Source organism: Quercus robur, chromosome 1, assembly GCF_932294415.1.
Source record: "Quercus robur chromosome 1, dhQueRobu3.1, whole genome shotgun sequence".
In the NCBI taxonomy this organism is placed as follows: Eukaryota; Viridiplantae; Streptophyta; class Magnoliopsida; order Fagales; family Fagaceae; genus Quercus; species Quercus robur.
Window position 1 is genome coordinate 18,938,958 of NC_065534.1, and position 107,531 is coordinate 19,046,488.

Consider the following 107,531-nt stretch of genomic DNA (forward strand, 5'->3'; position numbering starts at 1 on the left):
TAGTCATGCCTCAAACACCAAATTATCCAAGTCATTCTATATAATAGAATAACATTGTATTCTTATACATTATCTTTATATGCAATAGGATAACATTTAACAATCAAAGAAAAGAGAAAAAGATAATAACTTAAAATAATAAAACCAAATTGCATCAACCCTTTTCTCCAAAATAAAAATAAAAATTGCATTAACGGAAAGTAGAGTCTTAAAGAACACATGAATTCATCAATCTAAAGTAGAGATACCAAAAAAAAAAAAAAAAAAAAAAATCACAAAAAGAAAAAAAAATGAGAGAGAGATGGAAATAAATTTTTGTGTGGAAAAATATACATAGAATAGGAGAGAGAATAACAAATTTATAGTAATAGGATGGGGATAAGAAGAGCCAAAATAAAAATGGAGAGGAGGGGATAGAGGAAAAGTGATATTAAGGTTGAGAGTAGTGAAGAGATAAAAAGGTAAAAGGGAGGGAGAAAGGTTGTAAGAAGTGTAGTAGTAAGATACATTATATCATATTATATATAATAAAAGTTAGGCTCAGACGCCGTGGTTGCGCCATGTGGCTTTACTAAATTGCAGAAATTTTAATAAATTTTTAGATTTTAAGAATAGATATATACATATTTTTTGGATAAATATGACAAATCAAGTAATGAAAGAAAGTAGTATTTCATTTACACCTATAACAGTTGTGTTTATCTAAAAGAATTACCTAAGGATAGAATTTAAACCAAAAACAAAGGAAAACAAAAAATTGACAGTGTTTTTAGCATTGTAGCTTTTAGTGGGTTCATTGGCTTCCAGTTTGACGTACAGTCATGTGACAAAGGAAATATAAAAGATGTTGCCAAATCATAAAAATTTATATACTAATATAATAATCTCATGTCATGAATTGTGATTATGCTAATGGCTAAGTGCTTATCTTTGATTTGCAACAATCTTCTTCATCGCTCTAATTTATTCTTATCATTAAATAAAATTAGATTAACATTATTTTTTATTTGTTAGGATATATTTCTTAAATTAAGGGATAATATTTAACATACAAAAATTTAACTTAGATAATATTTTTCATCTAATTAACATTATTTTTTTATTTATCAGAATATCAAGCTACAAAACTGGATAAGCACAATCCAAATTCTTCAAGAGGTGATTAATATAAATATATCCCAAGAAATAGTATATATCTCCAATAATTTGATAATCTCTATCTATCCCAAAAAAACTGTATATATCTCCATTAATTTAATAATTTCTACGTTGATGACATTTAAAATATATATATATATATATATGTAAATTCCTTATAGCTATCAACCATGATATCTTTCTCTCTTTTAAATTTTTTTTTTTAATTTTAAATTTTTTATATGTTACGTTATGTTGAATCAACTCTTTTTTTTTTCTTTTTTCTTTTTTCCTATTCATATGACCTTTTTTTTAATTCCAATTTTTATGGGATAAAAACAAAAACATTGATTAGATATCTTTAAATTCAATAAGATTTAAATGAATTATATTTCAAATGGAACTCTACCAATATATAACCCTATATATCTTTTTTGGAGTGAAACTTATTTCAATATGTGAATGTCTAAATCCCATGACAATGTAGGTATGCATTCTTTCTTCTTTTATTATTATTATTTTCATTTTGTTTATTTTCTTTAGCGTTATTATTAGTTTTTTCTCTTCATGTGATTTTAATTAATGAATTCAAAACATTGGAAAACATTGTCAAGTTTCTAAAGCCTCCTTCTTTGTTTTTGCATTTTGTTTTTATTAAATTGATTAGGTTTTGTGTATTGGTTGCCTTTTGTTTAAACTAATTTTCTTAGCTTTGATCTAATTTATATGCTTAGGGTTAGGGTCTTAGAATTAATGATTAAATATGGTTAGAATTAATACTTTAATTTTAACAATTTTCTTATTTGATTTTTATGTTACATCAAATTATCAAGATGTTCTACACGTGTATTCTTGAATTATCGACTTTAGTCTTAATTTCTAATATTATCAAGATTATATTAATTTTAGATTTATCAATTGTTTAGTAAATTTTTTTAAAATAATTATCAATTTAAAATTCAATTTGGAATTATCAATTTAATTTAGTTTTAGGATGAAATCTTACCTCTTATTTTAGTGAGATAATTATTTACATTTGATAATTTTTTTCCTTTATTTTTATTGAATCTATTAAAATATATAATTATTTATACATTTATTTTATAAGCTTTTTCATAAAACCGTGCAACTCACGAGCCTATAACTAGTAATTAATAAAAAGAAGAAGGTTCAAAAATAAGGGAAAAATGGTTGGAAATAGGTGGATTATGTGACCGTTGATGTGGCTCAATAAGATTGTAGTAATAATAAATGTTATGCTTAAGCTTATATATAAATATATATATATACATATATGAGATGGGTTCAAGTTACACCTAATGTAACTCTTATAAAGTTACATCTTTTTTACACTGTAGATTTGTAAGTGATCTAATAGCTAAAAAAATATCATTAAATACTATTACTTTTCATCTCATTCATAATTAATACTATTATTTTTTCTCTCTCTCCTTATTTATTGTTTTTTGCTTCATTAGAGGGCACACTACCATTTTTAACAACTTACATTTCTAAACTTGAAAAAAAATAAACTATACAAGAAAAATATCTAAGATAGATAATCATTGAGAAATAGAATGGTCAAGTAACTTCAACTAAGTACTTGGAAATAGTAGTTCATTTTTTATTTGATTGATTGAGAAGAACAAGTTCATTTTCAATTACGCTCTGTTTGTTTCATTGGAAAACTATCTATATAGATAGTTTTTCACATTTTCCAGTGTTTGGTAGCATAAAAAAAAAATTAGTCAACGGAAAACTATCTTTAGTAAATGGAAAACCCTAATAAAAACAAGGCTTATTTTCTATGGGATGTTTTCCAAATTTTTTTTTTGGAAAACAATCTTTCTCTCACGCATCACATCTTCTATAAATATTATTTTTTTTTTCTTTACCCTCTGTAGCCAAGGGAAACAACTATTTTGGCACCTCTGTCTCACAGTCTCACGGTAAGTTCTCAGTTTTCTCCCTTCTCTTTGCTTTTTCTCTCCTCTCATATTCTCACTGTCTCTCCCCCTCTGGTCTCTCCTCTTTTCAGTTTTCACAGATCTCTCTCTATCTGTCTCTCACGGTCAACAACTCTTCCTTGCAGTATTCCCATGGTAAGGTTCTTGATTTCAATTATGCTCACACGGTTTACTATCCAGATCTTCAATGGTAGCCATTATTCAATTATACGTCACTGTAATTATTGTCAAACGTTTTGTATACAAAAACATCAGAAATCACGTCAGAAATAAACCTGTGATTTAATGACTAGTTGGCTATTGGCACGTATCTTTTCTATATATTCAGGCCTATGTGTCCAGCCATGATAGAGATATAGAAGAGGTTTTATCTATATATATTTTCATGTTAGTCATATTAGAATCCTCTCTCAATGTCTAGGGAATTAAAATTATTAAAGAGTTTTGTTGTTGTTGTTGTTGTTTTCGTTAGGAGAAATACTCTGTTTCTCGGTCCAGAAACAGAGTGTTTGTAAGCCAGTCAAAACGTGGTCCAAAAATAGAGTGTTTTTAAGGGCAAATGTCCCTCCTTCACCATCTATTACCTTGTCAATTTTTAGCCTCTAATAACAAACTCAATAGTTATTGTTTCTAGCAAGGGTGGCTGCACATACATTTCAGGGGGTTCAAATGAACCCCCTGGCTTGAAAAAAAAAATGTATATATATAATATATTGCTTTACTAATTTAATACTTTTAAAAATATTTTTGCACACTTTATTTTAAATCTTACACACTCTGATCACATATCAATTTATCTCACAATCAAACAACAACTTATTGTATTATTTATGGAAGGATGAGTGTGGTTGTGTGAGTTAATAGTTATACAGTGCAAGTGGAATTGAGTTTTTTTTATTTTATTTTTTTTTATTTAGTTTAAAATATTTTTATAAAAAATGACAAATATATAACCACAATTGCATAAAAATAAAAATATTATACAAATTTAACAAAATAAAATGGTCATACTTATATTGACTATAGATAATGAGAACTGATAATAAACTATCATGAGACGATTTCAAAATATGAAAACTCGTAGAAGAAAATTGTAAAATTTCATGTATTTGTGTGTTTTTGTTTTCAATAATTCAATATATTCAATTTTTTTTTTCTAAATTAAATTTTTGTTTAATTTAAGTTTCTTAATGACCTCCCTAGAAAAAATTCCTAGAGCCGCCATTGGTTTCTAGTATTTATGGAGTGATGATGTTGTTACCTTATAGTTTAGTCTCATCAAACTTAAAGTGTTCATTTTTTTTTATGAAGTGATTTCTTTAGGTACCTGTATATATGAATGCTTTCTTTAAGTACACATTTAATTTATACTCATCATTTTTTTTTTTTTTTTTTGGAAATATAGATGGATAACCCATCACTTCTTGCTGCCATAATGGGGGCAGCTACATCTGTTATTGCTTTGGGTGTTGTTCTTTTGAAAGGACTAAGATCTAGAAGAGTTATGCCTAGAGAACCTCATGTTAATCGAGAGTATGAAAGAGAGACATATATGAATGATATTCTTTGTAGAGGTGATATGCGTTGTCTCCATCATATAAGGATGAGACCCATTGCTCTTTATGTGCTATGCAAAATTTTGAGCGAGAATAATCTACTTTAAGATACCATTCATATGTCCATTAAAGAACAAGTGTTAATTTTTTTACACACTATTGGACATGATGTGAGGTTTCGAGTTGTTGGTGGGAGGTTTTATAGATCAGTTGAGACACTGCATCGATACTTTAGGCATGTCCTTAGAGCTATTTTGCAATTATACAAACACATGATTAGAGAGCCTGACAAAGATACACCTTTGGAGATAAGAAATAGCAGCAAGTTTAACTCCTATTTTAAGGTAAATTCCATAGGCTTTTATTTTCCCCTGTTTTTTTATATACATATAAAGATATAAGATAAATGTAACTTATATTGGTCGTAATTAGGATCGTGTGGGAGCTATTGATGGAACTCATGTTCGTGCATCTGTTCCAATTCAAATACAAGGAAGGTTTCGCGGCAGAAAGGATGGAACAACACAAAATGTCCTCGCTGCTGCTACCTTTGACTTAAAATTCACTTATGTATTAGCTGGTTGGGAAGGAAGTGCACATGATTCACGTGTCTTAAATGATGCACTCTCTAGGCCAAGGGGATTAAAAATTTCTGAAGGTATTATAGGAATAGAAAGTGATTTTATTATGGATAGTAGCTTTTGGAGTGATTTTTTTTCCTTTTGACTATGAACGTGTAGGTAAATATTATCTTGGTGATGCTGGTTATGGAGTTCGGAAAGGAATTATATCCCCTTATCACGGTGTTCGTTACCATTTGAAAGAGTTTAGTGATAACCCGCCAAGAAATGACAACGAATTATTCAATCTTCGCCATTCTTCTTTATGCACTAGCATTGAGCATTGTTTTGGGGTTTTGAAGAAACGTTTCCATGTGTTAGATGCAGAACCTTTTTGGTCATTCCCAACACAAGTGGATGTAGTCTTAGCTTGTTGCATAATTCACAATCATATAATAGGAGTTGACCCTTTAGACTCAATTATGAACAATGGGCTTTGTGGTAGTCCACTTGCAAATGACAGTACAAGTAGAAGAGTCCAACAATCACAAAGGGAAGTCCAAGAAGAAAATAGAGAATGGGTTCAAACACGGGATAATATTTGTCGTAAAATGTGGGAGGATTATAATGCTATGGAGTGATTTCATACTCTTTATATTATTTGGTTGTGTAATGGATTTTTTTTGGTTTCATATTATCAAGACTTTTATGTTACAATTATTTTTTGTTTGGCATGCACACCCCCAGTTCATATTTTGTATTGAATATTATTTATATTCTTCTTTCATTTTGTCTCATTTTTCTTGTGAATATCATTGTAATAGAATTGCAATGGGAAATAAAAAGGATACTCAGAAGGTCAAGGACACCAAGACCAACTTTAGGTGGTCACAATCAAGGCAGAATTTATTACTTGAGATACTTGCAGATGAGGCTCTTCATGTAAACAAGCAATCCAACACATTTAAACATGCATCATATGCTAAAGTAGCTGAAGCAATTACTGAGAAATTTATGATTGAATGTACTCCAAAGCATGTGGAACATCGTTTTAAAACACTTAAAACCAATTGGAATACAATTGCATTACTTCGTAATAAGAAAAGCAGGTTTGGATGGAATGATGATTTGAAAATGATCACCTGTGATAGGATAGTGTATGATGAAGAAGTCGAGGTAAGAAACTTTTATTATTTTTATTTTATAGGTAGAAACTTTTTAGTTTATATCATTGTAAAGTTTAAAATTTTTCATTATTCTTATTGCTCTCATATTAGTTTTAGGCTCTATTCCTTTTTTTTTTAATTGTTTCTTTTCCTTTCTTTACACAGGCACATCCAAATCATGCACAATTTCTAAACAAGAAAATTGAGATGTTTGATGAGATGGCTTTGGTTGTGGGTAAGGATATGGCTACAGGAGGTTTTTCCAAGGGAGTAGGTGATATAGGTGTAGAAGCGTTGGATGACTCACCTTCGCTTGTTGATGCTGATGTTGATGACATATCCAAAAAGAAGCAAGTTGATCCCTCACATGTGGCCTCAAGTGAAACAAGGTCTCACAGGAAACGAAGTCATGCTACTATGATTGAAGATGCTGTTTACCAAGATTTGTCCATACAACTTGGTAAGGTTGCTTCTGCAATAGAAAAGATTTCTGAAAATTAGCTAAATTTTGGCAGTCTTTATGAAGAAGTTATGAAGATGGATGGATTTGAAGAAAATATAATTGCGTCTGCATTTGACCATTTGAATGGGGATGAAAAACAAGCAAGGTCATTCATGTTGAAAAATGACAAGCTTCGTAGACAATGGTTGCAGAACTTCTTTGACAACTATTTAAGCCAATTTTGATTATGTAGGTGCATTTTTGTTAGAATTTATGCTTTTCTATTTGGACAATTTCGCATTTTGGTATTTATTAGACTATTTGGCGTCTAGTTTGTAGGTTTTGAGATCATTATAATGGGTATTGGTTTGCAACTTTTAGTCCTTTTGTTTCATGGGCATGTGGATTTGGAAGCAACTTTTAGTCCTTTTGTTGGCTAAAAATTATTTTAATATGGAATGATTGGTTTGCTATTGTTACTAGTGGATATTGATTGCATAATTTTGGTGGTTAATAGTGTAAGTGCCATGCTCAATCATGACAGGAAGCTGAGAAAGCTATCTGCTACAAAGGTGTGGGATGGTAAAAGTTAAGCACTTCTTGCCACCATGCGTATTTCTATTCACTTGGTATTGATGCTTAGAGTTCTAGAGCCACACAAATTGCAGTGGTATAGCTGCAATGAGATAGTTTTCTAAAAAAATAAGATAGTTTTCCAAAAAAATAAGATAGTTTTCCAAAAAATGTTTGTACATACCAAACACTAGAAAACATTCTCAAGCCCATTTTCAAGGTCGTTACCAAACACTGGAAAATGAGATAGTTTTCCAAAAAATGTTCTCTTGGAAATGACCTATTTTCCAGAAAACATTAATGTTGAAACAAACAGAGCTAACTTTTTTTTTTTTTGAAGAGCTGACTGGAACTAACTTGCTTGTGAATACATTGAATTTTCTCCTTGTGCTTGATTACTTTTTTCTCCCGTGAGATCAATTAGAACCATATTCTTTTTAGTTCAGAAAAGCTATCCAATGGTTTACAGAATCAAATAATCCTCAGCTCTCCATTATAGTTGGTTCCTTATGTAGATCCATATAAGACTTATGAGGTTGTGCACTGACACAATATATTATTGCTTTCTGAATTTAGCAATATTCAGCCAAATGACTCTCTATTATTAGTACTTCTTTGTTTGGTTAACAAAACTTACACATCAAAATAAGAAGGCAAAAACACAACATTAGAGATAGAGGTAGTGTGCCCTTTAGCACGTCTTATTAGTACTTCTTTGTTTGTCTCGTATAGTTTTTATTTTTTCCAAGTATAGAAATGTAAGTTGTTAAAAATGGCAGTGTGCCCTTTAATCAAGTGAAAATAAATAAATAAGGAGAGATAAAATGCTAGTATTAATTACGAATGAGGTGGAAACTAATAGCATTTAATGATATTTTTTTAGCCGTTAGATCTATTACAAATCTATAGTGTAAAAAAGAAGTTACTTTACAAGAGTTACACTAGGTGTAACTTGAACCCATCTCTCTCTCTCTCTCTATATATATATAGATTGTTGCAATCTCTTTGTCCAAATATATTCCAAATAATTTTTTGTGGGCTTGGCAGAAACTCAGTTGGTTCTGAGGATCAAAACTCAATGCACTGATGTTGAAAAGTATAGTAAAAATAAAATTTTCATTCAAAGAAAGAGGAGAAACTCTAGAGACACAAAAAAAATTGAAACTTGCTAATGTGGCAGATTGTTAGCAGTAGGTAATAAAGTTATGTTAGTGGCAGGGTTGTAGTAAAAATTTGTCAACTTAATTGGTGTGAAAAAGTTTTTTTGTTTTTTTTTGTTTTTTGTTTTTGTTTTTGTTTTTTGTATGTAGCATTACTCAAGAAATAGCAAGACTCATTGAATCCGTGAGTTCAAAATTCTACTTTCACAGTTTGCCTTGCCAAAAATCTCTTTTTAAGATGGTTTTCAAAACATTGGCAAATGAGAGCATGAAAAATGTCTCCTTTGTGTGATCCCATATAGTTCAAACTTTTAACTGAATAACCACATCATTCACTATAAAATGATGAGATCCTAATGGTTAGGACCAACCACACAAACATAATTTATATACTAAGGGTCATGCTAACGAGTGCCCTTAGGGCACTCGTTAACAATCCATTTTAGGAAAATTTTCAAGCCGTGTAGTGTTCATTACACACACTTCAATGCACACACTTTTACACAATTGGAAAAACAAATAAATTGTGACTTCAAGTCATGATTTTTAAGTTAGAAATCGTGACTTTAATTGCTTTTTTAATTGTATGTAAAACTGCGTACAACAATATTTATTCTTTCAAGTTTGTCTCGACATCAACCCTTTGTCAACTGTGACTTTTTAGGGAGTTGTTGGGACTTGTTTGGAAATTGTCAAGAATTTTTGGAATTGTCACACGTTGATGAATCAAACCCATGTGCTTTTAAGTTGAATTTGCTAGATTGAGAGCTCGAGGGTTATGTTTGTATGAGTTATTTTTTTCCCATAAATTTAACTTATTTTAACCCAAATTGCAATGGTTTTGTCAAAATTCAATAGATTTTTGAATTTTGGATTTTTTGCTTGTGTGATTGGGTGCACTTTAGTTAAGTGGGACTTTATGCATTACTCTCCTTAACTTTCTCCTAATTCATTAATGAACCCATTTGTACGTTGCTGCTTGATAAATTTCCATAATTTTGAAGTGTCTTTAACTCATTGGGATCCTTTTTGCATATTGTATCATGGACACTTATGAACATTTTAATCTAACATTACTTTCCTATAACTCTTGAGTTATTGCATTTTTTGAAACTAAATTAATTATGTTTGTACGAGCACTTGATTGAATTTGTAATCATGAAATAAATTTTAAATGAGTCATGCGAATTGTTTATATATGGCCACTTATTGGGTAGACAAAGATAGCTGATTTGGATGAAACTTTGTCTTTCAGTAATGAAGAACTTGTTTTTAATCTAAAAGTAATGAACTTGTTATTCTTAACTCTTGGGTCTATATAACTTAAGTGACACAGTCAAAGTCTTTTCCATTCTTTTAGTAACTGATTTATGTATAGGATTCCATTTGCCCCTATAGTTGAAAACTAATGATTGGATCTGTCTACAAAAATTATAGATTTGCTCATAATGATCAAATTATATCCGGTCTATTTCATGCCTCATTTCATAAAGAACCTCAAAGTGGCTCTATTTTATTATATTCCATCCATGTCCCAAATTCCCAATTCCATTCATTTAATATCTTTTTGGCGTTATTAAAGGTATGTTTGGTTAAAGGTGAAATAGAGTGGAAGGAAAACAATAAAGTAGAAATGAATTTGCATGTAATTTGCTAAGGAGGGAGGAAAGAAAATTTTTGGGTGGGCCTAGATATTTTCCACCTGGGCCGCACAAAACTTGTCTCTCGGAAATAGAGAGAAAATAAGCATGGAAAGGATTGTTGAATGTGTAAGACAAAAGTGCCCCACCATTCTGAACAAAAATTTGAACCACCAAGGTTCACGAGCTCCTTGAGTGAACATTTTTTCTTTTCCTCTTGGCTCTTCACTCGGCCACGTTCAAGCCTCTTTCATTTTTTTTTTTTTTTTTTTTTTTTTTGTTTTTTTGCTCATTTGTTTCTTTTCAGTTTTCAAGTCAGTTTTATTTTATTTTAATTTTTTTTTTGGTTAATGAAGTATTCATTCATTCATACACAAAATTTTTAATAAAAATATTACGTGTTACTTCTGTTTTTTTTTTTTTTTTTAAAGGAACATTGTAAATTTTTACCAATTCTATTTTCTATTGTTTTTATTTTTTCTCAACCAAACAAATAAGTCTTTTTATATTTTCACTTTTCTATACTAATTCCAAAAAAAAGTTTTATCTAGGTTATTTCTAGATGATGTATGTGGGCTGCATATAATGCTCATTGACTTTTATGTATGGTCATTGTTGTTCATGCACACCATGTGTTTGCTAAAAAGCCAACTTCGTAATAGGTCCAGTTTTTAAGTGGTTTTCAGGTTTATTGTCTCATATTTTTAGTTTGGATTAGGATGAACTTTGTTTCGGAATCAAGTTCTAATGAGTTCGATTATCATGCACTTCTCATGTACATCTAGGCATTATAGGACTTCTCTCTCTCTCTCTCTCTCTCTCTCTCTCTCTCTCTCATCTTTTGAGTGTTCCTTTCATGCTGGCTTTTTAGGATTGTACGTTGGACTAGTGGCCTAAGAGTTCATGAAATATCACACATAGGGTTGTGCCTTAAATATTGACTGGTCTCAAGGTGCATTATGGCTCCATGTAACCCTCACTGGGCTTTGTCACACTTGTCTCCTCAAGTCTTTGAGTCCTGTGCTTAGTAGCTAGCATAGCCCTCTAACATGGAGTTATTGAACACAAAATTATTTCAGATGCAATATATTGAACCTAATTATCAAAATGTAACATAATCTTTAGGTATCCTTGCCCTCACTAACCCATAGGCTATGGAACACGAACCATCTTAGCTGTCTCTGTTTCATTGCCCAGTCTTTTTCTTATATATGGTGTTTGATCAGCAAATAAATTTCCTGTACGCACAAACACATAAAGAAATAGAAAGAACACAGTGAAAAGGAAAATCACAATATCACAGGACAAGAAACAGCAAACTCATAGAAACTCAAACAACAGACCACACTGTTTAGCAAATCTATGCTTTATAGTTTAAAAAAAAAAATTCCGTAGGAATTTTATTCATTAACAAACTTCTACAGCTACATCTATCTTTACGGCCCTCATCCACCCAAGAGTACATTAACCAATATAACAAAGATCGTTATAAAACAGACCAAAAAACATATTTAACTACAACCAAAAGATCTGATTGCATATTGCAATAGAGAGCAAAGACTAAGACAGACATAGTTATCGTAAATCTTTAATGTTGGATTAACCTGTCCTACTAAACAGAAACGGGCAAGGTGGAACGAGCACTTCAACAACACCCTCAAGCATCTGCGTAACCCTCCTCATGGTAGGTCTAAGAGATGGATCTTCTTGAATACACCAAATGGCAATCATCACATACCTCTCTAGCTTCTCTTTGTCATCCAATTCCTCCACATTATATTCAACTAGAGCATCTAGTGCACCTTCTCTATAGCAGTCATAAGCCCAATCAGTCAAAATTGCTTTTTCTTCCTCAATTTTCTCCATATCTACGCTTCTACGGCAGCAAATTATCTCTAGTAGTATGACACCGTAGCTATAAACATCGACTTTAGGTGTGATTGGCATGTTCCTAAACCATTCGGGTGCAACATACCCTTTCGTTCCTCTGATGTTAGTATGAGTTTTGCTTTGGTTCATTCTCAAAAGTTTTGCCAATCCAAAGTCGGAAATTCGCACATTGTAACAGTTGTCAAGAAGTATGTTTTGAGGCTTTATATCACAATGGATAATTTGGTTGCTGCACTCTTCATGTAAGTACCAAAGGCCTCTTGCAATCCCAACTGCAATATGGATTCTTTGATTCCAACTAGGTTTCAAGTCTCTGAAAAGAAAACTTGCCAAAGTGCCGTTGCTCAAGAACTCATATACCAGTAATCGGTGTAGTCCCTCATCACAGAATCCAAGTAAACGAACAAGATTCTTGTGATGTGTTTGACCGATCACATTCACTTCAGTCTTGAACTCTCTCTCATAATCTTGAACTGAACTATTTAATTTCTTGACTGCCACTAGGACACTAGAACCCATTTCTATAGCTCCTTTGTAAACAACACCAAAAGCTCCCTTACCTAATTCTTCTTTGAAACCATCTGTAGCTTCTACAAGTTCTTTGTAAGTAAAACATCTCAAATTCATCTCCACAGCACCAAAATTTCTCATAGGAGTTTTGAGCTTCTTATTGTAAATAGAGAAAACACCCACACAAATTGCAACAATTAATATAATGTTCACAAACACAGAGCTAGCAAGAAGCGCTGACCACATGAGGATCAAATTGTCATGATTCTTCTTCTTTGTTTCCGGAATTGGCAAACGATGATCCGGAAGTGTAATTGAGTTATTTTTTCTGATTTTCATAAAAGCCTTCCCGCCAATTTTGCTGTTGTCCACTCTCCCATTAGAGAGAGGTAGCTTCTTTTTGTAACAGGTATCACCGTCTTTAAAAACAGCAACGACACACATACAATCATCCATGCAAGACTTGCTGCATTGATCTTCAGTATAAGAGTTCAAGATTGCGTAGTTTTCTGAGTTTATAAAATATGTATTTGTTAGGACTTCAAAATAATAAAGATCTTTTCCAGGACTTAGCTTGTCTTCTTCACAGCCTTGAATGAAGTCTGGTTTGCAGCTGCCATATGGGTCATTTGGATCGAGTAAGGAGTATCCCTTGGGGCATGTACAGATCGGCCTCTTATCAGATCCAAGGGTGCATATGCTATTAAAACCACAAGTGCCACTACCTGCGAATGCAGCACTGGCAACACAAATATTATCCGGCACAGACCAAATTGGAGTCCAGATTCCATTGGCACTGGAATTCTTTGGGTAAGAATATAGCGTGAAAACTCCATCAAAGTTGAGAGTGGCTCTGAAATAGAATTCAGCAGCTGACTCTGGCTTTCCCTGTCTTAGAAGTGTTTGGTTGTCATCTCTCAGAATGTAAATATCGCCTGACTGGTTAAGCACCAGTTGTTTACCAGGATTCGATGGTTGACTAGTACCACTTGAATAATAAAAGTAATCTTGAAGATCCGTGGGCAAGTTTATGGTATTGAGCACAAGATCTTTTTCAGGAATCAACCGTAGTTGGAACCTTCCTTTGGAAAAGTGTGTCTCTGATTGTCGAGAAGAAAGCACCCCTCCAATATCCATATTTTGTGAAGGCAACAAAGTATCTGTGGGATTGTTGAAGCTTTCCCATAGCTTATTAAAGTTGCGATCATGAAGCTCAAAGTTGCCTGTGTCGCTCATAACACCACTGGCTACGGTACGAAGAATGTCATTAGATCTCCATAACTCATCCCCTTGAGGACCAGTAAGTACTAGCCCAAGGTCAGCAGTTAGCTCCACTTTTGATCCCCTCGGTGCAGGAATAGTATCTAGTCTATCTTTAGCAAACCAAACTATGGTTTTATCTGGTACTTTGGCAAACCAAATGGAAAGCAGGAAGAGATCCGTCTGGTTGAGTGGGTGAAATCCAAAAGCAAAATCACCTGAAGGTGATAGCCATGGAGAGCTATTGTTAGTGGCTGTGAGAGAGCTTCCAATGGTAACATTACCATTTTGAGCAATAGAGAAAATTGGTAACAGAATTAGTAAGAAAAGAAGGTGAGGCAGAACAAAATCCATGACTGTCAGAGTGAAATGGTTCAATCAACAAGAATACATGGACCTGACAGGTTTAATTTAATAGCCTATGACGACAGGGAAAGGAAAATGCTCTATTAACAATTTTGCTAAAAAATTGTAATGAAGGTGATGAGGATTTAAACAAACTAATACCGCGTAGCATTTTTCATACACGAATGCTTAAATTGTTTGTTTTGTTTTTGTCTTTATAAATTTATTTGTTAGTGACACAGTGTTTTATAAATTTTATGTAGTTAATTTATAATATGATCCGTTAATCATTAAGTCTAGAGACTAATTACTTTTTACAACTAACTGCGTGGGATTGTAAGTGAGGGGACCGGCCCAAAATAACAGGCTGGCTGGGTCCTAGGCCCGTCCGAGGACGCAGCCCGTCCGAGGAGTCAGCGTGGCCCAAGCAATCCTTATTCAGGCCCACTGGGGCAAAGAAAACATGTCCGAGGAGTAATTTCTCCTCGGATATTGCAAAATCCGGAGCAAAGGTACATCTAAGCCATTATAGTCCATCTTCCAAATACATAAAAAGGAAGGAAACCTGAAATATCTCAGAAAAGGCTGGCACTACCACATTAAATGCATTACAACTACTCGCCTGACCGCATTAATGAGGAGAAGACCCCTGAACAGTGCTACCTTGGCTACCGCAACTCATAAAGAACTGAGAGAGGTGTCTGATGGGACAGGTGCTCAAGTGGGGGTTTGGATGATCAACAAGTGTAAAGCCCAGATGATTGGAAAAGACCTATATAATATGTAAAAGTCCCCCAAGAGAGGAGGACGGAAAAAAGGAGAGAAGACTGGAAAGAAGTCTTACTGCATTGATCTGTATCTATTAACCGAGTTTTTAGCTCTATCATTCCGGGAGGCCTTTCTACACAGTGGCATTTTCGTTCTTGTTTGTGTATTCCCTTAACCCATGCATCAAACTGTTTAAACTAACTGAAATCGAGTTTTTTAGCCCATACTCAACAAAAATTCATTTTGTGGGACCTTTTGGACCAAGACTTGAGCGACAAGGATTGGGTCACCAAATTGTCCACCTACAATTGGCGTTGTCTGTGGGAAGAACTAGAGTGTTGGCAAGTACGACGATTAGGCATGGCAGAATTAGGTCCACACCAGGAGAATCCTCATTAAGCTGACCCTCAACTGACGGAACCTGTTGGCTCTCAACGGCAAAATAATCCTCCCAACCCGGGAACAAATCTAGGCAATGGAGGGAATCATGAGGGAAGCGTACATACTACCCAGACCAGCCAGAGCTATACCCAAATAGGTAGTCGTGCATCCCGAAGGCGAAATGATCATCAGGCCATGCAACGAGAAATAGAAGACCTGAAAAGAAAGTTGCGCCATGCACGGCGAACGCAATCTCCCTCCAGTTCAGATGCGTCCTCTAACAAAGAGGAGGACGTCAGCTACAGACGGAGGTCGAGAACTCCCCTGAGCGAAACTTTTTCTTACGAGAAGGAGGTGCGCCCTGCACGAAGGTATGAGAGCCCATCTAGCAAGAGATTTGATAATGACGCCATGAACAAGGCATTGGATCAGATCTCCAGATCACCCTTCGCGCACAGGATCGAAGGGGCTAAATTACCCTGACGTTTTAATCAACCAACGTTTACCATCTACAACGGCCGAGCAGACCTGGTGGAGCACGTGAGCCAGTTTAACCAAAGAATGGCCATCTACTCCCAAAATAAGGGTCTGATGTGCAAAGTTTTCTCGTCTAGCTTGGGGCCAATGGCAATGAGATGGTTCAATAGCCTAAAGACAAATTCCATAGGCTCCTATAAGCAGCTCACTCAGACTTTTTGTTCTCGCTTTATTACAAATAGCAGAGTCCCTCGACCCTTAAGTTCGTTGTTGTCCTTGTCCATGCGCGAGGGAGAGACCCTAAAGGCATACTCGGATAGGTATTGGGAGATGTATAACGAGTTGGATGAAAACCACGATGATGTTGCTATCAGCACATTCAAAAGTGGTCTCCCCACTGAGCATGGCTTAAGGAAATCTCTCACTGGTAAACCCGTTGCCAACGTTCATCAGTTGATGGATAGGATTGACAAGTACAAAAGGGTGGAAGAAGATCAGCTACAAGGAAAAGGAAAGGAGAAGATCATTCCCCCTAAAAGGAATGATTTCAGGTTGGAACGATATAACCATAACCAGCCGAAGAGAGATTTTTCGAGACAGGCTGGACAAAGCAACATGCAAATGGTTAATCCCGTGTTCAGAGAGCCAGTACAGCAAGTTCTGGAGAAAGTCAAGAATGAACCCTTCTTCAGATGGCCGGGAAAAATGGTTGGGGATCCTTCGAAACGTAACCAGAACCTGTATTGTCACTATCATCAGGACCATGGGCATACCACTGAGGATTGCAGGAATCTATGGAATCACCTAGATCAACTGGTCCGAGAAGGAAAGTTACGTCACCATTTACACCCCTCAAGCGGTCATTTGGGTCAGGCAATGCAAGAGCCTCGAAAAGATGTGTCATTAAGACCTCCGACGGGGACAATACACGTCATCCTCGCCGCTCCAGGAAGAACCGGGTCATTTCCTTCCAGGGTGCTGTCTGTGGCTCGGCTCTCTGCCGAGGATAGGGAAAGAGAATTTAAAAGGTCTAAAAAGGGAAGCTCTTTAATATTAGGATTCTCGGACGAAGATAAGAGGGGAACTATCCAACGTCACGACGATGCCTTAGTGGTTACGCTGAGAATCAGAGGTTTCGATGTGAGGAGGGTACTGGTAGACCCGGGCAGTGCAGTAGAGGTAATGTACCCTGATCTATACAAGGGGCTGAACTTAAGGCCGGAGGATTTGACGGCTTATGACTCTCCCCTTATCAGATTACCCATACAGACCGGCTCAGAGGTGGTAGAGGTGGACTTTATCGTGGTCGATGCCTACTCGCCCTACACAGCAATAGTAGCCAGGCCATGGATCCATGCCCTAGAAGCCGTTTCTTCCTCACTTCACCAAAAGGTAAAATACCTGTCCGGAGGCCAAGTGAAAGAGATTCGTGGAGATCAGGTCATGGCTAGGCAGTGTATGATGGCCGCCATCTCACATTAGTCCAAGGCCGAGTCCTCGGCTCTTGAAAACTTATAGCAACCAGCCACCTCGACAGGGCAAGTCAGTGGGCCAGCTGAGGAGATAAGGTGTGAAAGTTTGGAAAAGTTTATCATTGACAATGACCCAGAGAGATTTTTCCAGGTCAGCTCGGAGTTGCCTCCTCAAGAAAAAGAGGAACTGGTCGGGTTTCTGAGGAGAAATGTTGATGTGTTTGCATAGGACGCTTACGATGCCCCAGGGGTTGACCCTAGTCTCATTTGTCACCACTTGAATGTTAACCCATCTTCCATTCCAAAGAAGCAACCACCCCGATGTCCCTCGAAAGAACATGCCAGTGCCGTTAGAGACGAAGTGACGAAGCTGAAAAAGGCAGGGGCTATCAAAGAAGTCTTTTACCCCGAATGGCTGGCAAATACGGTGGTGGTAAGGAAGAAAACGGGGAAGTGGCGAGTCTGCATGGACTTCACAGACTTGAACAAGGCATGCCCGAAAGACCCGTTCCCGTTGCCTAGAATAGACTGACTGGTAGATGCGACTGTAGGCCACCCTCGAATGAGCTTCTTGGACGCCTTCCAGGGCTATTATCAGATACCTCTGGCATTAGAGGATCAGGAGAAAACAGCGTTCATGACACCCGTCGGAAACTACCACTATAAGGTGATGCCTTTCGGACTAAAGAACGCAGGGTCGACCTACCAAAGGATGATGACCAGAATGTTCGAACCGCAGCTAGGCAAGGTCATTGAAATCTACATAGATGATATGGTGGTAAAAAGCAAGGTGGTGTCCGAGCACGTGAAAGACCTGGAGATCATCTTTGGCGTCTTAAGGGAGCATAAGTTGCGGCTCAATGCTTCCAAGTGTTCATTTGGGGTCGGGTCTGGGAAATTCCTAGGTTATATGGTAACCCACAGAGGAATAGAGGTAAGCCCAGATCAAATCAAGGCGATTAATGGCCTACAGGCTCCTCAGAATTCGAAAGAAGTGCAGAAACTCACTGGCATGATCGCAGCGTTGAACCGGTTCATATCACGATCTGCAGACCGATGCCGACCTTTCTACCTCTTAATAAATAAGTGGAAAGGGTTTGAGTGGTCAGAGGATTGTGTCCTGGCCTTCCAGCAACTCAAAGAATACTTGTTGCGACCACCCATCATGTCTAGCCCTAAGGCGGACGAGGTACTGTTCGCATACATAGCAGTAACCCCTCATGCTGTAAGCTTGGTACTGATATGGGATGATAATGGAATACAGCAACCAGTGTATTACGTAAGTAAATCATTACATGAGACTAAAGTGCACTACTTACCATTGGAGAAAGTAATTCTAGCAGTGGTGCATGCCACGCGAAAACTCCTCCATTACTTTCAGGCACACACGGTCATTGTTCTAACCCAGCTTCCCCTTCGATCGGTGCTCCGAAGCGCCGATTACACGGGAAGGATTGCCATGTGGAGTGCACTTTTGAGGGCCTTTGATATTAAATACATGCCTAGGTCCTCTGTCAAGGGTCAAGTCCTCATGGACCTAGTCGCAGAATTCGTTGAACCCTCTATAGAAACGATAACAGAGAAGGAAGATATGGATGCAAAATCGGTTGGCACAATCTCAGCACGGGAGATCTCGCGTTGGAAAGTCTACGTGGACGGCGCGGCCAACCAAAAAGGATCTGGAATTGGGCTAGTTCTAATATCGCCCGAAGGTATTGCCATTGAAAAATCGCTAAGACTCGGGTTCTCGGCTATGAACAACGAGGCCGAATACGAAGCTTTACTTCAAGGAATGATGATGGTTCAAAAATTGGGAGGAAAGGCAATGGAAGCATTCTCGGACTCCAAATTAGTCGTTGGCCAAGTGATGGATGAGTTAAAACGCCTGCAGTAAGACTTTGAATCCTTTAACTTGACGCATGTTTCTAGAAGTAGGAACACACATGCGGATTCGCTGGCCACTCTTGCCACGTCCTCTGCACATGATCTGCCACGAATGATCCTTGTTGAGGATTTATGCCAGACAAGTTCAACCGGAAGAGACACAGTTCGGATCCATCAGATTAGAAAGAATCCTAGCTGGATGGATCCTATAATGAACTTCCTCAAAGACGATACGTTACCAGAGGGAAAACTGGAGGCCGAGAAGATACGGAGAAATGCTCCTCGGTTTTGGTTGTCAGAGGACCACAAGCTATACCGGCGTTCCTATTCTGGCCCATACCTATTATGTATACACCCAGAGGAATCCAAGTCCTTGCTCGAAGAACTACATGAAGGAATTTGTGGAAGTCACACAGGAGGAAGATCGCTGGCGCATAGGGCACTCACCCAAGGGTACTGGTGGCCGAACATGCAAAGAGAGGCCCAAGAATATGCAAAGAAGTGTGATCAATGCCAGAGATTTGCCCCAAATATCCAGCAACCGGGGGGAGTCCTCAACCCCCTCTCCAGCCCCTGGCCGTTTGCTTAGTGGGGTCTTGATATTGTCGGCCATTTCCTTAAAGCAGCAGGGAATAAGCGGTACATTATAGTTGGCACTGATTATTTCACCAAATGGGTAGAAGCTGAACCTTTGGCCAACATTAGAAACGTGGATGCCAAGAAATTCATTTGGAAAAACATTATCACGCGTTTCGGAACTCCTCATACTCTTATCTTGAACAACGATCTTCAATTTGATAGTAAGAACTTCAAGGAATACTGTTGCGAATTCAGAATCACAAACTGATATTCCACTCTTGCCTACCCCCAAGGAAATGGGCAAGCCAAGGTCGTGAACAAAGTCATAGTGAGCGGGCTGAAAAAGAGATTGGATGATGCAAAGGGGAGATGGGTGGAGGAGCTCCCACATGTTTTATGGACCTATCGAACGACGCCACGACGGTCAACGGGCGAAACTCCCTTTTCAATGACTTATGGGGCCGAAGCCGTACTCCCAATCGAGAACAGCTTCCCCACATTGAAGTCTAGCACTTTTACCCCAAAAAACAATGACGAGTTACTGGGGAGAAGTCTAGACTTAGCTGAGGAAAAAAGGGAAAAAGCGATGATCCATATGGCCTGTTATCACCAGAAGCTAAAGCAGGGGTATGATGTTAATGTAAAGCTGCAACCTTTGAGTCTAGGCGACCTCGTGATGAGGAAGATTCTCGGCAGTGCTAAGAACCCTTCCTGGGGCAAGCTGGGACCCAACTGGGAAGGACCGTATCGCATCACATCTGTGGCCGGAATAGGTGCTTATTACCTAGAAGACTTAGATGAAAAAACTGTACCTCGCCCGTGGAACGTAAATAATCTAAGAAGATATTATTATTAATAAAAACAGCTCTGCCTATGTTTTGTTTCATGATCATCGCATACCCATTGGTCCATTTCCATCTATCCAAGTTTTAAAAAGAACCTAAATCCTGCATGGCTTTTTGGACCACAAAATTGGGGGAAATTAATAACTTGAGGCATCTATACAAGTTTTAAACAGAACCTAAGTCCTGCATGGCTCTTCGGACCACAGACTTAGGGGAAATTAATAACTTGAGGCATCTATACAAGTTTTAAACAGAACCTAAGTCCTGCATGGCTCTTCGGACCACAGACTTAGGGGAAATTAATAACTTGAGGCATCTATACAAGTTTTAAACAGAACCTAAGTCCTGCATGGCTCTTCGGACCACAAACTTAGGGGAAATTAATAACTTATGGCATCTATCCAAGTTTTAAACAGAACCTAAGTCCTGCATGGCTCTTCGGACTACAGACTTGGGGGAAATTAATAACTTGAGGCATCTATACAAGTTTTAAACAGAACCTAAGTCCTGCATGGCTTTTCGAACCACAGACTTAGGGGAAATTAATAACTTATGGCATCTATCCAAGTTTTAAACAGAACCTAAGTCCTGCATGGCTCCTCGGACCACAGACTTGGGGGAAATTAATAACTTAAGGTATCTATCCAAGTTTTAAACAGAACCTAAGTCCTGCATGGATCCTCGGACCGTAGACTTAGGAGAAATTAACAACTTAGAACTCCTGTGCTATTTTAAGGTACGTTCGTAGTTTAGTATAATTGCATCTATTGTTCTAAGTTCGCCGCACGGCACTGCCTTTTCTCATTCGTTTATATTTGTTTATATTGTTACAAACATTAACTAGAGGAACAGTTTTAACTTTGAACAAAATAATGAAATTATATCAACATCAGTCATAAATACCAAAAGAGAAATGGAAAAAAGAACATTTTATATTAATAAGCCGAGATCAATACAAAGGGAAGTCTTTACAAAAGAACAAAAAATAAGACAACTCCCGTGCTAAAGAAAATACAGTAATAAAAACCCTAGAAGCTAAGCCTCAGCAGGAGGATTCTCTTTCTGCTCTAGCTGAGGAGGAGGATTCTCTTTCTACTTTGGCTGAGGAGGAGGAACCTCTTTGGCTTGGGAATCTGCCCCAAGACCCTCGGAGATGGACTCCTTGGCCTTATCGAGCAAAGGGATGGCATCAGGAATAACCAGGGCCTGCTCAGAAGCTTCAGGGGCGCCGCCAGGGATCTCTCGGATCTCAGGAGGGAAGAAGACCTTATCGGGCAACCTCAAGGCCGAGTCTGCAGGAACTCCTGCAGCATCAAGGGCATGAGCCCATGAGATGCTGCAGTAATCACTGCATACCTCTGGAAGCTCCTCAGAGAGCCTGGCTTCAGTCTCCTCCGCCCCAAGCTGATAAGAAGCCTTCTTTTCAGCCTCGGCTGCTTCCCGAACTAGCTGAGCCTCTTCTTTAGCCAGCCGGACCTCCTCCTCAGCTTTTTGTAATGCAGCCTTGAGATCCAACACTGTTTGCCTTTCAGTGGTAAGGTTGGTCTCGGTCACGAACAATTTTTGGCGCTAGTCCTCGGCTTGGGTTTCAGCGTTCTTCAGTCCGGCCAGAGTGCTCTTGCGGCCTTTCTCCGCCTCTTTGAACTTCTCCGAGAGTTCAAAATTCTCCTGCTTAAGGGACCCTACAGATTTCTCCACCTCGGCACGAGACTGAGCCTCAGCTTCAGCCAAATTGCGGTTGTTGCAGCAGTACTCCTCGGCCACAAACACTTGCTGAGTAATTTGCCCACAAAAAAATAGAACGATATCTTAGAATGTGACAAGGTCTAATGATTTTATCAAAGGTTAGAAGAGTCACTTTACCATTGCAAGGTCCCTCTTGAGGGATAGAAATAGCTCAGGTTGAGAGAATCGCCTGTAGGCCTCCATGTCCCGGGGAAGGAGCATTGGCTGCTCTAGGGCCTCAGCTATATATCCTGCTTGGTCCTTATTGTATTCTCGGACCGAGGCAGTATAGGGAATGGCGACCCCGTCTACCTCAAGCTTCAGGCTCTAAGTGCACGGATTAACACGCACTTCGGCCCAATTCTCTTCATCCCGACTTTCTACAGAGGGAGCCCTTTTATTCTTCTGCTCCGGGTGGTTTTTTGCTACTTGCCTTGGCTGGGGCCCACCTTTCCTTCCTCAAGGGTTTCAACCGGCCTTTTCTTCTTCAGGTCCGAGTTAACCTTTAGGCCAGGATCAGAAGGGAGCTGAGGAGCAACAGGAGGAAGAATAGGGGTCTGCGACTAAGATGCCACCTTTGAAGATTGACCTTTACCTCGGGAGGCCATCAACTCTCGTAGGCTTTTTCCTTTGCCGCAGGCCATATTATCTACCTCCTCGTCTGAGGAGTCGTCCGAGCAGTTTATAATAATTGGGGCGCCGACCACAGAATTTCGATCTTGCTCTCCCTCAGGGTCTGAAAGCTCAATCAAAGGAGCTTTGGAATCTCCTCTTCAAAATAGAACTCGTCTATCTCCTCCTCAAGAGAAAGACGAGATGATTCAGTCTCTTCTTCAGCTTGCGCGGCAACTTCAAGGTTGTCTGGTGGAGCCAATTGCGCAACTGGTGGAGGATTCTGAACGCCAGGTAACACGACTGGCGAGATCTTGTCGGGCCAAAAACTTGGGTTTGGACACGTTAATCCTAGCTAACCTCGGACTACCAGCTCTTATGGCGTGGCCAATGTCTTGGAAAGCACGGGATAGGGGTTGGTAGCCCAAAACCAGATGAGCCGCGCGTAGTTGCTCGTCCTCGTTCACGTAGATTTCTGACCTTAAAAGATAGTTCAAGGCCAGAACGTTTACGTGGCTCAGCCGAGGAGCAACTTAAGCTCTATCTGCAAAATAGCCGAGGAGGAGATTATGGTTAAGTTATAAAATTTTTTGATTCTTAAGCAAAAAAAAAAAAAAGGGAATGAATCTAAAGAGCTAAGCCCCCACCCTAAAGGATTGGCCCTAGAAGCGCCGCACCTGGAATTCCTACCCGAGTTGGACAATGAAAACCATCGCTCCACTCTCCTGAGGCAATGAGGAAATCATCCTTCATAGTCTTATTGGATATGGGGAGGCAGGAGATTAGCCTAACGACCTCGGACCGAGATTTAAGATAATACCCCCCCTTCTCGAGGTAGTGGCACTCGTACAGATGAACCACATCGTGTCAGGTAAGGCCTAGACTCATCCACTTGTTCAGGACATCTATGCTGCCTAATATCCTGAACATGTTTGGAGCGCACTGATGCGGTGTCAACCTATGGTGGAACAAGTAGTCCCGGGTAATCTTACACATGGGAAGTGTCATTCCTCCTTCTATAAAAGCAATCATGGGAATGACGACTTGACCCACGTCTCTATCTGTTAATACTCCTTCTGGGGGACAGTACTGCAGAACCACACCCGATGGGATATGATATTTTGCCCTAAAAGCCTCCATGGCAGCCGGGGTATCTACTAGATCCTTGAATCTACCCATCTAAGTTAAACTGGAGGGACGGTAAGAAAACCGAGATTAAAATTGAAAGCCGAGGAGAAATTTGAAGCAACGAAGCAAGCGAAACTTACGGGTGTCCTCACAAGCAATCACCAGGATGCTTGGAAATCTTTTCAAGGAAGGATGCTTCGTAGAAATGGCTACAGAAATGTGAAGGTCGAAAATGTTCGTGAATCTCTGGGCGCTGGAGTTCTCTGGAGTTCTCTGGACTTCTTATGTGCTAGTAAAAAAGAAAAATGAGTCTCTTTAGGGCTTTATATAGCTAGGGGGAAAAAGGAAATCACTCCCGCTTAAGAATTCTGGGAAGAATGTTAGCCGTTGGATCTGCGCCTCGCCATTGGATAAGGGAGACATGAAGCCGCCTAGAGTAAATAGTCGCGCCTCGTAAATTGTAGCGCGACAAAAGTAACTGTCCCCACACGTGTGAATCAGAAGCTAATTAATTCCATCCTTTGTAATGTCAAAACCCCGCTTTTCTCCTCGGAAGGAGATCAAAAACCGGAGTTTTGAGGGGCTATTGTGGGGATCGGCCCAAAATAACAGGCTGGCTAGGCCCTAGGCCCGTTCGAGGACGCAGCCCGTCCGAGGAGTCAGCGTGGCCCAAGCAATCCTTATTCAGGCCCACTAGGGCAAAGAAAACATGTCCGAGAAGTAATTTCTCCTCGGATACTGCAAAATCCGAAGCAAAGGTACATCTAAGCCATTATAGTCCATCTTCCAAATACATAAAAAGGAAGGAAACCCGAAATATCTCAGAAAAGGTTGCCACCACCACATTAAATGCATTACAACTACTCTCCTGGCCGCATTAATGAGGAGAAGACCCTTGAACAGTGCTACCTTGGCTACCGCAACTCACAAAGAATTAAGAGAGGTGTCTGATGGGACAGGTGTTCAAGTGGGGGTTTGGATTATCAACAAGTGTAAAACCCAGATGATTGAAAAGGCCTATATAATATGTAAAAGTCCCCCAAGAGAGGGGGACGGAAAAAAGGAGAGAAGATTGGAAAGAAGTCTTACTGCATTAATCTGTATCTATTAACCGAGTTTTTAGCTCTATCATTCCGGGAGACCTTTCTACACAGTGGCATTTTCGTTCTTGTTTGTGTCTTCCCTTAACCCATGCATCAAACCATTTAAACTAACTGAAACCGAGTTCTTTAGCCCATACTCTACAAAAATTCATTGTGTGAGACCTTTTGGACCAAGACTTGAGCGACAAGGATTGGGTCACCAAATTGTCCACCTATAGTAAGTTGCTTTTTTAATTAAGGGAAAACAAGGCCTATTTCAATTCCCCCACATTTTTTTTGGGGCATCCACAAATGGTGGTGATTTTTTTTTAAAGACTTATTATTGATTCTATGATTTTCTCACTTAATAACTCATATAGTACAAAAAATTAAGAAAATTGAATGGGACATATGGCATAAAATTAAACTTCAATTTAAGATCTAATTGTAATTTATCCCAGTTTATATGATTTGATGAGACTTGAAACTTTTGGTAATAGAGTATACCTGAAGTAGAGTTTTAAATTTCTTGGAATTTAGGTAATTGATTTTTATGTAGAGTAAACTATTGGAAATAGAGTTTAATTTATGGTAAATTGTCTTAATAATTAATTAGTGTAGACACTTGTCGCAAAATAAAGATAGCCTTAATAAAGAATTATATGCAAATAAAATTAAAAAAATTCAATAATATAATTAAATTGAAGTTTTATTTTTGTAAAGGAGGTTTTAACTCTTTGGTTGTAATGCTGCATAAAATTAAATGCAAATTTAGTACATTGATATGGTGATTATACAAGAATAAGAGTTAAAATTTTAAGAATTCTGTTATTAGAACAGTAAACTCAAGATGGAGAGGGACATTGCATGCGTGTTTGCTGCATGCGTGTTTGCTGAAGAAAATTTGGGTATACGTGTGAGGAATTTTAGATAGGATTAAGCCTAGTCGTGTATGAATCTTTTAAGAACTTTTTATTTATTTATTTAGTTTTTTTATGTGATTCATTTTTAGAATTTGCTATCGTTTAGAATTAAGCCTAGTCGTATGTGCACGATTTAACTCGAGTTAATAGTCCCTATTATTTTATAAATGCCCTTGTTTTCTCCTTGACTGAATAGCTGCCTTTGTTGATTTTTCAAATTAGATGTTAACAGTTTCTGATATTTTATATAAAGTATTCTTGTTGATTCAACTTTACAACGAAGTTGTAGGAAATTATTGTTTGTGATTGACTAGTAAGTGGCTGTGATTGATTCAGGAAAAGAAATGGTACTATGCTAGGGCTAGGTCCCTTCATTGAATCATTGATGGAAAAAAATTAGGTACTTTCGAAGCAATACTTCAGGCTCAGACCAAAAGGGTGGACCTCAAATGTGGTCACTATCTCGTTAGAAAAGTCTAGTCTAGCTTCTTTTTTGGGTTTAGTATGCTTTGGTTTAGAATTGGTCTAGTCTAGTCTCTATACTTTTTATTGGAGGTCGAGTGCCCGAGCCGAAAGTTCCAGCCTCCTTCCTGGTTTTCATAACTGTAACATTGCTCTATTATTATTTATTACTGTGGGGCCAACAGCCAGGCTTCTAGTCTTTATACTTCTGTGATAGCATTTTCATCATCTGTGTTTTTAAAATTTTTGTCTAGCCTCTATACTTTTTAATTTTTATTGGAGGTCGAGTCGATGGCAAGGGCTCGAACCGAAAGTTCCAAGCTCCTTCCTGGTCATCTCCTTGAGCGGCACTAGTTAGTTTTCATAATTGTAACATTGCTCTATTATTATTTATTACTACACACCCACAATCCCGAAAACAAATTTGGCCTTTTCAAGAATCCAAGATTCTATTTTTTCTCGCACTTTCCTCTGCTTTCTCAGTAACCAAACGGATCCAAAAACGAACAATAAAAAAAAAAAAAAAAAGTTCTTTCACAAATCGGAGTACGTACCTCAACAATGCAGAAGCAAAATGCAGGAAACACCGAAACTCATCAATCCCAATAAAGATCCGAAACGTATGATACCACCGTCATAAAACACAACACAACAACAAAAAGAGTATATCTCAAACCAACGTCGACTATGGATCTCTTTGGATACCGTTTATTGTTGAAAATTAAAAGTATTATAGTAAAATAATTTTTAAATGTGTAAATAGTACTGTAGGACCCAGTTTTAAAGTTATTTTTCTAACAAAAAAAAGTACTTACGGGTCCTATGAATAGTATACATGACCCACTAAAAAACACTGAACATGCAAAACGCAAGACGCTTGCCGCTATCCAAACATACTTAGAGTTTGTAGCACTGTTTTGAGAGTACATAATTTTTTTCCATCAATGAAAGGACCTTAGCCCTAGCATAGTATCATTTTTTTCCTGAATCAATCATAGCCACTTACTAGTTGACTAGTTGTCACAAACAATAATTTCCTACAACATTTTTTTTTTTTTTTAAGAAATTTTTTTTTTTTTTTCTTCCTACAACTTTGTTGTAAAGTTAAATCAACAAGAATACTTTATATAAAATGACAGAAACTGTTAATTAACATCTAATTTGAAAAATCAACAAAGGTAGCTATTCGTCCTACAACTTTGTTGTAAAATTAAATCAACAAAAATACTTTATATAAAATGACAGAAATTGTTAATTAACATCTAATTTGAAAAGTCAACAAAGGTAGCTATTCGTTTTGAAAAGTCAACAAAGGTAGCTATTCGTTTTGAATTAGATGTTGACTGTCAACAAAGGAGCTATTCAATCAAGGAGAAAACAAGGGCATTTATAAAATAACTAGTCACATGTCCGCGCGTTGCATGTGATAATTTTTTTAGGGTGATCTCATTAAATATTTTAATTCTATAATTTTAGTTATCAACTATTGGTTTTTCTTTAGTTTTTAAGTAAATAAAAACCATAAATATACCTTTTTTTTTTAACCTTTACATATTATATATATATATATATATATTATAAATAAGGTTAAATGAAATATCAAAAAAGAGATTTTAAAGTTTTCTAACGTTATTTCTTATGTAATTTCTATTATTACCAGAGAACATCTTTTTTTTAGTTATGATTAGAAATATAGTTAGAGTATGATTAGTTTTAAGTTTAAATTTAGTACTATGATTGTATTTTTTTTTTTTTTTTGTAAGTGAATTTTATTGAACTAAATTAAGCTGGAATACATCTTCCAAATCCATAGGTAGTTCTTCTACCCATACACCAGTGTCTACAAATACAACTGCTTTTCTAGCTAAGGCCTGTGCCAAGTTGTTGCCCTCCCTCCTTATATGTTGAAAGCTGCAACTCAATAGGGAAGAACTAAGACTTCGTATCTCCTCAATAATATGACCAAACAGAGTATGGCAAGCCTCCTTCGTATTAATAGCTTTTATAATCCGTAGGCAATCCCCTTCAAAAATAACTTTGAATAGATTCAGCTCCCTTGCTAGTGTCACAGCCAGAGACGCCGCAAGAACCTCTGCATGCTCCACCGATTGAGGAAAAGCTATTTTCTGACTTAGAGCACCAAATAATATTTCCATTGCAGTCCCTAATCACCACACCTAGGCTAGCCACATTGCAATTATTGAATAAAGCTGCTTCAAAGTTTGCTTTATAAAAATCCACTGGAGGCTTTGTCCATCACACTAGAGAAGTTTGCACCGTTGATCTGGGAGGTTGTTTATGGATATCAAAGAACTCCACCACTAAATCCTTTGCCCTACTACTGATCCCATGGAGAGGCCATGATGGTTGCTGCACTCGAATCTTATTCCGTTGCTGCCATAAGCTCCAAGCTATGGTTGAGAAGAGAGCAATTGAGTAAAGTGAGCCCTAATCGAGTATAGCCTCAAGGAGGTCTATGAAAGACCGATATCCTATTTGGTACAGTCGAGAAAAACAGGGTACCTATTTCCATACAGCCTTGGCTTGGTCACATAACCATAGCGCATCTAGAACCGTTTCCTACTGTTCATCACAAAGAGAGCATGTCTCATCCAAAGGGATTTTTAGACGAACCAGATTTTGTTTTGAAGGCAAGGAGTCTTTTGCTTCTCTCCACATGAAGTGCCTGATTTTTTGGGGAGCTCTGATCTTCCAAATACCCCTCCATACCTTCAAATCTTCCCTAGCAGACAATGAAGGAGCTCTATTGATCACCTCTGTTGCGAGCATTTGATAGGCAGACTTGACCGAGTAACAACCATACGGTGACTTAGGCCACATGAGGCAGTCCTCATTACACAGATCACTCACATAAATTTTTCTTATCAAGTCAGCTTCCTAGGGATAAAAGGAGTTCTACAGCACCTCCGTGTTCCACATCTTTGTATTGGGATAAAAGAGATCACACACCCTATTCAGCTCTGCATCGATTCTTGGTGATATCACTCTGCTCATACCAGGTTCGAGTAGCCAATTATGATCCTAGATGCTAATTTTTTGCCCATCCCCCACTCTCCAAATAGCTCCTCTTTGTATTACCTGCCTGGATTGCAGAATGCTCCTCCAAGCATAGGAGCATTTTGTAGGAATTGGTGCTTCCAAAATATTACCCTCTGGAAAATATTTAGCATTGAACACCTTGTACAGCAGGGTATTTTTTTGATGGATGAACCTCCAAACCTACTTTGCAAGCATGGCCTTATTGAAATTTTGGATATCACGAAACCCCATGCCTCCAACCGATTTTGAAGAACACAGCGTACTCCATTTTACCCAATGGATCTTCTTTCCCTCACCACTTCCCTACTAGAACTTTTGGATCATAGTCTCATTGTCTTTACAAAGACTAACCGATAGCTTGAACACATTCACAAAATAGGCTGAGATTGATTGAATCATTACTTTTATCATGACTTCTTTACTAGCTCAAGAGAGTAACTTCTCTTTTCATCCTTGCATTTTTGACCAAATTCATTCTTTGATTTGAGTGAAGCAAGCTTTCTTATTCCTACCTACAAAAGAAGGTAATCTCAAATACTTCTCATAATGTTGGGTGGCCGGGAGACCAAGGGAGACTTTGATTGCTTCTTGGGTAGCATCATCTAAATTTCTACTAAAGAATAGAGTAGTCTTATCCTTGTTCGCCATTTGACCTAAGGCAGCTTCATAGGTGTTCAAAATATTTTTTATTTGGTCACACTCTACCAAGTTGGCCCTGCAAAATAATAGACAATCATCTGCAAAAAGGAGGTGAGTAATCTTTGGGCCCTTTCTTTATATTGAGAAACCATGAATGTCCCCATCATTAGCTGCTTTTCAAAGGATAGCATGTAGACCCTCTGCACAAAGAAGGAAGAGGTAAGGAGACTGTGGGTCTCCTTGTCTTAGTCCCCTATATGAGGTAATCATACCTTGTGGCTCCCCATTTACCAAAATGGAATATGTCACCGTAGTGATGCATTCCATGATCAAAGATACCCATGAGTTCTGGAAACCCAATTTCAAAAGAATTTTCTCCAGAAAAACCCATTCCACCCTATCGTATGCTTTACTCATGTCTAATTTTAAAGCCATGTAACCTGATTTTCTTGTACAACTTGTCTTCATATGATGCAAGGATTCAAAGGCAATCAAAACATTGTCAGTAATCAATCTACTAGTAGTGAAGGCACTTTGTGTTTCTAAGATAATATTATTGAGAAAAGGTTTAAGCCTATTTGCTATAACCTTGCTGACAATTTTATAAATTACATTGTATAAGCTTATAGTTCGAAATTCATAAAGTCTTTCTGGATTTTTTACTTTTGGAATTAAAGTAATAAAAGTATGATTTATGAAATTTAAAAGAGATCCAGAATTAAGACAAGATAGGACAACTTGAGAAATATCCATACCCACATCAGTCCAGTAAGTCTGATAAAAGAGTAGTGGCATGCCATCTGGCCCAGGTGCTTTTAAAGGTGCCATCTCCTTTATTACCAACTCCACCTCTTCTATTGTATACATGGTTGTGAGCTTTGAGTTCATCTCCCCCTTGACTACTTCCTAAACTCCATCCATAATGCTATCAAGGTTGTGAGGATTGGATGTTGTGAACAAACCAGCATAGAAGTCTGTAAGCATTTTTGTAAATAATCCCTCCTTTGGATGCCATATTCCTTCACTATTTCGAAGTCCCTTAATGAAATTTCTTCACTTCCGTTGAGTTGTTGTCCCATGAAAGAACTTTGTGTTCTTATCTCCACTTTTGATCCATTGTAGTTTTGATCTTTGGTGCCACATTTGTTCTTCTTTTTCACATAATTCATTTAGCTTTGCCTTCAATCTCACTACTACTTGGTCATTACCATCCCTAACCGAAGTCAACTCAGCATTCCATAACTTTTCCTTGGTCCGCTTGATCTGTTGTTTGACATTGCCGAAATGGGCCCTACTCCACTACTTTAACATCTTCTTGCATTTTCTTAACTTCTCTGTTGCTTTGAACATAGGGGTACCATCGACTTGGTATGCCTATGCTCTAGAAACCGTGTTACCACAACTTGGGTCCATCAACCACATTGCTATGAAACTAAACAATCTTCACTTCCACTTCTAACTCTCCCCATTCAGATCAAGGGCAAGTAGCAGGGGTCTATGATACGATGTAAAATAGTGAAGGTGTTTTACTCTACCCGTAGGGAACCTATCCAACCACTCGTAATTTGCAACTCCTCTATCCAACAATTCCCAAATTAGTTCGCCTCTCTTTCTTCCATGCCAAGTAAACTCTGGTCTCGAGAAACCCAAATCAATAAATCCACAATCATCTAGTGCATCATGAAATGATTGCATTAAGTTATGGAAGTGTGGTGCACCTCCCCTTTTATCAACCACCTCCAATAGCTTGTTAAAATCTTTGAAACAACACCATGGGAGCTTCGGTTTTGAGCTCAACATCCGTAGCATGTTCCACCCTCCCTTTCGCCTACTTGTCTTAGGTTCTCCATAGAACCCTGTCAATTGCCAAGCTCTCTCTGAACCCCCATGCACAATAGCATCGATATGGTAGTTCAAAAGTTGTCCACCCAAACCATATCCTCATCCTTCCATAAGAGAGCCAATCCATCTCCTAAACCTGTACTAGGGACAGTGAAGCATCCATCAAATTTTAACTAGCACCAAACCCATTCCATTCGCTCCTGATCTGACCATGTTTCTGATAAAAACACGATCATAGGACCTTGTGCTTGTACTATATCTACAAGGTCTTGAGCTACATGGCGATTCCCAAACCCCCAGAAGTTCCATGCTAGGAGATTCATTGATCCTAGCGGGGCTGGGACCCAACCTCTGCCGATGATAATGTGCCTGCCTTTGCCAATTTTTCCTACTCCTTTCTGTTATCCCATCTTTTGCATCGTCATCCCTAGAAAATCTTTTTTTTAACAGTGAAGAGTTTTGTCCACTGGGCTCACCTCTATTCTGCTCTCTATAGACCCAGCCCCGTCCTTTTGTCTTACCTTCTTTTTTTGCTGTAGCATAAGTGGAGTTAGAGCCCAAAGCTTTTGGCCCAATAACCTCAGAATCCCCTATTAGGCTTGAATAGCTTTTTGAACCACTATTATCAGGTATTCCCACACTTATTTTTATGTTATCAAACTTTGAGAGCTCATTATCAATATCCTCTAACTGCTTCATAAAATCTGCTTGCTAATTATTCTTGGTTGAATTTAAAAAAATCTTATATATATATATATATATATATATATTGTATCAACTATACATTGTTAGAAAATAATCACATCATTTTAAGAATGGTTTGACACTAACACTTAATAAGTTTCATATACTCTTTTTGTTATTCACTCCAAAAAAAAAAAAAAACACACACACACACACACACAAAGTGGAGTCATTTGGCTGAATATTGCAAAAAATCGAGTTTATTTGTGATATGAGTACTGTTCAAAGTTATTTGGAAAATTGAGGAGAGAAGTAAATTTCGGCAACCCCGTTGCCGAAATTCTAACAAAAAAATGATGAGAGAGGATAGAGAAATGATGTGGTAGTAGAGTGAGAAAAGAATTGAATTTCGGTAATGAAGCTACCAAAATTCCTTCTGCTTGAATTCGAAGTGCCCAAAGGAGAAGTGCTTGAAAGGAAAAAAACCAATTGTGGCAACCAAGTTGCCGAAATTGTAGGGGAGAAAAATAGGAATTGTGGCAACTAAGTTGCCAAAAATAAAAATTATGGCAGCCAAGTTGCTGAAAATGAGAGGGAAAAAAAATTGTGGCAACACAATCAAATAATAATAAATAAATACAAAATAACAAGAAGTTGCCGCAAAAAAAAAAAAAAAAAAAAATGTTAGCATTCAATTCTCCTTTACTTGAGCAATATTGTGTAAGGATGGCAATGGGGTGGGGCGGGGCCGAAGGATGGGGTCTTCGTTCTGCCCCGCATGGTTTTGTCTTGTCTCATCCCCGTCATGCGGGCCCCCGCCCTGCATGACGGGGAATACTTTCTCACCCCATCTCCACCCTTTGGAGCCCCACGAAGCCCCGCCCCACCCCATAAAACTCTACTTTTTGTTAATTTGTCCTACAACTAATACAATTTTTTTAATGAAACCTATTTCATTAATAAAAATATACTTGAAATTACAACTAAATTTATCCCATCAAATCAAATCAAATCAATTTTTAGAAAAAATTGAATAATATATCCAAGTGTTTAACATGACAATCATTAAAAAAAAAAAATAAATAAAAATCTTATAGTATAACACATAACAAAATAAAGGCAGAGAATCACATTGGGTAAAATAAAATATGTTAATATTAATATGTTTGTTTAAATAGTAGGGTCTTAGGGTATGAAAAATTTATAATTATAACCTTTAGTAACGTGACGCGGGGCGGGGTGGTTCTAAAAAGCCTAAACCCATCCCCGCCCCGCCCCTCCCCGTGGTGCGGGGCTAAAATCTTGCCCCATCTCTGCCCCATCGCCTTTGCGGGATGAGAAAAACCTGCGTGGGGCAAAGCGGGGAAGGGCAGGTTAAGCGGGGCGGGGAAAAATTGCCATCCCTAGTACTGTACAAGAGCAGCAATATTGGAATTTATATATATTATTATTATGATTCTAAAAAAAAAAAATTATTATAATAAATTATGTTGAACTTGCCATCTTTTTTAGAAATGCGGTGCAGGAGTCCACCAAAGTGAGAGTGTTGAAGGTTTAAGTAGCACTCTTTTGTTTTGTTTGTTTGTTTGTTTTTTTTTTTTTTTTTTTTCCTCTTATTTTCGACAACTTGGTTGCTACCATCCTTTTTTTATCCCTTTTTTTTTCTCTCTCCTCTTGAATTTCAGCAACTTGGTTGCCACAATCCTTTTTTTCTCTCTCCTCACTCCTCTTGAATTTCGGCAACTTAGTTGCCATAATTGGTTTTTTCCTGAGCAGTTCTCCTTTGGGCACTTCCTCCTTTTGGCACTTCATGGACATCGATCTGGGTAGTAGAAATCGGGCAAAAGGAATTTCAGTAACCTCATTACTGAAATTCAATTCTTTTTTCACTCCACTGTCACATCATTTCTCTCTCCTCTCTCATCCTTTTTTGCTAGAATTTTGGCAACGGGACTACCGAAATTTGCTTCTCTCCTCAATTTTCTAAATAATTTTGAACAGTACTCATATCACAAATAAATTTAATTTTCAACAATATTCAGTCAAAAGACTCAACAAATTGTAAATTGTCATACAACCTAATTATAAAAGTATTCGATGTTATTAGAAAGCTAAAGAAGTTTTTATCTTTCTATTTAGTATCTATTTGGATTCACATGACATTTTACTTCTGCGTGTTTTCTCTTTTTTTTTTTTGTTCTTTTTTTTTAAGCATCCAAACAGTCTCTTAGAAGTTGTTTTAGTCTCTAATAGAATGAAATATTATATATCACTGGAAAATTTTGCCAATAAGTTAAATATGTTGTCTTTTCACGTCAAAGTGATATTGATGCTACATGTAACCTACACCTATGTTAATGGCAAGAAAAGTCCATGAAAAGGCTACAAAATACGGCATTGGGAAGTAATTGATGAGTAGGTGGGCGTTGGGGAGGGATTTTTTTTTTTTTTTTTGACTGAAGGGGAGGGATTGAATAAGCTGTGACTATGGATTTATGAGGGGAATGTGGGCTTTGGGAAGGATTTATGATGGTGTAAAGATCTTGCCGTTGTGAAAGAGGGAGAGAGATGAGCTCAAAGGCGCTGCATGGGGCTTGCAGAAAAGTGTTCGGCGTGACTTGTGAAGCGGGTAGAGAGAGAAAAGAGGGGCTGCATGCGTTCGAGAGAGGGATCCGTTGAGATGTTGTCTAATCCAAATGGACCTCATGCTTTTTAAAATATTTATATTAGTACTTTGCAACCTGAAAATCGTTACGAGAAACCTTTTAAATTTAATGTTTAATCACCTTAAAATGAAAATGTAATTTAAACATCTAAAAAAAGTCAGATCTAACTTCTGTCCAATGGCCAATGTCACTGGACGCATTGGATATACTATACGTGTTTAATCTTAAACACATGTCGCGTATCTAACGTATCCAACAACCATTGACCACTGAACAAAAATCAGACCCAAAAAAATCATACCTAACACTTTTTTTAACAACAATTTTAAATATTTAAATATTAAAAACGGTTGCCAAATAGATTTTTATGTTTTCGTACTTTGTCTTGAACGTACCATAGTTGCTTCTGTAGTTCTGTTACAAACCTGTATATATACCGCAACAGCTACAAAATACGGGGAAGACACTAAGTTTTAGCTTTAGTGCGTTCAGAGACGAGTTAGAAATTTTGGTATGAAGGGTTGAGATGTGATGCTAACATATTAGTTAAGACAAATCTTTATATGCATATATAAATTAATTTATTAAGAGAATTTATTATCTTCTAAATTTTAATAAGTATATAAAAGTTATGTATTTTATGTATTTTTTTTATTAAACATGTACAAAAATTTATTATTTTTATCTAGTTTAATTTGTTAAACTTCTTAATTTATATGATTTTAATATAATTTCTCTTTTTTTTAAAAGCATTATTGAAATAACTCAAAATTTGAAATAGCAAACTTCAATTTTTACATATTACTTTTTTTTTTAAATGTAAATAATATAAATACAATAAAATAATTTTTTAAAATTTTGAGAGGTTTCCTCCTTGCGTTCAAGCTGATACACGTGTCATCTGATACACCCACAAATTTTTTCGTGGTCCTAGCGTTTTTCAGATAATGAAGCAGGGTTGAAGCTAACAAATCAAAGTCGTTTGCTTGACGTAGACCAGTACTAGATTTTTGTGTGTGTGTGTGTGGATTAACAATAGTAGTCTTAGTAGATTATCTTTTCATCATAGCTAGGCTATTTTATTCAAGTCCCTTTATTTTTTCTGTTGTATGAACCCAATTCACTCTGACAGTATCATGGTATTTGCTCTTCCTCACCTTCTTGTTCTCTTACTAATTCTGCTACCAATTTCTTCTATTGCACAAAATAATGGTAGTGTTACTGTTGGCAACTCTCTCACAGCCACTGACAACACCACTTCATGGCTATCACCTTCTGGTGAGTTTGCCTTCGGATTTCGTCCTCTCAACCAGACAGATCTCTTCCTTCTTTCTATTTGGTTTGACAAAATACCAGATAAAACCGTAGTTTGGTATGCTAGAGTAGATAACCCTGTACCAAGGGGATCAAATGTGAAGCTAGATGCTGACAATGGGCTAGTCCTTACTGGTCCTCAAGGGGATGAGTTATGGACAGCTAATACAATTGTTGGTACTGTAGCCTATGGCGTTATGAGCAACACAGGCAACTTTGTACTTCAAGATAGCAGCTTTAATAACTTATGGGAGAGCTTCAAGAATCCCACCGATACATTGTTGCCTTCACAAATTGTGGAAAGATCAGCTGGGGTGGTGCTTTATTCTCGACAATCAGAGACCAACTTTTCCAAAGGGAGGTTTCTGCTAAAGCTGCAGGATGATGGGGATCTTGTGCTCAATACCATAAACTTGCCCACGGATAATGCTAATGACCCTTATTATAATAGTGAAACTGTTGCTAGTGTTAATGATTCGGGTACTGCTGGTAAACAACTGGTGTTCAACAATTCAGGCTACATTTACATTCTGAGAGAGAACAACCAAACGTTTCGTCTAAGCCAGGTAAAGCCAGACTCAACTGCTGATTTCTATTTTAGAGCTACTATCAACTTTGACGGAGTTTTCACTCAATATTCTTACCCAAAGACATCCAATGCCAATGGAAGCTGGACTTCGCTCTGGTCTATTCCAGAAAATATTTGTCGCGCTACTGTTTCAAACTCAGGCAGTGGCACTTGTGGATATAACAGTATCTGCACCCTTAAATCAGATCGAAGGCCGAAGTGTGATTGCCCCATGGGTTACTCCTTACTTGATCCAAATGACCAGTATGGCAGCTGCCAGCCAGTCTTCATACAAGGCTGTCAAGAAGACAAGCAAGATCCTGGAAAAAATCTGTATTATTTTGAAGTGCTAATAAATACAGATTGGCCAAACGCTGACTACGCGTTCCTCAAGCCTTATACTGAAAATCAATGCAAACAGTCATGCATGGAAGATTGTATGTGTGCTGTTGCCATTTTCAGATTAGGTGATAGTTGTTGGAAGAAGAAGCTACCTCTCTCTAATGGTAGAGTGGACAGCAGCATTAATGGTGGGAAGGTTTTTATCAAAATCAGAAACGGTAGTTCCATCCCACCTCTGGGTCCTCACTTTCCAAATAATCCAGAACCAAGGAAGAAGAATCAGGACAATTTGATCCTCGTGGGGTCGGTGCTTCTTGGTGGCTCTTTGTTTGTTAATATTATATTAATTGTTACAATTTGTGTAGGTGTTTTCTTCATTTACCATAAGAAGCTCAAAAGACCTATGACTATGAGCAGTGTTAATTCTTCGGAGACAAATATGCGATGTTTTACTTACCAAGAACTTGTAGAAGCTACAGATGGGTTCAAGGAAGAATTGGGAAAGGGAGCTTTTGGTGTTGTTTACAAAGGAGCAATAAAAATGGGTTCTAGTGTTCCTGTGGCAGTCAAGAAGTTACATAGTTTAGTTCAAGATAATGAGAGAGAGTTCAAGACTGAGGTGAATGTGATTGGTCAAACACATCACAAAAATCTGGTTCGTTTGTTTGGATTTTGTGATGAGGGATTCCAACGATTGCTGGTATATGAGTTCTTGAGCAATGGCACTTTGGCAAGTTTTCTTTTTGGAGACTTGAAACCCAGTTGGAAGCAAAGAATCAGTATTGCTATCGGGATTGCAAGAGGACTCTTGTACTTACATGACGAGTGCAGCACCCAGATTATTCATTGTGATATAAAGCCTCAAAACATACTTCTTGACAACTATTACAATGCTCGAATAGCTGACTTTGGATTAGCAAAGCTTTTGATGATGGACCAAAGCCACACTCGTACTGCCATCAGAGGAACAAAAGGATATGTTGCACCCGAATGGTTTAGGAATATGCCAATCACTACCAAAGTAGATGTTTATAGCTTTGGTGTCATGCTACTAGAGATAATTTGCTGCCGAAAAAGCATAGATGGGGAGACAATTGAGGAAGAAAAAGCAATTTTGACTGATTGGGCTTATGACTGCTATAGGGGAGGAGTATTAGATGCTCTGGTTGAACATGATGTGGAGGTCTTAAATGACAGAGAGAAGCTGGAGAAGTTTGTCATGGTTGCCATTTGGTGCATTCAAGAAGATCCATCTCTTAGACCTACCATGAGGAGGGTAACACAAATGCTTGAGGGTGTTGTTGAAGTGCTTGTTCCACCTTGCCCGTGTCCTTTTAGTACGACAGTAACTATGTCTTAGTAGTTACTCTCTTTTGCAATATGCTATCGTATATCTTTTGTTTGTAGTTGAGTTTGTTTTTGGTCTGTTGCTATAATGATCTTTGTTATTTTTGTTCATGTGCTCCAAGTTGTTTATCTGTAGAAGATACTAGATATGTTTCCTTAGTTTTTCAGATATGAAGAAGTTTATTAATCAATAGTGTCACTAATTCCTATGGAAAGTTTGTTTTCAACCACAAATAAAAGGTTTGATAAACTGTGTTCTGTCTTTTGTTTCTATGAGTTTCTTGTTTCTTTTCCCGCGTGGTTGTGATTTTGCTCTCCGTTGTATTGTAAATCTTTTGTGTTTGTGCGTATAGGAAGTTATTCGCTTATCAAACACCAGAAAAAAGAAGAAGAAAAAAGATGAATAAGAGGGAAGAAAAATAAAAACAAAAAGCTTGCGATGATATTGAGACAGATTAATCCTTGTTTTGAAGTAAAATATTTTCATTAATTTTAGGTATTTGTTTTGTTGTAAAATATTGGTAAAAGAGTAATACATTTTCGGTCAACTTAAAATTAAAAACTCAAGGAAAACAACAAAATCTGAAGCACATCAATTTTACAAAATAGCCTATTAGTTATGACGGTAGAGATACCTGAAGAACATATTAGATTTTGATAATTATGCCAAATCAATTGCATCTTAAATCGTCAGTATCTTGATGCAACTGAGCTAAGGTATAGCTACAAAGCAAAATTTTTTAGTTTCGGTACTTCCAGTTAATTATCTATTCTTTTGAAATAAAGAAAAAATGGAGGTATAATAAGTCGATCTGAACTATATATAAGTAATTATAGAGAACTTAGTTGACAATAGTTGTTAATTTTATGGGTATATCAACATAATATAACTTGTGCAAATGTTGCATGGGCTTATAATTTTTTTTTTTCTTTTTCACTTTCAATTATTTGTGCACCCTCTCTTCCAGAAGTTCAAAATTCCAACAGAAACAGTTAGCCTACCCAAGGTGATAAATAAAGGTACCCTCCTGTGATTTATAATTTCTTTCCTATCTAAGTTAAGCTTCCTGTGTTTAGAGTCATGTAGTTGCGATGCAAACCACACCAACATGCAAACTGCAAATTCATAATTAATGTGAAATGCAAATTCAATTTGATGTAAAAGTACTTGCAAACAGAAAACTTCAATAATTGTTTCCAATTAAATGACCAAGCATGCCACTTCACTTTCCATTGCAATACAATGTTGTTTTCTTTTTGCGCCAGTGACTTGTCAATTGAGGGATTGAGATTAGGTTGTACAATGCAATAGTTTTTAAAGAACGCTATTCAGACCTTTACAATCACAAAAGACCAATTCTAAACCAAAGCATACTAAACCCAAAAAGAAGCTAGACTAGACTTTTCTAACAAGCTAGTGATCACATTTGAGGCCCACCCTTTTGGTCTGAGCCTGGAGCATTGCTTCGAAAGTACCTAATTTTTTTCATACACGACCAGGAGTAATCCTATCTAAAATTCCTCACACGTATACCCAAATTTTCTTCATCAACCCATGCATGCAGCAAACATATCAAGATCAAGGTAAACACTTAGAGCAGAAGAAGCCAGGTTCAACATGTGGAGCAGAAGTTCAAGAAGTCATCTCAGAAGCTCTTGTCGTTTAAGTAGCTGTATTTGTTTTGATTAGCAGTATACGACTTGTAGTTTTAGTTTTTACTTTCTTCCATTAGTAATTACACGTGTGTAGGTTGGTTACTTACACGTGAGAGAAGTTGTTAGTTGGTTATTCTGATCTGTTAGCTTAGCACAGTGCTCAGTGCTCTGTTTCCGTTCCTAGCTGATCTTGGTGATGTATATAAAGACACAAAGTAAATTAATCAAGGTAATTCAGTTTTTCCCAATTCTTTCTTTTCTCATATGGTATCAGAGCACCTAGAAAGCTTGAAATTCTAGGGTTTTACAAATTTGGGAATTTCTCTCTCATCGTCCACCATTGTTGCTCTTCTCAAGCTTTTCCAAGCTTTCCTAAAATCTTCTCAAGCTTTTTCTTTGCCTTAATGGCTGACACAACAACTAATACTTCCACCACTGCATCTTCATCTTCTTCGCAAGACTCATATAATCTCAATGATCCCCTGTTCTTACATCCAGGAGAAAATCCAGGGGTTGTTCTCACTTCTCAGCCTCTGGTTGGAGAAGAAAATTATTCTGCTTGGGCAAGATCAGTGAGAAAGTCTTTGATTGGTAAAAATAAGCTTGGTTTTATAGATGGTTCTATAACCATTTCTTCTCCACTCGTGAATTCACCAACGGCTGTTCAAGCGTGGATTCGTGCTGATAATATAGTTGGTACTTGGATCATCAACTCAGTATCACCAAAACTTCAGGGTAGTATCATTTACAGAGATACTGCTTTTGAGATTTGGACTGAGCTTCGAGACACATTCAGTCAAGGAAATGGAACCAAGGTTTTCAACATCCAGAAGCAAATTGCTGAGTTCCATCAGGGAGAACAATCACTCACTGATTATTTCACTCAGCTTAAGGTCTTGTGGGATCAGCTTCAGAATCTTAGTCCATTTCCTCAATGCACCTGTGGCAAGTGCGTGTGCAATGTTAATCAGAGGTTGAAGGATCTTCAAATCAAAGAAGCAACAATGAAGTTCCTTATGGGAGTCAATGATGTGTTTTCTCAAGTCAGAACACAAATTTTGCTCATGGATCCACTGCCTTCTGTTAATAAGGCTCATTCTTTGTTTATCCAAGAGGAAATGCAAAGATCAGTTACTAATCCTGTTAGAGTTGAGTCTACGGTTTTGGCTGCCAAGAGCTCAAGCACAAATCCAAAAGGAAAAGAAAGGCCATTGTGCACTCACTGTGGAAAGTTGGGACACACTGTGGAAAAATGTTATAAGCTCCATGGTTTTCCACCTGGCTACAAATTCAAGAACAGGAATATGATGGCTCATCAAGTTTCAGCTGTTGCAAATCAGTTCCAGGGTCATAATTAGTTCCAAGGCCATCACTTGGCTACTAATACTGATCATAATCCTATTACAAATTAGTTTCAAGGGCATTGTTTGGCTCCAAATACTGAGTATAATCATTTTGTCACTGCTCAAGCACCTGCATTTACTCCTGATTAGTATCACCAGCTTCTGTCATTGATTGGAGCTCACCAAACTTCAACAGTTCAAGAGCCTCACAAAGTCAATGCCGTTTCATTGCCATCCAATACAGTTGCAGGTACTATTTCTTGTTCACCACATTCAGTCTTTTCTGCTAAGGTTGTGAATAGAAAGGCTTTTGGTGCTGAAACTTGGGTTATAGATACTGGTGCAACAGATCACATAGTTTGTTCAATGCATTTATTGACTTCTTTTACTGCAATTTCACATTCTGTGGTTGAATTACCCAATGGGGAGGCTGCACTTGTGACTCATGTTGGTACAATTAAGCTTTCCTCTCATATTACCCTAACAAATGTCCTTTGTGTGCCTTCATTTTCCTTTAACTTGATATCTGTTAGTGCCTTGACTCAATCTCAACCCTTTTGTCTTGTATTTCTGTCCAATTATTGTTTTATATAGGCCCTTACCTATTGGAACACAATTGGAATGGGCAGAATGCATGATGGACTCTATCTGTTACAAGCCTCTAGCCTTTCTCAAGCTTCCAAGTCTCTTGATGATTTTCTTCTCAAGAATAAGTATAGTTCTTTCACTGCTTTTTCCTCTTCTGTTTCTCATGCCAACTTGTATTCTCTATGGCATTCTAGGCTAGGACATCCATCTGATATGAAAGTTCATGCTTTAAGTCATCTTTTTCCTTTCTTGCAAAATTGTTGTACCAAAGACTGCATTGTATGCCCTTTGGCAAAGCAAAAGAGACTACCCTTTCCTTTTGACAATAAAAGAGCTATTCATTCATTTGATCTTGTTCACATGGATGTTTGGGAGCCATTTTCCATTCCTACTACTGCTGGACATAAATACTTTCTTACAATTGTAGATGATGCATCAAGAGCCACTTGGGTTTTCCTCATGAAAGCTAAATCTGAAGTTAGGCCCTTGATTGTCTCATTCTACAATATGGTCCATACTTAATTTCAAACCCCTATTAAATCCATTAGAACTGATAATGCTTTAGAGTTTAACATGTTTGATTTTTACACCTCTAATGGCATTATTCATCAGCAAAGCTGTGTCTACACTCCACAACAGAATTCAGTTGTGGAGAGGAAACATCAGCACATTCTTGCAACAGCTAGGGCCTTGCAAATTCAGTCCAACATTCCTCTTGTTTTCTGGGGTGATTGCATCCTCACAGCTGTCTATTTGATCAATAGACTCCCTACTCCTTTTTTGCATAATAAGTCTCCTTATGAGGTGCTTTTCAATCAAATCCCCTCTTACTCTCACCTCAGGACCTTTGGCTGCCTTTGCTTTGCTACTAATGTCAATCCACATAAACACAAGTTCACCCCTAGAGCTAGGAAGTCAGTTTTCTTAGGATACCCGTTCAATATTAAGGGTTACAAGCTGCTTGATCTTCAATCTCACTCTATTTTCATTCTCTAGGGATGTCATCTTTCATGAAAAGGTGTTTCCTTTTACTTCACACACTCCTCTTCCTTCATCTGCCCTCATTCCTTTGCCTTGTATTCCTTCCATTCCTCATGCCTTACTTGATCCTATATCACCTGTCCATGTTGATTCTTTTGTTCAGATTCATCATGATCTTGACACAGATGATCAAGTATTTCCTGATGTTTTTGATCATGTTGCTCTTGATGTTCCTGATCATATTGTTTCTGTTACTCCAGTTGTGCCTACTGATGTTCCTAGAAGGTCTAGTAGGGTGCCTAAACCTCCATCTTACCTTAAAGCTTATCATTGCAACCAAATTTCTTCAACCATCACCTCCAATCAGTCTCAGTCAGGCACTTCCCATCCCCTTTCTTCTTATCTTTCTTATGCTACTCTATCTCCTACCTACAAATCCTTTTGTTGCTCAATTTGTACCAACACAGAACCTAAGCATTTTTCACAAGCTGCAGCTGATCCTAAGTGGCAAGATGCCATGGATGCTGAAATTGCTGCTTTGGAAGCCAATAATACTTGGACTGTCACTCCTTTGCCTCATGATAAACATCCTATAGGTTGCAAATGGGTTTATAGGATTAAGTATAGGGCTGATGGGGCTATTGAAAGATACAAAGCTAGGTTAGTTGCAAAGGGGTTTACTCAAAAGGAGGGCTTAGATTACCTTGAAACCTTCAGCCCTGTTGCCAAAATGGTTTCTGTGAAGGTTGTGCTTGTAGTGGCTGCTGTGAAAGGCTGGTTCCTTAGCCAACTTGATGTAAATAATGCCTTTCTTCATGGTGACTTGCATGAAGAAGTCTACATGGCTCTTCCACCTGGTTTTCACAACAAGGGGGAGCATGGAGAACAGCTTGTATGTAGATTGAATAAGTCACTTTATGGACTTAAACAGGCCTCCAGACAACGGGTTTCTAAGTTCTCAAACACATTGATTCAACTTGGGTTTACTCAATCTAAGGCTGACTACTCACTCTTCACTAGGCAACAAGGAGATTCATTCATTGCTTTGTTAGTATATGTTGATGACATTCTCATAGCAAGCAATGACAAGGGGCAAGTTGATCAATTTAAGGTGATGTTGAATAAGAAATTCCAGCTGAAGGATTTGGATACATTGAGATATTTTCTTGGTTTGGAAGTAGCTAGGACAGAAAAAGGCATTTCCCTATGTCAAAGAAAGTATGCTCTTGAGATTTTGGAGGATGCAGGGCTTCTTGGGTGCAAACCTGTAAAAGTTCCTATGGATCAAAGTTTGAAGCTCAGCAAACATGAAGGTCTATTACTTGATGATCCAAGGCAATATAGAAGATTGGTGGGAAGGTTGCTGTACCTAAGCATCACTAGACCTTACCTCACCTTTGCAGTCCACAAACTAAGCCAATTTATGGCTAAACCAAGAAAACCACACCTTGAGGCAGCACTTAAAGTTCTGCAGTACTTGAAGAATGAACCGGGTAAAGGTATTTTCTTCTCAGCAAATTCAGAGTTGCATGTAAAAGGTTTTACGGATTCTGATTGGGCTTCATGTCCAGATACCAGAAGATCTGTTACTGGATATTGTATATTCATTGGAGACTCATTAGTTTCTTGGAAATCAAAGAAACAATCCACTGTTTCCAGATCATTAGCAGAGGCAGAATATCGGGCTATGGCTGTTTCAACTTGTGAGGTAGTTTGGATTCTTTATCTGCTAAAAGATCTTCAGGTTAATCACAACAAAGAAGCTTTGTTGTTCTGTGATAGCCAGGCAGCACTCCACATAGGTTCCAATCCTGTTTTCCATGAACGAACGAAACACATAGAAATTGACTGCCATGTTGTAAGGAATAAAGTGTTGGAGAAAGTTATCAAACTTATTCATGTTAGAACTCAATCCCAATTGGTAGATTTGCTCACTAAGGCTTTGAGTCATAAACAATTTTAAGAGCTTTTATCCAAGATGGGACTCATCAACATTTATCAACCTACAGTCCATCTTGAGGGGGAGTATCAAGATCAAGGTAAACACTTAGAGCAGAAGAAGCCAGGTTCAACATGTGTAGCAGAAGTTCAAGAAGTCATCTCAGAAGCTCTTGTCGTTTAAGTAGCTGTATTTGTTTTGATTAGCAGTATACGACTTGTAGTTTTAGTTTTTACTTTCTTCCATTAGTAATTACATGTGTGTAGGTTGGTTACTTACACGTGAGAGAAGTTGTTAGTTGGTTATTCTGATCTGTTAGCTTAGCACAGTGCTCAGTGCTCTGTTTTCGTTCCTAGCTAATCTTGGTGATGTATATAAAGACACAAAGTAAATTAATCAAGGTAATTCAGTTTTTCCCAATTCTTTCTTTTCTCATAAAACACGCATGCAATATCCCTCTCCATCTTGAGTTTACTGTTCTAATAACAGATAATTCTTAAAATTTTAATTCTTATTCTTGCATAATCATCATATCAATGTACTTTTATGGGTAAAGACCCAAAATCGTATATTAGGCCTTGGGCCTTAGGCCTTGGGCTTTATCAGAGGATATAGATTGATTCGAGGAGGAGCAAATAATTACTAGATATCTCCAAACCAGGTCCCATAAGTAGGGAGCAAATGAAAGGTTGTACGAGGAGTAGCTCGTCCTTGGACTTGATGAATATGGTTCAAAGTATGTAATCCAGCAATTAAAGTGACCTTTCAAGAAGTTTCAATAATAGGGATGTGCTTTATGAACATACGAGAAGGAAGGAGACCTAAAAATATCTAAGGGAAAGTTACCACCACCGCATTAAATGCACTGTAGCTACTTTTCTGGTCACATTTTTGTAAAGAATACCTTTGAATAGTGCTACCTTAGCTACTACAACTCACGGAGAACTAGAGAGGGTGTCTGATGGGACAGGTACTCAAGTGAAGGCTCGGATGATCAACAGGTATAAGATGAGGATGGTATGGAGGAGGATATATAGTGGGAAGGATTCTACGTAAAAAGGGGGATCAAAAAAAGAGGAAGAAAACACTATAGTAATCCAAATTGTTTCTGTATTCAACTGTGATCAATATACATAATTATGGCCTCCTCGGACTGAAAGTCTATTAATATCAACACGTTTTGTTTGTGCCTGATTGTCATTTATTCTATATTAGCCGTTGTTCAAATCATTAGGACCTAGTTCTTTGACCCACTCTCTACAAATTTATTGTATTGGGCTCATTGGGATAAGATTCCATATACTTTGGATTTGGGCCACAAATCGGGATCTTACAATTGGCACCGTCTGTGGGGAGAACTTGTCTGGTAGTGAAAACAACAGTCAAATATGGCAAATTCAGGCTCACATCAAGTAGAATCCATGGCATCTCAACATGAAAATCCTTCCACCAATCTTGAACGTAGGAGAGATGGGGAGGGCAACATGCACGTTACGCACACAAGCAAAAGCCATTCTCGAGTTGGGAGTCACGTCTCTCAAGAACAACACAATAAAGCCATGCAAAGGGAAATTGACCAGCTTAAGAAGAAGTTACGCCGTGCACAACGAAAACGAACTCCCACCCTGTCTAATTCCTCCTCCAACGATGAGAAGGATTGCGGTTATCGACGTAGATCAAGGACTCCCCCTAGCGAATCCTTCTCATATGAGGAAGAGCATCATAGTGAACGCCGATGCAAATGCCCCATTCACAAAGGATTGGGAAATTATGCGATGAGCAAAGCTTTGAACCAGATTGCCAAGTCACCGTTCACGCGTAAAATCGAAAGAGTAGCTCCTCCTCGACGTTTCCATCAGTCAACATTCACCATCTATAATGGGTGAACAAACTCGGTGGAGTATGTGAGTCATTTTAATCAGAGAATGACTATCTATTCTAAGGACAAAGACTTGATGTGCAAAGCGTTCCCTTCCAGTTTGGGACCCGTGGCGATGAGATGGTTTGATGGCTTGAAGACGGATTCTATAAATTCCTTCAAGGAGTTCACTTGGGTGTTTGGCTCCCATTTTATCACATGTACCAGGGTCCCTCGGCCCTTAAACTCCCTACTGTCTTTGTCCTTACTAGAAGGGGAAACCCTGAAAATATACTCGGACAAGTACTGGAAGATGTACAATGAGATAGAGGGTGACTTTGAAGATGTCGCCTTCTGTACTTTCAAGAGTGGCCTCCCAATCGAGCATGATTTAAGGAAGTCCTTAACAGGAAAACCAGTCATCAGCCTACGCCAACTTATGGAGCGTATTCACAAGTATAAAAGGGTTAAAGAAGATCAACAACTAGGTAAAGAAAAAGCCAAGGTTATCCCTCAAGAGATTAAGGATTTCAGGTTGGACTGATTCAATAATAACCGACCCCGGAGAGATTTTTCTAGAAAATCAGGGTCTACTAACACCTAGACTGTTAATGCAATATTTCGAGAATTGGTGCATTAGGTTCTAGAGAAGATTAATAAATAAGATGGCCAAAATCCCCTTGAGATGCAATCAAAGCCTTTATTACCAATATCATCAAGATCAGGGGCACACTAGGGAAGATTGAAAGAATCTTTGGGATCATTTGGACTAGCTGGTCCAAGAAGGGAAGTTGAAACAGCTACTGCACCATTCTAGTGGCCAAGCAGGGCAACCAGATTTGGATCCATGGAGAGACTCTTCTTCAAGACCTTCTCTAGGAACGATCAATGTCATCTTCGCTGCCCTCGGTAGGACCGGTTCCTGTCCCTCCAGAGTAATGTCAGTGGCTCGGCTATCAACCGAAGGTAGTAATTCAGAGCCAAAAAGAGTCAGAATAGAGGCCCCGTTAGTCTTGGGCTTCTCAGCCGATGATAAGATCGGAATTATCCAACCCCATGACGATGCTTTGGTGGTCACACTTAGGATAGGGGGTACAATGTGAGAAGAATGTTGGTAGATTAGGGAAGTGCTGTCGAGATAATGTACAAGGGGCAGAATTTGAAACCCAAGGACCTGGCAGCGTACGATTCCCCATTAGTAAGTTTCGAGGGGAAGACAGTTACTCCAAGAGGTCAGATTAGACTACCAATATAGACCGGTTCGAATGTGGTAGAAGTGAATTTCATTGTGGTGGATGCTTATTCACCTTATACGGCTATTGTGGCTAGGCCTTGGCTTCATGCTTTAGAAGCCATTTCTTCTACACTCCACCAAAAGGTGAAATATCCGTCCAATGGCTAGGTTAAAGAGATTATAGGGAATCAATCCATGGCTAGACAGTGCATGGTGGCTGGCATCTTGCATAGGCCCAATACGGAGTCCTCGACCTTTGCTGAAAGGAACTCATAGCAATTAAATACTCCGGTAATGTCCAACAATGAATCAACCAAGGAAGCGAAGTGTGAAGATCTAGAAAAGGTTATTATTGGTGATGATCTGGAGAAGTTTTTTTAGGTCGGCTCCTAGCTGCCTCCCCAAGAGAGATAAAAGCTAATTGAATTCCTGAGAAAAAACGTGGATGTATTTGCGTGGAATGCTTATGAAGCCCCGGGGGTGGACTAAAGCTTCATTTGTCACCACTTGAATGTTAATCTATCTATTACCCCTAAAAAACAACCTCCTCGGCGCTTATCCAGAGAATATTCCGATGCTATCAAAGATAAGGTGATGAAGCTTAAGTAGGTGGGGGCTATCAAAGAGGCTTTCTATCCTGAATGGCTGGCCAATACTATGATAGTAAGGGAAAAGAATGGAAAATGGCAAGTGTGTGTAGATTTCACGGATTTAAATAGGGCTTGTCCGAAAGACCCCTTTCCTATGCCTCAGATAGACCAGCTAGTAGATGCTATTATAGGCCATCTTCGGATGAACTTTTTAGATGCCTTTTGAGGATACCATCAAGTACCGCTAGCATTAGAGGACTAGGAAAAGACAGTATCTGTTACTCCCACTGGAAACTATCACTATAAGGTAATGCCCTTCAGCTTGAAAAACGCAAGACCCACCTATCAAAGGATGATGACTAAAATGCTTGAACCTCAGTTAGGCAAGAATATTGAAGTCTATGTAAACGATATGGTAGTGAAGAGCAAAGTAATGTCCGAGCATGTGGGAGACCTTGAAAGCATTTTTGAAATATTGAGAGACACAAGTTGCGCCTTAATGCCTCCAACTGTTCTTTTGGCGTGGGATAAGAAAAATTCCTGGGCTACATGGTAACCTGCCAAGGAATTGAAGTTAATCCTAATCAGGTTAAGGCGAAAAATGATCTACAACTACCTCAGAAGCCCAAAGAAGTTCAGAAACTAACCGAAATGACTGCTACTTTAAACCGGTTTATTTCTCGGTCCGTAGATAGATGCAGACCTTTCTTCCTATTGATGAATAAATGGAAACGATTTAAATGGACTGAAGAATGTGCTTTGCCATTTCAGCAACTTAAAGAATACCTATCTCGGCCACTTATTATGTCTAGCCTTGAGACGAATGAAGTCTTGTTTTCTTATATTGTAGTGGCCCCCCACGCTGTGAGTTTAGTATTGATACGGGTTAATAATGGAGTACAACAACTAGTCTATTATGTGAGCAAATCACTGCATAAAGTCGAGACTCGCTATCTGCCGCTGGAGAAGCCTATCCTGGCAGTGTTGTATGGTACAAGAAAGCTTCCCCGTTATTTCCAAGTGCATACAGTCATCATCCTAACTCAACTTCCACTCAAGGCCATACTTCAAAGTGATAATTACACGGGGCGGATTGCAAAGTGGGGCACAGTTTTAGGGGCTTTTAACATCAAATACATGCCTTGTACCTCTGTCAAGGGTAAGGTACTGGCAGACCTCGTGGCCGAGTTCATTGAACCCTCATTAGAAGAAATATCAACAACACATAACATGGACAGAAAATCAGTTGGCATAGTATCCCTACAAGAACCTTCATGCTGGAAGGTATACGTTGATGGTGCAGTAAATCGAAGGGGCTCTAGAGTGGGGCTAATTCTGATCTCACCCGAGAAGCTTACCATAGAAAAATCACTAAGATTGGGCTTCTCAACCATAAATACGAAGCCTTGCTAAAGGGAATGTCCATGGTTCAAAGAATGGGAGGAAAGGCAGTAAAGATGTTCTCAGACTCGAGGTTGATTGTCGGCCAGGTGAAGGATGAGCTAGAAGCAAGAGATGAGAGGATGCAAGGGAATTTAAATCAAGTTAGACATTTGCAATCAGGATTTGAATCCTTCATTCTTTTGCACGTCCGTAGAGGTGGAAACACACACGCTGATTCTCTAGCTACGCTGGCAACCTTTTCGGCTCAGAGCCTACCTCAGATTATCCTTATAGAAGACTTGTGTAAACCCACGGAGGCTAAAGGACCAGCGGTTCATGTTCACCAAATCAAGGCAGGGCCCAGCTAGATGGATTTTATAGTTATATATCTAAAAGAAGACATCTTGCCAGAAGACAAATCAATGGCTGAAAAGATAAGGAGAAAAGCGCCTCATTTCTGGTTATTTGAGGACCAAAAATTATAGAATCGCTCTTTTTCTGGGCCATATCTACTCTGTATTCACCCTAAAATGACAGAACTACTCCTTAAGGAGCTGCATGAAGGAATTTGTGGAAGCCACACAGGAGGCAGATCTTTGTCTCATAGAGCCATCACTCAGGGCTACTGATGGCCAAACATGCAGAAAGAAGCACAAGAGTATGTAAAGAAGTGTGATCAATGTCAAAGATTTGCACCAAACATAAATCAGCTAGGAGGAGTTTTGAACCCCCTGTCTAGCCCCTGGCCTTTTGCTTAATGAGACTTAGATATAGTCGACCCTTTCCCCAAAGTAGCAGGGAACAAGAGATATTTGTTGATCGGCACTGACTATTTCACTAAATAGGTTGAAGCTGAACCTTTAGCAAACATCAAAGATGTGGATGCTAAGAAGTTTATATGGAAAAACATTATTACCCGGTTCAGGGTCCCTCATTCCCTCATCTCGGATAATGGTCTTCAGTTTGACAGTAAGTCCTTCAGGAGATACTGCTGCGAGTTGGGAATTACGAATAGATATTATATTCCAGCTTATCCTCAGGGACATGGATAAGTCAAGGCTGTTAATAAGGTCATAGTTAATGGACTCAAGAAAAGGTTGGATGATGTGAAGGGAAAATGGGTAGAAGAACTACCACATGTCTTGTGGACTTATTGAACCACGCCTTGCAGATCAACAGGGGAGACCCCTTTTTCAATGACTTATGGAGCCGAGGCTGTTATTCTTTTAGAGACGGGCTTCCCAACATTAAAGACGAGCTCATTCACTACAAGTAGTAACAGTGAGTTGCTAGAAAGGAGCTTGGATCTTATTAAAAAAAGAAGAGAAAGTGCAATGGTCCAATTGGCATACTACCAACACAAACTCAAACAAAGTTATGATGCCAAAGTAAAGCTAAGGCCATTAGTGCCTGGTGACTTGGTGTTAAGGAAGGTTCTAGGCATTGCAAAGAACCCAGCATTGGGAAATGTAGGACCCAATTGGGAAGGACCATATTGCATCATCTCTGTGGCTGGTTTAGGGGCCTATTTCCTTGAAGATTTAGATGAACATGTAATACCACGCCCATGGAATGTAAACAACCTAAAAAAGTATTATTATTAATGAAAATTTTCTTTATAATTAAATTCTTTTGTAGTGAAAAAGCATCGTACTTCATATTACTCAATCTACCCAAGTGTTAAATAGAACCTAACTCCTGCATGGCTTCTCGGACCACAGGCTTAGGGGAAATTAATCACTGTTGGCATCTATCCCAGTATTAAATAGAACCTAACTCCTGCATGGCTCCTCGAAACACGGACTTAGGGGAAATTAATCATTGTTGGCATCTATCCCAGTATTAAACAGAACCTAACTCTTGCATGGCTTCTTGGACCACAGGGTTAGGGGAAATCAATCACTGTTGGCATCTAACCTAATATTAAACAGAACCTAACTCCTGCATGGCTCATCAAACCATAGGCTTAGGGGAAATTAATCACTTTTGGCATCTAGCCTAGTATTAAACAGAACCTAACTCCTGCATGGCTCCTTGGACCACAGGCTTAGGGGAAATTAATCACTTTTGGCATCTATCCCAGTATTAAATAGAACATAACTCCTGTATGACTCCTCGGACCACAGGCTTAGGGAAAATTAATCACTGTTGGCACCTATTCCAATATTAAATAGAACCTAACTCCTGCATAGCTCCTCAGACCACAGATTTAGGGGAAATTAATCACTGTTGGCATTTATCCTAGTATTAAACAAAACCTAACTCCTACATGGCTTATCAGACCACAGGCTTAGGGGAACTTAATCACTTTTGTCATTTATCCAAGTATTAAACAGATCCTAACTCTTGCATGGCTCCTCAGACCATAGGTTTAGGGGAAATTTATCACTTTTGGCATCTATCCAAGTATTAAACAGAACCTAAGTCCTGTATGGCTCTTCAGACACAGGCTTAGGGAAAATTAATTACTTTTGACATCTATCCCAGTATTAAATAGAATCTAAACACTGCATGGCTTCTCGAACCACAGGCTAAAGGAAAATTAATACTCAAGGGCATATACATAAGTGTTTAAACATATTCTAAGATATGTCAGATCTCTCGAACCACATGTTTAGGTGAAATTAACATTCAAAGGTGTCTTTATAGATGTTAAATAGAGCTCAAAATACAGGGTATATTACATATCCCCTCTAGATTCAATACTTATTGTATGAGGGTTAGCTCATGATATAAGTGGATAATAACTCTCTATTGCTAATACTTAGATTTCTAGAAATTTCAATAATGATTTGTTGTTAGAATATGTTGGAAATGGAGCAACAATAGTTTAAACTCGTTTGCAATAATAATAATAAGTATGAAAAGTGCAAAACGTAAAGATTCAGACAATAGAAGGAAAGGTTCATTCATTAATTTCAAAGAAAATGTATTACAAGCAATGAAATAAATCTCAGGAAGAGAAACAAAAGAAAGTGAAAATCCTACAACTATTTTTTCTTTGGCTAGGGATCCTCCTTAGTAGTGGCAGTCTTGGACCTAGCATCCCCATCTTTAGGTTTCTTGGCTACCTTAGCCTGGGAGACCACATCCCTAATAGTGAAGGTGTCCTCGGACTAACACTACAAGAAAAACGGGCTATTGCGGCGGTCCAGAACCGCCGCTAAAGCCCCAAAAACCGCCGCTAAAGGTACATTCGACCTATAGCGGCGGGTGCTATTGCGGCGGGCCGTCCCGTCGGTGCTGCAGTGCCGCTATAGGTATATTGCGGCGGTCGTTAGAAGCGCCGCTATAGATGCACCTTTTAGCGGCGGGTGAAGGTTTACTGCGGCGGGCATAAAACCGCCGCAATATGTCTTCAGAATTCATGAGATGGACTTTTAGCGGCGGGATAATGCCCGCCGCTATTGGTATACTTGTAGCGGCGGGCAGATACCGCCGCTATAGAGAATCGATGAGAAGAGCTGAATGTACTTTTAGCGGCGGGTGCATGCCCGCCGCTATATGTTTAAACCTTTAGCGGCAGGCTATAAGCGCCGCTATAGGTATTTATTTAGAACGTAAAATGTGAACCTTTAGCGGCGCTTTTTGACCGCCGCTATAGGTTTTTTTTTTTTCCCAGTGGGTTTTAAAACTGCTGTTTGCTTGTAAATAAGTTCACAAACCTGTTATAAAAGACATGTAATAGTTTTAGCTCTACTAACACAATATCACGAATGTAATTAATTAACAACACCATAAATGTCTTGAAACTAACATAATATTGACATAAAAATATGTTATCAAATACATAACATTGTTTATAACCACCATCTTTAAATTAACAAAAAAAAGATGTGGTCATTTGAATAAAACAACCGCTGAAATTAATCTAATACTATAATCAAAATTCTAAAGTGTTTAAAAATGTCTTTCAACACTTGCAAGAAATGCGGTTGTTCTTCCATAGTTCTCTCTGTACACAAAAAAGCCCAAGAACTCCAAGATAAAACTTATAAGCTTCTTGGTTGATAAGATGCGGCTGATGATTTGGGGAGAGCTGGAGATTGTTCAATCAGAGGAGCATCCTACATACAAAGTATGATTACTTAATAAGTGCATATAAATGAAATAGAATGACAAGAAAATATTATGAAGGTAAAAAATGGGAAGAAGTTAAATGAAGACATGTTTCTTGATCTGGGGTAAAAAAAAAAAAAGCTATTTAAGCTGGCAGTGTTTAAGATGATAGAGGAGATAAGGTTGCTGATGGTCTCAATGACAACAAGCAGTAATAGTGATAACCATGTAAAGAACAACACACTCACACTTAATAGTGATTGTTAAAGGTGGCCAAACCATGCTCATGTTGGTAGTAAGGACAACAAAAAGAGGACAACCATGATTGTGACAATGTTGGTGGGAGAGGCAATTGCCAATGGCATTAGGCTTGCAATTGAAGCACCAATACTTTTAATTGGGATTGCATTTTCATGACGAAAGACTAATGAAGTTTACTAATAAGCAGTTAATTGTGGGGGGGAAACAGTATATTTCAGATTCAAATTTTAGGGATGATGGATCCCATTTGGTCACCATGGTTGCCTTGCGCATGTTCCCAATTAAGTAGTGTAAAATTGTTCTATAATTGTAATATATATCTATATCATACTTTACAGGCAGCAACTATACTTTAACTTAATCAACTATAATGTGATTTCATGAAAACACAAATCAAGAGTTAACATACATTTTATTTACATAATTTCACATCAATTTAAGAAATAAATCATCTTTAACCATTCACTTTTAACTATGTTCCAAATCAAACAATGAATTTAAATGCATAGAGAAGTTATCAATACATTTGGTAACTATAACATCATTACTAGCAATATTCTTTAGGAATGGACATCTCTTTAAATATGCAATTCCATTTTAGCATTCCATATGTGTGAAAAAGATAGAGAGAAGCCCCTAAAATGAATTAATCAAATAAAACAACTCAACAACAATCATCTTTACTCATTCACTTTTAGCTATGTTCCTAATCAAACAATGAATTTAAATGCATAGAGAAGTTATCAATACATTTGGTAACTATAACATCATTACTAGTAATATTCTTTAGGAATGGACATCTCTTTAAATATGCAATTCCATTTTAGCGTTCCATATGTGTGAAAAAGATATAGAGAAGCCTTTAAAATGAATTAATCAAATAAAAACAACTCAATAACAATCATCCAACATTACACAAAATAGTCAACACTCCCAATATCAGCTAAAACCACCTTATTACTCCATGCAAGCCACCTGCTTGCCCCAATTCAACAACCCACCACAAACACACACACACACACACACACAGAAAGAGAACCTTAAGTTTTTCACCAACTTCACTTGTTTTGATCACACAAACTTATAGTGCCTCTTCTTTTTGCAATCTGCCAACAAGAAAAGAATATATATATATATATATATATATATATCTAAGTTAATTTTCAAACAAGACTCATTTCAAAGCAATTTAACTGAGAGTGAGTCACAAAGGAAGCTTATCTAGATACAACACACAAGTTTATGCTAGTATATTTGCACCAAAATGATAAATAAATAAATAAAAGAATTTGGTATGAAATTACAGCATAATCTCATTAATAGCATCCAAAATAAAATTACAACATAAGTGCTTATGTGTTGATTCTTTTTGTAAGTGTGTATATCCATGATGATTGTAGAATAGTATTGTGAGGGATTTTCCTTTTATAGTTCCATAGTGAATGTCCCTTTTGCCCCATCACCCTATGGATCAAACAAACAAAGTGAAGCTTCTTTCTTTAGATCCTTTGAGTTTTGACTAAAAACAATGGATCTCATTGTAAAATCAAGGTCCAAAGTTAGCTTCTTTATAGACAAACAAATATAAATGAATTTTTTATCAAGCCATGTGCAAGATATTTATGAGCAATTTGGTGCATTTACAATCATAGAAAGTTAATGGATCTCATTGTATTGAAAAGTAACAAAAGCAAATAAATAATCATTTCTTTAACTAACTCATGTATAGCTTTCCAATTGAATATAATATATAAAAGGAATGATTTGAAGATTTATTTATAGAATAGCATGATCTTGAATTTCTATTCGTCCCTGCCTCTTAACAGTGCTGAAATCACTCTCTATTTCAGCAAAGTTGGTTCCCATTAAAAAATAGGAATAAATCCAACCAAAAGATGTGCTATAAATAAAAATATAGGAAGTGGGATCACACAGCCTTGGTGCTTGTCAATTAGTCATACATTAGAAATTGATGATAATAATAAACAAATGGAAAGGAGGGTGAGAGGCAAAGAAAAAGAATTGGCTTTATGAGAAAGTTCCAAATTTGGATATAATTTTGATGGAGATAATTAAATAAATAACTTTCTAACAGCTTTTTAATTTTTAATTATAAGAAGAAATCATATCATTGATATCTCAACAGTAGTGCTAAGTACCAATGCTTTAACCTTCAATCCAAAAACCAACCTCCTTTTAAGAATATCAATACTATTGGTTTCTAAGATGAACTCAAGGTCACTGATATAGTATGTTCTAATTTGAAATATATTATTATGATAAAATGCATAATGTCATTTAAAAATAAAAGCTAAGGGGCATGCAGTCACTAGTCAAACCTATGAAACAATTTATGCCACTTACTATTTTATTAAGGTTGGTGGATTCAGCAAAAAAGCCCATTGGAAGAGCCCAATGTAGAATGCTCTAATATAAACCCACGCCCAAAAAAAAAAAAAAAAAACCAAGGCTTTGGGATTTTCTTTTTGGGTCGTCGAAAAAGGCCCAGTTAGACTACAACAAAAACATCTGAGGGCAAAATTCCAGCCATTGGCATTTCTCAGAGTTCAACATACTATAAAAAAGAAAAAAAAGAATTTTGGGTTTGAAGGAAGGAAGGAATTCATGAAGGGATTTTTAAGCTCTTTCACTGTAAGTCATATCATGGTTTGGTCAGCTTCATATAGACTCCACTCCATATATTTCAGACTCAAATTATTAGTAAAGAATAAAATATATAGGAATTCAAGCTTATTCAGCATTTAAAAAAAAAAACCTAAATAAAGAAGAATGAAATATATTAAAAACCTATAAATTATGCATACAACTAATAGTAACAGCATTTTCAATGTATTTCAAAAAAAAAATAAGACCTATGCTTATCCCAATTCCCAAACCCTCCCCAATAGAAAACTAGTTTAAAGCTCAACTACATCAACCTTCATGATTAGGAAGCTAAAATTTGAAGCTTTTAGGGAAAGAACTCTACAATTCACTAATCATGCTTTATAAATCTACCACTTTAAAGCATTGTTTAACACAATTTGTCAAACACTTAAAAGCCAAAAAACCTAAAGAGCTTCTCAGTTAAAACTCTATATTACAAACTACTAAAACTCTATAATTAAAACTCTCTTCCTAAAGTAATGCCAAACATGCATATAATTTTATCGATTTCATTTGATTGTCAAAATTTCTTAGTGGAATAGCAAGTTAAAAGTTCAACATTGCAGACAGATCATATAAAAAGAGGTTAACTTTTTAGAAAAACATTCCAAAAAAATCAGTGAATAGAAAAATCCAAAAAAATAAAACCACTGTGAATGATCCAAAGGCACTATACCAATTGCAGCAAAAAAAAAAAAAAAAAAAAAAAAAAACCCCTATAAATTATAAGCTCTAACTTCCCCCAGTCTAGTAAAAGAGAATGCTTGTTCCACTAAATGAGTCCTTATAAACTCTCATGATTGAAGTCAGTCCAGAAACCTTACAGCTACAATACTCTCTAAATATGCTCAAATTACTCCAAAAGGCATACTTTAAAATTATCCAAGAAATTCCTCATCATCTAATAATTCTATTGCTAATACTTTCGGGTTCAGATGTAAAGCTGGCTGCTTTTACATTATCATTCATGTAGATATTTCATGCCATATTTTTACAATACAAACATGAAACCAACACATATATTAGAAGTATTAAAGTATTACTTAGCCTAGGTGGAGCCTAGCAAAAATTATTTGATAAAATAATGAACATTAACCATGGGTCACAGTGTCAGTGGAGCCCAGAAGTATTCAAGACAAACTTAGCGTCGAGGTCTAACTCTTACTTTTATCATGACAAATATGGACCTAACATGAACTAGAAATTTTGGAGGTTTTCAATTATCTTAAATATGCAAGGATATTGGTTGATTTACTGAATTGGTGTCTAAACCAGCCACAACTTAGGAACATTCATCATTAATAATGGTCAAGTGACTGAGTTTAACTGAAATTTTGGTCATTAAGAACTGTGACAATAAGCTTATACTTCTCAAAATTGTAGTTCACAAGGCTAACTGGCTTATGAAACACTCCAGAATTTAAGTTGACAGGAACCTTAAAATTTTAAGAACCAAAGATCAAATCAAAATAGAGGCCACAAAACAGAGCACCCATGTTCACTTTTTGTTAGCTTTTACACAACTGTGTTGACAATCTTATGACAAAATCAAACTCATTATATGCTACACTAGTATTTTGAGCATTCAAATGCAATGGACAACCCCACATACTTGTACCAAGTAATGCTACCATTGAAGCCATGAGTCTCACAGTAACAGCCATTGTCCCCAACAGAAAATTTTACTGACTCCCTGAAAACCAAAGATTTAATCTTCAGCCCCGCTAAAAAGAATTGTGAAAACATAATTGTGAAAACCAAAGATAGCATATTTCAAAAAAATGTTAATTAAGTTTGTTAAGAAATATTTTGCTTCATGTGAAGAATAATAGTACTTAAAAAAAGATAAAAGTTTAAAAATTAGTTCTCAAGGGTCCAATAACCTTTTTCCTTTTTTTTTTTTGGAAAAATGCTTGTTTATTATTATTTTTCCCACAAATCAGTGAAATAATTTTAAAATCTTGGTTTTATTTTAGTATCTTGAGAACCATGTATAATATTTTAAATCTAATAGAGTTTACTCAACTTAATTGGTAGACCGAAATTATTAGTAGTTTTTTAGAAGGTTTGTGGCCTGTGTTTTGACAAAAGTCGTCTTAACTTGTGAAATTTACGAAGCAAATAACTTGTAACTAGAGGAAAATGGGGATTATAAAAAATTATATATTAGCTGAAAGATGATAAATTTTGAATGCAAGAGGATTTTGCCATTTTAGGTGTATGTGTGACAGACAGTGTGAGGAAATTGATTGCAAACTCAAAAAAAAAAAAAAAAAAAAAAAAAAAAAAAAAAAAGCGATGATAATCCAATCAGACTATTTTACTGCAATAATATTTTACATACATACATACATTATATTCATAGATGGCGTTGGGTACTTCCAACCATGCGTAAATAAGCTAAATTCTATTCTCGAAATTTATTAGTAAACAAAAAAACAAACTGACACACATTCTTCTTCTTTTTTTTTTTTTTTTTTTCCTAAACTTCAATATCATCCCTAAAATTTAACAGAGATTTATTAGAGCACTTTATTAGAGCACTTGGTATGATGGAAAATGCAAGTTAACAGAAATGTTTTTTCAACTGACAAAATTCCCAATAGAGTGAAAAAGTTAAGCAAAATCACCAAATAAAAATTAACAAAGCATTATAACTACCGAGACAGATTTAACCAAATCACAAATTTTTCCAAATTAACATTTAACAACCATTTAACTTGGATTAAACCCAATTACAAGAGTGTCCAATTTTTTCAACGTGCCCATGATTCTTAGCTTATATAACACTAATAAATAAATAAATAAATAAATCAAAACTAAAAAAAATAAATAAACATGCTGAAGATGGTAGTACATTAGGGTACAATGAGTGAGAATACATACGAATTTGGAGAGGGACCCTAAAAAGCGAGGATTTGAAAACCCAATTGAGCTGCCATGAAATTTGGCAGTGGCAGTGGCAAAGTGAGAACCGTTTGATGGTAGAGCACTTGGTAATAACTCATTACCAGCCCTACCGTTTGATGGTAGGGATTGACCCTAAACATTTTCACTCTATTGCTAATAATACTTGCATTTATTGGAGCACTTTTTTTAAATAACTCATTCCCTAAAATTTTTTTAGTAGCATCCATGGCTTAATAAAGTATCTTAGTGTCTGTTTGTTACTTATTATTATTTTTTTGTAAGTGATAAAAATTTCACTATAGTACCAATGGAATTGACTTGCTAGCTCTAACAATAGTGTTCCATAGAAAAGACTCCAATCCCTCCACCCCCAAAGAAAAAAACATGATAATGAATAGCCATTGTTTTGACTTAATCATTATAGTTTAGCATAAATTCTCATAATGACAAGCTAGCAGAAATTAGTATAAGGACGAACAAGAAATTCAACTGGTAGTGGAGGTTTGAGAGAATTTACTACGTTGCATTAGTGGAGAAGATTAAATTTGAATAACAAAATTTTATTCAAAAGTTGAGTCATAAATCCAAAAAGGAAAAACCTAAGATTCAGTGAGAAGAGAATAAAGTTAATCTAATTCAAATTATTCACTGGAAAATTTAAACTAACACATAGAGGACAAACACAAAGATGTCAATAACAATGAACCAAGACAAAACCTTCAAAGCCACATACCTATACCAATCAAACTCATTACAAACTAATTGTATTTTATACAATGAATTCACTTCAATTGGAATTCCTAGAACACCAGGTTGAACCATAGAGACATAGAACCCAGTCCCTAAATTCGTATGGCTTAATTAGGGGAAAAGTAACCCCAGTTCAATCTTAATAGATTCTTTGTTAGTAACAATACGATATTTAAGTTCACTATTGAAATAAACAAAAAATCCACATTATAGAATTTCCATGCTTAGCCCATTGTACATCACTTTCCTCTAAAATAAAATCAGGTAAATACGTAGTTATAGTGGGGGTAACAAAACATAGGTAATAATACTATGTTGACTACTTTGCAAAAACTTGTAGGTTGAAGTGAAGGTACCAATGTCAGAGGCTGAATTCATTCAACTACATGAGACAGCCCAAATAGTAACTTCATGAATATTGCACAAAGAACATACCAGCTATTCGTAACTTGAAAAGAAGTAAGAGAAGCAACCAAATATATAATTTTAGTAATTTAAAAAGATGCTTTACCTATTTTAATAATTTATTTTACAATACACTTTCAAAACAACTACATTTTATAAAATCCACGTTTTATATTATTGATCCTGCCAAAACAGGGCCCTGAGAGAGGTGACTTGGTGATATCTCCGTCCTCTCACCATTACAATGGTCACTATTTTTTTTGGTGTAAAAGCACCAATAATCATCAATAAAGCATACAAACATGAGAAATTTGATCAGTTCATCAGTCACTATTCACTGCAGAAGCAAGTATTGCAACAGAAGTGAATTAACATCTGAATAGCTATAATACCAAACACAGCAATGTTGAAAATTAAAAATAAATAAACAAAGAAAAAGCTAAGTTCAATATCTATCCTGTAGCCCCATAGGAAACTGCACAAACATCAACTTGGAGTAAAAGTTTCAGTAATCATGCATGATTGTGACAATGCACCAAACGAATTTTGAACTTATCATACTTTATTTAAAGAGCCAACCTGTACAACTCCATGCGGGGCAACAGAAACAACAACGATAGTCTACAGGACAAAACAAGAACAATATTGTTAAAAGGATATGAAAGTGGATTAGTGAAAACCAGAAACCATAAAAACAGAGAAAAACAATATACATCAATGGAAATGTTGGACCACCTAAAACCATATCTCCTACCATGCAGCCATCAACTTATCACAATACAACTATTAATAAGTCATCTGTTTATTCATCTCTGTTGTCCAAATGTTAATAAATTGTACCTCAGGTTATGATAAGTCAGTAACATACGTAGCAAATTAGGAGTTGAATGAATACCTTATTCTAATTGATATTCTACAAGGTAAGGTTAGTTTAATCTGAGTAGCCTATCAGAGTGGCATGCACCACTACTGTTAGTCCAAGCAGAATAAAAGCATGCATTGGTCCAATGGTTGGAACACATTCAGACACTTAGGTGTGGCACATGGACAAACAAATAGTATCTTGTGATTCACAGTAATATATATATATATATATCAACATGCTTTAAGTAAACAAACTTCAGTAAATTAACTGGTTGTTCCATTATCAATCTCACAAGCCAATTAAATACTAACGCAACAAATGAACATCAGGTCCATTGTATTTCTCATAGATAATGCCACCGTCACCACCACCACCACCCACAACCGCAACCCCAACCACCAAACCCACAACTGCATCACCACTACCAGTCGGGAAAATAAAAACAAAAACACCACCCCCCGTTGAAATCAAAAAGCCATTAAAATGCACACAACCATGCTTAGCCCATTGTATACACTGTTTGACTCAAAATTGAAACAAAGCTGATATAAGATCAGTCATTATCATCAACATAAGAATTTCCAAAGAAACCCAACTAAGTTCAAAATTGTAAACAAAAACAAAAACATCTAAAAAACAAAACACCTAAAAAAATAAAAACAAAAACACTACCCCCCCGTTGAAATCAGTCTATAACTTTGAAGAAATGGTAAAATGCAGATACCCAGAAACCAAAACATCTAAAAAAAGCAATCTTTAACACAAATTGAAGCGATAAATGTACAAACAAAAACAAAAACAAAAAGCCAGACCTGGAACTTTGCGAACCAAGTTGGACAAAACTGAGTGGTCGAATTCAAAGCTCAAAGGAATGTTGATCGGAAAGGCCAATCAAGGTCTAGAGGGAGAGAGAGAGATCGAACCTAGATTAGAGAGATCTCGGTAAGGGTTTTTGATGAGGAGCAACCCGCCTCTACTGATGGCGGTGCCGGTTTGAGGCGATGAGATCAGGTTGCTTAAGCCATTGGTTTCTGTCAAGAGGGAAGGTTCTAGATTAGGGGCATGAACCGTTAGGGTTAGAAAGGATAAGAGAAATGGGTCGGGCTAGACCTAACCCATTTCTTTTTGGACCTAACTAGGCTCGATTTTTGGGTGGTGGTGGTGGTTGTGGTTGGGGGTTGGGAGGTGGTGGTGGTGGTGGCTGTGGCTGTGGGTTTGTGGGCAGTGGTAGAGATGAGACAGTGAGGAGATTTTCAGTGTCTGAGAGAAAGAGAGAGAGTGTGGGAGACAGAGGGAAAACGAAGAGGCGCTAAAATGAATAGGGAAAAAAAATAGAGGGAAAATTTAGGATCGGGTGTGGGAAATGTAAGGGCCTATTGCGGCGGGTCAATGACCCGCCGCTATAGCTAACCTTTGGGCCGCTGAAACACGTTTATTACGGCGGGATATTGGCTCGCCGCTGTAGCGCGCCGCAATAGCTATAACTATTGCGGCGGGCTATTGGCCCGCCGCAATAGATCTCCTGTACAGCGGCTGGCCCAATTCGCGCCGCAATAAGGCGACCTATAGCGGCTGTTTTGGCACCCGCCGCAATAGGTCCGCCGCAACTGCTTGATTTTCTTGTAGTGTAAGCATCACTGGTTGGAGGAAGGCCCTCTTTACCTATACTTGCTCCGGTAGAAGTCAGCATCAATAGTAAGATTTTGAATACTGGGAATCTGCTCAGGAGAAGGCAAGGGCAAAGCGGTTGAAGAAGGGTCGGCTGGAATCTCTCTTATGTGTTCTAGAAAATACACGTTCCCCACCTTCCTCAGCTTGGAGTCTGCCGAGACCCCTGCACTGTTAAGGGTCTCATTCCAGGTTAAAGTGCAGTAGTCCCTGCACACTTTAGCCACCTCCTCGGCCTGCCTCTATTCTATTTCAAGCATCCCCTGCTCATAGGCTGCTATCTCTATGGCTTTAGTAGTTTCTTTGATCGCCTGGGTTTCTGCTTTGGCCTTTTGCAGTTTGGCCTTCAGACTTAGAACTGTCGCCTTCTCTGTGGCTAGATTCAGCTCAGTGGTATAGAGAAGCTTGCGCTAGTCCTCAGCCTGGGTCTTAGTAGTCTTAAGCCCTGCCAAAGCGCTTAAACGCTCATGCTAGGAAGTCTTAAGCTTCTCGGCCAGCTGAGTCTTTTCCTCCTTCACAGTCCTGAGCACTTTCTCTACTTCGCGCTAGGAATGAGACTCGGCTTTAAATTTATTGTGGGCATTTCTAACGCATTCCTCGGCCACATAGACTTGTTGAGTGACCTGTATAAAAGCACCAAAGGGATTACACATAAAAAATATGTGCGAATGGAAAAGGGAAATGAATTAAGGTATTGATGGAACTGTACTCACCATTGCGAGGTCTCTTTTTAGAGACATAAACAAGTCGGGTTGCCTTATCCGCTTGAGAGCTTCCATATCCTTTGGAAGGAGGAGAGGCTACTCTGGGGCTTGGGCCAGATGCACAGAATGCCCCCTGCTAGATTCCCTTATCGTAGAATCATAAGGGATAAGGGCTCCATCCATCTCTATTACGGGTGCCCAAGTACGCTATTGTTAGCGTACCTCATCATCGTCTCGGCTATCCACGGATTTAGCCCTTTTGTCTCGAGGGTCTTTGGTCTTTTGTTGTTTTGTGCCCCTTTGCGAGAGCATTTCCCCCTCTTCTAGCTCTTGAGGTGATCTCTTCTTTTTCGGATCGGGATTGACTCGCAGACCTAGATCAACAAGAGGAGGAGAAGGGGGAAGAGAAAAGTTAGCAAAAGTCTAGGTCTTGGGAGCTTCAGGTGGAGTTACTCCCTTGTTCCTATTAGCAATCAAACTCCTTAAGCTCGGCCTCTTCTTAAGGTCCATGATCTCTGCTTCTTTGGAACTTGTTTCAACCAGAGCAATGGTCTGTCTTGGCTGATAAGCTATGGAAAGCCTATCAGACTCGGTCTTAGAATCCAAAAGCTCCACAGGCCTCTCGGGTGTTCTCTCTTCCTCTGCAAAACGAAATCTATCTATCTCCTCCTCAAGTGACAAATGTGAAGAGGAGGCTATCCTTTCCGCTGCTGCTACGGCTACGAACGGAACTTGTTGGAGTGGTATTGCAAACTGTGGGCGGTTTTGTTGAGCAAGCAATACCACAGAAGGGAGATCTCGCCTCACTAGGAACCCCGGTTTGGAAACGTCTATCCGAGCGAGCCGGGGGTTACTTGCTCTTAACGCTTGGCCTGCTCCTAGTATATGTGCGACAAGGGCTCATAACCTAGGATGAGGTGAGCAACTTGCAAATGATTATCCTCACTTACGAATATCTCTGACCTCAACAAAAAGTTGAGTCTGGGAACATTGACCAAACTGAGCTTTGGAGAAACGTGATCTTTATCTGCAAAAACATCCGAGAAGGTAATTTTTGTTAAACCACTAATGAACATTATCCGAGAAGATAGATTACCAAAAATGAATAAAGAGAGAGCTCTAAAAACTAAGGTCTCGGCTGAGAGACCTGATCTTAAGGTACCCCACCTGGTGTTCCTACCCTAACTAGGCAGTGAAGACCATCGTGCCATCCCCCGAAGACAACAAGATAATCGTCCTTCATGCCTTTATTGGACTTAGGGAGGCAGGATATCAGTCTCACCTCGTCGGACCGAGATTTGAGGTAATATCCCCCTAAAAGGGAGTGACACTCATACAAATGAGCAACATCATGCCATGTAAGACCGAGGTTCATCTAGTCATTTCGCGCATCTACACATTCTAAGACTCTAAACATATTGGTAGCGCACTGACGTGGGCATAACCTATGGTTGAGCTAATAGTCCCTAGTTATCCTACCCATTGGAAGTGTCATTCCTCCTTCTATAAAGACGATCATTGGAATGACAACTTCACCTTCTTTTCTATCTGTAAGTACACGGTCTGGGGGACAGTATTGTAGGCCTACTCCTAGGGGGATATGGTACTTAGCCCTAAAGCTCTCCATACTAGTCGGATAATCTACCAAATACTTGAATCTACCCATTTGAATGAACAGAAATGATGCAGAAAGAAGTTTCTAAAACAAAAGAAAAAAAAGCCGAGGAGGATGGCCGAGAATAAAAGGGAGAATGTAAAGAAATAAGAACTTACAAGAATGAGTATATTTATCTCTGTTGTTTTTAAAAGATTTTCGAAGAAATCTTGAAGAAAGGGTTTCGGAAGCTTTGTAATTTGGAGAGTTCTGTGAGTTGGAGCGCTAGAAATCACTAGAGAGTTTGAAGATTGGTAAAGTAAAAGGAAAACAAGTTCCCTTGAGGCTTTATATAGGAAATGGAAATGGGTGAGAGTTGTCCCGCTCAAATTTCAAAGAAAAGGCTCAACCGTTGAATCTAAGCTTCGCCATTAAATCTAGGGAACAGCACGCCACCTGGAGCAATTAATGATGCTTCGTGGGTTGCAAAACTTCAGAGATAATCATAAGGCACAGAAAACGAAATTTCCACATGTGTGAGCAACAAAATCAAATGGTGTTAGCTCTTAAAAAATCAAAACCTCACTTTTCTTCTCAAATGGGGGAAAAACTGGGGTTTTAAGGGACTATTATAGAGGCAAGGGCCCAAAATCGTATGTTGGGCCTTGAGCTTTATCCGAGGATATAGATGGGTCCGAGGAGGAGCAAATAATTACTAGATATCCCCAAACCAGGTCCCATAAGTAGGGAGTAAATGAAAGGTTGTCCGAGGAGTAGCTCCTCCTCGGACTTGATGAATATGGTTCAAAGTATGTAATCTAGCAATTAAAGTGACTTTCCAAGAAACTTCAATGATAGTGATGTGTCTCATGAACATGCAAGAAGGAAGGAGACCTAAAAATACCTAAGGGAAAGCTGCCACTATCGTATTAAATGCACTACAGCTACTTTTCTAGTCGCATTTATGTGAAGAAGACCTCTGAATAGTGCTACCTTGGCTACCGCAATTCACAGAGAACTAGAGAGAGTGTCTGATGGGACAGATACTCAAGTGAAGACTCAGATGATCAACAAGTGTAGGATGAGGATGGTCCGGAGGAGGATATATAGCAGGAAGGATTCTGCGTAAAAAGGAGGTCGAAAAAAAGAGAAAGAAAACACTGTAGTAATCCAAATTGTTTCTGTATTTAATTGTGATCAATATACATAATTATGTCCTCCTTGGACTAAAAGTCTATTAATATCAATACGTCTTGTTAGTGCTTGATTGTCATTTAATTCTATATTAGCCATTATTTAAATCATTAGGACCTAATTCTTTGACCCACTCTCTACAAATTTATTGTATTAGGCTCATTGGGCCGAGATTCCATATACTTTGGGTTTGGGCCACAAATCGAAACCCTATAGTACTAAATTTGCATTTTATTTTATGCAGCATTACAACCAAAGAGTTAGAACCTCCTTTACAAAAATAAAACTTCAATTTAATTATTTATTGAATTTTTAAAATTTTATTTGCATATAATTCTTTATTAAGGCTATCTTTATTTTGCGACAAGTGTCTACACTAATTAATTATTAAGACAATTTACCATAAATTAAACTCTATTTCCAATAGTTTACTCTACATAAAAATCAATTACCTAAATTCCAAGAAATTTAAAACTCTACTTCAGGTAAACTCTATTACCAAAAGTTTCAAGTCTCATCAAATCATATAAACTGAGATAAAATACAATTAGATCTTAAATTGAAGTTTAATTTTATGCCATATGTCCCATTCAATTTTCTTAATTTTTTGTGCTAAATGAGTTATTAAGTGAGAAAATCATAGAATCAATAATAAATCTTTTTTTAAAAAAATCACCACCATTTGTGAATGCCCCAAAAAAAATGTGGGGGAATTGAAATAGGCCTTGTTTTCCCTCAATTAAAAAAGTAACTTACAATCCCACGCAGTTGTTGTAAAAAGTAATTAGTCTCTAGACTTAATGATTAACGGATCATATTATAAATTAACTACATAAAATTTATAAAACAGTGTCACTAACAAATAAATTTATAAAGACAAAGACAAAACAAACAATTTAAGCATTCGTGTATGAAAAATGCTACGCGGCATTAGTTTGTTTAAATCCTCATCACCCTCATTACAATTTTTAAGCAAAATTGTTAATAGAGCATTTTCCTTTCCCAGTCGTCATAGGCTATTAAATTAAACCCGTCAGGTCCATGTATTCTTGTTGATTGAACCCATTTCGCTCTGACAGTCATGGATTTTGTTCTGCCTCACCTTCTTTTCTTACTAATTCTGTTACCAATTTTCTCTATTGCTCAAAATGAAAATGTTACCATTGGAAGCTCTCATAGCCACTGACAACAGCACTCCATGGTTATCACTTTCAGGTGATTTTGCCTTTGGATTTCTCCCACTCAACCAGACAGATCTCTTCCTGCTTTCCATTTGGTTTGCCAAAGTACCAGATAAAACCATAGTTTGGTATGCAAGACTAGATAACCCTGCACCTAGGGGATCAAAAGTGCAGCTAACTGCTTACCATGGGCTAGTACTTACTGGTCCTCAAGGGGATGAGTTATGGAGATCTGATAGCATTTTTGGTACTGTAGCCAATGGTGTTATGAACAACACAGGCAACTTTGTGCTTCAAGATAGCAACTTTAATAAGCTATGGGAGAGCTTCAAGAGTCCCTCACATACGTAGTTGCCTTCACAAAATATGGATATTGGAGGGAAGCTTTCTTCTCGACAATCAGGACAAACTTTTCCAAAGAAAGGTTCCAGTTACGTTTGATTCCTGAAGGTAATCTTGTGCTCAATGCTATAAACTTGCCCACGGATAATCCTAGTGGACCTTATTATACAAGTGGTACTAGTATAAGTGATTCTGTACCATCAAATCCTGGTAAAAAACTAGTCTCTAACCAGTCAGGCTATATATACATTCTGAGAGATAACAACAAAACACTTCCTCTACAAGAAAAGCTAGAGTCATCTGCTTATTTCTATTATAGAGACACTCTCAACTTTGATGGAGTTTTCAAGCTATATTCTTACCCAAAGAATTCCAATGCCAATGGAAGCTGGACTCCGATTTGGACTATGCCAGATAATATTTGTATAAACAATTCTGCATTACTAGATCGTGGCACTTGTGGTTTTAATAGCATATGCACCCTTGGATCTGATAAAAGGCCAATCTGTACATGCCCCAAGGGATACTCCTTACTTGATCCAAAGGACCCTTATGGCAGCTGCAAACCAGACTTCATTGAAGGCTGTGAAGAAGCCAAGCTAAGTCCCAGAAATGATCTTTATTATTTTGAAGTGATAACCAATATACAACGGATAAACTCAGAAAACTACGCACTCTTGAAGCCTTACACTGAAGATCAATGCAGCAAGTCTTGCACGGAAGATTGTACGTGTCTTGTTGCCCTTTTTAAAGAGGATGGTAGCTGTTACAAAAAGAAGCTACCTCTCCCTAATAGGAGAGTGGACAAAAGCATCATGGGCTCAGAGGCTTAGATGAAAATCAGAAAAAATAACTCAATCACACTTCCGGATCATCGTTTTCCAGTTCTGGAAACAAAGAAGAAGAATCAGGACAATTTGATTCTCATGTGGTCAGTGCTTCTCGCCAGCTGTGTTTGTTAACATTACATTCATTGTTGCAATTTGTGTGGGTGTTTTCTCTATTTAGCGTAAGAAGCTCAAAACTCCTATGAGAAATTTTGGTGCTGTGGAGATGAATTTGAGATGTTTTACTTACCAAGAACTTGTAGAAGCTACAGATGGTTTCAAGGAAGAATTGGGTAAGGGAGCTTTTGGTGTTGTTTACAAAGGAGCTATAGAAATGGGCTCTAGTGTCCTAGTGGCGGTCAAGAAATTAAATAGTTCATTTCAAGATTATGAGAGAGAGTTCAAGACTGAAGTGAATGTGATCGGTCAAACACATCAGAAGAATCCTTTTTGTCTACTTGGATTCTATGATGAGGGACTACACCGATTACTGGTATATGAGTTCTTGAGCAACAGCACTTTGGCAAGCTTTCTTTTCAGAGACTTGAAACCTGATAGGAATCAAAGAATCCAAATTGCAGTTTGGGTTGCAAGAGAGCTCTAGTACTTACATGAAGAGTGCAGCAACCAAATTATCCATTGTGATATAAAGCCTCAAAACATACTTCTTGACAACTATTACAATCTGCGAATTTCTGACTTTGGATTGGCAAAACTTTTGAGATTGAACCAAAGCAAAACTCATACTAACATCAGAGGAACGAAAGGGTATGTTGCACCCAAATGGTTTAGGAACGTGCCGATCACACCCAAAGTCGATGTTTATAGCTACGGTGTCGTGCTACTAGATAATTTGCTGCCACAGAAGCATAGATATGGAGACAACTGAGGAAGAAAAGACAATTTTGACTGATTGGGCTTATGATTGCTATAGGGAAGGAGCACTAGATGCTCTAGTTGAATATAATGTGGAGGAATTGGATGACAAAGAGAAGCTGGAGAGGTATGTGATGGTTGCCATTTGGTGTATTCAAGAAGATCCATCTCTTAGACCTACCATGAATAGGGTTACGCAGATGCTTGAGGGTGTTGTTGAAGTGCTTGTTCCACCTTGCCTGTTTCTGTTTAGTAGGACAGGTTAATCCAACATTAAAGATTTACAATAACTATGTCTGTCTTAGTCTTTGCTCTCTATTTGCAGTATCCCATCAGATCTTTTGGTTGTAGTCACATACTTTTTTTGGTTTGTTTTATAATGATCTTTGTTATATTGGTTAATGTACTCTTGGGTGGATGAGGGCCTTAAAGATAGATGTCAAGGTAGAAGTTTCGTTTATAAAATATAAATAAAATTCCTATGGAAAGTTTTTTTTTTTTTTTTTTTTGGGAACTATAAAGCAGAGGTTTGCAAAACTGTGTGGTCTGTTGTTTGTTTTGCGTTTCTGAGTTTGTTGTTTCTTGTCCTGTGAGGTTGTGATTTTCCTTTCATTTGTGTTCTTTCTATTTCTTTTATGTGTTTGTGCGTACAGGAAATTACTCGCTGATCAACAAACAACATAAGAAAAAGACTGAAAAAAAAATTTGCAATGAAACTAAGACAGCTAAGATGGTTTGTGTTCAATAGCCTATGGGTTAGTGACCTAAAGAAAATGTTAGATTTTGATAATTAGGTTCAATCTATTGCATCTGAAAAAATTTTGTGGTCAATAATTCCATGTTAGAGGGCTAAGCTAGCTATAAAGCACAGGACCGAAAGACTTGAGGATACAAGTGTGCCTAAGCTCGGTAAAGGCTACTGCCCCTTCCAATTGAAGGTGACATTTTGGAAAAGACTCCAAAATACATAACGGGTGCATTAAGGTCATGGAATCGACTCTCATCATACCTGGGAGAAGCAGTGGTCTTGGGTAGGCAATGTGTTGCCATAATGCACCTTGGGACCAGCAATATGTCATGAACTCTTAGGTCACTAGTCCAACATTGAATCCTAAAGAATCAAGCATGAAAGGAACGGAACGGAACGCTCAATAGATAAAATAAAAAATCATAGGACAAATCCTATAATGCCTAGATGTACAAAAGGAATGCATGATAATCAAAGTCAAAACTTGATTCCTAGACAATGTTCATCCTAATTCAAATTAGAAGTTTGAGACAATAACAATGACATACACTTAAAAACTGGACCTATTAGGAATTTGTCATTTTAGCAAACACTTGGTGTGCATAAATAAGAATGGGTATACATGAGAGCTAATATGCATGAAATTCATCCCACATACATCATCTAGAAAAAACATAGACGAAACTTGGAACATGACCCATGAATTGAAAGTGTAAATTGAAGATTAAAAATGCATGATTTAAAGAAATTCCCAAATTTTCAAAATCCTAGACTAGGAAAGTGCAGAAATTCAAAAATGGAGAGAGCAAACACCTACTTAAAAAAAAAAGGATATGTGAGAAACTTCTAAGATTTACCCAAATCTAAGGCTATCTTTGATTTCCTATGTAGCAGGTTCTTAGGTAGCTCACAATGGCCATAAATGGTGGTGACGCTGGGTATAATAGTTGCGGCGCCACAAAGTTTCATTCAAACCGGCAATCTCTGTCAACCCAATACAAAGCTATATATAAACAATTCACAGGACTCGTTTAAAAATTATTTCATGATTAAAAATTCAATCTAGTGTTCATATAAACATGATGGGTAATTCAAACCTACCCTCCTTTTTTTTTTTTTTTTTTCTTTCTTCTTCTTTTTTTTTTTTAGGGGACATGGTATCAACTAGTAGGCAACTATACCAGTATATTAGGTTACCAAATCTTAAACCTTCAACTATATTAGAGAGAGAGTGTGGCACAAAATCCAAAATTGGAAAGAAAAGCTTCTATCACAAGCGGGTCAAGAGATCCTAATCAAAGCAATCATCCAAGCAATGCCGACCTTCACTATGGGGTGTTTCAAACTCCCCAAGAATTTGTACAAGGATATTGAAGCAGTGACTAGAAATTTTTAGTGGGGGTATTCAGGTGAGGTAAGAAAAATCCATTAGATAGCTTGGAAAAAACTTTGCTTACAAAAATTACATGGTGGTTTAGGATTTAAGGAGTTAGAAAAATTCAATCTAGCTCTCCTAGGCAAATAGATTTGGAGATTAATTCATAACACCAATTCCTTCTTCTACAAAGTCTTCAAAGCAAGGTTTTTCCCTACGTGCTCAGTTCTTGAGAGTGGGGTAAAAACTAATGGGTTATACACTTGCCAAAGCATTCTTAAGGTGAGGGAGGTGGTCAAGCAAGGAGCATATTGGCGGATTGGGGATGGTACTAAAGTGCAGAGTAGGGGTGATAAGTGGCTGCTTGATATGTCAACAAAACACATCATCTCTCCTAAAAAAAACCTCCCTATGAGTGCAAAGGTATGTGCTCTTATTGATGAGGATGGCCAAGGTGGATTAAAGAATGGGTAACACAAGAATTCTTTTCCCATGAAGCCCAACAAATACTTGGAATTCCACTAAGCTCAAATTGGGTCCCTAGCCTTCTCATTTGGGCTAGCACCAAGTCAGGTAGATACTCGACTAAGAGTGCATACAAAATGCTAACGTCCAAGCAGGATTTTTCCACTCCTAGCCCATATGATACTTCGGCCCAAACCAGTTGTTAGAGAAGAATTTGGTCCCTGAGTATTCCAAATAAAATCTAGCACTTCCTATGGAGAGCTTGCCATGAATCACTCCCCACCAAAAAGAATCTGCTGGCCAGGAATGTCACAAGGAATGCACTATATTAATGGTGCAATGAGGAAGTTGAGGACGTTATTCATGCCTTGTGGGGTTGCCAAGTACTAAAGGAAGTCTGGTGGTAAGAAGAAAGCCTTAGAAATCAGCTCTCCATGCGTTCTGTGGACTTTAGAGATCTGTGGATTGGGATCACAAATTTAAAGGAACCAAACCTAGCCAAATGGTTTGCTTTTGTTGCCTGGAGTATATGGAACAAAAGAAATGCTACAAGAATGCAAGCATCTTCCCTTCCATTTCATCAGCTGTGCCAAGACGTGCGTGAGAGCTTACTCAAATACCGTCTAGCACAAGAGCCTCCCATACCTGAGTTTAGGCCCAGAAGTGCAACACATTGGTACTTGCCCTAGACTACATAGCATAAAGTCAATTATGATGGTGCTCTGTTTAAAGAAATTTGGCAGGCGGGAGTTGGAGTAGTGGTTAGAGATGCTGATGGAAGGGTCTGTGGTGCTCTCTTAAACAGAACGGTACTACCTAGAACAGTGGAGGAGGTCGAGGCCATCGCATGTAGAAAAGTTGTACGGTTCACTCTTCAACTTGGACTTGTAGAACTGGTTTTTGAAGGGGATTCTGAAACTATCACTACTGCTATCAACTCGGGCTCTCCTTGCTTTACCTCATTGGATCATATTCTGGATGATGTTAAAGCTTTGGCTTTGAATTTTGTATTAGCAACTTTTGTTCATGTAAAGAGACAAGGGAATTCCATAGCAGATAAACTAGCTAAGGCTTCTAAAACTATACCTTGTCCCCATTTTTGGTCGAATGACATCCCAAGTGATGTGCAACAGCTTGTAATTCATGATAGCATTCGGTGATCAATAAAAAGGATTGACTAGATTCTCAAAAAAAAAAAAAAAAAAAAAAGTTACCAAATCTTTATATCTGATGGTTTTATCCTTATATTGTATAGTTACAATATTACATGTGATAGTTCTTTTGTCACATTTGATAGTTTCCTTGTTTTTTCTCACATTTGATGGTTCCATTATTACATTGTGCAATTCTAACATCACATTAGACAATACTTTTGTAATATTTGGTGGTTCCCTTATTTTATTTTACTTTTTCACATTTAACAATTCTATCCTCACATTGTACAGTTCCAACATCATATGTGACTGTTCTTTTGCCACATTAGTAATTCCCTTATTTTTTTTTCACATTTGATGATTTCATCCTCACATTGTGTAGTTTTAACATCACATGTGACTGTTATTTTGTCACATTTAGTGGTTCCTTTATTTTTTTCTCACATTTAACAGTTCTATCCTCACATTATGCAGTTCCAACATCACATTTGACAGTACTTTTGTTACATTTGGTGGTTCTCTTATTTTTTTTCCTCACATTTAACAATTTCATCCTCACATTGTATAATTCCAACATCACATTTGAAAGTATTTTTGTCACATTTAATGGTTTCTTTATTTTTTTCTCACATTTGAAGGTTTCATCCTCACATATAGTACCAACATTACATGTGACTGTACTTTTGTCACATTCGATGATTCCTTTATTTTTTTCTCATATTTAACGATTCCATCCTTACATTGTGAAGTTCTAATATCACATGTCATTGTTCTTTTGTCACATTTGGTGGTTCTCTTATTTTTTTTTCTCACATTTGATGGTTCTATTATCATATTCAGCAGTACCAATATCACATTTAATAGTACTTTTATCACATTTAGTGGTTCCCTTATTTTTTTTCTCACATTTGACAATTTCATCATCACATTTGGTAGTACCAATACTACATTTGATTGTACTTTTATATTGGTGCCCACCACTGAAATAACTTTTTTACTTATTTCTTTAATTTTTTTTTCCTTCCCTCTAAACTGAACTATAGTTACATTCAAAAATAAATAAATTAATTTAGTGGATAACATATGATCCTTCCATGTCAATCATTTAAAGTAAAGTTATGAAACATATTAATATTTTCTCATTTATAATAGTTATAAATAAGTATTTTTCTAGTTCTTCACTATCTAACGTGAATATAAAAATTGTATTTTGAATAATTGTTGAAGCTATAGACAAGAAATGATGAATGAATGAATTTAATTATGTAAAATTTTAATTTAAGTAATGGTTAATCATAAGTAGGACTAGATCATTGTACGAGAAAGATAAAAATTCAATCTCCCATGCACTAAAAAAATAAATACAATTTGTATTTACTTCCAAGAAATTTATTACCAAAAAGGGTAAATGGGTGCTGAAATATTTGTAAACATGTGCCTAATATTATTATATTTCTATATAATCTATCTATATATGTCTAAAAACTGAAGTATAGTATTTATTGTTGCTACGCTCCAATTGAGTCATAATAGTGTCCATGTCATTATTATTTTTCTTTTCAATTTTCCTATAATTGTTTTAACATTTATTTATTTTTAATATTTATACTTCTCCAACCTTTCTTCTTCCCTTACTTTTTCATCTTCCCACTACTTTTTCAATATTTCTCTTTCTCTTACCTTTTTATCTCCTTACTACCCTTTATATTAATATCATTCCTTCTCTTCCCCTTTATCTTCCTTTATTTTTGTCTCTTCTTATTCACACCCTCTTACTATAAATTCGTCACTATCTCTCTCATTCTATGGTTAGTTTTCCCTCACAAAACAAAGGCTCTCTCTCTCTCTCTCTCTCTCTCTCTCTCAATTTTTTGGTTGATTTTTTATTTTTCTTGTATCTCTGCTTTAGGCTAATAATTTTTTATATTCTTTAAAACTCTACTTTAGGTTAATGCGATTTATTTTTGTTTTTGTTTTTGTTTTTTTTTTTTTTTTGGTTCTCCTTAATTGTTAAATTTTATCCTATTGCATTATAAAGAATTAAATATAGCATATAAAAAGAAATATTATTCTATTACATAGCATGATTTGGATAACTTGGTATTTATTTTTTTCTTTGTTTTTTAAATTGTTTTTTTATTTGTTCTCTTTGATTGTTAAATTTTATCCTATTGCATTATAAAAAATTAAATGTAGCATATAAAAATATAATATTATTATATTACATAGCATGATTTTGATAATTTGTTATTTATTCTATGACACATCATAATTTTTTATAGTGCTCAATTTAGATGTTAAACTGTAACAACCCAAGGAAAAGCGCTAGCCACATCTGCGCTATACCTCAAAAGGACTAATCACAATTGAGACTCCTTGTAATTGTTAATAAAGCCCAGTTCAACCCAGTAAATAACCAATGTGGGACTCATCACACACACACACATCACACAATCAGTCAAATTGGGGCATCACAATCTCCTCCACTTAAATCCCTAACGTCCTCGTTAGGGCCCACTTTGTGGGGTACTGTCTTTGAGCCCATACGGGATTACTGGCCGACTCTGATACCATATGTAACAACTCAAGGAAAAGCGCTAGCCACATCTGCGCTATACCTCAAAAGGACTAGTCACAATTGAGACTCCTTGTAGTTATTAACAAAGCCCAGTTCAACCCAGTAAATAACCGATGTGGGACTCATCACACACCCACACACATCACACAATCAGTCAAATTGGGGCATCACATAAACTATAAGATTTACTAATTTTTGTTTATTTTTAATCTTTTGTGATGGACAAAGTACTGTTAATAGTTGTCATTCATTTAGAGAAAAGTAAAAGTTAGCTAAACGAAAATCATTAGATGGGTGACAAATTTAAGCTTTTGCAATTTTACTTTAATTGTTACCAATATTTTATAACAATACATATACAGAAATTTAATTCTTAGATTTTGCTAATAATTTTTTATTTGATAATATGTTTTGGGTGGATGAAATTACAATTTCTGCAAAGAAAATAACGTTAATAGATTATCAACAACAAATTGTTTCCTAATTGGTCCAATAAATCATTGATAAGTTTATTAGTTTTCTTAGTTACGCTTTTCAGTGTTTTGGATTGTAGATAGAAAAATAAGGTTTGAGAAAGTTTGTTTAAAACTAAAAGAATAATTTCCAAATTTTATATTATTTTTAATGATTATAACTTTTATTAAAAAAATATTTATTAAAAAATGAATATTTTCATTAACTTGCCTTTTGAATTTCTAAGAAAAATTGTATTGTTTTCATTTTGGTACAACAAATTTTTTTTTTTATGATTTATGTTTCTTCTTATATTACATTTATGATTGTTCTTATACTAAATAAACTATGATTATGAAATACATTATTCTTTATTAAATTAGTTTAAATTGTTAAAAAAAAAATTAATAAAACCACCATAAAAATGATTATCACAAGCAATGCGTAGGTTGCGGCTAGTGTTTATTATATACAAACTGTTTTACACAATTTTACACACCCTCAAAAGCAACTGAAAGTCATGAAAATTTTGTGTGCAATGGTTATTGGTATAAGAGTGCAACAGCGAGATTATCCATTGTGATATTAAGATTCAAAACACACTTCATGATAAATATTACGGTGCTCAAATTTCTGATTTTGGATTATCAAAGTCTTTGATGATAAATTAAAGCCATACTCATACTATTATTAGAGGAACAAAGGGGTATGTTGCACTTGAGTGTTTAGAAATATGCCAGCCACTGCTAAAGTAGATGTGTACAGCTTCAATGTCATGCCGTTGGACATCATTTGTTGTAAAAAAAAGTGTAGATATGGAGTTTAAAAGAGAGAAGACAATAATTTTGACTGATTGGGCTTATGACTGCTTTCAAGAAAGAACATTAGGTGCTTTTGTAGAACATGAGAAGGGGTAATTTCTCATAGGCATTAGCTCAAAACGTCTAGGTAATTTTCCTATATTTACCCTTTAACTTATTTTGTGTTATTTCTTTAAATCTATATAATATCTTGTGAAACACCGCACCCCTGGCCCCAAAACCTTTCAAATCGAAAAGGAAGGTTTTTAGGCATAAACCCATGCAAATGGATGAAGTTGTGTTATTGCCTTTCAAGAGACAGTGGATGTTCTACTATTGTTATCATTCCTCCTAGGTCAAGGGCTTTATAATGGAGTCATCACTTATTTTATTAGAGAAAATAAGAAACCAAAATTGAAAATATACATCACTTTTAATAATGAAATGAAAATTGTATATCATATAATAACCAGAAAATTACATGGCCTTGCTCCTAGATACAATCTAAAACAAAAGTATATCACTTTGATTTCTAGTTATAATCTAAAAAGAGAATATTATAAGAAAAACATAATTTACTAACTCTTGATCTAAGTTTGGATGCTAGGTCACAGAATTGGGAAGGTTTCAGGCACCCAACCTACCTAGGAAAACCAATCTTTTAGATTATGGTGGCCAATGATCATATTACATTATTCAAACAGTTTATATCCTCCCAAAAATATGATTGCAAAGATTGAAACATGCAAAAGTATGATGAAACCCTATTCTAGGCATGCAAAGAATTGATATTGAAAGAGATAGTGAATATGTGTGTGATGTGATAAACCCTAGTTTAACAACATGTGAATATGTTATTGAATTGAAAAATCCTTATCTAAGAGTGTGAATATGTTATATAAATTGAAAAACCTTAATCATGCAAAGACTAAGAACAAACTAGATCTAACGGTCTAGCAAAATAGAACATGCGAAGAACTAGAAATTAAAACATGCTTGAATCTAAAAAGCTTGTGCAATAAATAAAGAAGGTTTAGTAACCTTACTTGCATGCATCAACACTCCTGAGCACTCTAAGCTAGAAAGCTCCCCTAGAGGGGGATTCATAAGTAGGAAATTGGTAGCTTGATGAGACTAGGAGGTCTAAACTATCCCTTCTAGTGAATTAAGACCAAGAGGTACAAGACACCAAAGGTACCTTCCCACTTGAGAAGTCCATTCTATTATGTTGGCTTTATTTAATGACAAAAAGTTTTATGTAATGCATTTTATGTTTGATGCAATTTTTTTGGGCTTTTATGTAATTTGGGGTAGAGTACTTATGCCTCTCCTTCAAGTTTGGAAGATGCATCAACCAGGGATATCGCGACCAAGAGGCGACCTAGATGGCCATGAGATCCACATGGTGGTGTTTTGGATGAAAGTGCAGTCGTGCACCTCGCGACCACCATGCAACCTTAGGGTGCAACCAAGTCATGAGTTGCACAATATCTGTACTCTATACTACACTTGTCCACTGCTTATCTACTAGCGCACGTGCACACACACGCACACACACACACACACACACACACACACACACACACACACACACACACACACACACACACACAGAGAGCTATGAGGCATGGCAAGAGGCTTCAAATAAGGGTTGAACAAACCCTAGAAACCAAAAGAGTGATAAAAGAGTCAAGCCTATCAAGTGTATGAAAAGAGAGAGCTTTTGGCCTTGAGAAAAACCAATATCCTACCTATCTTTTCCATCTCCTTCATTGTATTGATTGAGATTCAGTATACACAAGCCTCGCCCATAAACATAGACCTTATGAGTGAGTGAATGGCTATGGAAACTTGAGAATCCATATTTAAATCCAAATCGTTTGGTGGCTTTCCATTGGCGGCTCAACGATGGTGAGTCCAGTAAGCTAGATGAAGAAAAGACTTAGGGAAGTTGATTGCTAGCTGGAGCTTGGAAGGCTCAAGTACATAGGGAGATATAGGCTTGGAGGGTTTATAGTCATCCATTTTCTGCAACTATTCGTACTAGTGGAGTTATTCAACGTGTGCTTAACGGAGAGGTATTTTAGGCCAGGTGATCAGGTTTTCCTCTTCAAAAACACATCTTGGTTTTTTGTGTGGTTTGTTTTATTTTCTGCATTTTCATATTGCTTCTTACATGGTTTAGAGTGTTGTTAATTTTGCTTGCAACATGACAATTGGCTAAGCACGTATATTGGACTAAGTTGTGAGTTTAGTATTAAAAGTGATTAAGCTGTAAAACTTTGTATTAAGGGTTCTAAATACTTGCTAGGGATAATATAGCATATTTCACTACTACTAACGCTAGAGAGTAGGGATAGTGGGAGGGAGAGAAATCTTAATTAATTTGCTAGGAAGCTTTGAGAATTTCTAGAGTTTCTAATGTACTTAGTGTGTTTTTTAACTGATGTGGAGTAGGGTATTTGTACTGAATGTGAGGGAGCCAAGGACGAGCCTTTGGGCAATATGGGACTTAAGAAAATTAGGTTTTCTGAACAAAAAATGTATGAATCATGCTCCATTTGTTTCAATGGAAAACTTTGTGTATAAATAGTTTTTCGTATTTTCCAGTATTTGGTAGCATTAGAAAAATTGAGTCAAAAGAAAACTATATTTGGTTAACATAAAAAATATGATTTTATATTTAAAGATTATTTTCCACTAAATATTTGTAGAAAACAACTCTATCTTACAATAAGTTAAATAAGGGAAGTTAGGAGATTATTTTTCAACCTTTTTTTTTTTTTTTTTTTGAGAAATGTTTTTCAACCCATTTAAAGTTGCTACCAAACATAGGAAAATTGAATAGTTTTATAGAAAATACTTTTTGGGAAATGACTCATTTTCTTGAAAAAATTAATTCTGGGGATCTAACCCAAGTGCTAATTGGCACTTGGTCCTAGATCTTCTAGATCTTTTTTTTCCAAATTAATTCCAAAAAAGTCCAATTAATTAATTACTTTTTTAATTAATCAATTTCTGGCTATTATGTCAGGAATTAATATTTGGCATTGGATTAAATTGGATGTATGCAACATTACCATAAATTAACCCTATCCTTGGCTAACAAGATTATGAGTTTATGACAGATCATTTAATTTAAATTGGACTAAAATAAACCAATTAAAATTAATAAATCACAATCACGTATGGTTGAAACCTAATTTATGCAAGTTCACCTTACAGTTAAAATTGGTTTCTTTGATATAGTTTAATCCAATGGTCCAATCAATGCTCATGAATTGTTGATTGATCGTTATGACCTCAAGACTCATTTCATGTAATGTATTTAGAGGTCAAACAACTGAAATTACAGTTTTGCCCTAGAGATACGAGATGGTGATGGTATGCAATACAACGCAAGTAAGGTTAAATGTGAGTTGCAAAATAGGGTGTTTACATATCTTAAAGCTTAAACATAGTATTTATTATTGTTATGCTCCTATTAAATCCACATCAACATAACATTTCAGTCTACTTAGTTTATTTCAGTCCAATTAGGTCTACTTCCGACATTCAGTCCACTTGGTCAACTTTTGTAATGCTTTGGGAGAAGATGTTTGTGCAGAAAGATGAGCTCCTTCATTAACGATTATGTCACAGTCTCAGTGTAATATTGTTAAGTTATTGATAAAATTATATTTTTCTTATATTATTAAAGTCTTGTGTTTTTTTGTTTTTCCTAATATAAGCAATAGATTTACTTATATTTGTCTTTTTTAGGCAATTCAAGATATATAGAGGATGAATCATTTGTATAGAGTAATAGAAACAAATTTTAATAACACGTTATATTTTTTACAAAATATATTGCTTTATATAATAATTTAATGTAAAATATTATGTTTCTTTGAAAAAAAAATTACAAAATTTAAAATACATTCAAATAATAAATGTAGATAGTTTAATTTAAAATAATTTAATGTACATTACTCCTTTAGCTTCATAGTTTAAAAGGCAGCGAGTGGGAGGAGTTGTCTTCGATGTGGAACTGCAAAAAATATCCAGGGAGTACACAAATAGTTTCCTTGGGACAACAAAAAAGTAGCCCATATATATATATATATATATATATATATATATATATATATATATATGTATAATATCAACTATACATTGTTAGAAAATAATCACTAGTTTGACACCAATGCTTATAAGTTTTATCTACTCTTTTCGTTATTCACTCCCAAAAAGAAAAAAAAGAAAAAAAAAAAAAAAAACTGTAAATCGTAGTTCGACCTAATTATAAAAGTATTCAATATTATTACAAAGCTAAAGAAATTCTTATCTTTCTATTTATTGAAGTGTTTTCCGTCTCCAATAGAATGAAATATTAAATATCTTTGGAAAATTTTGCCAATAAGTTAAATATGTTGTCTTTTCACGTCAAAGTGATATTGATGCTACAAGTGACCTACACCTATGTTAATGGCAAGATAAGTCTATGAAGCAAAGGCTACAAAATACGGGATTGGGAAGTAAATTAAGTAATTGATGAGTAGGTGGGCGTTGGGGAGGGATTGAATAAGCAGTGACTATGGATTTATGAAGGGAAGGTGGGCTTTGGGAAGGATTTATGATGGAGTAGAGATCTTGCCGTTATGAAAGAGGAAGAGAGATGAGCTCAAAGGCGCTGGGGTTTGCAGAAAAGTTTTCGGCGTGACTTGTGAAGAGGGTAGAGAGACAAAAAAGAGGGGTCAGTATGCATTGGAGGGATGGATCCGTTGAGATGTTGTCTAATCCAAGTGGGTCCCACTTTTTAAAAATATTTACAAATATGCCATTAAGCAACCTTATTTGAAATCTGAAAATTAGTATGATGAACTCTTTAAATTCAGTGTTTAAACATCTTAAAATGAGCAATATAATTCAAACACTCCTTAAAAAAACAATCATACTAAACATATATTTTTTCTTTTTCTGGAACAACAATTTTCAGCGTTTTTAAACACTGAAAACTGCTATTTGGAATCATCAACCAAACAGGCTCTTATGTTTCATTTCAGACTTTGTCTTGAACGTACCATTGTTGCTTCTGTTACATACCTGTATATATACTTCGACAGTTACAAAATACAGATAAGACATAAGTTTTAGCTCTAGTGCTTGGAGCTGATACAATACAGATTTGTCTCATCTAGTACACCGGAACTAAGCCATGTCCAAAAAATGATTCCAATAATATGCAAGAAACATCTTAATTCCTCTTAGAAAATGAGAACAATGCAAGGACCACAAACTTTTTCGTGGTCCTAGCGTTTTTCAGATAATGAAGCACTGTTGAAGCTAACAAATCAAAGTCGTTTGCTTGACGTAGACCAGAACTAGATTTTTGTGTGTGTGTGTGTGGATGAACAATAGTAGATTATCTTTTCATCATAGCTGGGCTATTTTATTCAAGTCCATTTATTTTTTTGTTGTATGAACCCAATTCACTCTGACAGTCATCATGGTATTTGTTCTTCCTCACCTTCTTGTTTTCTTACTAATCCTGCTACCAATTTCTTCTATTGCACAAAATAATGGTAATGTTACTGTTGGCAACTCTCTCACAGCCACTGACAACACCACTTCATGGCTATCACCTTCTGGTGATTTTGCCTTCGGATTTCGTCCTCTCAACCAGACAGATCTCTTCCTTCTTTCTATTTGGTTTGACAAAATACCAGATAAAACCGTTGTTTGGTATGCTAGAGTAGATAACCCTGTACCAAGGGGATCAAAAGTGAAGCTAGATGCTGACAATGGGCTAGTCCTCACTGGTCCTCAAGGGGATGAGTTATGGAGATCTAATACAATTGTTGGTACTGTAGCCTATGGCGTTATGAGCAACACAGGCAACTTTGTACTTCAAGATAGCAGCTTCAATAACTTATGGGAGAGCTTCAAGAATCCCACCGATACATTGTTGCCTTCACAAATTGTGGAAAGATCAGCTGGGGTGGTGCTTTATTCTCGACAATCAGAGACCAACTTTTCCAAAGGGAGGTTTCTGCTAAAGTTGCAGGATGATGGGGATCTTGTGCTCAATACCATAAACTTGCCCACGGATAATACTAATGACCCTTATTATAATAGTGGAACTGTTGCTAGTGCTGGTGATTCTGGTACCTCGGGTACTGCTGGTAAACAACTGATGTTCAACAATTCAGGTTACATTTACATTCTGAGAGAGAACAACCAAAGGTTTCCTCTAAGCCAGGTAAAGCTAGACTCAACTGCTGATTTCTATTTTAGAGCTACTCTCAACTTTGATGGAGTTTTCACCCAATATTCTCACCCAAAGTCATCCAATGCCCATGGAAGCTGGACTTCGCTCTGGTCTATTCCAGATAATATTTGTCACGCTACTGTTTCAAACTCAGGCAGTGGCACTTGTGGATATAACAGTATCTGCACCCTTAAATCAGATCGAAGGCCAAAGTGTGATTGCCCCATGGGTTACTCCTTACATGATCCAAATGACCAGTATGGCAGCTGCCAGCCAGACTTCATACAAGGCTGTCAAGAAGACAAGCTTAGTCCCGGGAAAGATCTGTATTCTTTTGAAGTGCTAATAAATACAGATTGGCCAAACGCTGACTACGCGTTCCTCAAGCCTTATACTGAAGATCAATGCAAACAGTCTTGCATGGAAGATTGTATGTGTGCTGTTGCCATTTTCAGATTAGGTGATAGTTGTTGGAAGAAGAAGCTACCTCTCTCTAATGGTAGAGTTGACACCAGCCTTAATGGTGGGAAGGCTTTTATCAAAATCAGAAACAGTAGTTCCATCCCACCTCTGGGTCCTCACTTTCCAAATAATCCAGAATCAAGGAAGAAGAATCAGGACAATTTGATCCTCGTGGGGTCAGTGCTTCTCGGTGGCTCTTTGTTTGTTAACATTATATTAATTGTTGCAATTTGTGTAAGTGTTTTCTTCATTTACCATAAGAAGCTCAGAAGACCTATGAGCAATGTTAATTCTTCGGAGACAAATATGCGATTTTTTACATACCAAGAACTTGTAGAAGCTACAGGTGGGTTCAAGGAAGAATTGGGAAAGGGAGCTTTTGGTGTTGTTTACAAAGAAGCAATAGAAATGGGTTCTAGTGTTCCTGTGGCAGTCAAGAAGTTATATAGTTTGGTTCAAGACAATGAGAGAGAGTTCAAGACTGAGGTGAATGTGATTGGTCAAACAAATCACAAAAATCTGGTTCGTTTGGTTGGATTTTGTGATGAGGGACTACAACGATTGCTGGTATATGAGTTCTTGAGCAATGGCAGTTTGGCAAGTTTTCTTTTTGGAGACTTGAAACCCAGTTGGAAGCAAAGAATCAATATCGCTGTTGGGATTGCGAGAGGACTCTTGTACTTACATGACGAGTGCAGCACCCAGATTATTCATTGTGATATAAAGCCTCAGAACATACTTCTTGACAACTACTACAATGCTCGAATAGCTGACTTTGGATTGGCAAAACTTTTGATGATGGACCAAAGCCAGACTCGTACTGCCATCAGAGGAACAAAAGGGTATGTTGCACCCGAATGGTTTAGGAATATGCCAATCACTGCCAAAGTAGATGTTTATAGCTTTGGTGTCATGCTACTAGAGATAATTTGCTGCCGAAGAAGCGTAAATGTGGAGACAATTGAGGAAGAAAAGGCAATTTTGACTGATTGGGCTTATGACTGCTATAGGGAAGGAGTATTAGATCCTCTGGTTGAACATGATGTGGAGGTCTTGAATGACAGAGAGAAGCTCGAGAAGTATGTCATGGTTGCCATTTGGTGCATTCAAGAAGATCCATCTCTCAGACCTACCATGAGGAGGGTAACACAAATGCTTGAGGGTGTTGTTGAAGTGCTTGTTCCACCTTGCCCGTGTCCTTTTAGTAGGACAGTAACTATGTCTTAGTATTTACTCTCTTTTGCAATATACCATCTTATATTTTTTTTTTTTGTAGTTAAGTTTGTTTTTGGTTTGTTGCCATAATGATCTTTGTTATATTGGTTCATGTGCTCCAAGTTGTTTATATGCAGAAGATATTAGATATGTTTCCATAGCTTTTCAGATATGAAGAAGTTTATTAACGAATAAAGTGCCACTAATTCCTATGGAAAGTTTGTTTTCACCTACAAATAAGAGGTTTGATAAACTGTGTTCTGTTTTTTGTTTCTATGAGTTTGTTGTTTCTTGTCCCGCGTGGTTGTGATTTTATTTTGGGTTGTATTCTTACTATTTCTTTTATGTGTTTATTCTTATAGGAAGTTCTTAGCTTATCAAACACCAGAAGAAAAAGATGAAAGAGAAACAGAAAAACAAAAAACAAAACAAAACAAAAAGCTTGCAATGAAATTGAGACAGATTAATGCTTGTTTGTTTTAAAGTAAAATATTTTCATTACTTTAAGGTGTTTGTTTTGTTTTAAAATATTGGTCAACTATAAAACATTTTCGGTCAACTTAAAAACTCAAGGAAAACAAAGGCCAAAAGACGTAAAATGATTTTTTTTTTTTTTTTTAAAAGCCATTGTAAGCATTTTGCAAAATCTGAAGCACATTTTACCAAATGCAAATAGCCAATTGGTTCTGAGGGTAGAGATACCTGAAGAACATATTAGATTTTGATAATTGGGCCAAATCTATTGCATCTTAAATCATTTGTGGTTAGTAACTTGATGCAACTGAGCTAAACTATAGCTACAAAGCAAACTTTTATGGAGAACTCAATTGACAATAGTAGTTAATTCTGGGTTCTTCCGTATTTGTTAACTATATATTGATTGGTGCTTCTTGTTATATAGCAAATCTAATGCCACTATTGTTATCAACTATTGGCGTGTAGTTTTTTTTTTTTTTTTTTTTTTTTTTTTTTTGCAAGAATTAATTAATTATAACTATAAGAACCAAGTACAAGAACTCTGGGCCTTAGATCCCTTGGGCTCACAATTTATTTGTAGTGGGTTTAAGGATTTCCTACAATGGGTCGTTCTCGGCAGAGAGACTCAAAGCAACATTCAGTTGAAAAGCTCTCTCCTTGACTATTTTCTCTCCATTTTTTCTGAACCCCTTCTTCTCCCAACTTTCCTCTATTTATAGCCAATGTTAGTGGGGAGACCATGATTATGTTCATCGTTAGTGCTATTGAAGGTCCAGTATTATCTGGTTAAAGTGGCTGTTTTAGGTGAGAGGGCGGTGCAGCATTTATGATCTTGGAACTTGGCTCCATTTTCACCGATTGTGTTCGGCGACTCACGTTCCCGTGCATATCATGACCTTCCCGGGTATTGACTCATGCGCTATACCGGGAAATGTTAACCGGTCAACCCCGAGAGCCTGATAACCAAAACTTGTTTTTGGCCCTAAGGCAGTTTTAAGAAGGGCATAAGGTAACGGGAACTATCTGCCGGGCCTGCGCCCAAGGCTGGTATGGGCTTGGGCCCGGGGCCTAGATGGGTCTGGGCCCAAGGCCTGTATGGGCTTTGGGAGCTCGGTGCCGTACAATAGCCCCCCCTTGATTCATACTCGGTTGCCGAGGAGAATCAAGGAGCTGCCTGGGCTTCTTGACCTCGGGAATCTTTTAGTCTGGGACTTCTGGCTGTCATTTCTCATTAATAGCCATCTCAAAAGACGCGCCGTTCCGCGGCGCCAGGCGCAGACGTCATTATTGCCTGACGGTTCGTGAACCGAAGCGGTGCGCAAATCAGTTACGCCTGGCATTTGCTGGGTCGCTCGCTTGCTGTGCCCATTTATTGTTTGATCAAACGTTTCTTCTTTCCCCATTTCTTCTGGCTCTATAAATAGTTCTTCTCCAAACGTCACTCCACTTTTCCTTTGCCTCTGATTTTTAGCGCCTACTCTCTGCCGACCATATTTCTGTGTGCTTGCTTGCTCAACGCTCTTTTCCTCCTTAGAACCCAACGTAAGTCTCTTTTCCCTTCCTGTTCCTTCAGCTTTGTTTCTTTGATTTTATTCTCGTAGTTTTAGGCTTTATAGATGGGTTATTCTTACCTTCTAGATACCCCGATTGCTTTGGCCAACTTTAGGAATAAGTTTAGTATCCCCAGTGACGTGGACGTGGCTTACTGCCATGAGAGTGATATGGAACTCCACCGAGGGCATGGTACGGCCTTCTTCCCTTTGATGTCCATCTTAGAAGGAGGGGTTAGGTTCCCGGTAGATCCCCTCCTGATAAGCACACTTACCTACTATGGGCTGTGCCCCGACCAGCTTCCCCCCAATTTTTACCGTGTAGTTAGTTGTGTCGGCCAGTTGAACCATACCTTTAACTTACAACTAGACCACCATGATATTAACCAAATGTACAGCCTTTGTGGGAGCAAATCCACAAATTACTACTTAAAGACAAGGGATGCTCGGGTACGGCTGATATCGTGCCTACCCGATTCGAACAGGAACTCCGCCGGGGAGTTTGTCAGGGTGCGCGGCAATTGGTTTGCCGGAGAGATCCCTTGCCCCCTCACACGGCGTGAAGTGGGTTCGTACCTTCCCCTTTTTATAGTTGTTTGAGTAAAAGAAAATCTTTTATTGTTAAAAGCTAACGTGTTATTTGTTCTTCTGCAGACGGCAAAGTGTTTACTCAGGACCTCAGAGCCGTCCACGTCAACGACTTAAACTTCGTCCTTCGTTCCGAGATCTACGTGCACTGGGACGGGCAACTCCGGGCCTCACACCTGATCCTCGGCGTGGAACCGGTTTACTCCACTTGGCAATCATTCAAGCAAGCGTTGATAGTTGACAGCCCCCTGCTCTCGTACATAGACGTCCGGTACGTGAACTTCTTGCCGCCGAAGCTTACAACCGGGGAAGCGAGGGAATTTGGTAGGCAGTTCACTGCCGTGGACGAACGAGTTCCCCTTCGAGACGATTCCGCGGAGCAAGTATCCCGGCGCCTTAGAGAGAGAGCCCACGAAGCTATACAACAAGGGGACCAAGCCCAAGAGCAGACCCATCACGAGGATCCACCCGCCGAGCATCAACAGCAGGTGACAGACGCGGCTAACCTGCTAGCTGAAGCGATCCAGCCCGGTGCAAGCATGGTGGCAAGGCGAACAATGACCCTAGACAGGTTCGTGCCTGGTGCCCGGCCGACCAACCAGCCCCCGCCTACCCAGGGTCGGGGTCCAGTTTCTCAACCTCCTCCAACCTCGCAGTCCGGACGTGCCCGGAAAAAACAGAAAGTGGCCGAGCCATATTCCACGGCCCCGGGGGACGCCTCTGCCCGGACTCCTCCCCGACCAACAGGGGGGATTGTCATCCGCGAGCCGCAGACCGAAGCCGGCACGGGGGGCGCATCCTCCTCCCAAGTGGCTCCGGCGTGGGAGCCAAAGTTCCTTCTGGATGGCAAACCATTGCCATCAACGGCCTCTGTTCGGATATGGGATAAGGGCGAGGGCGGCCGCATTGCCCAAACCTTGGCCGGAGCTCTCCAACTTCCCGAGGACGTGCACGCCTTTGAGGACGGGTCCGAGGAGTCCGTGGGGCGCCGGTTAGAGTGGCACGCCATTGCGGTAATTCTTTTGTCTATTTACTCCATGTAAATTTCCTTTTGCCACTTTGCTAACCTTCACGCTTGCTAGGCCGCTCAACTAGCTCACATTGTGGCTGCCCGGGCACGGGAGCTTGACGAGGAAAATGAGCGCGAGAAGGCGGCGCGGGAGGCAGCAGTAAAAACGGCAAAGGAAAAGGCCAAGATTGCTGAGTCTGCCGAGAATAAGGCTGCTGCCGCGGAGAAGTTCCGAGCATCTGCCGAACAGAGGTGTGCTGACCTCCTGGCCAGGCAAAATGAGACTGAACTTAAACTGGCCCAAGCCCTCAGTCTCAACACTTCTCATGCCGAGGAGATAGCTGACCTCAGGGCGGGTTTGGCGGCCGCGGAGCAGAAGTGGTACGACGTGGGCTTCGCCGACGCTGAGAACTCCGCAGAGCCGGTGGTTGCTCGGGCTCGGCATATGGGTTTCGAGGCCGGGTGGTATGCTGCTCTTCAAGCAATGGGAGTTCCTGAAGATTCGCCGCTGAGAGACCCCGGCCAGATTCCATTTCCGAGTCCTGTACCAGCCATCCAGAACGTCCCGGCTGCTCCAGATGAGGAGGAGACGGCCAGTATGAGGGAGTTGGTTGAGCAAATAGACTCTCATGCTGAGCCCGAGGAACTGGAGACTACGAGCACACCGACCGTGCAGGAACTTCTTGACGAGGCCCAGCCTTTCTCCCTGATCGTCCAACAGGAAGTGCCACCACCGACTCAACCCCCTAGTTGATTTTATTTTTAGCTTATTTTTATTTCGTTTTTATTTGCCTATGTCACCGGGATGTGGTGATTGAACCTTTGTTTTAATTTATTGGCTTTATTTGCCCATGTCACCGGGATGTGGTGATTGAACCTTTGTTTTAATTTATTGGCTTTATTTGCCCATGTCACCGGGCTGTGGTGACTGAACAATTTGCTTTTACCCTTTTAATTGGAAGTCTGTTTTCTTTTCCTGTTTCAATTTGGTTGAATGAAATTATATCTGTTTGTGCCCTGTTTGAATCACACCAATGCTATGGCCGCTCAATAGAATGTACCCCCGAGAATCTGTTGTGCGGAGCTGTGAGTAGTTTTGAGAGCGCTATTCGGACTTTGTTTTTGTAAAAAAGGTCAGGTTTTTATCAGGTTTTGGTTTAACCGAGAATTGAGTTTCCGTCCTTCGAGCATTTGTTTGCAAAGTTTCCGTTTGTCCGGACGCTTGATTTTAACCGAGAATCAATTTTTTCGCCCTCATAGATTTAATTGCACGGTTCACACATGCTCGGTGATTTTGTCCGAGCCGAAAGTCAGGTTTCCCTCCTTAGGATTTTGTTTGTAAGGTTTTCACCTGCTCGGCGATATTGATCGAGCCGAGGGTCAGGTTTCTGTCCTTAGGCTTTATTCGTAAGGTTTTCACCTGCTCGGCGATATTGATCGAGCCGAGGGTCAGGTTTCTGTCCTTAGGATTTTGTTTGTAAGGTTTTCACCTGCTCGGCGATATTGATCGAGCCGAGGGTCAGGTTTCTGTCCTTAGGCTTTATTCGTAAGGTTTTCACCTGCTCGGCGATATTGATCTAGCCGAGGGTCAGGTTTCTGTCCTTAGGATTTTGTTTGTAAGGTTTTCACCTGCTCGGCGATATTGATCGAGCCGAGGGTCAGGTTTCTGTCCTTAGGCTTTATTCGTAAGGTTTTCACCTGCTCGGCGATATTGATCGAGCCGAGGGTCAGGTTTCTGTCCTTAGGATTTTGTTTGTAAGGTTTTCACCTGCTCGGCGATCCTCTTGGTGTGCGGCTACAGGGTAAAAAGAAAAAACAGCAAAGACAAAAAAATTCATCATACTCTTAGTCTTCATAGAATACAAGTTTCGGCTTACATCGGTTTTTACGCGTAGAACTTCTTCAGGTTGTTGGCGTTCCATGGTCGGGGGAGCGGCCTCTCGTCCAGGTCCTCCAAGTAGTAAGCCCCTGCCCCTGCGACGGCTGTGACTCTGTATGGTCCCTCCCAACTCTGAGCAAGCTTCCCTGCAGCCACGTCCCACATGTTCCCTACTACCCTTCTTAACACCAATTCCCCGGCACTGAATTCCCTGGTCCTTACGTTTCGGTTGTACCTTTGCGCTAGCTTCTGTTGATACTCGGCAAGACGTACGGTCGCCGCCTCCCTGCATTCTTCTAGCCAATCCAACTGCTCCATCATAAGGTCGGCGTTCTGTACAGGGTCAAACCCAACAACCCGCGCACTGCATAGGCTTACCTCGGTTGGTATCACTGCTTCTGCTCCGTATGCCAGAGAAAATGGGGTTTCCCCCGTGGATCTCCTGGGGGTCGTGCGGTAGGCCCACAAGACGCTGGGTAGTTCTTCTGCCCACCTTCCTTTAGCTCCATCCAACCTTCTCTTGAGCCCGTTCAATATAGTCTTGTTTACTGCTTCGGCTTGGCCGTTACTCTGGGGGTACGCCGGGGTTGAATACTTGTTCTTGATGCCGAGCTCGCCGCAAAAGGTCCGAAAAGCGTTGCTGTCGAACTGTAGCCCGTTGTCTGTCACTAGTGAATTCGGCACCCCAAACCTTGTAACTATGTTTTTCCACACAAACTTTTTCACGTCGGTATCCCGGATATTGGCCAAGGCTTCAGCTTCAGCCCACTTTGTGAAGTAATCCACGGCCACCAATACAAAACGGCGGTTCCCCGTTGCTCGGGGGAATGGACCGAGGATGTCAAGCCCCCATTGTGCAAATGGCCACGGGCTGCTGACAGGATTTAGATGTCCGGCCGGCTGATGGATCATCGGGGCGTGCCTTTGACATTGTTCGCAATTCCGAACGTACTCGGCGGCGTCCTTCTGCATCTGTGGCCACCAAAACCCCTGCGTCATTGCTCTGTGTGCTAGAGATCGTCCCCCGGCATGCCCGCCGCATACTCCTCCATGCAGCTCGGTTAGAAGCTCCTTAACTTTTTCAGGGTGCAGGCACAAGAGGTAAGGGCCCGCGAAGGACCTCCTGTACAACTTTCGGTCCGAAGACAACCAGTACCTGGGAGCCATTCGTCGAATCTTATTAGCCTCGGCCTCATCCTCTGGAACTTTATCTTCAGAAAGAAAGTCTATGATCGGGTTCATCCAGCATGGTCCGGCCACCGCCACCTGCGCAACTTCTACTCCGGCCTGGTCGAGGGCAGTCTGTACAGAGATGCTTGGTTCCCTTACAAGTTCAATCGTGATAAGCCTCGGGGTGTCCTCGGTAGCCGATGAGGCTAACGTAGCAAGAGAGTCTGCATGCTTGTTCTGCGACCGGGACACCTGTGATATCTTTACCTTTTCAAACTGACCGATAATCTGCTTTGACGCACTCAGATAAGCTTTCATTCGAGGATCCCGAGCTTCGAAGTCCCCAGTGATCTGATAAACGACCAGCCGTGAGTCTGAGTAGATTTCTACGTCCCTGGCGCCCAGATGCAATACTGCCCTTAGTCCGGCCAACAGGGCCTCATATTCGGCTTCATTGTTCGAGGCTTTGAACCTCAATCTGAAGGAATGTTCTAGTCGCATACCATCAGGGGTAATTATGACAATACCAGCCCCGGCCCCCATAGCGTTCGATGCGCCGTCCACAAATAACCTCCACGGGCGAATCTCCGCACTACAGATTATCTGGCCTTCATTCTTAGGTGTGAATTCTGCGATGAAATCAGCGAGAATCTGCCCTTTCACCGAGCTTCTAGGTCGGTATCTTATGTCAAACGATCCCAACCGAGTCCCCCATTTAGCAATCCGTCCTGTGAAGTCGGATCTCTTCAACAGTGATTGTAATGGATACTCGGTGAGGACGAACACTGTGTGTGCCTGGAAGTAGTGTGGTAACTTCCTCGTGGCGTGTACCAAGGCCAGAACCAACTTTTCAAGAGGCAGGTACCTTGTCTCGGCATCGACCAAGGTTTTGCTTACGTAATACACTGATATTTGCACTCCCCGGTCCCTTAGTAATACAGCACTTACGGCATGATTGGTCACTGCTAGGTACATAAACAGATCCTCCCCGGGTTCCGGGGCCGTCAACCTCGGCGCCTTTGCCAAATACTCCTTTAGTTCTCGAAAAGCTTCATCGCAGCTCTCGTCCCACTGAAACCCCTTCCACTTCTTTAGAAGCTGATAGAATGGCCGGCAGCGATCGGCAAACTTGGAGATGAACCGGTTCAGGGCGGCCAGCATTCCGGTGAGCACCTGCACCTCCTTAGGGTTGCTCGGTGGTTTTAGGCGATTGATTGCCTCTATTTGGTCGGGGTTAGCCTCTATTCCCCGAGTGGAGATCAGATAACCCAGGAACTTGCCAGCCCCCACTCCGAAAGTGCACTTTTCGGCATTGAGGCGCAGCCTGTGTCGCCGTAGTATCTCGAATACTCCCCGAAGGTCTTCAGTATGCAGCGACTCTTTTCTGCTCTTTACTACCATGTCGTCGATATAAACCTCAACCGTGCAACCAATTTTCTCCCGGAACATCCTTGTCATCATACGCTGGTAGGTAGCCCCGGCATTCTTCAGTCCAAACGGCATGACTTCGTAGTGGTAGTTTGCGTTCGGGGATATAAATGCTGTCTTCTCTCGGTCCTCGGGTGCTAAGGCAATCTGGTGGTAGCCTTGGAAGGCGTCTAGGAAGCTCATTCTCGGGTGCCCGTACGTGGCATCCACCAACTGATCAATCTTGGGCATCGGGAACGGATCCTTGGGACACGCTCTGTTTAAATCGGTGAAGTCCACGCAAACTCTCCATTTACCGCCCTTCTTCTTTACTACGACAGTGTTTGCTAGCCATCTCGGGAAGAATATTTCTTTTATGGCCCCGGCTTCCTTCAGCCGCTGGACCTCCAGGTTTACTGCATCGACGTGCTCCTTTGACGCTCTTCTCGGCTTCTGCTTTTTCGGAGGAAATGATGGGTCCACATTGAGTTTGTGAACAATGAACTCGGGGTCTACGCCGGGCACTTCATACGGGTTCCACGCGAAGACATCTATGTTCTGCAATAGGAACAGCAACATCTCTGCCCTTTCCCGGTCATTCATGCTTGTACCTATCTGGAAGTATTTGTCACTATCTGGGAGAATTCTTACCTTCAGTACCTCCTCGGCAACGTCCGCCCCCTTTTCCTGGGGTATCTGTAATTGCTATGCAGTCTCTTTCTCGGCGTGCTCAGCTTGGCCGAACTGTTCCTTTTCCCACTGGACCGCGGCTATGAGGCATTGCTTCGCCACCTGCTGATTCCCCCTTACCTCTACAACTCCGTACTCAGTAGGAAACTTTACTTTCACGTGAAGGGTGGACGGAACAGCCCCCATGGTGTGAATCCATGGCCTCCCCAGGATTGCGGTGTAAGGTGCGAACGATCGGACTACTATGAACGTAACTGCAACCTCCTTGCCCTCCATGTCCACTGGGAGTGAGATTTGCCCCTCGGGAATCACAATTCTCCCGTCAAACGAGACCAATGGCGTGTTATACTTCGCCAAATCCTGGGTTCTTAACCCGAGCCCTTCGAAGAGGTCCGGGTACATGACGTCAGCCCCACTGCCCTGATCAATCATCACCCTCTTCACCAGGAATCCGCCTATCCGGGCTGTCACCACCAAAGCGTCGTCGTGTGGTTGGATGGTTCCTTCGAAATCATCTTCTCCGAACGAGATGTCTAGCCGTCCAGCCCTCTTCTGCTTCTTGGATGATTCTCCCTCCGCGCGAGCCACTGTCATCACCATCCTAGCCGCCGCTGCCCCTCTCGGTGCGGCATGAATGACGTTGATTACTCCCCGGGGTGGTGGAAGGGGATTCCTTCTCTGTGGGGCGCTTTGCTCGGTCTCCCGGTCAGTGGACTCTGCTACAAACTCTTTCAGGTGCCCTGCCTTCACTAACTGCCCGAGATGATCTTTCAATACCCTACACTGCTCGGTGGTGTGCCCCTTGTCTCTGTGATAAGTGCAGTATAGGCTTTGGTTCCTCCGAGATGGGTCGCCCCCCATTTTGTTCGGCCATCTGAAGAATGGCTCGTTCCTTATCCGTTCCAGTATCTTGTGCACGGGCTCTTTAAACAACACATTAACCCCTTCGAACTGCACCTCTGGTTCCTGCATTCTGAAGTCCCTTTTCGGCTTTGGCGGCAAGATGTTTTGCCGAGATCTCCCCGAAAAAGGGGCTTTCCCCCTGCTTTGCAGCCGGTCATCCTCCAAGCGTTTGTACTCCTCTATGCGTCTCATCAGTTGCCTCATGTTCTCCGGGGGTCTTCTTGTCAACGACTCCCGTAGTTCAGAATCCTCGGGGAGCCCCATCCTGAAGGTGCTAGCCGCAATCTTCTCGTTTCCCCCACCAATCTCATTGTAGAGTTCCCAGTATCGGCTGGCATAACTCCGAAGGGTTTCCCCGACCCTCATTTTCATGGAAAGCAACGCGTCGACCGGTTGTTGCACTCGGCTGCATGTTATGAACCTGCTGCCGAACTCCTGAATCAGTTCGGCGAAGCTGTGTATAGAACCTTTCCGCAACCCATTGAACCACCTCAGTGCGGTAGAGCCGAGACTAGAGGGGAATACTTTACACATCAATGCGTCGTTGTGCGCATGCAACGACATCATGTGGATGTAATGACTGACATGCTCCACGGGGTCTGTCCTCCCCTCATAGGAATTGAATGGTGGGCGCGCGAATCTGCTCGGCATGGGTGCCCGTTCAATCTCATCCGAGAATGGAGACCGGGCCGCCATCCGCAAGGCCCTGCTCATGGCATCCATTGCGGCGTTGTGGTGCTGCTGCTCCTCTGGCGACTCTGACCCTTGGTTATCATACCCATGTGACCGGGAACGGTCCCGTCTACGACGAATATCCCGGGAGTGACGACGTGACTCTTGAGAATGGGATCGGTCTCGGTGTTGTTGCGTAACAGGTCGGCTGGAACCTTCCTCGCCACGGTTCCTCCTGGGTTGGGGGTTGTGGTCCCTTTCGTGGCGCCGACCCCTTGCCTCCAGCTCCAAGTCCATTACCAATCTGCGCAACCGCTCCAGCTCCCGGTCTCTATCATCAGGTTGCCGATGTGCTGAGACGTTTGAAATCGTCCGGTGCGTTTGGTCCGATCCTTCTCCCAGTCCGGACCCTTCCTCTCCTCTTGAATGCTCTCTATCCTCCAGCCGCTTCTGCCTTCTCTCCCTCCACGTCGATCCCCGGGAAGATCCTGCGGAATTGCTCGGAACGTGCCCTCTTGAACGCTCCTCAGACATCTTCTTTGCTTGAGTCTCACTCGAACCACAGCTTCGTAGGATGGCCCCACGGTGGGCGCCAATTGTAAGAACCAAGTACAAGAACTCTGGGCCTTAGATCCCTTGGGCTCACAATTTATTTGTAGTGGGTTTAAGGATTTCCTACAATGGGTCGTTCTCGGCAGAGAGACTCAAAGCAACATTCAGTTGAAAAGCTCTCTCCTTGACTATTTTCTCTCCATTTTTTCTGAACCCCTTCTTCTCCCAACTTTCCTCTATTTATAGCCAATGTTAGTGGGGAGACCATGATTATGTTCATCGTTAGTGCTATTGAAGGTCCAGTATTATCTGGTTAAAGTGGCTGTTTTAGGTGAGAGGGCGGTGCAGCATTTATGATCTTGGAACTTGGCTCCATTTTCACCGATTGTGTTCGGCGACTCACGTTCCCGTGCATATCATGACCTTCCCAGGTATTGACTCACGCGCTATACCGGGAAATGTTAACCGGTCAACCCCGAGAGCCTGATAACCAAAACTTGTTTTTGGCCCTAAGGCAGTTTTAAGAAGGGCATAAGGTAACGGGAACTATCTGCCGGGCCTGCGCCCAAGGCTGGTATGGGCTTGGGCCCGGGGCCTAGATGGGTCTGGGCCCAAGGCCTGTATGGGCTTTGGGAGCTCGGTGCCGTACAATAACATACTAGTTACAATTTATTTGAGCATTTACCAAATATATGTGTTATATATATATATATATATATATATATATATATATATATATATAATTAAAGGAAAAAAACATTCTAATCAAATTCAGACATAATTATTAGAGGATCAAGTAAAATAACAAAAAAAAAAAAAAAACTTCCATATATAATAAGAATAACATCTTTTCTCTAAAATAAATAGTGCTTTTTTTCATAACATGTCTACTTATAATATTTATAAACTAAAATAAGTTGAAGGAAAAAAATCATACCAAGCACGGACCAATAACTAGCGTGTGTGTATCGAAATCTTATATGGGAGTGTATGAGGCTTCACCATATGACGCTCTAATTTTGCATTTAGTTTTTTTTTTTTTTTCATTATTTTTTTTTCTTACTGTTACCCAAAAGATTACATTAACTTATTTTTATTGTCATCTCATTAACTTATTAGTCCTTAATTTTTTATTTTTTTATTTATTTTTTGCTTTTGTTTTTAATACTAAAACGATGGGTATGCTGAAAAAACATGAAGAAGAGATAAATGTGTAGTGTAAGCTAAAGCAATTAATGAGATATTAATGAGATAACAGTAAAAATAAGTTAATGTGATTTTTTAACCAGATAAGGCCCTGGGTAAAGATAGAGAGACATGAAAATGTTGTAGATTGTTAAATGAAATGCACTATTTCACTATTACCAAAATATATAAAGATCTAAGATTGACAAAGCATTTTTAAGATAGAGAAAAAGAGAATTTGAGAAGGTGCCACCACCGTCATGCTGGCCTCCTTCCACCATCAAACTGCCCAAACCCCTATGAGTAATTTTTTTTTCTTTGTAAATTAGGGGCTTAAATATGATTTAGGTTTGGATAATTTGGTTGGATAGTTTTTGTTTTAAATATATAAGTAGAGAGAATGTATAGTTTATTTTATTTTATTTTATTTTTTTGTATAAGAAAGTGTTGGGTTAAGATAACTTGACCCCGGTTAATTAATTTAATTACCCAAGTTGATTAATTATGTTAACTTGCATGCAAATCGTGGAGGCACCAACAAATCACCAACCTACAGTTGAACCTTTTCTCTAATACTCAATTGGACTTGATCTTGTAATAGACTTCTTTTTTTTAATGCACAAATCTCCAATCTGTGACTAACCCTTTTACACAGATCCCAGTATATAACTAACTTCAACAACATGAATGGTTGTTGTTAATTGTAAAGTTCTTCACTTCATCAACAATAAAGATCAGGAAATACTTGGTTACAAAACCATATGGCGTACAAACTCAGTAGCTTCTCACAGAGAAAAAATAAACTCTTGTTCTCTGTATCCATGTATGGTAGCTCTTAAAATAAATCTTATATATGTCTAGGATTGTGAGAAAAGAAATCCTAAACAAATACTTCAACATAGGCAAAAATTCAGATCTGGAAATTTTGAATTCATAAAACTCGATAGATCGAGCTTGTGTTGAGCTACCTATTAAGTCTCAATAGTAGCCTGTCGAGCTTTAGTAAAATAGCTTTTCTTCATTTGTTTCTTGAATCAATCTTCATGTCTTTAATACAACCACTTGATATGTATCAAATCCAACTTAGATTTACCCAATTTACAAGTAAAGTACATTTTGTCAAAAGATTAGCCAATTACATAGAAAATATGACTCTAATAGAAAGAAAAAATCTAATGTGGGAGACCATGAGCTTTTGTGGTGTGCATTATATATGTATATATATATATATATATATAATAGTTTATTTAATTTTTTTATATATATAAGAAAGCAAAAATCTAATGTGGGAGACCATGAGTTTCTGTCATGTGACACTTTGCTACATTAATTTTTTTTTATTTATTTATACTTCTATCTCACATTTTTTGCACTATTCTCCCCAAAAAAAAAAATTTAAAGAAAAACATTGAGGTCATGTTAGTCTTATTTAAATTATCTTTGGTGAAAGATTGTCCCTCTTTAAGTCCAAACCCATTAAACTTTTTTTTTAAAAGTAGAATTTTTTTTCAAGTTGACTTTGAAAACATTGGATGTTTTCAACATACTTCACAATACAACCCCAAGTTGGGAACTAAAATTTTTTCAATAAGAATATCTTATTATTTCAAAATATACATGAACAATAAAGTATGCATATTTCAGGGAAATACACGTAAATATGATATTAAAATTTTATTAGAATGATGTTTCATTTAACCTATCATACTCTAATAACATAAACATGATATCATAAAAATTCTATGATATTTCCATAAGCCAACTAAACATTAATATGATATCATAAATATTTTATGCTAACTCTAATGTATTAAAGAAATAAAAACTATGATTAAGTGAACAAATAACTTATTACATTGCATAATAAACATCATTATATTGAATAGAGGCTATTATCATTATTTAAACTACTATATTCCTACGTTGTTCTTTTATACTTTAATGGCTCTTTACTTCAAGTGAAAAAAGTGTAATTGGCATGTGTACGCAATTTTAAATTTTCACTTATCAACGATGAATTCGTTACTTCAACTAATTTCTATGACTATTATGCTATAATCTAAATTCTTTGTTCTCTTGAGATTTAATATATATATATATATATATATATATATATATATAATTCTTTGTTCTCTTGAGATTTAATATATATATATATATTTATATATATCCTTTTAATTTTGTATTACTTTAATTCAATAAAAACCTCTTTATGTTATCGCGACATTATTTTATGTTATTATTTTAATATATTTTGAAAATTCTATATAATCTTTTCACATTGCAGTTTAAGGCATTATCCGTGCATCGCACGGGTGCTTTACCAGTTAATGTGAAATGCAATTTCAATTTGATGTATAGGTACTTGCCAACCACAAATTTCAATAATTCTATCCAATTAATGACCAAGCATGCCACTTCACTTTCCATTGTAAAACAATGTTGTTTTCTTTCTGGGCCACTGATTTGTCACTTAAAGGATCGAGATCAGGTTACATGATGCAATAGTTCTCAATGGCTAAGATTGAGAGTTGAGAAAAGCAATTTTCAATCTCAACCATTGAATAAAGAAATTGAGAAAAGATTATATATAGTTGAGGAAGTTCTAAGAAGTTTCTAATGTACTCAATGTGTTTTTGAACTTGAAAGCTCAAATTTGTGTTAAAACACAAGAGCTTGTTCAGACCCCTAATTAAAAATTAAAGCTAGATTGCTTTTACTCTAACTTAGACTAAGTGCGAAACAAGAGCAAATAAGCGTAATGAACTGATACTGCTCTAGTGCATATACATGAACATCAAACAATAAATATAAAGCATAAGAGTAAGGGAAGAGAGATACAAACACAAGATAACACCGAGACGTGTTATCAAAGAGGAAACCGAAGAATTTGGCGAAAAACCTCTCCATGAGCCCCCAAGTCGAAATCGATCCACTAGAGAATAAAGTTGGAGTACACGAATAACAAAAGACCCTCCAAGCCTAGTCTACCAAATGTACTTGAGCCTTTCAAGCTCCTGCTACCAACGGACTTCTTGAAGTTATGTCTTCTCTAGCTTTCTGGATCTCGCAATACACTCGATTACATTCGCCAAGCCTCACCGGCTTCTTTTGGCAAATCCTCAAAGCGTCCCAAGCTCCAAAACACTCTCTACATTCTGAAAATGTGTGGGTTGTGTTTGGGTACAAATCTCTTCTCAAAGTATGACAATGGGAAAGGGAAGGAGAAGAGACTACAATGATTTCTCACTAAGGATGAATAGCTCTCTCTCTAAAAGATGGGTGTGTTGTATTGTAGAAAACCTATCTAAGGTTTTTCTCTCTAAATAGCCTCCTATACTTTTGTGGGTAATGAGGGTATATATAGTATGAGTGAAGGATAAGAAAGTCACACTTAAAAACCTCCAAGCAAAATGTTTCGTGGATACCTTGCAAGATGGCCTGTCTCGCAAAGCACTCGCAAAATGCAGCCTAACACTTGACTCTTTAGCTTCCAACATGTACTTTTCATTTGCCCTTTTTGTGGGTTACTTTTCTCGTGAACTTCTTGCGAGCTAGTCGCAAAACTGCATTGATTCTTCATTTCATGCTCAATTCTTCACTAACTTAATACTAAGCCCAATATAATAAAATCCCACAAAATACAATGAACAAAATTAAAGCAAATGTAAAACTTTTTGTCATGGAATAAAACTAACATAAAATATAATTGTAAATCACAACTTTACAGAATTGATGGTGATGTAGGGTATTTATACTCGATGTGGGGGAGCAGGGGATAAGTTTCTAGGCAATGTTGGACTTTGAAAAATAAGTTTTTTTGAAGAAAAACTTAGAAATCAAAGTCAACTCGAGTTGGGAGCAAGCTGAACTAAAAAGGGAAGAAAATTTGGGGATCTGACCCAAATACTAGTTGACACTTGGTCCTAGATCCTCTAACATGTTAGGAATTAATAAATCTTTGATTTTGGATTAAATTGGGTGCATGCAACTTTACCATAAACCCTTTGCTCAGCCAATAGGATTTTGACACATTATTTAATTTAAATTGGACTAAGGGTCATCAAATAGCTCATGGCCCACGGCCCAACCTAGAAACCTAGCAGTCCATCGGGCTAATGGGCGGCCCAGCCTGTTGTTATTGAGGCCCATGGGTAGCCCACTAGCCTAGTGGGTTAGGTCATGGGCTAGTTTTTATGCCCATGGGCACCCGGTGGGCTAGCCCAGTAGCCCACCCCGTTGGCCCAACCCATTGCCTAGTCCAATAAATTAGAATTTATAACAAAAATATATAGAAAGTGTATGAAAGATTGATCTTGAGATATTGTAGAGAAATTTCTTAAGAGAACTCTCCCAACCACTAAGATACTTAAAGTAATTGTATTAAACTTAGTTTATTAAATATGTATTTTTCTAGTAGTCTAGCAAATTTGAATTAACCATTTGATATTTTTTTATTAAAGATAAAAATAAAAAAACTATTTGAAGCCTTAATAAAAAAATTAAATAAGTTTCCATCAACAAAACAAAATATTAAATTGATTTGATTTGATTGTTAAAAAAAAAAAATTTGTAATTAAGTATTAAATTTTTTGATTTTTTCCTTTTAAAAAAATAGATCGATTATTCCCTTATAAAAATTGATTCTTTCTTTATAAAAATAATAAAATAATATGCTAACACAATCCCATTGGTAGCCCATTAGGCCCAACCTAGTAATCTAACCCGTTAAAGACAAAATGGGCATTGCCCATGGGCAGGGTCGTGGGCTGGGGTTTTCTCTTTCGGCCCAACCCGACCTGGCTCATTAACTAGTTAATAGTCCATCATGTCCAGCCCATTGTGCCCCTGGGCCAAGTAAAAATGAGTCGGGCCCATTGACGACTCTTAAATTGGACTAAGAATAGACCAATTAAAATTAAGAAATCATAATCACGTATGGTTGGGACTTGATTTATGCAAGTACATCTTCCCGTTAAAATTTGTTTCTTTGGTATCTTTTAATTCAATGGTCCAATTAATTCTCATAAACTGTCATTTTGATTGTTATGATCTCAAGATTTATTTCAAGAAATGTATTTGAAGGTCAAATGACCAAAATTACAGTCTTGCCCTGGAGACAAGAGATGGTGATGATATGCAATGCAATACAAGTAAGATTAAATGCGAATTGCAAAATAGGGTATCTATATATCTAAAATATAAAGTGTAATATTTATTGTTGTTATGTTCCTATTGAAGCCACATCAGCATAATATTTCGGTCCAGTTTGGTCCACTTCTGACACTCGGTCCACTTCGGTCCATTCCGTCCACTCAATTCACTTTGGTGATGCTTTGGAAGGAGATGTTTGTGTAGAAAAAGAAGCTCCTTCATTGACAATTATGTCACATTTTTAGTGTAATTTTATTAGTTTCTTGATAAAATTAGATTTTTCTTATGTTATTAAAGTGTGTTATTTTTTTTTCTAATATAAGTAATGAATTTACTTATATTTGCTTCTTCTTTAGACAGTTTAAGACGTATAAAGGACGAACCACTTGTGAAAAGTATTAAAAACAAATTCCAACCATACGTTACATTATTTACAAAATATTAATATTTCACTTTATATAATACTTTCAAATAACAAATATAAATAGCTTAATTTAGAAAGTTTAATATATTATATCAACTATATTTTGATAGAAAATAATCATATCATTTAAATAAGATTTTGACACTGGCTCTTATAAGTTCTATCTCTCAAAAAAAAAAAAAAAATCCTTCAAATATGTGCAGGTCTATGACAAGTTGTATTTAGCAAAAGAATTCAATATTATTACAAAGCTAAGGAAGTTCTTATCTTTATATTTACTGAAGTCGTTTCCGTCTCCAATAGAATGGCAATACTGCAAAATATCAAATATCATTGGAAAATTTTGGCAACGAGTTAAATATGTTGTCTTTTTTCTCAGCCAAAAAAAAAAAAAATTGTCTTTTCACGTCATAGTGCGCAATTTATGCTACAAGTAACTCTAATCCTACAAAATTTTCCACAACTCACTCACAATTTACTTTGTAACAAAGTTGTGGAAAAGTTTGTATTACTAAACTTACTCCCTACTGCAGTTAGTGGCAAGAAAAGTCTTATGAAGCAAAAGCTCCGAAGAAAAGTATATTGCAGTTAATTATGTTTCGTTCCATACTTTGTCTTGTACGTACCACTATTGCTTCTGTTTTCTGTTACATACCTGTAGATTATATACTGCAACAGCTACAAAATACGGATAAGGCGCCAAGGCTATATTTGGTTGGATGGACTTTAGATAGGATGAAAAAATAAAGAGAAAATGGAGAAGGAAAGAAATTTATTGAGGTATTTGGTTAGGAAGATTGATGGAAAGAAAACTGGTGAGCTCCGGGTGTTTTTTCCCCGGGCCACCAAAATATTTTCTTTCCACAGGTTACTCCTTACTTGATCCAAATGACCTGTATGAAACTACCAGCCAGACGTTATACAAGGCTGTCAAGAAGACAAGAAAGACAAGATAAGAGTATCCCAGTGAGGTTGCTAAATTGACAAAAAAGTCAATTTAGCAACCAAAACTCAAAACTCAAAACAAAAAATTATATTTTAATATAGTGTTAAAAAAAGTTTTTTTTTTTTTTAAACGGTTAAAAAAAGTATTTTAATATATTGATGGTTGTGGTTTTTGGTTATTGTATTAAATATATCATTTTATTGTGTTGCTTATATTATTTTGGACTAATTACAACTTACTTATCTGTGATTTGGCTGAAATTTAAGTTGCTTACTCGTTATTTAAAATTTGGCACTTTACTCACCTGAGGTAGTTTAGTTAGGGTTTCATTATCTACCTCTGTTAAAAATGAGGTTAAATATGTATTTTTGCTCTCTTTTATGTCTCTCTCCTCTCAAAATATTATAATAATAATAATAAAGAATAAGGGAAAAGGGTTTTGTAAAAATTATGAACAAACATTATCACCACCATAGAAACTTTTGTCAAGAATCATCTCCAGCAAAAACAAATTCCTTCATCCATTTCTAAGCGACCAACAAAGTTATGGCATCTAAAACTTAAATCAAACCAAAAAATACCCACCAAAAAAAAAATCAAACTTCAAATTTGTTGAAACTCCATTGCTGATCTGGGAAGAATGCTGGCCGGGTTTGTTCCTAGAGACATAGTATTCGATGTAGACATGTAGTCCATGATAAATTATAATAGGTAACAACATCATCACCATCATCATGAATTAAAAATCCGTAACAAATTAGCTGGGTCAAAATCTAATAACAGCAATCAAACGTTTAAACATAAATTCACTGTTAAAAATTTCCCCATAAAATTCACATTCCTTATTAGACCATTATTTAAAAATCAGCATTGGCCCTTTTTATTGCTTCCCACAATAGTTGGAACATTGTTTGCTGCCAAACACAGCAAAGCTGTGCCCCACTGTCCCGCCCACTTACCCCCATCTACCAAGTGCCAAAAAAAAGCAGGACACCGCAACAAACAAAAGCAACACAAACGTACTCAGAAAATTATTATACTCACTAATACCATGTCTTCATGCATTAACCGTGAATATCATCATAGATTTAATTAATCAGAGAGAGAAAAAAGTATCAATTCCAAATTAAATTTTATCAACTCCAGCTAAAGTTAAATTTTATAAGCTACTGCTAGCAATTTTCTGTTACTACTTTTTATTCCCCCGCTCATTCTCTTCTCTCATATCTCATTCTCTCTCTCAGCCACCTTCTCTTCACAGCCCACTGCCACCGATCTAAAACTCCGTCAAGTCACCACTTCCATCAAAACCCGACCCACATATAGCGCGATCGCCGAATCTAGAAACCCAAACTGACCGATCTTGATATCGCAAGAAAAATACAGGGAATGATTTGTCGAAATGGAGAGGCAAGCACAAAATAATCAAGAAGTATCATCTTACAAAGGTTGGAGGAGCTAAGATCGAAGGACATTGAAGAAAGTTCATGTGAAATTTATTTAAAATTTATGTTTACTCCATCTGCTGCATCTAATAGTGAAGAAGTCACTGTTTCTAGAGATCAAAAGGACCAAAAGGTTTCGAATTCTGAAAAGATATCACTGAGAAAGGCATCAAAGGGGCTGCAAGAGGAGTGGAAGATATCACTGTGTTTATTTGTTTTTTTTTTTTTTTTTGGGAGGTGGGTTGTGATTGTGATGGTAATTGTTGTGGCCGGTGGTGTTGGTCTATTTTAATGGGTTTTGCGGTGGGTTGTTGATGACGATAACGGTGGTTGTTGTTGTGGTTGTGTCGGTGGTTTTATTTTGGGTTTTTTTTAGCGATGAGTTGTGGTGGTGGTGGTGGAGGTGGAGGTGGGGGTGGTGGTTGTGGTGGTGGGAATGGAGGATGAAATGGGGGTGGTGGTGGTGGGAATGGAGGATGAGGTGGTGGTGGTGGTGGTGGTGGGGGGGGTGGAGCTGGGGATGGTGGTGGGTTGTGATTGTGATGGTGGTTGTTGTGGCCGGTGGTGTTGGTCTATTTTAATGGGTTTTGCGGTGGGTTGTTGATGACGATGACGATGGTTGTTGTTGTGGTTGTGTCGGTGGTCTTGTTTTGGATTTTTTTTTGCGATGAGTTGTGGTGGTGGAGGATGAGGTGGGGGTGGTGGTGGTGGGAATGGAGGATGAGGTGAGGGTGGTGGTGGTGGTGGTGGTGGTGGTGAATGTGGCTGGTTGCTATGAATTTTTGTGGGGGGTAAGTTTTTTTTTTATTTAAAAAATTTTGTTTGATACTGGGAGTGGGTGTAACTTGAAGTGAAGTGGTAAACTACAACATCTTTATTGCATGAGGAGGGTAACACAAATGCTTGAAGGTGTTGTTGAAGTGCTTGTTCCACCTTGCCCGACGCTCGTGTCCTTTTAGTAGGACAGTAACTATGTCTTAGTATTTACTCTTTTGCAATATGCCATCATATATATGTATATATATATATATATATATATATATATATATATATATCTTTTGTTTGTAGTTAAGTTTGTTTTTGGTCTGTTGCTATAATG

General features: G+C 38.1%; 5 protein-coding genes, 1 long non-coding RNA gene and 1 pseudogene across 8 annotated transcripts; 5 read left to right on the forward strand and 2 right to left on the reverse strand.

Moving 5' to 3' along the window:
* Positions 1-4,509: 4,509 nt before the first annotated feature.
* On the forward strand, positions 4,510-5,861 carry LOC126727870 (protein ALP1-like). The gene is made up of 4 exons (XM_050433796.1): positions 4,510-4,637; positions 4,941-5,004; positions 5,093-5,318; positions 5,401-5,861. The coding sequence occupies exons 1-4, from the start codon at positions 4,510-4,512 to the stop codon at positions 5,859-5,861; spliced, it is 879 nt and encodes a 292-aa protein (XP_050289753.1).
* Positions 5,862-6,051: 190 nt separating this feature from the next.
* LOC126727952 (uncharacterized protein At2g29880-like) lies at positions 6,052-6,887 on the forward strand. The gene is made up of 2 exons (XM_050433871.1): positions 6,052-6,396; positions 6,552-6,887. Exons 1-2 carry the CDS (start codon positions 6,052-6,054, stop codon positions 6,885-6,887), a joined length of 681 nt encoding a protein of 226 aa, XP_050289828.1.
* Positions 6,888-11,576: 4,689 nt separating this feature from the next.
* On the reverse strand, positions 11,577-14,392 carry LOC126724201 (G-type lectin S-receptor-like serine/threonine-protein kinase RLK1). Its single transcript, XM_050428633.1, has one exon. The coding sequence runs from the start codon at positions 14,213-14,215 to the stop codon at positions 11,801-11,803; it is 2,415 nt and encodes an 804-aa protein (XP_050284590.1). The 5' UTR covers positions 14,216-14,392; the 3' UTR covers positions 11,577-11,800.
* Positions 14,393-36,441: 22,049 nt separating this feature from the next.
* On the forward strand, positions 36,442-86,655 carry LOC126724195 (G-type lectin S-receptor-like serine/threonine-protein kinase RLK1). 3 transcript variants are annotated; one of them, XM_050428614.1, is made up of 2 exons: positions 36,442-36,592; positions 83,964-86,655. In XM_050428614.1, the coding sequence occupies exons 1-2, from the start codon at positions 36,545-36,547 to the stop codon at positions 86,391-86,393; spliced, it is 2,478 nt and encodes an 825-aa protein (XP_050284571.1). In that variant the 5' UTR covers positions 36,442-36,544; the 3' UTR covers positions 86,394-86,655. The 3 variants fall into 3 exon arrangements, with proteins under 3 accessions (XP_050284571.1, XP_050284584.1, XP_050284582.1); XM_050428627.1 differs by having other exon boundaries at positions 36,446-37,892; positions 85,273-86,655; XM_050428625.1 differs by having other exon boundaries at positions 36,447-37,855; positions 85,236-86,655.
* LOC126724211 (uncharacterized) lies at positions 54,321-63,837 on the reverse strand. Its single transcript, XR_007654803.1, has 4 exons — positions 63,308-63,837; positions 62,210-62,251; positions 55,938-56,004; positions 54,321-54,645 (listed from the first exon to the last, which is right to left on the reverse strand). It is a non-coding gene; the product is annotated as an uncharacterized LOC126724211 (long non-coding RNA).
* Positions 70,057-70,973, forward strand: LOC126724203 (G-type lectin S-receptor-like serine/threonine-protein kinase RLK1; annotated as a pseudogene).
* Positions 86,656-89,352: 2,697 nt separating the features above from the next.
* On the forward strand, positions 89,353-90,759 carry LOC126728020 (uncharacterized). Its single transcript, XM_050433927.1, has 2 exons — positions 89,353-90,009; positions 90,079-90,759. The coding sequence occupies exons 1-2, from the start codon at positions 89,536-89,538 to the stop codon at positions 90,757-90,759; spliced, it is 1,155 nt and encodes a 384-aa protein (XP_050289884.1). The 5' UTR covers positions 89,353-89,535.
* The last annotated feature ends 16,772 nt before the right edge of the window (positions 90,760-107,531 follow it).

Bases quoted from the DNA above. Each gene is read 5' to 3' on its own strand.
- LOC126727870 (XM_050433796.1), top strand. From the start codon at position 4,510: ATGGATAACCCATCACTTCTTGCTGCCATAATGGGGGCAGCTACATCT. The intron at 5,005-5,092 runs GTAAATTCCATA...GGTCGTAATTAG, and splicing joins AGTTTAACTCCTATTTTAAG to GATCGTGTGGGAGCTATTGA. The intron at 5,319-5,400 runs GTATTATAGGAA...ATGAACGTGTAG, and splicing joins GGGATTAAAAATTTCTGAAG to GTAAATATTATCTTGGTGAT.
- LOC126727952 (XM_050433871.1), top strand. From the start codon at position 6,052: ATGGGAAATAAAAAGGATACTCAGAAGGTCAAGGACACCAAGACCAAC. The intron at 6,397-6,551 runs GTAAGAAACTTT...TTCTTTACACAG, and splicing joins TGTATGATGAAGAAGTCGAG to GCACATCCAAATCATGCACA.
- LOC126724201 (XM_050428633.1), bottom strand. From the start codon at position 14,215: ATGGATTTTGTTCTGCCTCACCTTCTTTTCTTACTAATTCTGTTACCA.
- LOC126724195 (XM_050428614.1), top strand. From the start codon at position 36,545: ATGAACCCAATTCACTCTGACAGTATCATGGTATTTGCTCTTCCTCAC. The intron at 36,593-83,963 runs CTTCTTGTTCTC...GTTCTTCCTCAC, and splicing joins TGGTATTTGCTCTTCCTCAC to CTTCTTGTTTTCTTACTAAT.
- LOC126728020 (XM_050433927.1), top strand. From the start codon at position 89,536: ATGGTGGCAAGGCGAACAATGACCCTAGACAGGTTCGTGCCTGGTGCC. The intron at 90,010-90,078 runs GTAATTCTTTTG...CACGCTTGCTAG, and splicing joins TAGAGTGGCACGCCATTGCG to GCCGCTCAACTAGCTCACAT.